Below are 139,698 nucleotides of genomic sequence, written 5' to 3' on the forward strand. Positions count from 1 at the left end.
AATGGGAGAAATAAAGATCCCCTGATGCCGCTGAGCTTTGAGAGGAATAATATCATTTGATATCGGGGTCAGTCTCCACTTTGAGATTCTTTACAGATCACGAGTACAGTTTGGGACCTTGGAGAGCGGTAGCCTGCTGGCTGAGTGAACAGATGGTTCACTCAGCCATGCACCCATAAGTAGTGGGCGAGGGACACCGCCGGAGGGGACTCCAGAAGACTCTGCGGGGACGTCAAATTCTGTGAAGAGCAATCAGAGGTCACATTAAAGCTTCATGAAGTGCTAAAAATGAATAAACAGCCTTATATCCAGCAAACAGAGGCACTGGAGTAAAGTGGATTTAAGTACTTGTATTTTACTTGAGTACATTCATTTTATACCACTTCTACTCTACATACAAACAAGTATTTAAAAGATGAGTCTTTGTTAGAGATTTAAACACCCAAAACTAGTGTTAGCTTAGCTTAGCTTGTTATGTTTGGATGGAGCAAGGTCCCTAGTCTTTATGCTAAGCTAGCTGCCAGCTGTAGCTTCATGTTTACCATGTTTACCTTACCATATGAGAGTGGTATCAATCTTCGTATTTAACCCTTGAAAATAAAGTAAATGAGTGTATTTCACAAAATGTCAAACTATTAATTTCATGAGTGTTTGTTCTGTTGTTGTGTGGTGATGCTACGTCTGCTGAAGTCTGAATCCTTCCTCCACCACTGCCAACTAACCCCACAATATAAAGTATGGATCATTTTGATGCTGCACAGTGCACAGGTTTTACATGCTGTGGTTTAGATGCATAAAAAACGTCAAGTTTGAGCGCGCTGGTTTCTCACATATTTCCTGATTAATAAGCATTCAGGCTGATGGCATGTTGATTCAGAGCGAGCCAAAGTAAAAACCAATCTCCCCCCTCATGTTACTGTAATCTCCAGCATGTGACCTCCCCTCCGTCATCAGCCGGAGGGATGCGGGAGAACCTGCAGCGCTCACCAAACCAGTGGCCGGTCTGCCCTGAGAGGATTTAGAGGGAGAAACACAGCAGCTCTGGGACACATATTATATTCCCACTGGTAAATCCTCTCCAACTCATTACCAAATCCTCGCTGCAGGGCTGCTAATCTCTAAAGAGAGACCGACCAGGTGCCAGTCTTTTTGTAATGGAATTGCACGGCGCTTTAAGTGATTGCATCAACAACTGCCAGTCCTGATAAATTAGATTAGAAGTAGAAGAATCCCATTGGTGCAGCATCGCAAGCACAAACCAAGAAACTTCACCATAATACAACACAAACCCATTAGCGCTGATTTACACGCGTCTGCATTCTAACTGCTCGATCAATTGCAATATTGTGTTTATGTCTGAAAGTCAGTCTGCGAGTGTGCTCATCCACAGGCCTTTCACAGCGATGAGGCCTGGCAGCGTGCAGCGGCTGCCAATGTGACGAGGAAACAATCGGGGGAAATAATTGTCACACTTAGCCGCCACCAAACCAAACGTCTCGCAGTTTGTCGCGAAAGAACAAAACATGCTGAATAAAAGATTCGGCTTCAGTCAGTCCGAGCGTTTGATCTGAAGATTAACTGTTCATCTGTTCAGGAAATGTGTGTGTCAAACACACAAAATGCTTTTAATAGTGAGGATATGCTTGAATTTGCATTTTCAAAGACTGATCTCACACTTAATTTATAAGCCGTGGCTTTTACATCAATGATTAAAGGATTACGCACAAACAAACTGGGCATATATGCTAAATCTCGGGCTGACACACGGGATCTGATTGGCGGAGCTGTAAGTGGGAGTAGAGCTGTCCGGTTTATCGTCCAGCAGCTGATGGTCTCTGCAGAGGCACAACAGAGAACTGGCGGCCCTAATGTGTTGCAGAGACACAGAGCCTCCACAGACGAGGATGAGACGCTGTTTGTGGCATTTCAATAAACAAATCTCGGTCATTTGCTTGAGCACGAGTTCCCTCTGCAGCTGTGGTGAGCAGTCGGACTGTCTAATTCATGAGACGCTCACTCAGAGATGTGAGCCTTCTAAGCGAATCAGATTTTAAATTACATTACCAATCTGCTTTATTTTGCCACTGAACACAATTTAATGTCAAAACAGGGCAACAGAGCAAAGGGCTGAGACGAGCGGAGGACGCTCGTTTCTGCCGGATGTTTACTTGCACTTTACTCTGACTAATGAGATCCAAAAATAGCCAAGCACACCAAAAGTGCTGGAGAATAAATGTGTTGCTGCACAGTTGCTGACTTGGGTCACCTAGTTACTATAACCTGAAGGCAAAGAGCATCGTGGGTAACGCAGGGCACTACTTTTCATAGATGATACGGTTCAAAATGGAAACCACAGAAACACTCTGTATCCTGCTAATGATCAGGCTGTTGGAGTATCTGTTTATATCCTTGTTTTGGAGGCTCTGATTTGCTCTTATCCTTGAAAATGCAAACTGGAGTACGACAGAACAGGATGATTTGGCATGCAAACACTTTATTTGGGTTTCCAATCATTCTTTGATGTTGGTCTTAACTGGTGTAGTTAATGAGCGTTCAGGCTGGAGTCTGTAGTCGTTCAAGTGCTGCATTCGTGGGAGTGTGTTGCTTCAGGTGCCAGAGAGACATGAAACACAATCCAGGAAGTCCAGGTCCGCCAATTTCAAGATGCCAAACATCCCTGGAAAGTTCTGACTGCTGCAATTATTCAGTCTTTCATTGCAACAAATTATTTAAAATGATCTCTGCACACACACGAGCAGTAAACGGCACTGCCGCATTTCATCCCGTCGTCAGATGGAGAAACCACAGCACAGAGTCCAGAAGACTGGGTTTATCCTGAAATACTGACGTCTAGTTGGCCCAAGAACGCCTGCAGATGGAGGACGTACCTGCACAGGTATTCAGAACCTTGGATAAATTCAAGATCATGCACACGGGGAGCTCTATAACCAGGTTTCTCTGTTCCACTTGTGTTGGTTTGATGCAGACTTGTACATCTCACAGGTCCCTGAGGGAAAAGACCACGAACGAGCCGAGCATCATCGCTGCATGTATGTGACTGTCATTCTAACAAACAGCCTCGTGTTTCTGCAGCAACATTTCCTCAGATTAGCAATTCCACTCGACACCTGACATACATTCACAGCTGATACGAGCAACCTGTTTACCCACAGCACAAGGAAGCGTTCTTCAAGGAGACGCCGGTAGTTGGGCTGAATAAAATTCTTGATTCAAACATGTCAAACACGTTAAGTGTCTTTTGTGTGGAAAAACTCTTTCAGCGACCTGCAGTTCATCATCTTGACAGTGCTGCTTCTATAACCTTTGTTGCTCTTTGTTTCTAGTTTCTGCAGTGCTGCCGCCCATGAAAATGCATTCCAGGTGCAGATCCACTGTCTTATTTATGGCAGGCATTTCACCTTCACTCATGCAGGCCCTGCCCTCCTGTCGCGGGGCGCATTTTAACTTCCTCTGGGGTTGTTCGCACGTTGATGTCACCTGTGGCTCATTAAGGTCACACTGCAGTCACGAGAGAATTGGCGAGAGTTACAAGAATAAAGGTGTGAATTGGTGACAAAGGGCCCGAGGATGGATGTCTCCGGGCGGCTCGGTAAGTGGTTGATAAGTGCTGCCTCAGGGCCTAATCTGGTTAACACTCACATGACAAATCCAGTGCATCATTGTACTTATACTGTACCAAGACCGCTTCAAAGGAAAGGAGGGAAGCGGACATCTCCACAAGTTCAAAGAGGATTTAACTGGTTCTAAACGTATTAGAGGTCACTTATCTCATGGTTAGGTTGTATTTGTTAACTGGTATTCTTGCATTAACTTTGCATTATAGTAATTTGGTACACTTTGTGGACCTTCAGACACACACTGAAGCACAGATCTATATTCACAGATCATGCTCTAATAACATGACGTACATTTGCTTTAACAGTTACAGTTATTTTAAGTTGCAGAGTGTCGATTGAAGAGGTGCGGGGCTGCTCAGACGTGTTAAATTGACTCTCATAGGTGTGAATGTATTCTACGTACACACAGCACAGCACTGATTTCTACAGTCGCGCAGTTAAATTAACACAGAGGATTTTGCTGAGTTTGGTGTAAATTATACAGAAACAACACAGTACATGCTGTTTCCACATTATGCAAATCCAACTCGTCAACAATAAATGCACAAACCGGCAAACGTCCACACATCTGTGCGCACACACACAGATTATTATGGTTCAGTGAGATTTGGGGTAATCACAGCAGGGAGTGTGTCAGAGAGCGGTGAAAGCCAGTTGGTGTGAGGACAGGCCGTCATTATGTCCACTAACAGGTCGCTGTGGACTGAGATGGATGGACGCTGTCAGCAGGCGACAGAAAGAAGCTTTCAGACCGAGCTGGTCTGAGATATGAAACTGAAATATCCAGCATTTGAAAAAAATATGGTGCATAAAGGTGGAGGTTACCATCTGTATTCAAAATTAACCGTCTGCAATGAAACATTTCAGTGTAAAGCTAAAGTCTGTTTGCAGGACTTGTACATAAAACCTTTCATGGTTTCAAAATGAAATAAGCTGAAAAACAAACATACCGTCTGTGCCTTCTTTCCTCTTCTCTAATGTTTTTAAGGTGGACCTCAGATTTCTGTAGTCGTCTGTATTCTGAAAGCGCAAGCACAACAAAGGATTTCCGGGCGGCGTCCATTTTGGTTTTCCGCCTTTGTACTTGAACGAGATCAATTCAGGTGTGACGTCTTTTCCAGCTCAGACACCTGAGGTAAACGGAGGAAGAAGAGAGCTTACCAGAACTCTGTAACCAGCTCCTCATTGTTGCTTGAGGCCAGCAGCTCCAGACTACGTTAGCTGCTACTAGCATAACGCACCTGAATCTGCAACCTAACTATATATGGTCAAGTTGCATCGTGGGTAGTGTAGGCTCAAGGAAGAGGAAAGAAAGAAGGAAGTGTGGAATAAAAAAGACCAAATCTTGTCTTTTGACTGTTTTTCATTCAACTGAGATATCGGTGTGCATCTGAATGCTAAATATGTGGAGTCTGTTATGGGACAATGTTTGACGCTAAACTGTTTAGCTTTTAGCTAAAACGCTCAACTATTAGCAAAGTAGCAACAAGTGGAGAAAAGTCATTAAGGCAACGAATAATAGACATTATAAAACACTTTTTTTACCTTAAATCTGCTAACATTAGCCAACGTAAGATACTGAAATAGCTCTCTAAGCTAGCTCGCTTTGCAGCTCAGCAAGCCAGCTAACGCTAGCTCGGTTTGAGAGGAGGGTTGTGGCTGTGGACACGTCCTGTTTCAATAGAGTTTTCCAGCGCTGTGAGCACAGTAGAGGATCTGAAGTTCAGGTCTTGGAAACGCTGTAAAACGATGCTGCAGTGTGATTATCTGATCCAGAGCACACCAAAGGGACGAGACAGGAAATAGCTCGTACGTCAGTGCGTCCAGTTTTCTCTCTCCATACAAACACCAGAACTTCAACTGATACTGTAAATTAACTGTATTCGTACAGGAAATCCTCTGAACCACAACACTCAATGCTGACAGAGTCCAGACTGCTTTCATTCAGATTTTCACATCTTCCTTCAAAGCCCCAAAACACATGTGAGAAAAAAGTTTTAATCAGTGTATAATGAAGACTTGTCTACAGCCACAGTGCAGCATGTTGTCCATTCATGTGGCAAAGCATTAGGGAGAAATCAACACACAGAGAACTTGCTTAAGTAAATCCTGAATAATTTATTTTCCTCCACTTTCTTCTTCTTTTTTCTCCTTTTTTTAAAAAATTCTGACATGGAATAATTATCACAGTCTGCCTTTTTAAGGCTTGAGATAAGACACACAAAAGGTTCAATGTACAAAAACATATGGGAAATGTTTCGTCCTGATCGTATTTATGCATTGTGACACACAGCTTGTGTGTCTGTAACAGCAAAAGCAAACACACTATCACATGTTTATGGCAGCTGCGTCCTGAGTCTGCACACCAACACAATCACCTCCTCATGTCTCCTCCAAAGCACTTTTGTAATTGTCCGGTGAACACTGCCCTCCTGCAGCTCAGGATTAACAACGCCGTCTCTGCTTTGTGTCAACACTTAAAAACCTTTGAGAGAAATATTTTAACAGTCCTTGTAAACGGTATTAAAGGCAAAGTCCTGACAGTCACATATTTAAGTCCCCGTCCTCGTATTCATGAACCTCACTGATGGTTTGACCAGTTCAGGTGTCGATGCATCGCTCTGTCCAGGGACCAGGTCTCGTCCGTGTCCTGAGGTCAAACTGTTGCTGGTGGTTGGGTTGGACGGACCGTTAGTTAGCGGGGACGAACAGGATGAAACCATCTCGGCTCTTCTTGAAATCGGCGTTGGTCTGGCCGGGTTTGGTTTCTACAGTGACGCTCTTTGGTTTGCCCCGCATGTGAAGCTGCACGGCCGATAGGCAAATCTTCACAGGAAAATGGGCTTTTCGTACGCTGAAAGAGAAGAAGACAAAGACGTGTTTGAGGGTCTGCGCTGAAAAACTTCATTCCAACCAGCCGTGAACTTCGCTTTCTAAACTTTATGGTCTCTTTCTTTCCTCATCCAACACAAACACAGGGCCAAATTCACGAGTGACATGCTGAAATATTCCATGTGAAAATGAGATCAATGCACTGATTGATTACATGGATTGCAGTCCATAAAAATCGTGATCCAGTTTCAACTGCCAATACAAATTTGCTTAATTTTTTTTGGATGTTTAAGCAAGCAAAGGAAATTCACACACTGAGAAATGCCAGCGTTCCTACATTTAAATGGTTCCCCTTTGGCTGAACTCAAATTTTAGTATTTTATGTAAAACGATGCATTTTACATGTTTCGTGCACAACTGATCTGAATGTCTGAAACCATCTCTACTGTAAAACAGCAGCTCGTGGAGACGAAGTCCTGCAACATGAGGATTTGTCTCATTTCATCTTCCTCCTGAAGAGCAAAGTGAGTTTGTTATTGATCGCGTCACTTCGCCCTGTGACTGATCGCAGTCACATCCAGGTGCTTTGGTGTGACACACCTGATCCCTGTGCTGACAGCTGGGGTGAGGAAGCGAGGCTCTGCACAGTCAGCTGAAGATGATCCGCTGTGAAGTCGCCGCTTCCTCTCAGCCCTCAGGGATCCAGCGGCCTCAGCCCGGCCGCGGTGACCCTGCTGCTCCGCCAAACACAAGCTGGCCCGGCACATGGCTCAGCCTCGGCGGCGTGCATACAAACAGCCTCATACTGTCTCTGCGTCCCGAGGCCCGGGGGACGAGGAGTTCACGGCTGATATTTCTCTTGTGAATGTACACTATTCAGATTGGTTTGTTGTTTTTCTATCGGTGGAGGCACTTTGTCTGAACCCAAAGTGAAGTCTTTCACAAGCAGATGCAAAACAGTATTTGCCAAACAGCTATTTGTGGACAGCTCTGAATGGTGGTAATGTGACTGATAAGCAGGGCTGCTCATGCACACACGTACGCCAACTTGGCAACAGTCGGCCTACTTTGGCAAGAAGGACCTAACGTAGCTGTGAGTGTCCTCTTCTCCCCAGGCTGACTGGTCCTCTTCAAAAACATGGCTGAAAATCACAGCCGATGAAGCCTCGCGTCAAGGTGAATTTAATTTATGCGGATTACATAATTTTTTAGGTGTTATGCAATAGTGCTGGCAATCTGGTTTAGTACAGCAGATACACACACCAGGTGAGTGCATCTGGCAGAAAAACTCAACTGTGAGAACAGAGACAGGACTAAAAACTGGCACCACACACTCAAATCTAAGCTCTGTATTAAATATACTCAATAAAGGCCAAATTAACAGTACAGTCAAAGTAAAGTCTCCTCTTTGTGTGTTTCACCTTCGATCGAGCTTAGCTAACATCTCCCATACATGATTTCATGGAATTTGGTAACCTCATGTAATTCCCATCATTCAACTCCACCCAACTTGAACAAGAGCAGAGGCCTACACCCAAGCATGTGCAGGGCCTTTAAGACCTTAAAATGGACATTAATGCTGGTTCAGGTCAAGACGAGGAAGGTCTAAGATACACGATAAGGCTCAAGCTGCACATCAATAGAGCTAAGTGACAATATTCTCATGGCATTATCACCAATTTGTGCAGGAAGCTGATGCATTTCTTTAAGCTGCCACATTATGCTCAAACAATCTGAACTCGGCTGTGTCGCTGTTCATCATAAGTCACTCCAACAGGTGTGGCGTCGCTCTGTTTTTTCTAAAATTCCACTTGGCCCCTTGTCAACCTCAAACCCCGCCTTGCTGAACCCCCTAAACCAGCTGTCCTGCTCTGCTGGGGCGGTGACAAACCCAACCCAGAAACCCACTGACCTCCGCATGGTTTTGACTGGTGTGCGATACTGATCTCATCACGCCGGCTACCACACATCAAACCCGACGCCAGCAGAGCGAGCTGACGAAGGCCTCTGGCTGTGCCCGAGGACAGCGGACGATCGGCTGTGAAGGCCTGTGGTGCAGCAAGAAGCAGATTTCTGCTGCTGCTGAGGCGGTTCATGGCAACCATTAGATGCAGCCGACTAAATATGACTGTCAGTCTTCATGTGAGCACGTCTGCTCAGACACAGCTGGGCGATAAACAAGAACCGCTGTGGTCTAAGATGAAAGTCGGTGTTCAATCACTGCAGAATTTATGCTCGACGTACAACAGCCAACAAGTTTTTGTTGTTTCTTCAAATCTTTCTGACAAGCTACCAGCGAGTGTGTGAATCTCAGACGGAAGAAGGTGGAACGTGTTTGATGAAAAGCAGCTGGTTAGCTTCGCATAGCATAGTTAGCCTGGCTCTATCAAACAGTATTGAAATACAACTGCCAGCACCTCTAAAGCTCACAAATTAACACGTTATTTTTCATGTTTAATCTGTACAAGAAAAGTAGAAAAACAGAAATATTTGAAACACAACCGCTAAAACAGCTGCCACATTATTAGATTTAAACTTCAGTTTTTTGAGCTTTAGAGGTGTTGGTAGGCAGATTTTTTGTTTCTGTTTAACTGAGGCAGGCTAGCTGTTTCCACCTGCTTCCAGTCTTTATGCTAAGCTATGCTAACATGCTGCTGACTGAAGCCTAATATACTCTCCTCATCTCACCAGAAGGCACATAATAGTATCTTAGAAACACCGAACTCTCCAGTAAACAAAGAAAAGCTTACGAGAGGAAGCTGCCTCACACTCACCTGTAGTTTTTCATCCTACAGCCCCCTTCTTCCATCCCACCCGACTCAACGCCCCCCCCTCATCAACAATCTGCAGTTTCTCCTTGCAATCTTAATTAGCACTTCCCCAGCTGCCTGGCAACCATCGCTGGGGCAACAGCAGCATCTACGGCCCCAGCAGCGATGGCAACGAGGGCAGAGGCCACTCGAGTCCTCGGGTGTGCGGCGGCACAGCAGGCGGGCAGCGGATCAACCCACAGGGCTCGCTTTGACGTCACGGTGTTGATCATCACTGGTCTCATCCATTATAATTACCATCACCGTCACCAGAAACCGTGGGCCTATCTCAACCAGCTGCACCCTGCGTCTTGACTCTCCTCAGGAGGCATTCTGGGAAAAACGTGAGTCATACTATAACTACAGCAGAGCTAACGCATGTAGAGTGACTTCTGAAAATGGTGTGAAGATGGTTCAAGATGCAAAACCAACAGTGCCGTCTTGTCGACGCACGTGGCTTGAATCATAAATGTGTGTCATCAAGTGTGATGTACGTTAGCTGTGCTGGCTTCAATTATTTCCTTAGTGCTGATTAATTCTCAAGACCACCGGCGTGCTTCTGAGATAAGATCAAATCAGTTTAACAGCGAGTCGGTGAGGGCGCACGCAGCGGAGGAGCCGAGAGTCTCATCAAATCGATTATCAATGAGGAAGGACGGTCGAACGCCATCAGGGGTTTTTCTACAGCTGGAGCATTTGTTCCAGCTCGAGGGCGAGTCATTGGACGGGTGCTTCTTCAACTCATCATCTCGGCACAAACAACTTCAGCTGACAATCCTAGAAAACATGTGGTAGCTGAGATTAAAACTTCTTTTACTGATGAAGTGCCGCGTAGTACCCGGCACTACAGCGAGACGGTTGTGAGGAACGAGAATGCTGCTGAGGAATCCATTTGTTGCACTCGGGGGCCGATTTAAAGGCAGCACGTGTGCGTCGTTTCAGTCCACAAAGAGGCCTTTTGATGCTGGTGCAGTTTTTAAGGTCAGTAGCCGACTCTGTGAGTGCGCCCAGGAGGCTTTGAGACGCTCGAACAGAAAGTCCCCCAGATTTAACATCCAAGCAGGAGGCACAGTCAGGACGTTTTCAGAAAATCTGCTCCTCCACGGCCTCTTTGATGTAAATGTGTGGGAACGAGCTCATCGGGAAAATATGATGTAGAATTCACAGTCGCAGAGTCTTTCACTGCACGCTGGAGGTTTTCCACCCATCAAACTGTTAAATCTTTCTTTTCTATCACCTCATTCATGTCTGCCCGGACCCTCCAGTCAAACGTCTTTCACCTGGGAAGTGGTTTCCATTTCATGAGCATCACCATAAAGAAATGATGAAGTCCAGTGAAGCTGGGACACTGTCTGAAACATAAGCAACATGGTTCAAATGTGTTTTTTACTGGACAAACATCAACCTAACTGCATTTTGTGGATTGAAACTTTCAGTTTATTTCAGGTTCAGCTCCATGAAGAGGTGATGTGGTTCTGTAGGAGAGAGCTCAGCGTTACCTGCGCTGGTTGGTGATTTTAATCCCTTCCAGAGGACGTTTATGTGATGTTTCAACCCTCATCCCAGTTGTAATTACAGCTCTAATTACCTTCTGTTTTCCAGTGAACTCACTGGTCCTCCTGTAATTTAAGTCCAGTCCAAAGAGACTCTTTGCATTTAAAAGTGTATCTGTGAGTCTTTATACAAAGAGCTGTGTTTACTGGGTTTAAGCTGACAGACGCGTTGACATCAGCTCATACAGTGAAGGAGAAAGCAAACATGTACTCACGCCGCTGATCCCCAATCAACATTCACAAAGACATATTTGATGAATAGATGAATAAGATAAATACAATACTAAGTCCGTCTCTAATGAAGGTCACATGGCTTTCCCAAACATCCCGTGTAATTCGCCAGTGGCTAAAATGTCACCATAGGGACGACCTTTTTTATGAGGGAGGAGGAGAAATATTTTACTACCCGCTTCCTCCTCTAATATTAATCCCGTCTGAATGGGCCTTTTGTTCGTCACTTCTAAATCTACAGGAAGCAGTCCATCAGCGAGGACAGTCCAGGATAGGACAGCATAGGGAACATGTGACCTCCGCCTCACAGGCCTCCACCTGTGGTAGCACTTTCTATGAATTCATGTCGATCAAATGCTTCTTCCACAGCTGAGTAGAGCTACTTTACCAAAACGTGTCCTCGCTGCCATGTGGCAGGAGGGACTTTACCCTTCAGTCAGTTTTATCGTCAACAAACATGAAGGTTTTGGCCTGACGGAAGGTTTGTCTTCATGGTGAAGGACAGTTAAGACAGAAAACCCTCCAATCCCATGCGTTGTAAACTTGCAGCTTGAGGTGGTTCATAAAATCAGTATTCCAGTAATTAACACAGCTGATTTGTGGCAATATGCACTAAATGACTGCAAATCACATGACGTTAAATGATCTGTTAGCTGAACAAATTCTTTACTTACAACTACATATAACTTCTTAAGTACGTCAGACCTTAAAATCTCAATACGAGCGTGAAAGGCGGACACAGGAAAACACTGATGCTGAATTTCTGCCAGCTCTGCTCGCAGATACTGAACTCTGACATTTCACGGAAATGTATGTCGTCGGATAAAAGCGTATTTTTTTGCTCAGAGGTTGAATTATTCACACACGGGCTGACGACAGCCGGTCACACGCCGCAGACGACGAGCCTGTTTGATGCAGGCCGCATGCAATCGACAGCTCGACGCGGGCCAGACGTCGTGGCTGAATCACCAGACCACATGACCTGCCAGCTCTGTGGGAGCTGAGGCGGAAATAGGTCAGAGTTAACGTACACTTATTTACATCCACCTGGGTTAAAGCTATTGTGACAGTTACTCTCTCTGTGATCCTGTGCCTAAACTGGAACCAGACCAGAAGCTTTGGTGTGGAAAAACCAGGAAAACCAAAAACGAGGGTTACAATGTGAGCAGAGGGGGACGAGCTGAGTGAGGACGAGATGAGTGAGGACGAGCTGACTGAGGACGAGCTGAGCGAGGACGAGCTGACTGAGGACGAGCTGAGTGAGGACGAGCTGACTGAGGACGAGCTGAGTGAGGACGAGCTGAGTGAGGACGAGCTGACTGAGGACGAGCTGACTGAGGACGAGCTGACTGAGGACGAGCTGCCTCTCCTGTTGCTCCGGACCGACTGAGACGAACACATTGAGGACAGCTACTGAGGGAGGAAAGAAGAGGGGAGGCAGAGAGACAGAGGAGGCTATTTCAGGCTTAGCGTGACGCCTTTTATGACCTAAAAAGTGAATTTAGAATAGAGGGCCGATTTCACCCCCGCCTCCAGAGCGCTGACTGACAAACTGTTGACATCCAACGAGGTCAAACTGGAAAGTCAACAAGTCCACTGACATCAGTAACAGCTCGCTGTGTCTCTGGTCATTAAAGCCACATCACAAGACCACTCGTGTATGCTTTGAGGTTAATGAAATCACGTTTTTTTTTTTTTTTCTCCCCTCTCCTCGTTTTCTTGCTGCACGGGCAGGGGAGGGGTGACCCAGAAGATTGCTATTAATGCAACGCCGTCCCCGTCCTCTCCATATTCATAAGTGAAAGTGCTGATTTAGACGAGTGGAGAAAAGGCTGGAGAAGGAGCGAGGCTGGGAGGAGGAGATTGAGGAAATGAAAACAAATAAAAGACAGAGGAGGGGAGAACAAATGAAAAAAAAAAAAACAGGATGGAGGAGGAAAGTGAGGAATACTGAACAAAAGAGGTTGATGATGAGATCATAAGTCTGATGATGTGGAAGAGGTTTGAAGGAACACTGCAGATAAACATCACAGCTGGTGTTAGCAGACAGTCACTTGTTTTCTGAACTCTTTGTTTCAGATTTTAACGAGCTATCACAGCTTCACAGACGCAGATGACGCAGTCCTGGGGCGCGACGTGAACCTGAGGAGGACGCGGCGTTATCTGCTGCTTCACGAGCTACGCCTGGATGGTGTTTGTTTGAGTGGGATTTCAGGGTGACGGAGGCAGAGCGTCAACAAACAAACTGTATGAGAAGCAAAGGGAAGCAAGGCCTGAACGACGTGTTTGTGATCAGCTGGTCAGTTGTGTGGTCTATAAAGTAAATATGGACCACTGGAAAGCCCAAAACTCACAAAGAAGGAGCTTGAAATATGACAACTTATAACCCTTAACCCTGTTTATATTGTCCATGTTGTTGATTTTAGATTATACCCTTATTAATATTGTTATATTGCCACTCTTTGCTACTTTGTGCTGCAACTGCTGCACAACTATTTCACTCTTGGGATGAACAGAGTTCAATCTTTACCAATGACACCATCTAACTGCTGCGTTTTAGCGAATCATCACAGCTGGTCCAGCGACTTTCTATTCTGAAATGTTTCTGTTTCAGTCTCTGCAGTGATCAATCACATCATAAAATCCCCAAATTGCCATTTAAGTAAAGAATCCTGCTCAATCTTTTAAAGCCGGGGCCGATCATACCCTAAATCCTGCCTTTAGCCTGCTCATACTCCCCCAGCTGTCTCAGCAGATGGTCCACAAGCCCCCCCCAAAACACACACATACACACATACACACAGACGCACGCTACTCCCCTCTCAGTAAACATACCGACACACACACACACACACACACACACACACATCTCATTCATGCTGACAGCTCAGACCCAGGTGACAGGAAGAGAAAGCAGGAGAGAGAGGAGGATGAGAGGATGGGGGGGTGTGGGGGTGTGTGTGGGGGGGTACGTACAGGAAAGAGCGACGGATGAGGAGGAGAGAGCGGAGAAGCGCGACCCGTCGAGGGAGCGAGAGACGGATGTGACATGACAGAAAACCAGACAGCTCGTCTTCACCGTCCTCGCCGACAACACCGAGCGGCTTTGAAGTCAGACTTTACCTCGTGCCTCTAATGCTACCTTCGCCGACCCAGTTTTGTAGGACTCAGCGAGCCGCCGCACACTCACCGACCCCCCCCCCCCCCCCCCCCCACGTCTGAACTGGGGGAAGAAACGGCAGCAGTCACAATCACTCCATTGACTGTTCCTCCCCTGACCATTCTTCAAACCTATAAACTAAGATGACGTGCGCGTGACTCTCACAGGCTGGATCTCACTTCCTGACAGAAGGAAACACAAGAGGAGTGTGTTTGTGTGCAGCCCCCCCCTCCACACACACACACACACACACTTACACAGCTCACCCCTGACTCTGTCTCATGAGCCTGCTGATGAGTAGCCTGGTAGAGGTCGCGACCCCCTGCATTCACCGCAGATGGTGGCACAAAGACAGGCGGAGGGCTGAAACTGACTCCCGATGCTCGGCTCTCCTCTGCGACGCGCCCCAAACCAGAGCCCCGCAGCTGCTGCAGGGACCCTCCCCCTCCAAAAACCCCAAACCCAGACCAAAAGTCTAAGACTCGTAAAACCCACAAAAGCCTCACCGGGGATCTGGGATCAGCTAGCTGAACATACACACTCGTAAAAGCAGGAACACACACACACACACCCTGACATGGCTGCTGTGTGAGTAAGTCACTGAACATAAGAAGCAGCATCACACTGACACGAGTGAGCTGACAGTTCATTTGATGTCTGAGCTCGACATGATCCCAGAAATCACATCAGCTGGACAAAAACAATCACAGCCTCCAAAACGACCACACGCTTTACCTTCACGAAGGTAAAACGACTGAAGGACAGTTTTAGACTGCAGCACTTTAAGAGACGTGTACCTAATAAACTGGCAACTGAATGCAGGTTACCACTACGCCAACTTCACAATTAATCAGTCTCAAACTCTTCAGATTTACAGCCCAAACCTCAAAATATTCAGTTAACGATCATAAATAACCTTCGAATGTTTGGCAGAATGTTTGAAAGATTACCAACATGATTATGTCAGTATCAAAACAGTTCACAGCTGATTCATTTTCAGGCAATCTTCTAATTCATTAATTGATTAATGGCGTCAGCTCTGGTCATCAAAAGAGAATCTGTCTTCCTGCTGCAGGGAGACATCAATCAGCATAATTCACAGTGACTGATAAACATCTGACAGCTCAGAAAAAAGGGAGGAAAAAGAAAACGGGCTGACGACAACAAGCCAGAAGTAAAAAAAAACGCAAGGACAAAAATTTGGACTTTTTTCTTCATTTTGTGAAAATGTCTTCAATAAAATTGAGAAAGTAATTCATAGATCAATCGATAATGTAAATATTTGTTAGCTGAAGTCCTGCTATTAAGTTATCTTTGTGTTTATTCTGCAAACGGTGCTTTTAAAATCTTCTCTCCCGTCTGGTGTTTCCAGAGCTTTCAGTCACATCCAATGGGATTCTTCAGCATATGGAGCTACTCAGCTGTTCACGTCACAACACTCGAGCATACGGGTGCACACTGTACGCATGTGTGACTGCTCAGCTATGAAAGCTATTAAACTATGGGTGGCTAAGCAGAACTGAGTGTGTCTATACAGATATATGATGAACGTGAGTACGTGTGCTATACTGTATCTCTGAAAATGTTATTATCATGATTTTAATATGGACTCTTGGGAGACTTGGACCTCTTATGGCCTTGAGCTAAAACAGATCCAAACAAACAAACGCAGATGGTTTAGTCTGTTACCATGTGACCGAAGTGTCTGAGTTTGTGTCATAATTAGTGGCTGAAAGCTTGAGAAACATCAAGTAAGTGGACCTGAACTGCTTTCTGAAGGATGAAACCCTAAAATAATGAGTCTGAGCTACAAAGACGGCAAAGATTTGGTGGATTTTGGCAGAAGCACAATGAATCTCCACCAGGGACAAACTGTGTGTTTGCTTGTGCTGTTTTCCTCTCTCGACGTCACTCAGCCTGGTCCTGGCAGGATTTGAAGGATTAATACTTTGGGAGACCAATCGCAGCAGCCTGGGTGCTGTCTCAGCAGGCCGGACTTACAACAACACACGCACACGCACACACACACGCACACACACGCCCACCGACACAACCAAAACAGTCTGCCGTGTGTGAAAACTTGCGGGTTGTGCCATTCAAATGAAGTCTGGCAGAGATGAATGTGGGTGGATGTGAATCAGATTTATAAACAGCGACGACAAATCAGGTTCCGAGTGATAAATGTGATAAATGTCAGTGTGACTGATTCATTTCACGGCAGTTATTCACAACGGGGCGCAGACACCGACAACTATGACAGTGATAAATGCCAAGAATATGATTTGCGTAATTGTTATGCCGCATTAATAGACTTGGTTTTAGCCGGGGTCTCTGACCACGAACAATGAGACTGACGCTGCGCCGTTTATTCGCGTGACACCGAGACCCGAAAGGCTGCATGTTTTCTCTCCACACAATCGCTTCACAATCACTAATTAATTTCTTCTCCCTGTACAAAGTTTGCAAATGAGTGGAAGCGGCTGTAGTGTTTTGTTCTGATGAAAATCTGTCTCATAACAAACAAACAAATAAATGATCACAATGTGAAAAAAGTTAGAATCTGATCTATGTGTGGTCCAGATTGAGCTCTCAGAAAAACTGGATTTAGCATTAGCATTCAGCTTTAGCGTCTGTAGTATCTCCAGGTCACATCATCACAGACGGGGAGTGAATGTGTCGAATCTGAGAGATGTTTTAATGAAGAGGAATCCTGCCCGGAGGTCCCGAATCAAAGAGTCTGATGTCCCTGAAACCAGTGAGCGTCTCCCGCTGACCATTTCAAAGCGCACAGAGAAGGACGCCACAGGATACAATTAGTTTGCCTGGTGAGAAAACGGTGTGGGACTGACCGTGTGAAGTGGTCCACCAACATTCCCACCAGCTCGCCCACTCGATCCTGGTTGGGGCACAGCTCCCCTCGCTGCAGACACAGCAGGACGTCGTCCTGCGAGGACGTGTGCAGCGCCACCATCTGGTCGACCCCGCTGGTCACGCTCAGTCCTGTAAACTGTGGAGGGAAACGAAGCGGAGAAGTCAAACACCAACACGCCAGCTCTGACTCAGTCTTCATGCAGGTGATGCTCATCGACAGTAAGAAGGTTCTTGTATCTCCACCAGCTTCAGTTTCCAGTGAAACACCGCTGTGTGATGCACAGCAGGAAGGACAAAACTGACATTAAGATCACATATTGTGGGTTAAGACGTAGTAATCCCTGAGACTTTTGTTGGTGACAGTTTGAAAATGTTTTCCTGTTTATTTCCTCATTCGTCTGGCTCTTTCTCCTCCTGCCATCAGCCCAGTTTCTCCTCTTTTTTTAAACTTTTCTGTCTGCTTCAGTGACTCAAACCACTCCTGCCTCCTGTCCAACAGAGGGGGAACATTTGCATTTGCTGCACTGTTTTCTAGTACAATTCATTTTCTGCTACTTTTTACTTCTCACTCCACTACATTTAAGAGGGAAATATTCTACTTTTCACTTCACTGTATTTGTCTGACAGCTGTGGTTACTTTGCTGATGAAGATCATGATGAAAGTATTGTCTAAAAGTTGCCTCTCTGCCTTCAGTTCAGTGAAAGATCAGTGCTGACTCCGGGCTGAAGGACTGTGGTTTTCAGTGGCACGTGTGAGAGTGCTGGAAATTCATTTGTCTAAAGATGTCGGATTATCACGTCAACGTACGGCACCTGTGAATTTAATACAGTGCAGCGCAGTATATCCTGGATAAAAGTCACGCCATGAAGGAAGTCAGAGGATTATTTCTGCTCAGAGTGTGTCGGCTGAGAGGAACGTGCATGTGTGGAGGTGCAACGGCAAAGTCATGAGGTGTGACCCCGAGGGCATCATTTACTGCAGACCAGTACATGTACCAATACTACAAAATACTGCTACTAATTATTATTTATTAGTTTCTTTAGATTTTGCATTCATGATCTAAATCTGCACAGCAACTAATGTTGTCAAATAAATGTAGTAAAAAGTATTTGAATCCGAGATGGAGTATAAAGGAGCACAAAAAGGAAATACTCCAGTGAAGTACAAGTACCTGAAAATTCTACTGAAGTGCAGGAGTTGGGTAAATGTAGAACAGTATGTACGAGGGAGATCCAACCGAGGAAAGTGAGGTGAGTCAGATTTTAGAGAGGGAGGGGGGCACAGAGTGGACTAAGCCTCTTACGGCCCCCCAGCACACACAGGTTAATCCAGCAGGGACGGCGGTGTGGAACACCGTCACGGCCGGATTCTGGTACAACCTGTCCCTCCAGTGACGGGGACACCGCAGTTATTCAGCAGTGATCAGTCATTCACCGCATTTACAAAACTGACCTTATGGAAAAGGAGCGTGGGACTCCCATGACCTCAGCATACGTCAGATCAAACCAGCTGATCAATACAAAACAGATTTTACAGCTGCAACTATTTTCATTACTGATTTTCTAAAGTAACGGCTTAGTCGAGGCTTAGTTGATGATACTGAATTTATAATTAAAGGCAAAAGAGAAAAATCCTCAAATTTGAGAAGCTCCTCTTCCACAGTCTGTTGATGCAAACAGGCTTGAACCTTTACTTTTTATCAGAGGACCAGACTGTTCTGATGCAGTTGTTCATCCTCTGCTCTAAGCTGAGGAAGTGCTCCGACTGTGACTCAGACTGGAACAGTGTCTACGGGAGAAATGGAGAAGACTTTAACATCCCACTTAACAGCCCACTTTGCAGCTCCACATGATTAATCAATGATCAAAGCTGTCAATCAGCCGAATACTTCAGCAGCAGCAGTTGTTATGTCAGGATGTGGTTTTTACAAAGATGGTGGTTGAGTCATTGAGTTCAGTGTTTGGAGTGACTTTGTTATGAAGCAAGAAAACCGCTGAGGAGCCATCACAATCGCACCGTCTGCTGTGATGGTCTGCGACCTGAGTGACGCTGACGGTCAAACCTGACCCCTCTGTGCTGAAGAGTCTGCTGACACAGTGTGAGGACAGAGCTGCGCCGCTTCTTTCCTGCTCTATTCTCTCTTTCTGACCTGGATAAGACTCATTCCCCTCAGTCTGAGCAGCAGAGCTTAATGGCATCAGCTATCTTTAGCCGCTCCGCTGCTGCATAATGATGGTTTTTAACCCTCTGGCATGTTTTGAGCTCTCTTTCGCTCGCTAAAACCACTGCTGGACGTCCAGCTGTGCTGACTCATTATGAGGTATGTAGGTGTTGTTGGTCTTTACACAAAGCTTCAGTGAATTTACATTGTGCATACAGCAGAGAACAAATCTATACCAGTGCAACACTCCATTAGTGGTTCACCTAAACCTGCCAGTCAGTGATGGATTATGACTCCAAAATGCCATAAAATACAGAAGATACGTGAATATGACAGAAATGTCTTAAAGTAAACAAATGCACGTCTGCTGGCATAATATCATGAATTCATCCATCATATTTTCAGGTTCAGGTTCAAGTCAATCAGCTACAAACAGTAAACAGCTACAGTCAGCTCACAGGGTTAGAGTAAAATATGGCTAGCATGCTATCACTGATAAAATCTGACATACTGTAAATTAAAAATTGGACAAAATCTAGAAATAGAAATACTTTCTGTTGAACTCTTCCTCGCTGTCTTCCTCACTGTCTACAGGTCCCTTCGCAACATCCTGTTTCATTTGGAAACACATCAAACTGTGGAAACTCAAAGCTATTTCAAGGGACCTTGAAGCGTCACATTAAATAAAGCCATCATGTACTGCTTCGACATAAACACGCAACATATACACACACACAAACACACACATAAACACACACTGACTGACCAACACACCCTCTGCAGCGTTCGCCCTCCAAAACAGATCAAAAGCCCTCCGAGTTGAAAGGAGACGACGTCCTCTTACTGTGAGTCCTCTTATTGCTCTTGTGCTTCCCTCACTTATTGATGGATGGCAGTGACCAAGGTCAACCCTGATGGAAGTGTGTGTGTGTGTGTGTGTGTGTGTGTGTGTGTGTGTGTGCGTGTGGGTGGAGGGCACAGAGTGTACAATTGAGAGGACACAGTAAAAAGTAAAGGACAGCTGGGATAAAGTAGAAGGGGCCTGACCCACATTGCTGGTAGCTGTTAGGAAGTGGAGCTGCTTCTCAGTGCTGCACAGTGTGTGTGTGTGTGTGTGTGTGTGTGTGTGTGTGTGTGTGTGTGTGTGAGTGTGTCGGTGCCTTTGCTTCTGTTTTAGTTTGAGGTTCATGATCTAACAGTTTACTTTAGGGTTAAGACCTGGTTTTAGGGATAAAAGATTAGTTTACTGCTCATGGAGGACAGTGCCTGACCCTCGAGCTCATATCAGTACAAGAGCACTTCCTCTTTTGTGAATGAAGCCAGACACAAGTTGTAGTTGCCGCATGAGTTTGACCAAACAGCCAACTCGGCTCCTGAAGTGCCTGGAAGTACCACCCCTCCTGGCAGGGACCTCTGCCACCTGGAACTATCTGACGGGGGCTAAATTTAGCCCACGGTTCCTCCGGTTAAAGAGGCAGGTTTAGTTCCTGAGTTCCACAAAAGATTCTTGGCACCCTGGAAAAGTTCATGCAGTGGAAACTCTAATAGAGTTTTTCAGATGTGGTTGTTTACCAGGCAGGAAAACAACCACAACCGCAAAAAGACTGTGTGAGGGAAATGTCAGATCCAGTGTTTCTGAGGGTTGACCTACATTAGGGACCAGCAGTCAGAGTATCTCTGTGTTTTGTTTGTTGAAGTCATTTTCATTTTTCACTTTGATCAACAAAACCCAGAAGAAACCGACTCAGCTGCAGTGTGATAGGCCGTAGCTTCATGCCTCTACTCCGCTGAATCTTAATTGTTTTTGTCCCAAAGCTGCTAAAAACACAAGAAAGTGCTACACGATTGCATCTGGGGCACCTATTCCTCCACTGCACCGAGCAAAGGCAGCATAAATCCAACCTCTGAGGACATCGTTGACCTCGCTCGAGGATGCGACTCCATCCTGCTCTGCTGGCTGAGGACTGAATGTGGAGAGGAACAAACTAAAGCAGCCACACTCGTAGTGATGAAGGAAAATGTCGCCCTAATTGAACAGTATGGGTCTCATACTACATGTGTGGAGCTCTGCGGCTTTAGATTAAGCCCGGAGTGTGATTATGCGTCTGTGAGTGAATGCTGTGAGTGTGCATCCCCGTGTGAGTACTTACAGCGTCTAAAGGAAGCCTCTTCAAAACCCTGTTCTGTTTCTTCGGCTCTAATTTGTAGACGTACTTGTCTGTGACGAGCAGGCCTCGGTCGGTGCTTTTGTTGAATCTATTCACCTGAGAGAGCAGAGGAGGGAAAGGCAGAAGAAGAAAAGGATAAAGCTTCACTTTTGCATATTTTTATGTTCTGTAAAGAGCCTTTTCTTGCGGGATCTTTTGGGTTATCACTGCTCGCAATTCCAAAACAGATTTTCCTTGAGGAGCTGCAACAGACGCGAAACAAAACAAACACAGGACCTGGCGGGTTTGTCAGCGCTGGAGGTCGTTTTAATTCACTTCATCACAGCCCACATATCTTCAATAAAGCTAAAGCCGCATGCAGAACTTAGAGGAAGCCCTCTCTCTACAATCCCTGATAAGGAAAATATGGCTACTATTATCCACAGGGAGATGATAAGAGCAAGTTCAGCGTGAGGTTAAATAATAATCTTCTTAAAGGTTGAGAAAATTGTAGGAGTGAATTCGTAGTTCAGTTCCTTTCATGATTAATCCTCTGATTATTTTTTATCTCATTTCTTTATATTCCTGTCTGAGAGGGCTGTGTTCACCGTCAGAACATGAAATCTTGAAAGAGGAGCTGACACAAAAGGGGGGTGGGGGGGTGGAACAGAGAACACTGAGTGAGAAAAGGCATCCCAAAAGCTGAGAGGAAGCAACAAAGGAGAGAGACTCCTCGTACAAAACAGCCATTTTTGTTTCACCGTGTTCTTTTCCCACGTTCTGTACCTTCCTACAGAAGCCGGAGAAGAGGACCTGGCTGTACTCGTCTCTGTTCTTCAGCTCCTTGGAAACACGGATGAAGCCGGAGCTGGTCTGAGGGCAGTCTCGCACCTGCACAAACGAGAGGCCAGAGTTATTACGAGAAGCCAGCTGATGCCGCCGGCGACGGCGCGGAGACGTATGGGAATGTATCTCGTCGTGAGTCGTAAAACTCTGGGTGACCTCTTTCAGCCTCTTTCGGGCCTTTTTATCGCTTTAATTCCATAAGCAGCAGATCAAAGCTCGGGGCCTCGGGCTGCTGTTACCAGACACGGTGTTTGACGTTAAAGAGGGACAGGGAGGCTGATGCTGGAGCTCAACTGCCTGATGAGAAATACAGTCAGAGGGAGCGAAGAAGGAAATCTGAAACTGTGCTCAAGTCTCCCTCTTATAGAGAGGAGCCATCATAATAATGCCTTTACGTTTATGCCATCAAGAACTAATCTGCATTACTTAACGTGTACTGGGTTAAACGCCAGTGAGTTCTGAAAGTGGTTAAAAGATGCATTCGAACAGAATACCAGAATTAACGATGACGTTTTAAGTGTGCCTCCAAATTTGTTTCGACAGTTTGTGGGAGATCACTTCCTGTTTCAACATTAAGATTGCCTCCCCCACACAAAGCCAGCTCCATAAAGAAATGGTTCGGTGTGAAAGAACTTGACCTCGATGCTATACAACACCTTTAGGAAAACTGGAACGAGCCAGGCTTTATCTCCTAACATCAGTGACTGACCTCATGAATGGGAACAAATCCCGGCGTCCACCCGGCAAAGTCTTGTTAAACCAGAATATTAATGTGTTTGGAGCAAGATGTTAAACAATTTTGCTACATGTCACAGCTGCATTAAGAAGAATTATAAACCATAGACCCACAGAGCATGCTCAGCAGAGTGCCTCTTCACACATTAATCATACATTCTAGACAAGTTTTATTGCAATTGGATTGAATTTATTGATTTCTAATAATACAAAAAGCCTCTAGTCCTGATGAGCTCACACTCCAGCAACATCCCAGCACTGTATTCTCAGATGAGCCTGAATTCTACATAATAAAATGCATCTGCTGAATCTTGCTGAAGGTTTCTGAGAACGCGTGACACACACTAACTGGTCTTACACTTGATCTAAAGCAGCGTCAGTCACATACAGGTCACGATTCAGGCTGACTGCATGCCGCATTACATGCACTTATCTTTAGGTCTCTGTGCAATTAACAACAATCACGTGAGGCCAGAGCCCCGAAGGAGGGCAGCGAGTCACGGGCCGTCTGACAGGCTAACGAGGGGAGTGACTCAGGACTCTGCAGCAGCCGTGCTCACGCTCCCTGAAGCCGTCTTTCAAGCCTCAGGCCACCAAACACCCTCAGATTAGCTGGTAAATGAGCCGACTGTGGGATTCATTAAGGAAAGGCTGTGTTCACAAGCGCCATCCTCCCTGAGTCATGTTGTTTACTGTGAGGCTCGTCACATGCGCCACATACATTCACAACAACAGATGATTTTCTGTGATCCCATACACTGCTGGTCATTCACGTCTCGTTAACTGTGATAAATCCAAGTGAAAAATTCTGCCAGCTGATGGATTTCCCCCGTAATTTTCTTGAAAGGAATAAGGATTTTGTTGTGTGGATCGTCACACTGGGCTGTTAGTGCTCGGAAATGAGGTCCTCTTGTGGTGATGACTGCTTAGAAAATGCACTCGGTGACAGAGAGTGAAGAGAAAAACGAGGACAAGTCACAAGACCTCTGTTGAGTGCATTCGCAGAAAAACTACTTGAAACAGAAGGTTAAAAGTGTTTAAAAGTGTTTGTGCGGCACAGAGGATTTGTATCATTTCATAAACAACAATTAGAAAGCCTGCATGCATCAAAGAGTAAAAAGCTGCTTTCCCTCATTATTGACCTTAAAAATATCCTGCTATCGAGTTAAAGGTATGTTGTGATCTGCACTTACAAAGCAGGTACAGAGACGTGGTCGATGTGGTCATAATAGGGTTAAATTTTACTAAAATCAACTATTTTCACATAGTTGAGTTCATAGATGGAAGTCATGAGTACCCAGACTGCACTTTGCTTTTGTTTTTGTTCATGTGTGAGTCTTACGTTGGCCAGGTAGTCCCTCTCCCAGGCTCGGCCGACTCCCCAGTCTTTTCTCTCTCCGCTCAGAGCAGTCAGAGCCGCCACTTTGGCCCGAACCTCCAGCATGTCAGACGGAGGGATGTTCTTCACGATCTGCCTCGCCCACCACCTGACAACAAGGGATGAGAACAAGACAGCATGTCACGTGGGCGGAGTAATACATCAAAGGTGCAATAGAAAACAATACAGTGGGAGGAACAGCTTCATGATTAGGTCATGAGGGATAAAAATAAACTTCATCTGCAGCACCAGAACACATCCTTTGCTGATCTATAACACTCCGCTCAGATAACATGTTATTCTGCAGGATTTACTAAATCTGCCAGGGAGGCAAATTATTTGTCTTGTTTTCAATGCAGATCCGTGTTTTAGAGTTAGGTGAGGAGACCGACAGCACGAATTATGTGCTGGACTATATCCTGGCCAAGCACAGTGACTCCCTGGAGTCTCAACATTTAGCTTTCGGCAGAGCCAGGCTAGCAGTTTCTCCCTCTTTACAGTCTTAATGCTAAGCTAAGCTAAGCTAACTAGCTGCTGGCAGTAGCTTCATATTTACTGTACAAAATGTCAAACTATTCCTTCAAAGCATTTAAGTGTCATTTGTTTTCTTTATTCATTTATTTATTCATTTATTCTTATTCCTGATTTCTGACAGTTTGTTTAAAGTCAAATTTGGCTTACAGCTTAAACTTTTACATACTTGTTACTGTTTTGGTGTATGAGTTTCACTTTATGGGATCTGACCTGCGATGGAGCATGACTGTGATGGTGTGAAACTGGGACAGAGCTGCAGGCGGGGTCGGCCACTCCACGCTCTTTCCATAGTCGGCCATAGTTCGTACATTAGCAAACCTCCTCTCCACCTCCCAGAAGTGTGCCTTCACTTTGTAGCGCTTATAGCAGCCCATGATGGCATAGATGGCCCTCATCCGCCGGCACCTCGTACGAGCTAGAGCCCCACGCCACACCTGTGAGTTTCAGAGAAAGAAGGCGTGTTAGAGACAGAAAGCGAGAGAGGAGAAAGGAGAGAGTCCCACTGAGCTGGAGACAAACTTGTGCTCCAGTTAAAGAACCACACTTCTCTGCAGAGTCATCAAAGTAGGTCAGGAGAAAGAGAAAGGAGAAGCGTATTTCATTGAGCGAGTGAGGTAATTGACTTTAATGTAACTGTGCTCTGGATCTCATTAATTATCCCAATTATTGTTACAGGAAATTAGGATTCAAGCTGGCAGATGAATTTCAGTCAAACATAACCAGGAGCCACATATTCATGAGGCTGAGGCAAACTGCAGCCTCCCCTTTGAAACCCAGAGGCCTGCGTTTGAAACTGGAGAAGATAATGTTGTGGGTGATTAACTGTAATCACATGATCCGAGCTGCCTGTGACATTAAATTAGGTCTCTCTGTCAATTACTTGGATTATTTAGATCAATAAATCCTCATCAAAATACGAGCACGTCCTTAATAATAACAGCCGTACAGCTCTGACATTTTACACTTCAAACTATGCTGAGGCTGTGGATGAATACTAAAAGGGACAACGATGACAACACGAACGCGAGTGATGCAGTAAAACTAATATGGCTGACCTTCTGCAGGAAGAGCACCAGGATGGGGATGAGGGCGGTTCTCTCCTGCTCTAAAGTGAAGAGAGATCGCGGCGTTCTGACAAAAAGCTTGGTGTGTCCGTACGCCACGTCGTCCTGGAACCCGTGCTGGGTGACGATGGTCTCCACGGCCTCTCTGTCCGAGGCCATCAGGTGGTGCGGCCAGGTGTACTCACACGTCATTTTATAGCTGCACAACGTTGAGCAGGAAACTCAAGATTAGATAGAAAAGTAGTCTGGCTTTACTTGATTTTGCCTCTCTAAAGTCTCTGCTTTTCAGAGTTTAATGGAGACTGTTCCATCCAACACTCATCGCCACTGTTAAATGCAACTTGGGAAATTCACTACCTTCAGCTCATTTTAAGTAAGATAATGTTAACTTTAGCAGTTTTAAGTAGGATTTCATCACAGAGGCAACTGCTGGAGTACTTGGGATAGTGTGCCACATTTTTCATCCCTGGTGTTCCACTCAGCTGTTGAAGTAGTACAAAAAGAAGAGCTTTTTTCTCAACTTCCTCACAGAGAAGTTTACAAAAGGAGGAGTTGAAACACTGAAGAAGTCTTGCTTCATAGAGCCTCTTGTTCTCTTACCGCTGCAGGAAGCGAGCATAGGGCTGCCTGTAGGCAAAGCCTGCCCTGCGCACCATCACATTCTCCAGCAGGCCGAGGTAGGCCACCTGGTGCTGGCAGCGAGCGTCGTCAAATAACACCGGAGACTTCATCTCGTTGGGCTTCACGCATCGCACATAGTAAGGCTCCTGAAAGACAAAAGACATGCAGGTAACTCCTCGGCTGACTGTGCTCCAGTGTTGGGCTGCAGGACTGAGAGAGATCACAGGGATCATCTTTCAACCAGAGAGCACCGAATGCCTCTTTTTATTTACTGTACAACATCTTTGTGAACCCGGCAGGGATCGATGAAGCATCACATCATCACTTTACTGTAAGTGGACTGTGCATCAGTTTACAGAAAGACATTCAGTAATGCTGCAAGGAAGGATGCAATGAAACACCTCAGATACAGTGAAAGTCCTGCCGTGGCGCTGACACGGGATTTCCAACACTTTGACTGACTGCGTGTTTGTTTGACTGAGGCAATGTTTTTTCTGAACATTTTGTTTTATCACCTGCACAGACTTGTATTTGCCTTTGAGTTTTGCCTGTTTTCAACAGTGTTTTCATCACCGCTGTGTTCATCACTGCACAAGTAAATAAATTACACTCAGCTTGTAAACTATGACACAGCTACAGCCGAGCCGTAAAACTGGCAAACTGAGGTCACTGACCCTAATCAGACTTGCAGAATATTTCAACAGACGCCACAATGAGCAGCTGAGCCTCATAACACATGCAGCACATCCACTTATTAACAGCACATTTAACTGCACATTACGACTTTGAAGGCGACAGAGCCTCCAGTGTGGAGTTATGGCTGGACGCCTGCACCTTGACAAAGATCTCGGAGGGACATGAGACGCTGCAACAGAACACAGCCTGCTGTGTTTTCACTGTCTCTCACTCTCTGTCTATGAAAGATGAACGAGGCAGAACAAAGTGAGCGCTTTCTGTGCGCTCCCCAACACCGTCGTCCATCATATCAATGATGCATGTGCATGTGTGCCCCCAGTTTCAACTTCAGCACAGGTTTAAGAAAAGAGTCAGCTAATGGAGATGGGAGCGAATGAAGAGTGCAGACTGGGCACAGGTGCTTCTGTATGGCAGCTCAAGAAAACATCCGCTCTTTCAACGTGACCTGAAGTAAAAAAAAACAGTTGTCAGGGGAGTTTCCTTTCATTTTACCACAGCCACACCGAGACGAGACGCTACAGCAGCCTGACAGCAGGCCATCCCAAAATAACAGCAGGAAATGTCAGACTTCAGTCAGCCAGATGAGGCCAGGAGAGGTGAGCAGCACATTTTCGTGGTCCACCACTACCTCCCCCCCTCACCACCTTCCCAGCTCCACATGCAGTCAGACAGGATGAGGACGGGCGACCTACAAAAACTTCCTCTCCGACACAAAGAGTACGTTGCTATGTGTGCATGTTGGGAGGCTGTGCGCTGCTTCTCGCTCCATATTTGCTGTGAATAGTGACAAACTGTCCTTCCAAAAGAGGCATCGCACAGACACATTGACAGCCTCAGAATAGCCTGTGACTCATACAGGCCTTACAGGGACCAGAAGAGCCCAGACTGGTGCACAGCATCCTCCTGATAACGACATCAATGTAAACTGGGGGAATATTTATGATGGCACCAAATGCTAACTGCAACATGGAAATCTGATCATATAATCAGGCCTCCAGTGACATCAGTTCTTCTGTCTTAGCGTCTAAAAATGATTATGCCATAGAAATGTCTAATCTTTGTGCGAACGACAAAACTTGTTGTAACTACAGAACAGAGCATCAAACCAGGCCAAACTGCAGTGACTGCACTCTGAGCAGCCAACGAAACAGCTAATGCAATGCAACTAAATCAAGCAGGTGAGATATCCAAAGCTAGCCTAAAGCTACAAAGACATTTTATTTCCTTACTGATTTTTCTTTCCTAGCTCTTTTCTGGAATTAGAAATATTACTTTTGATGAATCTCGGTCATTCAGTTTGCTGTGTCACATAACTCAGTGAGGCAGAAGCTAAATGCAGTAATGACAGAAGAAAAAAACTGTTGAACTCTGAGTAGTTTAGCTGAACTCAGTAACAGTGGAGCTAACTAGAAGGCTGTATCTAATGTTAGCTAGCTGGAGAGACAGCATGCTACCTTTGGTGAAAGCTAATTATAAACATATTTACATTAGAGATGTGTTCAATTCCTATGAACTATAGACTGTAAATAATCAAAACTAAGTTTATTTTCTTGAATGAGACAGTTTAAACAGACACAAAAGCAGAAAAATATATTCCGTTAGTGGATACTGTATTTGCCCCTCGTACTGTACACGTGTTTATTATTATTATTATTAATTTGATTATCTAAAGAACACATCTCCTTTTGTTAGGTATTATGTAAGTTTTATGGCAATGTTTTTTTTGGGGGCACAATAATGAGCCTATAAAGGCAGAAAGTGAAGCATTACAACCCTTCTGTTACACAGTTTTCCAGCCAGCCTGAAAACTTCAAAACCTTCTCTCTCAACACTCTCACAACTCTCTCAGCTTCTGTGGTAACTGCTCTCTGCCTTTGTAGGGCAGAGTTGTTTGGCTTTACTTTATACTTTAATCAGTCTGAAAACTATGCCATCCACTCGGGCTCCCAGCGGAAGAGAACAGGAAGTCAGTCTTAGCCTAAAACCACTGACCTTGCAGGCCAGTTTATCCACCAGGGCCACAATGGAGTTCTTGAAGAGGGTGGCTGCGGTCAGAGGTCGCTTGGTGACCTCTGTGATGCTCAGATGACCATCTGGCCACATCTCCTTCAGGACTGGGTTGGCACTACGAGCGAGAGAAAGAAAAGGGGGCAAAGAGTGAAGAAAGGGCATCAGTAACTGGGCTGGCAGAGGTGTGAGGAAACTCATTTATACACTTAACCCAGTTACTGAACTGTGAGGAGCATCATGATGTTGGAAAAGACTGTGAGAGCGAAGACTGTGTTTGGCACCTGTTGTACATGAGACGCTTGAAATCTTGGAAAAGCATGTCCTTGTTTTTGTCCAAAAACCCCTCGACGGAATATCTGCCATAGAAACAGAGAGAGAAAGTGAGAGAAATCAAGAGTAATTGGCCGAAAGTAGCTCATGAGAAGGAGGGCCGACGAGCGCTGGGAGTGAAGCAGTGTGTCAGAAACAGAGTCAACATGTTAAAATTACAGACAGAAAGTAGAACAGTTCAAACAGTCACTGACGGGGTCACTATCATCACCCGTTTACAGGCTCCAGCTCCAGATGATTCACAATCCTCAGGCTGCAGGATCAGAACAACAGTCGTGCCGCTTAGACGATTTACAAATGAGGAACATGGTCGAATTCCCACCACGGCTCACGTTTTGGACAAAAACACTGAACTGTCTGCAAAATAATCTGTCTGCCTTTTTTTGAACCGCTCAGTCGGTTTCGGGAGGCATCAGAGGGAGGTCACGGGCGCACTGTAAGGCACAGTTACATAAGCCCTCCAGCCCCGGGGTAAGAGCCTGCTGTAGTGTAAGCGTTGCCTTAGATAAACCTCTCCCTCTCCTTTCACCCTCACATTGTAGCAGTAACTTGCACAGTGTGGATGCTTGGCTTAAAAAAATGCATTCAAAAGTCCGACATTGCACTGACGTATTATCAGCCAAATGTACTTAAAATGCCAAAACAAAAAGTGCTCAGCAGAAAAATGGCCACTGTGAGTGATGTATTATTGCGTATTACATTATGAGACTGTTAATACTGATGCAAAAAATGTGTGCGCAGCGTTTTACTGTTGTAGCAGAGAAACCTTTAACTACTTGATATACAGTTAGGTAGTTTAATCCAGTGGTTCCCAAACTTGGGCTCCAGCCCCGAACAGGGTGAAGATCAATTTCTCTCCTGGCTCAACAGTTATTTAAATGAAACCATGTGAGATGTTTAGAGGGGAAGATCACTCTGTGGTGCAACTGTAAACAACTCAAAGGCTGACGGGTTCGGAAAATATCAACTTAAATATACATACACTGATGTAGTGGAGTAAAAAAAGTACATTATCTCCCTCTGGAATGTAGCAGACTAGAAATACACAGCAGCATACAGTACTTCAGTAAATGTACTTAGTTACTTTCCATCACTGCAGTAACTCACACCGTCTTCCACACACACATTATTCTCATCCTTCCCTCTCTAACACACACACACACACACAAACACAGCATGTCACATGTCGCCTGCGTGGCCCTGTTTGTCACTGTGTCCTAGGCTGTCACATCTGGAGGCAAAGAAGCAGAGGCTGGCTATGACAGATGTGTCCCCTCGGCTCATGGGTGCCGAAAACCACCTGACCGGATCCCGGGAAGCTCGCCGGAGAGAGACAGAGTGTGAAAGGAGAAGAGAGAGCAGTCAGAAGGCACAATAACAAGCCACAACAGTCATCCACAAGGACGGGACAGTGCTGGGACAGGACAGACAGGAGAGGACGTGCTGAGATAAAGGCTCTCCAGAGGCGAGAGAGTGATTTAGAGGAAAGTATATTTAAGTATGAAGGTCAAGGCTGGTGCAAGGAGAGGGCTGTGTTGTACAAGGGTAGAGGGAGCACGCAACGAGAGAGCCGGGCGGCAAAGATGGGACGTTTCTTGCAATATAAAGTTGTGCAGTAAGGGAATATGATGTATCTTATGGCTGCTCAAAGTGCTGCATGTGCAGGCTGAAATACTGCAGGGAATTAGGATGTGGATGGCAAAGTGAGCCAGGTGAGAGGTGCAGTATGGAAGGAGGAGGAGAAAAGGAGGAAACAGGATGAGGAACGAGGAGGAGGAGGAGCTGGAGGAGGAGGGAGCGAAGTAGGTCAAAGCTTGTCATAGCGGTGGTTCGGTGAGAGCGGCGGGGGAGGGGGAGGGCCGGCGGGTGACGAGGACGAGGGTATATTTAGCCGGAGTCAGGATAGACTCAGATGAGGTGGGATGTGACGGGGACGATGGGGGGCCAGCGCCACCAGGGAGCAATAGACGAGGGGTGACAGCTCGGCCGGAGCGACCCCGACGCGGTCCTGAGCCGCGCTGAGGCAGGGTGACGGGGACACGCAGGGACGGGGACAGCCATCTGCCATCACCACTGCAGCTCTCTCACACATGCTCTTATCCAGCCTGTCATGTTACTGCTGGAGGTGGGGGAATGGGACTAAGAGTCTTTACTCAAGTGGTGCACTTAAAGCTCCACAAAACTTCAGAAACATATGTAATTCTGTATAATATTAAATATATGTCACAAAGTAAGCAACAATCATTTGTTTGGAGGACAAAACAAGACATTTGAAGGTGTTTTGGGGAACTGTTAAGAGCACTGCTTGCGTTACACAAACCAAACGATTAATTTATCGAAACTAACGAACGAAATGAAAGCCCTATTTAACGACGTACAACAGCAAAATACTGTTTATACATTAATGCAGTAGCAATAATAATAATATAATAATAACACAACCCTCACAAAGGACATTTTCACCTTTGATACTGTAACACTTTCCTAGTAACACCTCTGTATTTTACTTGAGTAGTAGCCAGGCAGAAAAACGGTGCTGTAATTGTGTGTGAGAGCTATCTTGCGCCTCAGAGATGGATGAAATTGCTGTGTGTTTCGGTGTGTGTTCGACATCGTGTTAGCCTGGATTTCCCCGAGTCAAAGAACCTCTACTCCACTTCTCCTTGATTACTGTTGCTCCATCTCGCAGAGCCAAAATTGTCTCATCAGCTTGCTGCATCCCCCCCCCCCCCCCCCCCCCGCACCTCCTTTCGTGTTCCCTTGACATATTAATGTCCGTCCTCTCGCTAGATTGAGGGCAGTACACGTGAGCGGTGGGGATCTTCTGGAACCAAAGGCACGATGGGTGACTGCTGGCCAGGGGCCTCATCTGGCCACTGTGACGTTTAAATCCAGTGAACACATTAAGGAAGTGGAGCAGTGATGGAGAAGGAATCTGAACAAACAGTTTGATCTCTGGTCTGTGAATCGTGAACCAAACCACCACTAATAAAAACATGAAAACAACAAAATATGAAAGTACTGTACTTTCAGAATAGGAGTTAAAAATATCTAATATGCATATATCAGTTTTATAGCGTGGAAGGGTGATTTGTTATGAAATTAATCTCATATATTCTGTTCTAGGGTTTCAAAAACATGCACGGATGACCACTGATTCTGTAAAACTTCATGCCTGTCCTCTCCCTGTCTCCACATCAGCACGTGGGTTGTGCGTGTCTGTGTCTGCACGTCTGGCTGCGCAGGTGAGCGAATGCACTTTATGTAGGCAGGTGAGGAGTTTCATCACGTGTTTTCACATCGAAGAGATGTACAGTGTATGCTTATCTTACAATTTACATGCACGTTTGCGTTGTTGGGGTAAATGACAACATTGAGCAACTACATTTTCCCTTTGTATACCAGCAACACACACGGTCAGTATTATAGTTTGAACGTATGGCTTACACTGACTGCAGCAAAGTGTGTAAATGTGTGAGCGACTCACGTGACGTCTCCGGCATAGTGGCGAATACGAAAGTGTTTCTGAAAGTCCATGGTTTTGTCTGTGGGGCTGAGCTGGAAATGAAGGGGAGACACTGTGAGTGCAGAGCAAACAGTCAAAAAAATCAGTTTTTCTCATTGAATGTATATAGGAAACATTTACAGTGCAGTCAGTTTAAAGAGGAGGGAATGACGGCTGCAGTCTGGTGTTTGAAAAGCATCTTATGATGTTTACAACATGTCTAAAGGCGAAACATTGGAGAAACTCTGCTCTCTACTGACTGCAATGCAAAACTGCACCTGTATTATGGTAAGTGAAGCTACACTGAAGTATGGAGTGAGCCTCATTTTAAATAAAAAAATAAACCAAACCATGGACATTTTTTGAGAGGAAACGCTTAAATTTCACATATTTTTTACTGTATAATCTCATTTTTCATTGAATTGTTGGTCACTGCCAACCAGAACCAGACATCGTTTAACAACTTCACAATGTTCAAGAGGTAACCCCTAAACACCACCTTTCTGCTTCCAGCTGTTGAGTCCCAGCAGTTAAAACTTAATTCATTTTGAGGCATCTGAATTCATGATAACTCACAAACACTTTCTCAGGAAATTGCTTCACCAGCTACGTTTCTTGATCTGCCAACAATTACAAGCACAAAACACCTCATGCTTGAGATTTTAAGCTTGTATTGAAGCGCTTCACATCTTTCACTTTGGCGAATATATCATGCAAAAGCAAATGTTAGCAGCTCCAGTTTGGGTAGGATTTCCTCATTCATGTTTTTCAAGGTGAAATCTGAGGATGTGTCAACAAATAACCACTTCCTACCAACTAAGTGTAGCTACAACCACAGAGATCCCTTTTTACATTTTAACACCATTTTAATTTTTCTCGCTGAGCAGCAGCCTAATAATGTGGGTGGGAGAGTTTGAAACAAACATCTTCTGAAGATCCAATACAACTGGTGAACTTCCTCTTCATACAATTTACAGATGAAATGTTCATTCTTTGGGAACAACAATCACGTGAGAAGGAGAGATGAAGCCTGGTGGATGATGCTGCCACCTGTTCTCACCTTGCGGGAGGTGTAGTGGGGGTGCTGGGCCAGTTTGGTGTCCATGCTCTCCAGGCAGACCGTGTCGGTGACTTTACCAACGGTGAGGCAAGCTTCATCCAAAATAGAGATGATGCCTTTGTGCGGCTGCTCCACGAGATCCACAATGATCTGGTTGTTGAAGTAATCAATCTGTGTATAAACAGTATGACTGTTAAATTTGAGGGAAATACAGAGACGTTTAGGAATCACGTTGCTGCATGTTTGAGCTTTTGTGTGGCTTTTTGGTGTGTGTGGTTCTGTTGAAGTGCATGCTTACTGATTTGCAAACTTGCCTTTGTGCGTTTCACACGCATCAAATGTATCTCCTGCGAATAACTTTCATAGGAAACTTTAACCTTAGCAGAAGACAAAAATGTGCTCATATATTGTAATTTTTGAGAAAAATGTCTCATCCGCAAGTCTGTAAGGCAACAGAGAGACATCCATCCATATTTCCTGCATAACTGCTGAACGTCTATTTTGAATGTAGAACAGCTGAGTATCAACTGATCTGCAGATGTGTGTGTTTGTCAGCGTGGTATGACACCTCTGGCATACTGCCTGTGTGTCACTGTTTGTGTGTGTTTCTCACATGCTGCCAGGTGATGCCCTCTCTCTGGTATTCGCCTTGTTCCTGTCTGAGGATCAGCTCGATGAAGAGCTGCTGCAGCTTCTCGTTGCAGTAGTTGATGCAGAATTGTTCAAAGCTGGCCGACAAAAGAGGAACACGCACTTGAGCAACATCAGACAATGACTCATTTCATTCCATTCAAATAACGTAATCCAGTGGACTTCACAACACTGTGACGCCAACCTGTTGTTGTCAAAGATCTCAAAGCCATAGATATCCAGCACGCCGATGACTGTGTTTTTCCCATGAAGCATTGGGTTATAGTCTTTAACTTCAATGACACTGTTGATGCGGCCTACGATCCAGCCAAAAAGTCTCTCATACAGAGCCTACAGAGAGGAAATAAGAGAGGATGTGTTTAACAGAGCCAGAGATAAACACACTTTGACAAGTGTGAAAACTAGATAAAAGAAAAGCGTGTTAAGAGTGATGATGTTAACATCATTCTCTTATCCTCTGGAAGCTGTAAAAACATTAATCATCCTGCTTTGTCAAAGTGGGCTGTGTGAGTGCACTAAATAAACACACGGAGCAAGTAAGCAGCACCTTGGCGAAAGCGTCCCGTCCAAAGCAGGCCTCCTGCTCCGTGTGTCCCTTCTCGATGACCTCGCCGCCCCCGGTGGCCACAGTGCGGTACAGAAGGGTCTTACTGACGCTGTCTGGATCTGTGTCTGTCAGCTCAGAGATGTGGCTGACGGCGTCCAGTCCCAGGATCTGAACGCTCTCACCGTCACTCTCAAACTGCATATTACCCTGAAAAACAGACCATTACAGTTCATTATAGAGCAGGATCTCACCTCAAGAAACTTTGCCTATGTCTATTAATCCATGATATAACTTACCAACAGAAGAATGGAGGCCAGGATCTGATAAATGGAGTTAATCTCCTCTCCTGAGAAGCCGATCACCTCCAGAGCACTCAGCACCGCTTTGTGGCTCGATCGATCATTGTTGGAGGTCTGAAAACAAGGATTTCGTATAAGACAAGGTTTTGCCAATTGATCAGTCCAAAAAAAACAGTGAGCTGAAGTTCATGATTTCATTATGTTATTTTTCTCAAATGCAGACAAACTGCAAAAATCTGGATTTTTTTATTTTTATTCAAATAGCTCAGTTTGTCTGAACACTTTATCAAAAAGGTGACACACTCACAGCGGTTGCAGCTCCTTCTCTTGTATATATATAAGCAGCTGGATTATTCTGCAGATGTAACGCTGCCAGCATCTCATCTGAGCCTCCACGCAGTATCTGTTAAGCACATATCAAATATGAGGCACATCCAGGTCCAATGCGATAAGATCAGTGTTTAGGAACCACTGGACTGGAGATTACCTGATAAAATGAGTGGAAGTTCCTCTCCCCTTCCTGCTGCTGGACCACCCTGGACTTCAACATGAAAAGAGATAATGTCAGTGAACCAAAAATCCATCTTCAGACATTATTTCACTGTTATTCTGTGATAACAAATGTGTTCCAGGAGTTACTTTTGTTGACCTGTTGATCAACCTGTGTTGTCTGTTTCTAACTTTAGTCTTTCTAAACATTGCTTTCAACAACCCCAAAAAACTGCACGTTAGCTTTGCACAGACTTCACTGGGTTGTGACGGCAGATCAAATCCTTTACTAACTGAAACGGGACGAATTTATATTGAGCTAAGTAAAAGCAGTTAGCAGCATTTCTCAGAGTGGACAGCAATTAGATGTGTGACTTTCTGAGGGAACAAAAGACAGATGACAGAGCTGTAAAGAGGTCAAAGCAAGTTTTCTAGTCCAAAAGAAAAGTAACCCTCTGAGCCGAAGAGCAACGTGTCACGTGTCACTTTCATGTGTCAAAGATAGATTTTTCCCTGGATGGCTGCTGAGCTCTGGTGAGGAATCACACATCTAAAAAGGTCTGTGCTCTCTGATTTTGAGGGATTGACACCAAAACCTTACATGTAGTGCTGGTGTGAGATGCATCAGATCTCCACTAGAGCTGCACGCAAAATGCCAAAAAGTAACACCATGAGGTCAAGGATGGACCACCCGGTTTTCTGCAGAAATAATGAAAAATCCAAGCGATAAAATCCCAACCAGCTGTTTTTCCAACTAAGTACAAAAGTTTTTTTCTTCAAGACAAACACTCAAACAAAACTGATTGCCAATTGTGTGAGTACGGCGGCACCTCTTTCACTGCTGATGAGAGACATGACGGCTTAGAAGAAGTGTGGTTAATTCTGCCCTCCGAAAATGAATCATGGCACCATCACTCTCACCGGCTCTGAGTGCCAGACGGTTGTTTAACGGAGCGGATAAATACAGCAGCATCAAGTAGCCCCAGGTGAGCCATTCATTAACACACAGCAGCACAGACACATCTATTCATGGATGTTCCCTCACACCTCTCTGTCATCACCTCATGAAACATTCATGTGCAGGAGAGAAGATGTAATTTAAAAACTAAATGAGAAGAACTTTTCTGTACTTTCCTAAAGAAGTCTCACTACGTCTAAACAGAGCATATAACTCCTATGTTTTTGTGGTAGGTCTCCTGTCTGCAGTCAGCGCCCCTCCATCATCCTTCCCCACCCCCTCCTCACCTTCTCCAGCAGGTAGTTGTTGATGTGTCCTCCGGTGGGATCGCCATTGAAGTTGAAGTTGATGTCCATGTACTTGCCGAAGCGGCTGGAGTTGTCGTTGCGATTTGTCTTGGCGTTCCCAAAGGCCTCCAGCACGCAGTTGGATTTGAGCAGCACATTCTTCACACTTGATTTATCGCATCATGGTGACCATCGAAGAAACATTTTAGACACAGCCATCAGGGAGGTGGAAATAAAGTTGGAGGAGAAGAAAGTGAGACGATCTACAATCTAACATCATATTCTCATGATGCAGTTGTATTTTTGTGTTGGATTTGAGAATCAAACCCATCTGATTCGGTGTTGTAATGCCTTCTGTCAGCCTCAGCACCACTCACCTCTCAACCTCCGCCCTCTGGCTTGGGTTTGTGATGGCTGCAATGTACTGCATGATGTATTTACTTGCTTCTGTTTTTCCTGCCCCACTTTCACCTGAAATATGAAACACAGAGAGAGATCACAACACTGACGAACAGACTCCAGACTTTATTTCTTGAATAAAGGTGGTATTTGAGCCTTGAGTGCCTAGATCCATTTAACATACGACAGATTTTCTGTTAACAATTCATAATAAATGATAAAGCAGACATGCAAATATTAATGTTAGTGTTGCTTTAGTGTTAGTGGATTTACAAGCAGCATCACAGGCCACTGATGTGACTTGACCAAGATGAAGACTGGATTTTTATGTAATAATATGTAGTATTTGTCCCTAAATTGTATCTGTTGCACGGTGAAGCAGTATTTACATCATACAAACCAATAACTGATTCAAATTATTTCAGGGTCTGCTTTGCTTTCACCTGTTAATGATTAATGTTAGCAGTAAAGTTAGTGTGATTTTTTTAATGATTATTTGTAAGTACTGGCCCACTCATCCAAACACTAATCAAGGTAATGTGACAAAAACAACAAATGCCCAAACTGGCCAAACAGTCAAATAGCAACCTTAGCATTAAGACAGGTGCCTGTACGGAGGAGAGTACCTGAGAGAAGTCTCCATCACGGTTCGCTTGGCTAACATAGCGTTAGCTACTGCGGCTAATAAAAACGTTACGGCCAGACTTTAGCGAAGTTGCTGTGGGTTTTAAACTTTGGTGAAGAGTAAAATATGTTGACATCTAGGTAGCTAGGTTGTTCGGTAAATTACGGACATTCATGCCTCCGGGAAGACGAATCCACTTATCAGTTACTTCAGTTAAGAAATAACAGATTAGCCTCCGCTAGCGCAAACGTTGACGTCAGGCTAATGCTAGCATGTTAAACGTTGAGTACGCTATCATGCTAACTGCAACCGCTGAATGTTGGCATTGTAACGCCAAGCTAAACCCTGCGGAGTATGATGAGGTTCACCCAGCTAAAGCCAATGCTGAGTTTTGAATATTGATGATAACTTTATTTATACAGCACTTTTCTAAACAAAGTTAAGTGCTTTACGTGATTCCACCACAATAAAAAAAACATTTCAGGGCTGCAGTGTGGCAAATAAAACCAGACAATTAAAAATAATTCAAAAAATAAAATGGATTAAAACACCAATAATAATAATAATAATAATAATAATAATAATAATAATAATAATAATAATAATTTTACATTACAAACATTTTAAGACTTCACCTCAGGCCCAATGTATTTTTCCTTGATAAGACCAAACTATGCACTAATGGAGAACATCTGTTAATTGACATTGCAATTAAATGTCAGCTGCAGCCCCTAAAATGATGGCTGCTGAGCGGAGTCTGACTGTACACCAGAGCCCAGAAAGATGTGATAAATAGCTACAGTACAGGAGATAAACTCTTGATTTTGGTAACAACAACTATTCTTCTGGTGCCACACACAGTCCAGTTAACAGAGGTAAGGATCCATCTCCAGCAGCAGTTTTGTTTCCAGGTCCTGGTAAACACCGTTATTTCATAGCAAACACAAAGCCGTGTAGAATCATTCAACAAAGAAGAGAATCGACGGCCCCAGGATGCACACAGCAGTGAGTTCACACTTTGTAGGACTGTGGCTCATGAGGTTTAGGCTGCTGCAGAGTGTGAAAGAGATAAACCTGATATGACGATGCAGGTATCTTTGGCCCGTCTCTTCATGGCCTTATAGGCAGCATCAGACACTGCATACAGATGAGGAGGGTTTTCATAGAGCTCCCGGCCCCGGTACGCATCAATGGTGTCTTTGCCGTAGATGTCCATCTGCCTGTATGGGTTAACAGAGACGACTACTTCTCCAATGTAGGTGTAGATGCGGCCTTTCTCAAACCTGTCCAAATGAAAGAAATTCAGACGTACTGATGACATGCTTCAAACACACATAGAGGTATTAGTTATATCTGTAAACATGTAGATATACTAGATCTATATGTGTAGCCTTAACATAGGATATTACGAATGTAAACAATTTCTTTGTTCATTCATTTCAGGGGGCAAAGAGCTGTTTAGCCAATGGCACGGGGCACTGGCCTCAGCTAAAACCTGATTGCCCCCTCCAGTGCCCCTCTTTGCTTCAGATCACTTCATAGCTCATCAGTGTTAGCTTGCTAGCACTAGCATGCACAGCTAAGCATGTCACCTAGTGTTCGGTATAAGCTCATCTGGCCAGCAAATGTCTCAGCATGTGGATGAAGTACTCTTAAGGACTGAGGGGACTAGTACTCCTTGTCCTCCCTAATAAATCACACTGTTGTCTGGCACCTGAATTTTGTGTTGGCCTTTTGCTCTTAGGTAGATTCTGTGATTATTTACATGCATAAAGAGTCACCAGAAAGCAGAATGAATTGTCCTATACTTATATATTCTTACATCCCCTCAGATCCCTGCATAATAGCAGGCCCTGGTGTGCAAAGTATTTCCCCTTTGTGGCCCCTGACTTAGAGAAAACATAGAACTGGCCCTGGTTCAGCCACATTTTGCCATGACATTGTCACCCCACCCATGAAAAAACCCTAAACCAAAAGTTCCATAGAAGATCATGCACCTTTATGTCATATGTAGCTGACAGGAAGTGACACAAGTGTGTGTACACTGAAATCAGGAAATGAAACTTGTGGTTCAAAGGGCGTCACAGGCTTGTGTAACCTCGTATAGGTTTCTTTAGCTGGGATGGGTAAAACTGACGTGTCACCGGGGTTAATGGAGCTAAATGAAATACTTCTTTGTTGCACATAGAGTTTTCTAGACAGTCAGTGTCGCAAGTAGGTTGGGTAATATGTACATCATAATGATTTCAAAGGTTCCTCCAAATGCAGCTAAGACACACGAGATTCTTATTCCTGAATTTATGGGACACAGTTGGTCTGTTGTTTACTGGATCATTCACATGGTTCTTGTCAGCTAATGTTTGTGTTCAGAGGAGGTTATCAGTAGCAATGGGTCTGGATGAACGATTTATCATAACTACTAAGTACTTAAACATCATTTTTATATCATTTTGAGTTTTTAACGCAAAGGAATATTAAAAACTTCATCCACCAATGGAAATGTCAATAACAACTGTAAACTCATTCCAATTTTCCATGGGTACGTAGTTGACCAATTACAATAAGGGAGGCAATATATATATTTATACATACACATGGATAATATATTATTGCTCTGGCACTGGCACAGTAAATTTTAGGTTTCCTCTGACTCAAAATTGGGTTCGGTGCCAAAAAATAGAGAAGTCAGGCCAGTCTCCTTCCTGGTAATACACTGACCAATCAAGTAACAGGAGGCTGAGACCATGTGAGACTATATCAGACATGAGGTAGAAGGAACTCAAAGAGCACAAATCCTGTGGTGAACTTTATCTTAAAGGTGTCAGTAAATGAATCTTTGGTTAACAAAAACAACATTTGGTTTATCAGTCAAGTTTTCATCTCTTGTGATTTTACAGTTTAAGATACAAACCAGCCTCTCTGTCCATAAACCTTCTGGTCACTACTTTCAGAGATCCTGGGGACAGAGACCCAACATGGGAGGAAAATACTGATCTAGCAGGAGTGATTAGGGCTGTGTGATACAAAAATATCTGTAACTATATAAAAACAACTATAGTTTCATGTTAGGCGATGATTTGGCGGTGCGTTCTTCTGCATGGTACAGATGCGGGAAGGAAATTTGCACAGATTTGCACAATGGTTCTAAATAATAGGAGAAAAATGATCAAATATGAGGAAATACCTTTTAATTGTTGAATATCTGATTCAAAATGTAAGAAATAGGCTTTTCCATGTGGTCATTTTATGTAAACTATTCATTGAATTTACAGAAAATGTGCTGTATCGTGCTATGTACTGTTATATTGATAAGAGATTTTGGTCATATCACACAGCCCTAGGGGTGATTCCCAGCATAATACTAACAAGTCACAGACAAAAGTGCAAATGGTGCAAATGCAAAACAGAAATGCAGCTGCACAAGTCTGGAAGTGCAAACACCTGAACTCAAAAATAGATGTGAAAAACTTCAGCAAATCAATAAAGCAGGCACATATCAGCACAAACTCTACAGCCTGCTTGTGCTTCGCCACCAGACAAGTCTGATCAAGCTGTGTGATGAAACACGACATACATTATTTGCCAACCAATGATGACAGACAGACACTAAGCCAGGGAAACTATGTGAAAATGTTCATTTAGATCCATCTGCTGTGCTCACGTCAACTGAGAACATGTGAGTTGTTTTCTCTAAATCTACAGCTCATTTGATATTGTTTGACATTTTGGTGCCTCTGCTGATCCTTGGATGACTGAAAACTGTGTGATTTCTCACAGTCTGAACTTGGGACATGATGCCCCTACCAAAGACACTGAGGAAGTGAGACAATGATCGAAACAGAAACACTGTCTGGACAGGGGAAAAATCCCAGACCATCACTCATCTAAAGAGCACAGAGGTCACAAGACAAGAAATTAAATAATTGTAACTTACATTTACAGGTTAAGTTAGACATGTTTGGCGAAACAAGCTGTTTTATTGGTAACAGGCCATGTGCTGCTTATAGCGCATGACAGCCGGCATGTAGTGTGGTGATGATCAAATTAACCACAAGTTCATATCTGAACGCGGCAAGGTAGAAGCGAGTCACGCTCATTTCATCCATCTTTACAGCCTCTATTAGCCTCTAACTTGAGAGAAGTTGTTAAGATAGTGCCAGTGAGGATTTTGTAGTATATTGAAACAGTTTATAAGTGTGTGAATGGAAGAGACAACAACATGAATCTTATTTTACACTCATTCATTTCAATATATTTTGTAGCAAACTGAGGAAAGACTTGAAGAAACATGTAGTTTTCCTTCATATATCGGGTAAGTACGAAGAGTTATCCTTTGCATCTCTGACACCCGGCTGCTTCCACCCTCTTGCCCTCCCTTCCTCCCTTCTAACAGGCCTTACCTCAGCTTCAGATTCTCCATAAACTGCTCCATCGTCACCTCATCCAGGAGCACAAAGTCTGACTTCCCAAACTCCAGGCCCTCCAGCTCCGCCATCCCTGTCTGTATTCACCAAACCCACTAAAAACAAAAGGCGGACAAGACGCAGAGGAACAGAAAGCAGCGAAAGGAAGAAGAAAGAGAAGTATGGTCGATTTCAGGGGCCCGGTAGTGTGTAGACAGCCTGCTGTGGGCGTGGCGAGCTCTTTGGTGAATTCTAGGGTGTGCTTTGTCAAGTCACAGAGAGCTGTGGTCTACAAGCTACAGCACGTCATCCTGTCAGTCAGCCCATGCCCTCATGCAGATCTATATAAATAGCAGGAGGCTATCTTTAAAAGCTCATACCACTTCTGCATCCTCCTCCATCTCTGTCTTCCTGCCTCCAAATTTCAAAACTGTCACTAAACAGAGCATGACTCTCGCTACGAGGCTTCACGTCCTCGCCTTTCACCCTTGTTTTTTTGCGTTTCGTGTATCTTTTCTTCCCAGAAACAGGAACCCACATCTGTCACACTGCCAGATGAGAGCACTTAACCTTGCAAATTTGAGGGTAGAATATGGCCTTTATCTCCTGGGAAGGATCGTGGCATTTCCTTTCTTAACTTGGCACTGGCAGCATATCGCGTCCCTCAGGGTTTGCTCTCAACCAATGCTTCCCATCTCGCAGTAGAGCCAAGCTGCAACTTGAGAAACTCTAAGCCAAAAGGTTTAACTGTGCTGTTTGTCATGTAAGACAAATATAAGTGTGTAGGTGTGTGTGACGAAGTTCAGAGAGAGTACGGGAATACTGACTAATGCAGAGACGGTTGATTTCTAAATCTTCTTTGACAGCGTTTTAACTTTTTCTTGACATCGGGGACCTTTTTCAGGAATTTTTCAAGGCAGTTTTTTATCTCTTTTTTCCACTTCCACTTCATTGACGCTCATTTTGGTTCCCTGAGTCACGAGGCAATAAACGGGGCAGGAGATAAGAAAAAGGTAGATAAAGACATTACCTCATATTAAGGGTTCACAAGTTAAAACACTGGAAACCCCTGATGTAGCTCGGCTTTGTTGTACATTCAACCACCAGCAGTTGGTTTCAGTTGAACATTTTGTTACCATAGCAACCGCTACTGGTACAGTTCCATAGAAACAGCAGCTAACCAACATTTATACATCCACCATTTTGTCACATCTGTGGCCAAGTAAATATTGACAGGCCTCCTTTATTTTCTCCCAATAATGTTGAAGCCTTATCGGTACGTAATCTTTCAAAATGTTTTGTATTGTTGATCACAGCTATTAGCTTACAAGGCTAATGTTTTGCTAATACAATAAGACAGCTGATTCTGGCAGGCTAACTGTTGTGTTTTCTCTATTTACTTTTGTGTAATCTGTGTGTTGTTTACTACATTGTTTTACTGGGAGAATTGGAAAAAAAGGGAAAACCTACTGTTATTTCAACTTTCGACCTATTTTCCAGTACTATTTACAGGTTTACAATTACTTCCAGTAAGATCCTCAAAGGCCAACTGCTGTCTTCAGTCTTTAGCCTTTAGCTTAGGGCCATAGGAAGAGCAATCAAAACAATAAATAACAAAGAGGAAAATTCCCCCATGTTTCCAGTGTTGTCTTTGCTGCTCCAGGCCAAAAACAACCCGCTAAACATTTTCTGTCACATGCATCTAATTTGCCCAATCTTTTATAGACGTTGAACTATCAAGGGACTGAAAAAACAAACATGTTAAAACCATCAAGCTCATTCAGTCCCATGGATGAAGCCTTGTGCATGAATCTTTGACTGAACAAAGTGATTCAAGTCAGCAAAGTGATGACTTCCACTTTCAATTTCTACACCCCTCAGCATTGTGTGAAGATGAAGATGACCTGAGGTGATGAGTTTTTCTCCCTCATCGTCAGCTCCAACATGTTTCAGCAGCGTGTGTTTCTCTTTCAGGCCGTGTGACACAGCTCAGGTCATGACTCAGATGGGTTTTTTTTCCATGATGAGCAAAATCCACGCCTGCATTGTCTGTTTCATGAATAGAGTCTGTGATAAGGATAAGCAGCTTCTTTGCATGAAAAGGTTTAAATTTAAATACAAAAAGGTACTTTCAGGATGCAAGCCTCACTAATGCTGGACAGTACTCCTACTGGTTTATGTCACTCTTTCCATTACAAATTACAGAAAAATATTTTCTCTCTTACATCAAGTCGTACTTATTTAGCCATGCAGGCACATTTGGTTTTATTGTCCAGGTTTTGAGATAGAACCACTTCCATATGACAAAAGCCACGACAGCTGCATTCACACATCCCTTTAGCTGCTGTTGTGTTAATGCTAGCTAGCTAATTCTTGTCTCATTTATTGCATGATAAACAGTAAATTCATCAAATACCGCTATTTTTCTGCTACACATACAACCTCTAAGCTCAAACTGTCAATTCACAGTCCCTCAAAATTAACATTTCCGACTGCTCAACGTCAGAAAAGCACTGACCATAGGCTACAGTTAAGAAATAGCATGCTAGCTAGCTCATTCCTGTCTGTATTCCCATTAGCTATGCTAGCTAGCTAATTCTTATCTACACTCCAATCACGCTAGGAAATAGCATACAAGCTAGCTAATTCTTTTCTCATTTGTGGCCTAATAAACAGTAAATTCATCTGAATCAGTCCCCCATATTTCCAAGCTACACATAGTACAGCCTCTAGGGGTGACTCAAACTTTTATAGTCCTGCCTAATTAATGTTTCCCAATAGACTGAACATACAGTTAGAAAGTAGCACACCAGCTAGCTAATTCTCGTCTCATTTGTTGTCCAATACACAGCAAATCAAATTACAGTGTCTCATATCACTATCCAAGCTATCACAGCCTAGGTGTGCTGAACTCACACTCAACTTCAAACAAAACAGTAAATTAAGGTTTTCATTGCCGCACAACAATCCAAACTCACGGTCCACTTTCCAGCTTTGTCCAAACTCAATCCAGTGATGAAGACCTTCTCCCAGACATACCTGCTCCAGAAAAAGTTCGTAGCTGGACTTTGATTTGGGATTGTTTCGTCAATCCAACAGTTAGATGTTTTTTGTAATTTGGGCAAAATTTTAAAGTTTACTTTAAGCGATTAACCCTCCGACTGACCTTTAAGCTTCCATGTTTTGGTTAAAAAAATTATCTTGTCATCATGACAATTTATCTTGTCATCAATAATTTATTGTCAGACATCCCCAGAACTTCCTGTCCATCAGATGTCATGTTAGGTTTTTCAGATACCAGGGTAGAAACAAAAGAGGGGAAACCACGACAGAAAGCTGTGCAGAGGAGACATTTCTCATCAGACTGATTTGTGTTTGAGTTGTTACTGTTCACAGAAAGGCCTCTGAGTCACACTTACAGCCACCAGTGCAGCCCTGTTTGAACAGTCTATTAATTCAGTCTTGATTCAAACATTGATTGGAAAATTATGACTAAAGGGACTTTACCATCAGACTGACAAAAATATAACACCTACCTACCGTTGAGCATTTATCTGTTTCTTGATAGCCTGGTCTTTTTTTTTTTTTTTTTTTTTTGGAGCTTAATCTACAGTTTGTTTCATGCTGTACAATAACTACAGGGTCCAGTCAAACATCCAGCTGCCCTTCCTGAAACTGCACTTGTCTGTTAGATCCTCATCAGCCAAACTTCCTCTCTCTGCACGAGTTCAGTTGCCTGTCAGAGACCATTTCACTTCCTGCTCATGCGTCTTCTCACATGTGCAACTGCCTCCATCTAAATGCTGCATTCAGGTGTTACAGTTAACGAGATCAACAGAATCGCCCCAGAGCACAAACACATGGAGATGAAAAAGGCATAAATCTCATTATCACATTTAATTAACACTCAAAGATCCTTCAAATCACCCCATTTTTTGTCATTAATTTCCATATTATATATATATATATTGATATATCAATATATATATTGATTCTCCTGTTTTTCATTTACATAAATCAGGCTTGCTGACGCTCTTATCCAGTCAAATGTAGAATAATTTAAAAATCATCAACATTTACAGTGCAAGCAACTAGCAATTATTAAAGAGAGTCAACACTAAACAACAGAACCAAACCCATATATTTACATGGCTAATATTGTTGGCTAATTTTAGCTTCTACAGAATATTGTTAAACCACACCTTTTAAATAGATATAATGTGTTAAATAGTGAGTTTTAGAGGTGTTAGTGGGCAGAGCTGGTTACCTTTGGACAGAGGCGGCTAAATGTGTCCCTGTTTCCAGTCTTCAATCATCGCTAACCAGCTGCTCACTTTAGCTGGACATTTACTGTACTGACATATGAATGATGATCTAATTCTCAGACAAAAAAGCAAATAACTGTTATTCCCATCAGGCTCTACAACACAACACCACGTAACCAATCAATAAGGAAAATAACAGCAGGAATTAAAACCCATTACATGGTCAAAAAAGATGAAAAACAAACATTTTTGTGCTGCCGTCTGCCTTCAGGAACATAAAGTCACTGCTCATTTCCTCAGAAATTTCAGTGTTGTGTTCACATTGTTTGTATCAAACTTTAGTAATTGTGTCAGGCCTTTCTTGGGTGATGTAGGAGGCAGATGTTTGTTTTCTGTGTCTTGCATGTTGCCGTTATCCCTTTCTACTTGTTTTCTTTGGCGGGACGCAGAGTGAGTTCTTCTCCTGATGAGTCCTGAAGGAGGCTCAACAGCTTCCTGTTTCTCATCCTGGTACTTTGAAGCAGAGTAACCTGCAGCTCCGGCAGCAGCTGGATTAGCGGCGGCACCACTGTCTCTTCCTGTGCTCTTTGGATTGACTGGTGGCACAGAGCTGCTCCTCGTCCTGGCGTTTTTGTCCAATGTCTGTCCTGTCCGTCCTGTCCATCCTGTCCGGTCGACCGGCCTCCCCAGCAGCCTCTGCTTTAACTTGTAGCTCTCACCAGAAGGTCCAATGAGGTGAAGACTGTCATTCCTCAAACATACGAGCACTGAGTTATAAATGTCTCTGTTTTTCTGAATTCTCTTTAAAAGAGCTTTGCCTTCATCGTTTAGGTCCTTCAGAGAAACTTCCTGTGTGCGAAGAGACATGTTGAGCTTGTTCAGGAGGCTCTGGAGTTTACCGCCAGCTGTCCTTGCGCTCTTCCCATGTAGGGTGACGGTGCAGCTCTCGCCAGCTGGATGCACCTCCACTTGAACTCTGTGGTTGTCCAGAATGTCGTCAACGTCTTTTTTCCTGAGCCGCTCTGCGTACTCAAACACATCTGCATCAACGACAAAGGACTCTTTTTCTGCCTTGACAGAGACATGCTGGGCTGGTCTTGGAGAAAAAGCAGCGCTGTTCTCTGCAGAGGTTGGACGGTCGTTGAAAGAGCTGGACACCCGAGATGAGGAGGAGGCGGGTGAAGATGGAGAAGCAGGTGGAGGCTTGTTTTGGGATGCTAACCGGCTTCTGCTGCCATCAGAGCTGTTTCCAGTGTAGTATTCAGAAATGGTCCCAGAGGAAACCTTTGGGGCCGGTGAGGACGAGGACGCCCTGATGTCCGTTTTGGTTTGCGAGTTAAGAAGTGGTTCCAAAGACGCCTTTACTGCTCTAAGATTCAAAAATGACCCCTTGACACGCACTTGATCTCCGCTCAGATCTGTCAACGCAAAGCCATGTGACCTGAGGATTTCTCTCACCTGTGTCTCATTGGGGAAAATGTTCAAATGTACCGTTGCCTCCACTGGGAAATCCATCTGAGAAGAAGAGAAAAACAGCAACAGAATGACTCACAAAGAGCTTTGAAGAGGGACGTATTTAATCTGACCTCACACAAGACAGAAAACTATAAATGTTCATTCACCCCGGCATGGTCAGCTGCTTTCACTGTTAAATGATACTGCTGACGATTCACCTCCAACACATGTGAGCTCTTCCTCAAGACTCGAGCAGCAACTGTGGACACAAATACAAAACTCCACTTATTAAATGATTCAGCGATTGACGAACCTCAACCAGGGATGTAAAACTTTGATTCGTAGAGAATGATGTAACAAAGTGTATCATTGTGAATCATCTCTACAGTGGACATATTTTAGAATTAAAGGTCACTGGAGGGAAACTGCACAGCTGGAGAACATACTGCAACTTCTACTGACGGTCACTAGAGGGCGACAAAGACCACAGACTATGAAATATTATGCACTGCAAAGAAACAAATTTAAGATGCGTGTTGAAACTGTGTTGAAACTCACTCTCTGGCTCCTCAAACATGACGAAAGCCTGTCCGGGCTGATAACAGGGGTACAGCACCTTCAGCACCTCCCCTCCTCCGTGTTTGGCTGAGAGGAAATAAATCTGGAGTTTATCAGCGGTCCTGTCAGCTGGTAAAACATCTGGCACCCCCAAAACCTCCACCATGCGTCCCTGTTTCTCCATCCTCACGTCGGTGCTGGAGACGCTGTCGCAGCAAAGGGAAACACACACCTGTAACACTCCAAACTGTCCAGTTTGAGTTTGTTAGGTGAAGGTTACCTGGGCTGCGTTCAAAGACGTCTCATCGAAAGTGAAAGTCAAATTGTCTCAGGTAAATTGTGGATGTTTGGCAGATCATGTGGTTTCTATTAAAATAAAGGCCCGTGTGGTTTGTGTTGGATAAAAGCAGCAGAGACAAGAATCACACTCTTAGAAAAGAAAAAAAACAACAACTTTGGTTGGTTTGGTTGGAAAAATCCCACGAACTTTTCACCACCGAGTGAACTCCAGAGTCGAATGTTTCCGTTTGCAGGGAACAACCCGGAACCAAAGCAAACCGAGTCCACACACTGAAATCTGACTGATTTACTTTCTAATTCTCTGCTGGACGCTTGGCGACTTGTTTATATTTTGATGCCGGAAATAATGACGCCATTTCCGCTCCTGATTTACACCTTATACGTCCCACAATGAAATACAATTAAATGAAGCAAAATAACATGACACAAATACCTCTTGACATTTTTTTTCCAGTAAGGAAAAATCCATAGTTCTACCTTCGTGGGCTTTTGGATGAGGGATGTTAACCGGAGCCAGTTAAAGGTTTGTTTACTGATCAGATGGTTGCATTTGGATTTGCTGTAATTTCCCTTTAATCCACAGAAATGTTTATTCTTGGGTGTGAGGTAGATGTCTGTTGGACTGCAGTAAAGACATCTATGAAATCACATTTTAATTTTTATTGGTCGTAGATGGAGAATGAAAAACTGCGGGTCAAGTTTCCGGTTTACATGAAGACATCAGAAGGTGCAATACTGCCCCCACGTGGATCTTTAACAGTATTACACATTTTTGTTGCAGAATTAACATATTAGGCACCACTGGCTCATATTTCAAACTGTCTTCAAATGTCTTTTTAAGCAAAGATCTTTACTGCAAGCCCAGTTTTCATTATCAGATTGGAAGTTTGGGCTTCCAAAAAATAAAATGCTGTTGGTGAAGCCACTAAAGTCAACTGGGACTGCTTTGTTTTAGAGGTGGAAAACTGCACACATAACACCAACTACAACCTGCTGCAGAAAAGCACAGTGATCACCAGTCTGTCATAAATAGAAAACCAGCTGTAGCCTGAATATATTTCTTGTTCCATCAGTATCCAGGGGCATTACTGTGTAAATTTATGTTTCTATAAACTCAAAATAGTTTTTCTGACTGCAAATCAAGTTACAACCACAGCAAATGTGTTCAGGATGATGTTTATTTTAAGAGTTTCTTGTCAATCCTTTGTACAAATGGTTTTACCATTAAGATAAATCTTACTGTTATTAAAATACTGGACACAGATATTCCTCCTCTTGACGATAACAGAATCAGGCTGTTTTTGCAGATGCACAAGTTTGCATATCAGCCAAAACTGGGAATTATCTCAAGGTTCGATGTCCAAATTTGACTTATTTTCCCTCCGCAGATGATCCAATTCTCCAGCTCTCAGATGAAATCTGCAGAACAAGAAGATATTTTAACCTTATTGCAAAACTTGAATAACCATCAGACTGAGTTAGAGGAATACTGTATCCTCACCTGCATCAAACCCTGACGTTTGCACTGTACTCTGGTTTCAACGAGGAGCCACAGCATTGATCCAAATAATTACTGGCAAACTCTCTCTGTGAGGCAGATGAAGCCTGAGAAAGAATAGAAACACAGCAGTTCACAGATGTTTCACTTCTGTAACACTTTTTGTACATTTATCTTCACAGAAGGAGTCAAAAATCACCAAATAACTTGAGTGAGCTGGACTATACAAAGAGGTACTGGGTGAATTCTGACAGCACCATTTGAGCAAATTAAGAGAATGAAAAGACAAACCAGAAAAAAAAGTTTAAATATGAGACGTTCAGTTTATCACAGCTGAAATTAAACTGGTTTCTAACGATCCAGGGTTGACTGATGTTGTCAGTAAAGTGTACCTTTTCCCCAACAGACTTCTGATCTCATCAGCAGCTAAATGCCTCTTAAAGTGCTGAGTTTTCCACTCCTGTAAAGCAAAAGAAGAGACTTCAGTCAATAATCTAACAAATGACACTGGAGCGGTGTAACAAGCAGTTCGTCTTGTTATACAATGTCGGAGGTTTACCTATAACCCTGCCATGAAGAGTCACAGCAGGGCCTCAAACAGCCTCACATCTCTCTAGCAGACACTACAGGAAAGACCAGAGCCACAGCAGGCTGTGTCTCGCTGGAAAGGTCTGCACTCGTCTTACAGGTCGAATGTTCAATAACGCGACGTCTCGTTAAGAAAGACCTGGGATACGGTTTTATTACCATTTTGCAGCTCTAATGAGTTCGCTGTGAGTCAAGGACACATTGCTCCAAGACAATGCTGTAGTATCACAAATACGTCACATGACGATGCAAAACTAACCTTTTATTTCACAAAGTCACACTTGAGCAGCAGATGTCAGTCAGGGGGTCTGAGGACGGCAGGGCCCGGCTTCATCTCCGCAGTCCTGTAAAAGACCACTTTACACTAAGTACTGGACATTTCTGTAAAATTCACCTAAAGGTGCCATGAAGGGATCAGAGTCTGAGCTTTACAGGAAATTTTGTTCAACAAATCTACTTCAGGTTGTACACAACATTAGAAAATAGTACCCAGAATTCGTTCAATTCTCAGTATTAATAGAACGATAAATTGGTACTTTTGTCGGAGGTTTACCTATAACCCTGCCATGAAGAGTCACAGCAGGGCCTCAAACAGCCTCACATCTCTCTAGCAGACACTACAGGAAAGACCAGAGCCACAGCAGGCTGAGCCTCGCTGGAAAGGTCTGCACAGCTAAGGTTTTCACACTGAAGAAAGCCTTTCTGGAGTTCATGGTGAACGTGTTAGCATGTCGTTTCCCGAGTGAACAACATGCAGAGCTTTTCACAACCCAGTCCAACACACAGACACGGGCTGAGAGTTAAAATTCTGCAATTTTACAAAACGTTGAAAAAGGAAAAGGCAGTCTTACCTTTCCATCTTGATGCTGGACGCTGCACACGGATATTCAGTCTGTAAACAACACAGAAGATATAAAGGCTGTTAAAAACTCTCTAACATGTTAGCTAATGGGGGAACAGCGCCCGCATTTCACCGTTTTAACCAGTTATAAACAGAACACCCTCAACAAAACAGCTACTTTTGTACAACTCGTCATCTCTAATAACACCTAACGAGGTCAGAAACTATAAACATTTAATCTCTTAAAGTAGATGGAAGCGGATTATTTACACGTACATTCAACTTCGTTTTTCACCCAGTGTGAACAACCGCTCTCTGTGTCCGGATGTGACGCAATTTCCGTTTATGCACAGGTTCTTATTCTTTGGCCTTAACGGCGGTTGGCGTATTTAACAATGCACGGGGTCTCCCAGCAGGGGGCAGTAAAATACCAAAGATGGCGGCAGAGTATTTCAACTGAATTTAACGTTTTCTCTTAAAAATGTACTCTTTAGGTGACAGTCCCTGTATATCTGTGGTAGTGACGATAAATAAATGTGAAATTACAATAATAAGAGGTTAAGAAAATGACATAAAGAGATGAAATATGAATACAGAAACACCCAAGCACCATTTATGGCACTTTTCAAAGCAGGAGTTACGCTTTGCTCACAGGCTACGTAAGCACTGACGCTCAGTGCTGTACAAGAGGAGAAACAAAAGAGGAATCAAAAGGGACAAGACAAAATACTCGATCACTAAAATTGATTTACTAATTTAAGATTAGACAATGAAGAATAGTGGAAGAAATTAAGTGGGTTGGGGAATACATGGAATATGGCAATAGCTGAATATGAGTTGAATGGAAACACAAGAATTGGGCTGAAAGAGAATATTAAAAAAAAATTATTAATACAGTAAATGTATCCAAAACAAATCACAGCGGATTCACAATTTAAGTTTATTCAAATTAGTCAAATTAGTCTGACTCACTTTCTCATGCTGAAAGTTTCACAGTGACAGACAATGGAAAAACTAAAATTTTCACCTTTAGCACATGGTCCAAAACAAGATATTAACGGAAACTACTTGTATTATGATCACACGATTAAAAAATCTAATTTTCCCATGTAGACTGATGACATGAAAGTTTGACACATTACAACTTAATGCTAAAGTAAAGGCTGTCATTCAGAGGACATTTACTTATAACATATAGAGTTGGTTTTTTTTGGGTTTTTTTTACAACAGTTTTTGTGTTTTTAAGTTTCATTTAGTGCCATTTTTCCAAGAATGAAACCATCCACATGCTATATATCAACTGAATAGAAAACTGCTTTTTAGCCACCACAGAGTGTTTCTCTGTAGGAGGGCTTTTATAACCCAGTGGACAGCCGTTGCTGGTGGGTGTTGGCAGCTCTGGAGTGTCCACGAGGAGGATGCTCGTGGTGGATGACTCAGACTGCATTGCCAATACAACAATACAGGCCATAGAGGAGCAGCAGACTTCTCCTTGGCCGTCTGTTGTGGCCTGCACCATCAGCAGACGTCCGGGATGAATTTCAGCTTTGTTTGCCTGCAGCGATGCCGACCACTCGCCCAGCTGACGTGGTTTGCATACTGATGAGGATCCAAAACCGACAATCTGAATCTGTGTTTGGATAAAAACATGGGCTGTTTTAGCTGCTCTCTCGTTTCTGCGTCAGACTTTAAAGGAAGTTTGTGTAAAAACAAAAGCAGAGCCAAGTGAAGAATTCAGCATCACTGCTCTGTTGAAGCTATAAATAAGAAAAGGCTGCATTATCTTTTGGAAGTCTCCCATTTATCATAATTTGATCTCTTTGAATAATCCCATTTCAACCATATCGCAGGATTAATCCTGACAGAGTCTGTTTTGCTGCATGAACATGTCTGTACAATACTAACAACAGCACAAACAGAGCAGATCAGGCGAAGCTTGAAATAATTTACCAGACTTTAAACAATCAGATAATCTCATTTCAGGCTCTGGGCAGAATGTTTTACTCTCAGATAATGTATGAAGCAGAGCTGTAGCTACAACTGAGGACAGTGAGGTCATGTCCTCTGTGATACGGGGGGATTTGGGGTGGTTTAGAGACCACGACTATCGAATGACTACATATCACATGAAACCCACAGATGATGATCACCTGACTTTGTCCTCTCCCTCAAGGGCGTTTTACAGTTTTTTACAGTTTATAATCAACAGGCAAGCATGCAAACTGCAAGAAGACAGACAATTCAAAAATGAAACTATGACATGTTTGAAACATAAACTGACCATTTCTACTGTAACTGTCCCACTTCTAATAGTTTCTGGAATAAAACCAAACTTCCTTCTATGTGTTTTACATGCAGACAATCTAAAAAGCACTCACAAACACCACAAAGTCATTAGCAAACTGTTTACTGAGGTTATACATCAGATGATGTATTACCTCAGAAAGGCCATTTTCTCATAAGCTTACATGCAATCAGTCGCCCCCTGCTGGCCATGAGAAAGAATACAGGTTCCAGGCACTTAAACCTCCGGCCAGCTCTGTCCACTGTTAATACAGTCTGTACTGTGGCCCTGTAATAAGGCAGTCCTGTGTGTCTAATTAGGAATAAATGTCTAGTAACAACTACAGGGTTTACTAAAGGGGGACTTTGAGAATCTAAATCAAGCTAAATGACCAGAGAGCACAGACTGCTGAATCAAACTTGTCTCAGACGTCAGACTGTCACCAAACAAGAGCTGTAATCTACCTAAAGGCCTTTGGCGAGCAGACAGAGCAGTGAACGGCGCTCCAAACGTCGTCACTGCCCGCTGATTTGTTTAAAGGTAACGCTCTGGGGATCACCACCAGCTGAGAGAGCGACACGTAACAACTCCAACCTAAGAGCATTTTCTCAGAATCACTGTGAAGTCATGTAATATATCTTCACTCCAGCTGTTGAGTTCATATCCGCCTTTGGTTTAACTGCTGCGAAACATACATGCAGTGTACAGCAAGCGGGTTGCAGGGTTTGATTCTGTTTAAGATTTAAGTGAGTTATGTAAGCGGCGTTACACCACACTGAGTCGGCATGTGAATAATGCCTTTGTGTTAATGTGTGCATGTGTCAGCTGACCAGCATCACCCACCTCCAGCAGATGCCACCTCGCCTGAGAGACCACTGTAGTTATCAATGAAACATTCAGTCTATAAAATGTCAGAAAAGTGTGTAAAATATCAAAAGTTTGCAGACTGAATTATAAAAATATTACATTTACAGTAAATCGTCATATTTGAAAAGCCTGAAACTGCAAATGTTGGATCTTTCCTGATAAATGACTTCAAACATACATAAAATCTGTGTTTTACGTGTCATTTTTGATCAGTTAAGGAGGCTGATCTGTATCTACTAATCGAACAATCCTCAATCTCTGTCTCTGCTTTGACTTTACTGACCCTAATGCTTGGTGGCAGGGCCCCTTCTGTTGAGGTCTGTGTGCTGGGGCACTTTCTCGTGGACCCACGGTTCAGTCTGATCCGGATGCTGCATCACTGACGGGAACACAAGGAGAGCTGAGGTGCAGCTGAGGCTCCAGCTCGCGGCCGCTCTTATGAAACCACGCAGCGATCTGAGGGGCTTTCTGAGGTCGCAGTTTGAGGATAATTGAGGTTTGATTCGGACTCTGGGGTTTAATGAGCGCATAATCCTTTTCACCTGATCCGTGCCCGTCAAAATGAGGTGAAACACTTCATTCCACATGGTTGAGAAAAGGTGGCGAGGGGCCATAATGTCAGTACGAGCCTCCCTTCTCCTTTCATCATTTACTGTGTCTGGGCAGCAAATCAGCAGTGGACAGTAACTAAGTACGTTTAACAACTGTCACATTCTATCTCAGGACATTCCTTCCCAGAACAAAGTGGTATCTGAGCGGCCTTCACCTCAGCCGCTTGTGCATGTGCAGTAAGTAAGAGTATCTGTACATTTCCAGTAAAGAATGGTAGTGTTCCGTTTGGTCAGTGGTCCCACGCTTCAAACTATGACGCTCTGGGAACCCCGCGAGCATCAGTTTCACACGTGCAGCACTCTGCGGTCAAGCTCGCGATAATAAACTCTTCTCACTCTTTGTACTACATTAAGATAAGATAAGATAAGACTTTATTGACCCACACAACAGCAGCACCGAAGAGTCAAGACAAAAAGTGTGCAGGACACAGAATAAAAAAACAACCATGCATATGTACATTATGTACAGATTATAAAAATCCTACTGCCCAAAAAATACTAGAGCCAATATTCTTATGAGATATGAACTAACATTGTAAGAGATCATTAAGGACTATCTTTGCAGTTCACAATGCAAAAGAACAAAGACGGACGTTTCAAATGCAGTGTGAATGGTAAAAATCTGTGAAGCTACTGTGGAGATGTCAACGTCTGAAGTCAAGAAACTGTCTTAAATTTCAAGTTGGATAAAAACTGTAAGTAGGTGATTTCAACATACTGACCCAGTGAAACATATACTGAACATCTGACTTGCAGAAAAAAACCTCGCTGAGTCAAATAAATATTAGATATTGTCGGGCCGGGGAACATTCAGCCCTGGGAGCACAGATATAGTACACTCCCTTAAATATGCACTCGCTAAAAGAATGAGGCTAATGCTAACAGGCCCCGGGCAACACGCCAGCATTCATACCAGCTGAAGAACAACATTGTCTTTGTATTGCAGTGTGGGGCTAATGGAGCTGAGAGGAGGAGGTGGAGACCAAAAACAGAGCCAAAGGAGGCCTTCGTCTGGCGGACAGAAGCACGACTGCACATTCATGATAACACCGCTGGAGGAGTCCGTAAGCAACATGGCTTTCTTGGCTGCACATTAGTTTGGGGGCTAAAGAGGTTGAAAATCTGACTTTTCAGGAGCGCATAACGGCACATACGGACCCTTGGACTCGAGCGGAGTGCAGCGGGGACACTTGCGTGTGTAGGTGTAATTCAGCAGATGGATCATACACTAAGAAGTTTTCCAGTACATGATTTTCCCACCGTGCAGACTGAGTCAGCCTCTTAGCGCTGCAGGATGTTCTCTCTCTCTCTGCGACTCTGACTCAGCTTCTCGGCCTTCTTTTTTTTTTTTTTTAATGTCTCCCACCCCTCCTCCTGTGTGCCAACCATATCGCCCCACCCATGCCCTCTTCCACCATTGTGTCTTTTACTCTCCATGGCACCATGGAAGGCTTAAATCCAGGTTATTTAAGGAGATCAGATCCTTCTCTAATAGCCTTATCACATGACACAGTGTCCCGGCTTCATGACTCTGCAGATACGCTCACCCAAGCTCACCTCCCAGCGTCATATCTGTCCATTACTTCGGGAAATCCACATCATGAGTGAACAACATGCAACCAGCGTCCTTTTGTGGACGTCAGGATGCTTAAATCTGAGCGTAACGTGTCCTGCACAGGGGAGACTCTGTGTCCTGAGCAGCATTACTCAGCAGGGCGCCTCTCGCCGGCTTCTGCACACTGTGTTTGGATTTCACAACCCACAGCGCTGGGAAAAATGTTACTCATGAGTGTTTATGGCACGAGTGGATCGAAATGTTTTGTTCTTGAGCAAACAGCACATGGCGCACAAAAGGCATTTCCCAAGGCAACGCAATAGCATTAGCGATAAGAGCATTGTTTATGATCAGCGACAGAAGTTATATTGTGGACGATTCAAACATCTTTCACAACAGTGCAGCAGATTTCGTCCTCTGAAAGGAGGTGATGATTGCTTTGTTGTCACATTTTACTGTGGTTCTGGTTTGCCCTGTGAAATACAGCCTATAAAAATACCAGGAACACTTCAAATATTTCCAACAAGGAGTGTCATGGCGTTTGGTTTTTTCCACTGGGTGAGCCAAACGTTCTAGACCGTGCAGACAAATGGGACGTCTTTGTTCTGTCACATGTCACCTTTTTCCTGCTTTTCAGCTCGTGTGGAAACATCCTGCGGTCACGACGGTTCTTCTGTCCGCATGCAGTTGACACACTTAATCCGATCCATTTCGTGTTCTCACATTCGGGCTCAGTGGATGGAAAAACAGTCAGATACAGGCTGGAAAAAGAGCTTCTTCTCCCCTCAAACCGGATCTGTTTGACACGATCAGGATGTTTTTTACTTCATTACACAAAAACATGTTTAATATTATTACGCTGATGGAAGAAAGCTCGATCAAACCTGCTCAGTGATCCCCATGAATTACACAGATTACACACTGAGACATCAGGTTAAACACTTTATTATACTGTATATAATGGTTTTTCTCCAGTGTTTATTTAAGCTGTGCTGGGGACAAATTAGCTGCTATGCTAACAACAGCACAGTCACTGTCCTTTGAGGTCTTTAAAATGTCAACATTGACTCTTCTGGTCTATAAATGAACACACGGAAAATAAATTAAATGTCAGCCTGAACTGAAACGCACTTCTCTGACATTTTGATAACACAGTCCACATGAAGATCACTACATTTCTGACTGCTGTAGTTACTTCTCTCACTACACTTCGACAGGAGCCATTCTTCTTCTTTACTTTTCATACTTTAAGTACATGTTGTTGATAATATTTGTGTACTTTTACATAATTAAAATGTTAAATTCAAGAACTTGTAGTGTATTTTTAGACTAAGGTGTTTCTGCCTTTACTTAAGTATCTGAGTGCTTCTTCCACCCCTGGAAACAACGCTTCAAGATCCCGTGTTTGGCGTTTAGTCCCAGCTGGGTCACATGACCCTCAGCAGCACGGCGGCGGCGGCCTGGCAGATGCGGCAGAGTCACACAGGAGTGGATCTGAGGCCTGATTTGATTGCTGCAGTGATTATCACTCAATCAGACAGGCTGTAATTGTGAAGTAGATGTGAGGAGGCAGACGGAGGCGGGGGGCTGAGCACGAGCAGCTTGACAGCAGGCCAGGTTAGAGGGTGGAGGTCCGGGACAGAACATGCTGATCCGCGGCTCATAATTGGTGGTTTGTTCCTCGGCCTACCTGTGGGTGTTGTTCAAACCGAGGAGTCGAGCTATCCGGAGTCTCGTGGAGCCCATGCGGGAGCGTTTTTCTGATCTCCACGGGGGCTCCACCGGGACAATCAATTAACGGTGGCTAATGGCAACAGAGATTCTTTTCCTCTGATGGATTTAATCCCTTTACGCACGTTTTAGGGACAGCTGTGAGGACGGAGGGTGGATGTTTTCACCAACAGCACTCCACATGTCTGAATGCATCACTGCCTTTATCAGATTATCTTAGTTTCTCCCTCTCTGCTAAAAACGTGTCCTGAGCGCTCACTTTACAGAAGCCGTGTCACAGTCTTACTGTAAACCAGCTGCTGAGCTGTTCAGTGCACTGCCAGAAACGTTACACACACAATCAGACATGGTCAGTCACAGCAGTAAATACCACCACAAAACTCATTCCCATGTCGTCTGGAAAAGTTGGAATCTGACCACTAAATGGTTCCTTGTGGAGTTTGCAGTGGGAGATTATATGATTGATAGATATGAGAAGCTCTGAGGTTGTGTTTGCCTCTTATTAAGAACTATTACAAACAAACTGCACGTCGTGGTAAAGGTACAGTAACATGATCCAAAATCCGGTATACTGCAGGTTGTTTTGCTTCTTTGATTTGGTTTATTGAGATTAAAAGTTGAACATATCAGAAAAGTGGCAGAATGATTAAGTCCTGGACTTATTTCCATCGTTTTCTCAGGTGTTCATAATAATTTAGAGAGTGTTTGAGACATGGAGGACGAACAGATGCGCTAGTTCAACTAACTGGAGAGAGCTGAGTCGTTGCAGGAAGACATTGCTGGAAATGTGAGTAAGAAATGGAGACAGGAGTGCCGGGAAGAGTTCAGCTGTCACTGAAATGAAACGATTTTGGCCTGAAATTAGTCTAAACGCTGACTGACTGACCTTCAGACTGGGGAACCACGATCAGATTCACCACTTTAATCTCTGCTAGTTGATTTTATGTCATTTTCTCTGTGGCTGGATGGATAAAAGGCAGCATTTTAACCTGGAGGGACTTAATTTCTGTGACATTTTGTCAGCGGCCAGCTGATGAGTCACTTCAGTCCTCTAATCGAACACTGATGGAACACCTCTGACCCCTCTGACAGCGAGTCCATCGTGTTAACCTGCTCGCCGAAGCACAGGTTATTCTTGACTCCTAGCCGGAGGGGACAAAGGCAGCATGAGACGGAGGCCAGGTGAGTGGCTCGTAACCATGGTAACAGGTTGGCAGGAGCTGACACTATGTGGCCTCCCTCCCACTGATACCTGCGTTCATGTGCAGCCCGGCAGCCCACTGCCACAAACACACAGTGTAATGAACACAGATGGATTTGTAGCCACATCGCTGAAGGCTGCTGGATGTTTCATGAGGAGAAAGGTGACGGAGGAGAAATCCACACACTGGAAACAATCCCCCGAACGTCATTATAACACTGAATTATTGAAGTCTGAACTAGTTATGTAAGATTTAAAATATGATATAATCTAATCTAAAAAAATCCTCTTCAACTGGGAAAATCACAAGGTAAATTTAACATATGGTTTCATGTGATGTTGAGTGTTTGACCCCATTCCGCTCATTGTATAGGCCACAGACTGTACATCAAACTGCTCTGGGCGGAATTTTCCACCGCAGACTAATCAGCTGACAGCAGCTGATCAATGCGACCATCACAAACTGATCCTGTGGCAAGTTTCCACTCCAGCGGGCTCAGTGATTACAGCTCTCATTGAGAAAAGAGGGGCCGGGCTGCAGGATCTGTCTTTAAGTCTATTATCTGCAGCCCAAATCCCACAGGATCCTGTGCCGGTCCGAGCTGAACTGTGTCTGTACCCGATGCTTCATTCACACAGTGAGAACAACAGGCAACACTAACGATCTAAGTTTTGTCTTTCACCTTTTGGCTTGAAGCTTTTGCTCATCTGCAGTTTATTTTTTGGATTTTTTGAGTGTGCCCCCCCAGCGGGCTCTGACCAAACACTCACCTCTATGTTGTTTGCGTGCAGCTGCTTTTGATCTGAAACTTTAAGCTTATTCAGCAGTTTGACTTCTTATAATTAAGCACAGATCATCTGCAAGCATCAGCTAAATGTTTAAATGTAAATGCAAAACATACTCTGCACTTTCTTTGCAAACTTTCATCACCATGAAACACACTTTTCTTTCTTAGTACCAGTTTTACTCTTTAAGTCACAATAAAACTAATGATTATTGTCATTGTTTTTTATTTTTTTGTTTTTAGTCTTGGTCAGTCCACCATGGACCATCATGAAAGCCCAAGGTGACGTCTGAAATTGCATGTTCTGTCCGACCTATCCGAAGTGCAACGATACTTATTTTACTATAATATAAAACTGCAGCTTCTCCGCTCCGTGTTTGCCCGATACATTACTTAAAGGAGTTCTACAGCGAATCACAAGAGGCAGATTTTCTTTAAAAAAAAACAAGACGAAAACACACAACTGACTCTTCAAACTGTTGACAGCTGAGAGATTAAATGTTTTTCATCTCTCTGCAACAAACCGAGACTAAGCTGCGTGACCTTCTGCCACATCACGAGCAAAAAAACAGCAGAGCGCCCAGATTCAATAACAAAAACAAGGTGTTGTCTCTTAGTGAACTGTGTTCTGCCGGAGCCCGTCAGATATGGAGGAGTAAGAAACGCACATAACACCAGATGTCTGAAGCCGTCCTGGGCGGCGAGCTGCTATAATTAGCCAGACACACTTGAGTCCAAGCCAAAAAGAGAGAGCATATCTGCAGGAGACCACATCATCCACAGAGCTGCTGGGAAACACTTCGCTTGCCTTTGATGCCTCTGCAGGAAACACTAGCAACATAAAAATACTGGCCGGGCCTCCGAGGCACCTTCACCCATTGTTCAGCACACACACGGGCCCTGAAGGCACCACCTAAGACAGCCCCGCTTTAAAAGATAACCCACAGGGTCGCTCTTTTTTCCTGCATTAAGCCTTTCTGTGCTGCAAAGAGATCGGCTTAAAATTCAGTACAGACTGTCACTTTGCTCAGGACAGTCAGTACAAATCTGTGCTTTAATCTCTTAAACTTTGCTTTGCCTGAGTCTTTTTTTTTTCTCCTGATTGCAGCTTGTTTGTGTCGGTGCTCCTCCAGCTGTTGTTGAGATGTGATGACTAACAGCTGATATGAACGTGTGGAGTGAGCTGTCGTTTTCAAGAAGGTGATGCACAAGTCCTTCATATTATTACAGGCTGAGATCATTAGTGAGATACAACTAGTTGATTGTTTCATAGAGTCTGATGCTCATTGGCTGGCAGAGAAAAATCAGCCATCCTGTTGGGTCAGTGGGTTTAAGGCACAGGCTATAAAATTAACAGTTCGACCTTCTAGAAAATACCCTTGTTTGCTTTGTTGCTATGTTAGAAAATCAACAGCTGAAGCTGCAGCCAGCAGCTGGTTAGCTTAGCTTAGCACAGAGACTGGAAACAGGGGCAAACAGCTAGCCTGGTTCTGTCCAGCGTGTAGGATCGATGATGGTTGATATGGAACATAATATCAATAAGTATGCTGTCATTAGTGTGTAATCACCTGTAAATAAGAACAGTTGTGTCTGTCTGTCTGTCTTCTGTATGCAGGATCAGGTGTGCAGGTGTCAGGTGACCAGCTGCTCATCATCTCCAATCTGCTCTGCTTTAAATACGGAGCTACAACTCCACCGTGCAGCCACATCACAGCCGCACAGCGAGCCTCGCTTCAGCCTACTGAATGTCTTTGAATGAGCTCCTGCTAATGCTTGTTCTTCTGTGCCTGCAGCCTCCAGAGTCCGACTCCTGCCTCTAACCCAGTCCTGAACTACCCGTCTCTCCTCTGGCCGAGCGACTCTGCTGCACACAAATTATTATTTGAGTGTTAAGAAATTTCTCGCAGCACCGAATCCTTGCCTCAGCGTCAACCAATTAGTTATTATTGGTCTTTTCTTTTTGTAATTTATTATGCCGTCTTTTCTTACATGAATCTCTTTGAAGTGCTCTTGTTTGTGAAATGTGATGCATGAATAAGTTTGCCATGCCTTCATGAAATTTCTGGAGGTCATTACTTTGGAAGAGAATCATAAAGAGCAGCTCTACGACCTCGAATCCGCTGTGTAAAACATAAGTAAAACATCCTTTTTGACATGTACTCAGTTGAAAACGGCACAAAGACAATATACTTAACGTTCGAGCTCATCAGCTTCACTGATTTTTGTAAATCTGTTTATTCTGAACTGATGCAGCAACACATTTCAAATAAGTTGGGATGGGAGCAACTAAACACTGGAAAAGATGCAGAATGCTCCAAAAAGCATCGCAACTTTTTAAATCAGGGTTGTACTTGTATGTACTTGTACTTGTATGTGTGCCACTGATGCACTTTAGTTTCCTGAATAATGGTTTCTGTCAGTCAAAGCGTGCAGGAGAAGCTGATAACCTAATGAAGGATTTTCCGTTTTCCTGTACCTGTCAGGAACACTGGACATTATCACAATGACACACACACACATCCTGATTATAAACCTTCCTCCTGTCCACCCCCCTCTTCATCCACTCATTCATGAAGTCATACTAAGAGCACACGCCGCCTGTTTAATCCCTCCATGCACGATTTTCATCAATCCCCTTCATGAATCCACACTTTGATATCTAAGCCTTGTGGTCAGATGGAGTTGCAGAATTTTTTTTCCTGAATGATGGTTTTGTATCAAGATTAGTGCACAGAATCATGCACAGAGGCTCAGCTAATCCCAATTACGCACACAGTAGATGCATAATCCAACCAACACCCACTACCAGCTGTTGAGACAGAAGCAGAATATCGGCCAGTCGGATTTTCCTCCACAGCGACATGAAATCAGGAAAATGAACGAGAAGCATTTGTCCTTTTGATTCACCTTCTCTGAGCTGCCGTTTTAGTGTCTGGACTTTTTCACAGGCACAAAACTTACTTGGAAATACTCAAGATTTGCTATTTTTCCTGCAAAAGGTTAAACCAAAACAAGAAAGACATGATATCAGCTACCAATGATGCTACTGCTACTTATGTGTACGACCAGTCACCTCTCTGTTTATCTTCAGGCCCTTTCAGACGTGCACCTTGTTACATAAATGTGATGGAAATACACACTGGTCTCATGTCTGAATAAGCCTCCAATCACTTTCACATAATATACTCTATGGCAATCCCAGCCGGACCGAGCGACAGATCCAACATGGCACAAGTCTGAATTGCATGCGGTCAGATTACCGTAAAGGCTGCAGTAATCTGTAATTAACACTATGCAAAGCAGTTGAAGGTGGAGGAAGTGTCACTATGTTTGCAGGTATTTGGTCAAAAACCAAAGTGGTGGACAAGTAAATGTTGGCCTGATGGTGGCACTAAATGAAAGGTCAGATTATCACCAAAGCTTTTCCAATTCATCCTGAGGGGGACGAGAACGTCTGCACCAAATCTCATGATAAATCCATCCAACAGTTGTTGAGACTTTTCACTCAAAACCATAAGTGCCAACCTCATGGTGGCACTGGAGGGGATCACTGAAGTCGTTAAGATTCAGTCTGTACCAAACATTATGGCATCAGTCTTGAGATATTTTAGTCTGAACCAAAGTGGGAGACAGACATGATGGATCAACCGGCACTCCTTCCCTCTGTTTTCAGTTTTCATCCATAAAAGCTGCACGAATCAATTACAGCAAGTGTTAAAAACACTCTTCTTCCTTTATATCGTTACTTATCGCTGTTCTCCAGCAGCGCCTCCACGTCCTCTCACACGCTACAAGCCAAATACTGTCCAAGTACTCTCCTGAACAGTAAAGAACTGGGCTGAAACATGCCTTAAATAACATCATGTAATGTGGTGTAAAACGTGAGGAGATTCAGTTTTTCTTGTCCCACATTAAGCTAAAGGAAACTGATTCTCCTGCTTGTTTCACAGGGTCGTTTTCCGCCGTCTTAGTGGTCCCATGGGTCTGCATTAGAGTAATTAAAGCAAATAAAGGTTACAGGCTGGGCGACTGTACAATAAATGCAGCATTATATAACTCACTCATCGGATATTAGCCTAATTCCGCTCATGTGGCCGTTCAGGAATGCAGTTGCTAAACGGTTCTCATGAGTGGAAACATGAGCGGAAAAATGCGTGTGTATACAGTAGATGTGTATGTAGATGCATACAGAGAAAGGAGGGATATAATCAGGTGAGGAATGCACATAGTGAAAGTGTAAACCTCTCTTGTGTCATATGATACAGAAGGAGCCGAGACGGTTCGCGTCTGCAGCGGCCATCAGCCTCTGGCTCCCGTGATTCAGCTCAGTGACCCTCAACTCTCATGATCCAACGGTTGAAAGGCGCGTGGGTCTCGAGGATCGCTCACTCGTGTTTCAGGCCTAATGTCTCAGGAGAAACTTTAGTCTGGAGACATCACAGGGTGTGATGATTATCTACGAGTTCAGAGCGAGATCACAAAGCCAGAGCTGATAGACTCCATCTGTTTGTTTGCCCACAGGATAGACTGGTGTCGTGCTGCGTTCATGTCACACTGGAAGGACCGTAAATATGAGCAGCCGACTGGTAAAAAAAGAAAGCACTCATGAAATCCTCTTGGTTATAACTGAGAGTTGGAGACATGAGGGATTTCTGACAGCTTCGATGGAAAAAGAGTCTAAATAAAATCCAATATTAACATTAATATAATTGATTCAGCTGATTAAAAATGATCTATACACTGTTTGTTTGTATATTAATGCAATTATTTTAACACGATTTATTGTCCCATTGATTTTTTTTTTTTTTAAGAAAAGATGTCAAAATGTTTCTGTTTCCTGAAAGGTGAGAATTTGATGCTCATCTTTGCTAAATATGATGATGAACTAAAGAAATCTTTGGCTTTTGGATTGTTGCCTATAATGGATTCTGTCTGTAACTCTGCAGAATAACACATCGTATTCACTGTAACAGGAAGCTTTGGTTGCATTTTAAAAGTGTCTGAGGTCTCCTTTGATATCACCTGATGACCGGAGCAAGAAAGGAAAGTCTTAACCAGGAAACAATCCTCCAATAAAACTTTACAGTCTGTATCTTCTTCACTGGGACATAATGTGCTACTGGGAGACGCACGTGTTCCCTGGCAGTTATAAACTGTAAATGACACCTTCATTGTCCTTTACAATGGATTTGATTAGCTTGTCTGGACATAAAAACTCTACCTCAGACTTAATATTAGTGATTCACAGCAGACATGAATCTACTCTAATTATTCCAGCTAGTCCCACTAAACCTTTCACACGTACTCACAGACTCAGCAATAATTTAATACGTTTATACTTTGAAGCTCAGTGTGCAGCACAGGTGCCTGCAGCTTACTGTGATATTTCACACTGTTCCCATCGCTGGATAATTTGTTGCCTGTAGACGCGGCGCTATGTTTGGAGCCTCCTTGAATATAGGACAGTTACATGAGCCTATCAACTCATCTTCCTCTTTTGCTTTAACACACTCCAGCCTGTTTTATCGGGCTGATACCAGGACATGCAGCAGCGATGTTTCATGGAGTTAAATCAAGTGGAAACAAGGTGTTGGTTTGCAGAGGGAGAGTCTCTGTAAGAGATGCAGGATGCCCTTTTATCCAAAAGTGAGCCTGCACGCAGCAAACTTCAAAGGCTGTGCAGCATCAGGCGCTGAGAGCAGAGGCCCACGCTGCAGCCTTTGATCGCTGATCTGGTTAAATGAACCAGCTGCTTTCTGCAGAGCTGCAACAAGAAGCCACTTGCGTCTCCACTTCTTTCCCTCGATGATAGAAGAGTTGCTGTTATCAGGGTCAGGGAGGACAGGAAGGAGGACGCTCACTTTGAAAAGTGTAACGAAGCTGTGAGAAGAGCAATGAGTGTGTTAATGAGCCACATTTGCTCAGGACTCATACGCTTCACTTTTAGTCCAATGCAACTGCCCAAAGTTTGGCAAGAGATTCAGGTGTGCTATGCTAGTAGCTGGTAATGTAGCGTCAAGCCTACAGCCTTGAGCAGAGAGCTCTTCTTTCTTTCCTCAGCCCCATCCCATGCTGACTCGAGTGACATCACTTGACTTGCACAAACCTCAGTCAGAGGATCAAAACTAAGACTAACATTCAACCAAACAACCCCCCCTGCATGGCACCCCCCTCATATCACCTACTCCTTCTATTGTCTTTGTAAAGGATGTCCCGGCGTGGGTCGTGCTGCAGCTGGAGGAAGATTACCGAGGAGTCACTCATTCAGCTCAACGCCCACAGATAAATTTAGATTGGCCCAGCAAATGGTTAAGAGGATTAGGCCCGTGGCGTGATTTGGTGTCACTTGTAAAAACACTTAGTTTAAGAACAGCACAGCAAGTTGTCTATCTTCTTTTTAATTGATGCATAAGGCGTGGACGCATGTCTGTCAGCAGCGAAAACATCCCTCACCACTTTCTCCCACACACTTTGCTTTGTCTGCTCAGCAGCATCGCAGCCTGCCGGGCGCGGCACAACATCGACTTGGTTGTCGGCTGTTGCGTCAAAGTGGCGACGCGGTGCTATTTTTAAATGGCACTGACAGGCCATGATCACTGTAAATGAGAGGGCGGAGGAATGCACGGTTAAATTAGACATGACTTTTGTTAATCCCAGCATGGAGCCGCACACAATGACTTGACGTCAAAGAGCAGAACTTTGCTTTGGGACTCTTGACAGCAGCATTGTCTCCACATCTATGCAAATCTACGCTTTCATGTCAGACCGGGAGGCAGTGACACAAATTAGATGCACACAGATAAATCAGTGCACCATCTTGGCCTAAATAAAACCACTCGTGCTCGCTGAAGTCATTCCACACTCAAGCACCGTGCAAAGCAAACACAGAGTGCAGATTAACATCCTCTTGCAGATGCATCAATATTTTCAAGATGAAAACACTGTGACACGCACCGCAGTGACCCACTTCCACCTGTGTCTATAAAACAAGACGAGAAGAAAGCTGCTCTCTGCAGGGAAGACACGGACTGGAAAATTCCTCCTTCAGTGGCCAAACAAACAGCATGAGGCCCAGAAGACGCCTGCACAAACTTGGCATTGTTCGGAAGAATAACTGCCTTATCTCAGGAATCCCTGGGCTTTGGGGAGACAGACGGACTCGCAAAAGGACTTCTCGGCAGAAAAACAAAGGCATTCCTCTGAGAGAGGGAATGACAGGATATGAGAAAAAGGGACGATTTGTTGGGACATGCAGCAAAGTGTCTGAATAATCAGTAAAAGACGTCTGTAAACTTCACCCAACTGTCAGCTCTCCTGCAGGCTCGCGTGACCCAGTGCCCTCAGTAAATGTTTCACAAACAGTGAAGGACAAATGCAAAGCGGTTGTGTAACACTGTTTGGATGATGGCGCTATGATTAACCCCTCAACCTCCTGTCTTCACACAAAGCTGTTGACTTCATGCTCGACCTTGTGAGCGAATCTCCAGATGATCTGCAGAACACAATTCTCTGAACAAAGTCAGTCAGTCGCTGGTTGTAACCTACATATTTCTGACCTGTTTCCACTCGATGTGTTTATGGCGGCGATGCAGTAAAGCGCTTTAACTGCTTCACAAACATTATAAACTTTGTAATTAAATTCTGTCCTCTGACCCGTCTGTGTTTGATGTACGAGAAGCACGTGCAAGTTCTGTTCACTACAAAAAGAAATCTCCAGTTCAAGGAGGTCTTTGTATTTTTATTAACAGCGCTGGAAACAGGTTGACGTTATCTCATCACACTGCCACAGTTTTGCCACTGCCACAGTTTAGTGAGGGTTAGATGTGGACTAACGCTGGCTTATTGAAGCCAATACAGATATTAAAATCTTAAACTTGTTTTTTTAAGAGGGGGACATTTCACAGTAACAATATCTTGTCAAAAACTGTACATTTTAAACGATAAACTGAATTTGTAGCAGAAAAACTATATGAAAACACAAATATAACACAAAACAGAAACATGGTTGAGATGAAAGTCTTAGAAGAAAAATATCACTCAAATATATTAAAAAAATTGGAGCCATAACAAACCTGAACTACTATAATAAAGTAGTGTGTGGTGTGTGCGAGCCTGTATTATGAACATGTCTTTGGCTTACCTGTGCTGCAGTTCCTTGCTGTTTTTCCTCTTATATATACACAACGCCAACATGTCTGTGATAAGCTCAGATTGGCTGATAATGCATCAGTTGGGCTCTAGAGATATTAGGTATTAGCTTATCGCAGATACATCGGTATCAGTGTACGCGTACATGTTGTGTGATAAGTGGCAGCAAACTGTGGTGCAGAAATGCCAAAGTAGGTTTAAGGTCATTTACAAACATTTTGTCCTCCTGAGAGCACTAACAGGTTGATTTTTCAACCATCAGAGACACAACAAAACAAGACTAAGGGACCGTGTCAAAATTGTTCGTTTATGTTACATTTTTAACTGATAAACTTTCCTGCTAAGATTTGCTTTTAGTCAAGCTAGCCTTATTTTAGAGGGCATTACAGGCTCTCATGCGTTAACCCACACTGAGCCACCAGTGACCTTGTAGGGGAATATTCATGACTTACTGGTAACAATTCACAGCATTCTGTAAACTACATGCGGGGGATGTAGTGTTTGTTCAAGCAGCGCACACACAATAATTAGCTGTACATCAATAAGAGCGGTTACTGAAAGACGAGCCAACACGCAGCGGGCACTTAGCACTGGGAATCATGTCAGAGGCTTTGGCCCTTGATATCGTACAGTACACAGATGATTCAATTACTCCGCTGGGACAGTTACATAAGAAGGAACATGAGCGGCGGAGGAGACGAGGCTGAAATACCAAGCAGTCCCTCCAGACCGGCTCTCTGCAGCCTTCACTTACAGGACAAATGAAACCCAAACGGGCAAAGATTTGATCAAGTAATTCTGCAGCACGTGCGATCTTTGGGTCTCTGCATCGTCAAAGTGGCACCAGCTGGGCCACCAGCAGCAGACGGTCAGGGTATATAAAATAAAACGTGCACTGTTTTTGGACGCGGGGCCAAGATTGCACAATCTGCATCGATGATAAAAATAAAGAAATGTCTGTAACTGATTTGAAGTTGACCATCCAATCGGAGCCGTCTGACTGGTCTTGACAGTTTATGAAGCAGCCTTATATTAAGATGCACATATTCAGCATTAACTAGTTTCTTAGTATCTGTAATTTTCTGGGTTTGTTCCGTCCTCCACGCGGCTGCAAACCCCACAGAAACAGCGTTTTGCTTTGCTGATTTAGTCCTTTTCCTTGATATTTGGGCTTCTCTGCACCATTCCTGTTTCTGGCTTCCTGCCTGGTTCGATCTGCTCTTTGCAGACTGATGCGTCGTCTGTTGCGTCACATACAAAACGCTTACTGGATTGTGGGTTTAGTGGTTATAAAGCACTTATTAATGTCTTAATTTGGAGGTTAGGGTTATTAAGGGTTGGGGTTTAGTTATTAAGATCATAATTCATGTACAACAACTTCCTTCCTTACTGTCAATAATCAGTAATTAGGAGGTTGTGGAGGTAAAGCTCTTAGTTATCGGCCTTGTAGTTGCACCATACGGTCATACAGAATAAAGCATTAATAAGACCTTTTAATGACTAATACAGAGCCAATACGCTACTAAAATGGATGCTAACAGGCAACTAGTTAATAGTGAACTTGTTTACCTCAATATATCGTGCGTCCCAGATATTTTCTGTTTTTCTCTACATTTATGGCCCACGGTGCAGTTTAAAGTGTCAGTTAGGACACACTGATGGCCGAGGTCGGGTCCCGCTAGTAGGACGGGGGCTGGGTTGCGTAACGGGACGTGAGATTGTATCTGACACAGAACGGCATCGCTGTAGTTGCCTCAGGACGATGTTCCCTCTTTCATAACACTTTTATGTGTTCTTAATCCTGCATCACTAAGCCTTCCTCCAACTGAGGCCCAGTTCTACCTCCCTTACACCTGCCCTCATCTCGCTCCAGTTGAGCCCCTCACTCTGAATCTAGGTCTGACCGTGATGCCGCCGACTGAAACGCTGAAGACGAGCAATAAAAAATGTCCCAGTGGCTCTCTGCGCTGCCGTCCCGCAGCATGAAACCACGTCGCTCTCATTCTGAGTGAAAACCTTCAACTTTCTGTGACTGAACAAACTGAATCAACACACTTCACCATTTCATACTAACAGGAAACACCTTGGAGAGCGACTGCTGCTCAAACTTCTCAAAGGCAGACATCAAGTGTTTCTTAAGATTGAATATTTTTGTGTTTTCAAAGATATTTTATTAGCTTTTTTCCAGCTGCGAGTGGCTCCTCCATTTCCATCAACAGCACAATCTGAACCATGAACTAATACGTTAAGAACCTGCTGGGTTTGGGACAAGCAGTACATTCATCAGTGAGTCCGGTTCTCAGACTGCTGATGACATGGTGAAGGTTGTATCTGAGTAAATTTTACTGTGTGCACCTTTTGTCTAGCCAATGATTGGTTGACAGCAGTTTGAAGGCTACACTGAACATCCTACTTCTATTCCTGATTAATATTTTATCGTTTTTTTATCGTGATAACTGAGCTTTGCACAGATTTGGTTCAGTGTTTTGAGGCGCAGACATCTGGTAAACGTATGCTGATGGTTATATAAAACCAACCATGACAGAATAAAAGACCTGCTACTCTGTTCGAGCTTGTGTCCTCTGTTTGAGGGATGTTTTGGCCTCTCTGGCTGAGACAAATGACCAATCACTGTCTCCATCTCTGTCTTTCATACAGCTATAAATCTTAACCATAACAGACCATGAATTAGCGTCAGTGATTGACGATTGCTTATATAAGGCAAGTTTATTTTCCTCCGCACTAAAAACCAGTTTAAAGCGAGCCTTCACCCCACAGAGACTGATCCTGTTTGTCCTGGTACATCACTGTCATGTCAAACCAACAGAGACACAAATGCTAAGCTCTTATCCATCATCTGTCCTGAGCCAGTGAACCACGTCCCTCAGATCTCCGGGTTCAGCCAGACCGACAGCTGCTGACCGACTGAGGCCGGACGCCTCGGCCCGCCACCACAAACACACTTTCCTGCTCATTTCCATGGTCGATGCACAGCTGGAAACATCGATGCAGGAGTTTTATTTGAGCAGAAACATCACAGCCTGTGATTTACATCCTCTTAGAATAAGCACACAGTGTTGTGAATGGTTGGTTTGGTTTGGGAGGAGATGGCGCTGCCTTGCTCATTGTGGCACTGCCAAAAGAGAACGCAGGTGAGCAGGATTCATGTCATACAGGTGAGCCCAATTCAAAACCTGGAAGTTACTGATCTGCAGCAGATCGTCCAATCAGAGACTGACCTCAGGCACTTTGTGACCCTTGCATTGTAAATCAGCGTGTTTTTTGGATTTGTTTTGGTCACTTTGGGCTCATTATGAGCGTTTTTCACTATTTTCTGACATTTACAACAATAAGAGCTGCAGTCCTAATTCAGATTATTCAACTGAATCATTCTGAAAGAGTCATGTGTAAATCTGCAGGTAAAATCTGAAGGAAACATAATCTGTCTGACCCCGATGGCTTCGGTTTTCTTTTTATTATTTCAATTTCCCATCTGGCGTTTCATGACGTCTATAAAAAAATAAATAAATAAATAAATAAATAAAAATAAAAAATATCAATTCAAAACCAGCAACAAGCAGCAGAGACTTTAATCCCCTGTTAAAAAACGCCATTAAAAGACCCCCTGTGGGATTAAGACGGGCAGAGTGATGTGCAGAGAGCACTGACGCTGTGATTTAAGAGTAAATCACAGTATTTAAGATTTCATCCATATAACCGTTCAAACAGAAATCCAAACATGGAATCTGTTTATTCACTGTATTCTGAAGCTGAATCTCTTTAATTTTCTCTCTGACTGACCTTCACGTCCCTCAGAGAAAGAAACCCACGCCACTCTCTGTGGGTAAATTACATGCTGTCAACATCAGCCCACACCAGGTCTCTGAGCCGACGTCCAATCAGAGTGGCAGCAGGCGACTGACCTTCATGGGCGTTATCAAATTATTAGCTAACGCAGCGCACTTTGAAAACAAGATAATATGATGAAAATGTGATTATAATAGAGTACTTTCAAATGAACAAGTCAATTAGAGACCGCAGATGCAAAACACAGAGTACCTGAGCTACTCAGTTAACTGAAAATGAAGGACTTTCTCAATATCCAATTAGTCGTTTTGTTCATGAAATGTCAGAAATTTGTGAAAAATGCCCTCAGAGCTTCTCAGAGCTGAAAGTCAAGTCCTTAAACGTCTTGTTTTATCCGACCAGAAGTCCAAAACCCAAAGATATTCCGATTACTTCTCAACTATATGACAGAGAAAAGAGTCTTGAACCAGAGAATGTTGAAACTATTAAAACGCAGCCTCTCATTCATTTCAATGGAGTCAGTAAAACAGCATGGCAGCGGTGCCAAAGCAACATGCAGCATCCCTCTGTGAACAAGTCAAACCTGCTTCTGCTCTTGCTGCAACGTACACGCATGCAAACGCATTCCTGGTAGATTACTTTCTGTGAGTATGACAAACCATCGTGCAGTGTTTTGGCCTATGAGAAGACCTTAAGCATCAATTCGTTACTCAAACTAGACTCATTGGTCGGGACATCAAACAATACACCCCCACCCACGCAGCCCCCTGTGCTGGTTTCCCTGGTGGTCTGAGCGCTCATAAAGGGGACGTTTTTGCCAACAAGCCATGAAAATTGCCTTTTTTGTTGGTCAGAAGCCGGCTTTACGTCCAACAACCCAACATCCAAACATCCTCAATTAAGATATAAAACACGGAAAAGGCAGCAAATCCTCAGGTTTGAGAAGCTGGAGTCAGAAAATGAAAATTTAGCTAAACAAATGTTGGTTAATTTTCCGTCTCAGACAAAATGTGTGTTTTAATGTTAGGTCAACATTAAAAGTGGCGGCTTCAAGGTCACATCGCGGCTGTTATGAGACCAGCTGCCTGCTGTGCATATCAGCACATCGCCCTTCTTATCAGCCGTATGACTTCGCACTGTTCCCTCAGTCAAGCTGCAGCAGCATTAACCCAGATACTGAAGTCTGGTAGAGAAAAAGCTCTCCTCTTATGCAACCCCATCATCTGAACGGGGCCGCATCGCCCGCAGTCTGATCCTCACAGTCAGAAAGGAATGAAAAGAATGACGGGACAAGAAGAGAATCACCGGAGGTTACGCAGAAGTAAAAGCCATCGTGTTCGCCGGCGCCTCGGGCCAACTGACGGCCGCGTCCGAGGTCGAGGCCGCGGGCAGCCGCGCATCAACTCAACTGAAAGGAGCTAAAGAGCTTTGGTCTTTCACAAGGATTTGAGTTCCTCCGCTGCACTGGCCTTGAGGTTTATGTAAGAGAACGACTGGCAATCAAGCCGGGTGACGTCAGCGGCCTCTGGCAGATGAAGAGGGGCGAGAACAAAAAGCAATCAGCAGACAGAGTCCAGCTTAACAGGTTAAGATGACTGAACCCCATCATCAATCTGGGTGGTCATATAACTACTTACTATGTTTTTTTATTATTTCCAGCTAGATTTTTTTGTCTCCACTTCCTAAGAAAACATTCTATCAGTCGTAATTATTTTCCTCTTATTTTAGGCAAGTCCATGGTCCATGGTTAATTCACAGCTTTACATAATTCAATGAGTCAAATTTTGTTGGCTCCCCTCTCAACAACCAGCTGTTCATAGCATCAGCAAATTAAAAAGCCATTTCTTTGCAAATACAGGGAGTTCTTGAACAAAACAAAAGGGTTATGTAAGCTCCTCCAACGACTGGAGCCGGAACTTTACTGAGCTCAGCAGCAGCGGCAACATTTCTGCCACTGACGCAGCGGATTCGCAGTTAATCAGAAATGCAGAGCAAAGTGTGCAGGAGGCGTTAAACTGAACTGATTAATGCTTTGGAAACAAGTTATTTATTAATGCGACGACCGGAAGCATAACTCAGAGCATGTTTTCTGACTGCACAGAGAAAAGAAAGAGTGTTAATGCAGATTTTCCAGACGAATCGGCCGACAGGAGCGATCAGCCTGGCTCCCCCTCCCCTCCCACAGCAGTGTTTTGGACAGACACTCCATATTACAGCATTATTAATCTCTAGTTTACGTATCTCTGGGTTACATATCTGCCACAGCTGCCGGGTCCAGACCTGCTGGCAGAGTGCCCCCCCTCTGGTTGCACAACATGGATCTATCCATTCTGTGTTACTTTGTACTCCTGCCTCAGTACATTTCAGAGGGAGGTGCTCATAGTACTTCACCACATTAATTAAGATGTAAATTAGATTTCAATTCATTTCCCAACCTTTGGCTTCGACTGGAGACTCCTTAATACAACGATGTCCAGTTCAGGTCGTGCACCAAAGGCAAACATCACCTCAACACTTGTCAAATGCTTTAATTTCAACTGTTTGATGAACTTTTTTTCAATATTTCACAAAAAGTATGAAACAAATTTGCAGACAATTAAGATGGGAACCACCGGCCTAAACTACCCAACTGAATATACTAGTTAAAAGGCATCTTGACTTCAACATGCATCAGCGCTAACAAGCTAATGTCATATATTATAACATATATAAAAATACTTTCACTTCTCAATGCAACTATTTTGATATCTTATTAATCATTTGGGCCATTTTTCACATCAAATTGTTGCTTGTTCCAGGCTGTAAAATGTGAGGATTTGCCGCTTTTTGTTGTCTGGTATGATAATAAACTAAATGTCTTTTGGATTTTGGACTGTCGGTTGGACCCATTAAGACATTCATAGATGTTACTTTGAGCTCTGAGAAACCATTATCAACATTTCTGGCTAGTTTCTCACATTCTGTACACATAACATAAAAACTGGGAGAGTAATCGATCATCAGATCTGTGATTCATAACCAGCAGCATCTTTATCAGTTTATCTCCTCAATGTAAACGTCAGTAAAGCCACACAGCGTGACGTGAACACCGCCTGTATACGGATTTAAAATGGAAGGCAGCTTAAAGCTCTGGTACAAAGGTGAGTCACACCAGGCTGAAGGCTGAGCAGCAGCTTTTGTCGGCGACAAAAGAGGTCAAGCTGTCGGGACTTTGATATTCAGCTTTTTAAAGAAAAGAGAGAAAGAACCGAGGGCGCTTCAAAGAGCTCAAACAAACTGCAGCAGATAAAACGATCGACCGATGAATCATTTTTAGAAGCTTTAAAGTGTTTAAGGCTCCTCGCACCGTCTGCACCCTCTGGATCAATCAGCCAGCAATAAATCTGATTCTCTTCAGCTATCAGTGGGATTGCTGGAGTGCTGCAGCACAATGTGCATCACTCAGACTTATTCACATAAGAGTTATGTAAGAGTTACGGCCTCCCAGAGAAATTTTCCATTTAAATAAAACCACCGCGTTTATGCAAATAAGCGTCGTACTGGAAACACGGCACTGAAATGCATCACTCCAAATGTTTTCAAGAAGTTCAGTCCATCTGGAAGTTTTGCTTAATGTGAACTTATTATCTTCACTTATTTTAGGGCTTAGCAGATGTTTTATATGTCTGTATCACATGCTTTCATTTGATTCGTGTTCTGTATCATAAGTTCAAGTTCGTATATTCTTTTTAAGCTTTTCCCCTTGACTGTGGGACAACTTTCACGGATGATGAAGTGGAAAGAGATATTAGCATTTCGCAAACAGACCTGGTCAGCCGGGAAACTTTCCTGCTCCTATTCAAATGAATTTTGCGTGGCAGCCTCATACAAACAGCTGTGTGTGTGTGTGTTCCTGCACTGAGTCACGCTCTGAATCTTCCTCGGTATCCGTTTTGCATACCGCGGCTGGTTCACCTGGTTTCTTTGTCGACACTACATCCAGCAACTGCAGCCGCAAGTTTTTTTAACACCTATGTCACCTCCGGCTTCTTCCGACATCATTTCCTCGGAAAGTCACGAATGCCTGGAACTCACTCGAAAGCTCCGAGTTTCCTTTTGGCTTCTGAGCTTTTAAGAAACGAGCGTGCACTTTCTGTGACTTCCACCCAGGAGGCCCTGACGTCCCGTCATGAGATTTAAATGGTGATGGACGGCAAACAAAAGGCCTTTTCTTCATCTGCAGCCTTGTCGACTGCGTTAGCGGAAAAGAATGTGTGACAGCTCTGCAGATCAGAAACGTGAGCGCACACGCTGCCTTCGTAGCACCACATGAGACGAGCCGTGTGGTTTCACGTGCGCTCAGGAGACGAACTGTTTGTGTTGGGACGGGAGGAAGGAGGGAGGCCGGACACACTGATACGGTCCGAGTCAGATCCAGGCCGCTCAGCAGTTTCCCCTCATGTATAATGAGCGAGTGCTTCATTTGAGGGATTGTTGTCACACTTTGACAGTTTTCATTTACACACTGCATTTTAGTGCAAAGACGTCTTCAGGAAATGAATGTAAGTGTAATGTCCCCAAAAGTGATGGAGACCTAATGTCCTTTACGCTGTGTTACATTATAAAACTGATCAGATGAGTATTATCTATCAATGTATTCAGTTCTAAGGTACCTCTAGACCTGTCAGATAATGTTTTACAACACTCTGTCAGCTTTGGGACTCCATATTGAATCACTGTCTTTGATTAAACACACACAGGCTCGCTCCTCTTCTCTTGTATGCACTTTGAAAAGAACATGACTCATTCAGGAGCCCACATTTTTTAATTGTTGCTGCTCTTGAACATCCTTTCAAAAGCAAATTATGCACTTGTTTACGTAAGCCTTTTAAAATGTCAAGCACTCCCAAATCTTTGATCAGTTCATGCAGGCTCGGCTGCTTTTATCAGAGCACAAATAACATAAAGCAGAGCAGATTCAAGCTTCAGTCGGACATTATTATACAACAGCAGGGCTGCTCTGATGGCAGATATTATTCAAGATCAACATCACTCTGTTTGCTACATGAAGCTGCAGCCAGCAGCCAGTTAGCATAGCTTAGCATAAAGGATGGAAACAGCTATCTTATGGCCCAGAGCCACTGAAGCCTCTTTTTGGCCTTGATGTCGATTAGAAAATAACAGCTTTGAAACTATTTCCTTTCCTTCATCAGATTTTAAGTGAAACAGCTGTGATATTGATTTTTGTAACCACCGACAGCCATGTTTCCCAACCTGGGGGTCAGTCCAAAGATAAATCTGAGGGGCCAGTAGATGATTAAAGGTTTAATAAAGATAAAAAATGTATTTCTGCTGCACAAAAATGTATTTTTTTGTCCGATTCAACCTCCCTTTTTTTTTGTTGTTGTTGCATTTTTTACATAAAATACTGGATGCTTCTGTCTCTTTGGGCCTCTAAAGATCCTTCATGCCACTCTTTGGTTGAACTGCTCAAAACTCTCCAAACTAAAGCCGTAAACCTGTGATGAGGAGTCACAACAGAGTTTCATTTCACACGGTCCGAAGCCAAAAAGCTTGAGAACCACCAGCCTATCGGACCAGATTTATACTGTTGATCATCCAGCACTGAATTCATTCAAAGCCAAGCCAAAAAGATCATTTGTTAGACTGATCAGCCTTTACAGCACTACGTAGCCAGAACTAACGGCTCCACCCTCTCAGGTTTAAGCTCAGATCTTCTCAAACACAACCAAATCCTCTCTGAGCAAAGGGTGGTGCTGCAGGACTTTCAGTCTCACTGATCCCACCTTCTCCACGTGTCTCTGCATGAAATGTATGGATTTCATGTGTGTTTGAGTACTAAACTTGTGTGCAGGGTCTGGCAGCCAAAAACAGGCGGTCCTCCCACAGCGGCTGCACCTGCAGGTCAGAGCCTGTCTCCCCCGCTGGCTTCTTTCTTTGGAGCCTCTCCTCCCTGGATGTTACGTAAGGAACTCCTCCACTGGACCAGAGAGAGGAGAGCAGTCAAAATACACGAGCGTCAAACCTTTTTTCCAGGAGCAAAAAGTTAAAAAAGGCATTAAACCCAAACCTGTACCTGCATCCTCTCACAGGTTTTGAGAAGAAACTAAAATATTTGGTGAATGGTGGAATAATTATGAGAAGGATTATTGATAAATAGATCGTTCAGATTGCTGTATGTCGTTTTCTAGAGGTCTGAATCATATCAGCCTCTGGACTGCAAACACAAAACATCAGACATTGTCAGCATGTCAGCCTGGGCTTTCCACAATTGCGATGGGTGTCTCCTGACACTTTAGGGACAAAATGATTAATCGATTGTCCAATTTTGTTTCTGCAAACGTCTTCTATGGCTGCAATTGACGATTATTTTCACCCTGTTTTGTCCAATAAACAGTCTAAAACCAAAGGATATTCAGTTTACAATGACATAAAACAGAGAAAAACTTCAAATCTTCACACTGGAGAAGCTGGAACACGAGAGATTTTGGCATTTTTTGCTGGAAAAATGACTCAATGTACTAATCTATTAATCGACCAGTCGTTTCAGCTCTGGGTAAAATAACGAAACGCTGCTGTGGGTTGAAGTTTGTACTCCTGCATGAGAAAAGGTATAAAATTAGCAGTCGTTTTGGTGGCAGTATTGAAACTCTGGGATTGTGACACAGATCTAATTCTGTAATAAGAACCCAAAGATTTTCCTGTGAAAGCAGTGAAAGTGGAAGTAAAGCAGATGTAACAGCGCGCCTCGCCCTCAGCGAAAAGACTCCTCCAGCTCAGTCTGACTGGACATCACAGGGTAACAAGTGTGATCGTCCTCTCTCACGCTCTCTCACACACACACACACACACACACACACACACACACATTATGTAGATGTTCCAGTCATGTTCTTCAGGACATGACTCGTCATCACCACTTCAGGCCTGCACCTGCTCCCTGCTTCTCATCCCCAGAGCTTTTCCCTCAAACTGTCATGGCAGACAGGCTCATTAATATTAAACTCACGGCTCCGGGCCAACATAATCGCCCCGCTCTAAACTCTCAACAGCTCTCTAACGCCAAGCGGCAGTGATGTCATCTAATGCCCGGTGGACACGGAGCTGCACATCTGGATTAAAACCCCCAGCACGGTGACGCAGCACTTATTTGTTTGACATTCATCTCAAGCTGTGAAAGAAACATTTCAAGGGCCAACTCGGCGCCTTGGCAGCATCGTGTCTACTTCCTGTTGGCTGGAAGAACATGATGCACCGTCAAATTAAAGGCTGAAGAACTAATTCGCTCATTCAGCACCGTTACATAAAACACATGAGTGAGAGAAAAAAAAAAATACTCTTTGGCTTCATTTCAGATATTTTTTATTATAAACTGACAGAAAATGAATCTGCAATTATTTTGAAGATCTGCTGATTTTTTTAATCTTATATGACAATAAACTGACTATTTTGGGGTTTTGGCCGATGAATGAATCCATCTCCTTCAACTGTGGGAAACTATAAAAGCCATTTTTTACTATTTTATCAGATCTGATCCAAACTCAATTAACTGAAACAGAGAAAAACAGCAAATCATCCTTAAAGCTACATTATTTTTGGTTATTAAATTATTGCTTCATATGTTTTCATTCGTTCTTTTAGAGATCAACGTTGGCCTCAAACTGAATTAAAAACCCGACAGAGCTCTGACGCAGGCAGCAGGAGCTCTGTTCAGTGTTCAGTCTCAGTCTTTCAAACAACATTTACACTGTTGGTGTGACTTTAAACCCTTAAACTGGCTCCGCTGTGTTTGAGCTCAGGACTGAAGCTTAGGACAGAGCAGAGCATGAGGGGCGTATGAAGAGGACAGAGACGTGAGCGGTGATGATGAAGAACGACTTCCTACATGCAGAGAGTGAAAACTGCAGACTGAAGAGTAGAAACGTCAGGAAACGAGGCCGATCAGCTTCAGTTCATCCAGATTCACTGTGACGGGCGAGTCAAGCAGTTCACACCCATTTCCCCACATACAGCATGGATACGCAAACTCTGACTGATGCATTCCTGCCACATGCCAGAGCGCTTACCTCAACACACACACGCACACACACACACACACACACACCCTCTAAACAATGGTGTTATTACCTGCTAAAGAGCTTCTAGTGATTTCAATAATACTTAATATCTTGGAATTTCCCCTCACGGGACTAATAAAGGAATATTGACCTGAAATTGATATTTTGGATTGAAGCTGTTTCTGTATTTATGTCTGTTGCAGATATTTGACATTTTCACACAGTAATCAGTATCTGGGGCTGCTTTTTCCTAATCAATCTACAGATTTGTTTCTGATCAGAGCTAAAGGAGCAAATCTGAAATTGCTTGGTTTATGCATCGAACTGTCCATTTTCAAAACATGCAATGAGACAAAGCAGAGAAAATCTGTCTTCTCTGTTTGATAAATGACTTAAATGATTAATAAATCACTGTCAATAGATTCTCTGTTGACTGAGCGGTGGATTAATCAACTAACCATTTCATGCGACATCAATATTTGCCCACAGACGGGGTGGACAAGCTGCTGAAGAAGGATTTAATCATCATCCAAAAATAGGGAAATTAACTGGTTTTGGACACATCTGGGGCACAGAACTGATGAAGCCTCTTTGACGAGTGATGAAACATCTTTAAGACGCAACTGAACAGACTCAGTGATTTTATATGTCTATATATTCAGTACTTCTGGACACAGAATTTTCTTTGATTAAGATGCTTTTCAAGGTATATTTGTATATTTTTGCAAAAAAAAACCCCTAAAACAGCTGTAAAACTAATCCCAAACCTCAGCTGTACTTCATGTTTCGTGCTAATTAGCAAATGTCAGCATGCTAACATAAATTAAGATGGTGAACATGGTAAACACTATACCTGCTAAACATGTTAGCATTGTAATTGTGAGCATATTAGGATTGTGGGTGATGTTACGCTGATGTTAGCATTTAGCTCAAACCACTGCTTTGCAGCCTCACAGAGCCGCTTGCATGGCCATAAGACCGTGTAAGACAGGAAATAAAGTAATCCTGCACATTCTGTGAAAAGTCTTTATCTGCTCATTCATAGCTTTAAGTATGTGACAGATACACTGGGTGCTCTCAACTCTCCCACACACACACATTCACATCATTTCCAGTATCCCACCACGTCCCCGTAATCCTCCCCAGTAGCCCGGCAGTTAGGTAAGACTATGAGAGGCGTTGTGTAACTTTCCCAGCACAAAGCATTGGTGATAGACATTTAAACCAATCCTGCTCACTGGTCTGCAGCGCTGCACACACGCACACGTACATTCATACAGTTATAATGCATGATTGCACGCCATACACACACACACGCGCAGCCCCTCTTACGCACTTACACAATAAGCTATGGAAGTGGCAGATAACGACATTTTTAGAGAGCAGGTTGTAAGTCAGGCTAACAGAAAGCGGTGACATTAATGATCTGACCTTTTAGTGTGATGCAATGTGTCTCATTATCATTTTTTACTGACCTGTTAAAAAAAAAAAAAGCAGAGGACTTCTGAGAATTACATCCAAGTGAGCGCGGATGAGTGGGCTATTTTTATACATTATATTTTCCATCCTGCTCTGTCCTTGGGGGTAGACTGGCCAGATGCCCTACTATAGTCCAAGCAAAGTGCGGTGTCCTCATTACTGACAGAAATGAAGCTGTCACATTTTTAATCGTGCGGCGGCACAGTCGGCCTAAACTTTCCTTCCTCTAATCACTCAGTACATCGAGTGTAACTTCATGAACGGTCCAAAGTGGGTCACTTTCTGTGCTTTAAGCCTGACCCCACTTGTTTAAACTTAGACGACTACATCCAGGTGACGTGCTCCATCAGACATACATTATATTTGGCTGTCGACACACACTCAGGTCTTTGTATTCCAAAGGTAAATGTCTGACACGGAGCCGTTAAGTGATCAAGTGATTTGCGCATTAGACTTATCTTGTCAGACTCCTTTTAACGTGTATCTCTCAAGTGGCTGCGAGAGTCTGTTCAGCAGTGTTGACGTGAGGCGGAAACATCAAGCATCTTGTGTCTGCTGGTAAATATGCCGTCTCCTTTCACCCTGGAAAATTACCAGCATGTGTTACATGCTTACATGCATACCAACTAAGTATAGATCGCCTAGAATCACAACATAGAGTCTGACATACTTAATGTACCATTTCTAGTTCCCTTAAAGAAACAAGAAAACTTCCCTGAAGGGTCTCTGGTACATAAGCTTATTACAAATTTTCCCATCAGGTAACACAACTCTCAGGTGCACGGGGACGCAGACTTTGGTTTTTAAATCTGGATGCTTTTGGTCAGACTTGAGCTAAATGCTAACTTTAGCATGCAACACTTTTTTTTTACTTTTTCAAATTCATTGATCTCAAGACTTCATACTTTGTACCGTTCAGTCAGTTTGAAGTAGCTGTATTTGACATTTTTCACAGCAGACATTTTGATTCGTAACAGTGGGAAAAGCACATGCGACTAACAACAGTTAGTTTTCTGTTAAAGCTTCCAGTAAGCCGTGACAGTGTGACAGTGAGCCAGCATGCACAAGACCCTGAGACTGAAGCAGCTAAATGGAATTCAACCATCATTAATGTTGTTATGAACAGTTGTGCTTCACCCACAAATGTCCTCTGTGAAAAAGGCCTTTTGGTAAATGAAACAGAAAGAAAACAACAACAACTAAAGACAGAAAGATTCACCAACAGTTTTCAGACATCGTGCATGTCCTCTCTGTCCACGTCGAGTGTGACTCAACACTTCACATTTAGTGTCACACGGTTCTTAAGACGACTAAAGCAGCCCGGCCTGTTTCTATTTATGTGGCAGTGGGTGATAAGCTCTTCCATGTCTAGAGAGCATTAAATCCACCCTCACCTACTGGGTGACCCTCAAACAGGGACTGACATCAGGTTTCTCTTCGACATCCCTGAAACTGAGCAATTGTTTTCTACAGCTCTGCACGAAGGCAGATCTGGCATTACATTAGATTTTCATGGGAACATGAGAGCTGAGTCGACACACACACACACACACACACCTGGCAGGTCTTTCTCTAGTATGAGCTGCTGCTACTCAAGTTAAAGATAGCAACAGGTGAGCCGGCGCTGTTCCCAGAGTGACCTACTGTACAGACAGAGTGATCTCAATCCCTCACCTCCTGTGGCCTCCTTGCTCCTGCTCACAGGCTATTTGTCCTTCCCATCCTCAGACTTGACTCAGCGGTCATGAATTGGCTGAACAATGCTGAGGCAGGAGAGTGGTGGACAAACACAGGTGCAGGATCAGATGAGCGCATATGATTCAGTACACCTGCTTTTGGAGGGAGAGTTGAGTTTTGGTGAATTCCACATTGGGGCCGCAGCAAAGCACTTATTTTCATTGTCTAAATAATGTGTTGATCAATTAATCTTTTTTTTTTGAGTAACTGATTAATTGTTTACTTTTGATATAAACGGAAAAAGAGCAAATACAAAAATATTTTTTTCCCTCTAAAATGCCAAAATCATCACCGCTTCTTTCTTCTTTTCTTTTTTTTAGATAGATGAATTTAGGTATTAGTGTAGCATTTTGGGAAATTGCTGAGAGTTACATGAGAAGCATGATACAGCTCTCATATGTCCATTAAATATGAAGCTAAAGCCAGCAGCCAGTTAGCTTAGCTTAGCATAAAGACTGGAAAAAGCCAGCCTGGCTCTGCTGAATGATCAGTCCAGACGATATCGGCTCATTGCTGATTTATCGCTAAAGACTGGCCCATAAATGACAAGAAACTGACGCAGAGAAATATCATACTATAGATTGTCCACTAGTCTATTTTCCAACTGTAAAAGTCCTGCTCATTGTTGGGAACAAAAGTAATTTTTTTCAGACTAGCTGTTTCCCCGTTTCCAGTTTTCATGCTAAGCTAGGCTAACCGTCTCCTGGCACCACCATATTTAACAGATTTGAGATGGTATCAATATTCTCATCATTTGTCATCGTTTAAATCATTACACAGAGCGTAACTGGGGTCAAGTTAAGGTCAGTCAACCAACAAAATCAGATTTCAGTGTTTGTGTCTAACAGGAAAAATTTCATTTAACAAGCAAGACAGCAAACAATCACTTCCCTCATCTGCGGTTCAACGAGTCCTCAACAGTGAAGGAGAAGACTGTCAGCTGCAAACAGTCACATGTATGAATCATCTGATTGGCATGTTTCTGCATCATCTCACACTAACTCATCTTCCACTGCTCGCACTCTGGCCCTCATTTAAATTACATGCAAATCTGTCCAGCCTAAAGTGGTCTGCCACATATTACTCCTGTGCCTCGGCCTCATCGTGAAACACTCGGGCCGCGTTTCTGTTCAACACAACATCATCCCTGCAGCTTTGCTCAAGTCACATGATATCAAACTGTATTTATTTTCACTTTCCCTGAGAACTGTGTCGTGCGGTGTTGTTCAAGGTGATGAGCAGGCTGGAAAAATATGTTTGTTGGCGAACTTGTTTCATTTCAACACAGGGCTGCAGATATGAAATGACTCAGTGGAGGTTTTAAAGAAAACGCCCGGTTCTCCTCCACTGTTCATTCCAATGAGTACGTTTAAAAACTCTCCTTGACCTCTGGAGGTTTTCTAATTTAAATAATGCTCGTTAGTCGGCCGTGGGAGCACTTTGTGTTTGCTGTGAAGTTGGAGTTCAGCAGCAGGGCAGGAATCTGCGTCAGAGGCTTCTGAATCAGCACCAACAAAGGCAGAAGGAACGGGCTGTGACACGTCTCACATCGTAAATATGGATGGCGGCTCTCCAGCGATTATGTTTTATCAGCAATGCAGATTTTCTTTAGTACAAACAATCATCATATTCTGCAGGAACTTTGAGGATTAAGTCTGTAGGGAGTCAAAAACCTAGCTCACTTGACTCCAGTAGGCCTTTTCCTACACATGCGCTGGCTTTGCTGGACTGAATGGGATTTGCATCTCCATTACGACAGGGCTGCCCAGCTTTAAGGTGCACCTTTAACTGATGACGCACTGGTCTTAAGCTGATGGCGCTCAAAAGCAGCACCCTCTTTAGCACTGATTACTATTGCACTATGCTACAGTTGTTGCCAGCCAGTTATCTAGTCATCTTCATGGATTTTGAGGCTCTTGTTAAGATTTTGTTTAGCATCTTCTGCTTACTGCTTGAAAAACAGAGAGGATGATTGAAAGTGATGAAGTATCTGCTATGTCTGGCAATGATATTTAAACACGTCGCTGCTGATGACAAAGATGATTTGATGTCACTTGAGTCAGTTGGGTGAGCTCTTAACTGAGCCAAGAGATGGTCCGTCTATGGCACATTTAAACTGGTGACAGAAATGTAATTCAGCACAGCATGGTTTGACCAAAGTGCCAATGGAAAAGCCCTGTAAGACTCCATTTAGTTAATGCCAGGTGAAGCCTGTGTAAATGCAACCTGCACGGTGTCACCACAGTTAAAAGGTCACCTAACTCCACCTCTTCCTGTTAGCTCAAGCAAGGCCAGCAAAAGCTACAAGAGGCTGCAGTCTTCCCCTCGCAAAAAGTGATTTAATAATAAATGACACCTGTACCTGGTAGGCGCCGTGTTTGTTGACATGGCTGCCGAACTAATTTGCATAGTGAAAGCTGATCACAATGCAGGCAGAATGGAGATAACGAGTACCCTTTTTAATATCAGGCGTAAACACAAAGCCCACAGATCAAATATCATTATCCAGATAATGTATCATGATACAGATCTCATGTTAATACAGGTCTACAGCTGTGGTGCAAACTGATAATTAACCTTTAAACGGAGCGCTGAAGCTGATCTGGTGGAGCAATATCTTACTAAGACAGCAGATATTGATTTTTACCTTTATTTCTCAGTCATCTGTATGTACACTTTGCCTGTGTAATTCATCTGTTAAGTTAAGCTTAACATGATTAGTGTTGAATTCAGACTAAATACAAATCTCTTTTCCCTCAGCTAACTGAATACAGTGTGACTGCAGCTCACTTGTCCAGCCTCCAAACCAAAATCATAATTCAACTCAGCACCTCGCTGTGTGACAAATGGTCTAACTCATCAATGATGCTGCTGTTGCCTGTATTCCTCAGGTGGTTCCCGTGTCATGGAAACTGGTTTCTCCTCCGGCGGGACTCCCACGCTCACGGGAGCCGTAACCAGACACCTGCTTTTGTTTTGTTCGATGCTCTCCAGGTAGATAAAAGAACAGATGAGGGTGGAGGTGGTGGGCTGATGGTGGTGAAGGGGGGGTGGGGGTGTATAGAGGAGGAGAGGCAGGTGCGTCACAGATCTTTGGTTTCAGCTATTTGCTCTCAACCGCAGGCAGGGCGATAAGAGGAAGAAACGGCAGAGGGAAGAGGGAAGTGCAGCGGGGAAAGTTGTTTGCCTCTGAATCGAAGACTTTTCCGACCAGAGCTGCAGTGATAGCCGCTGAAAAGAGGACGGGGAAGGAGAGGGAGGCACATTTACAGGAGGGCTACATCTTTCTCAGGCACTCAATCACCTGGACGCTCTGCAGCAGACAGACGTTCATTCATCGGAGACCCGCTGGCCAAGAGCGAATATAATCAAACACTTAGGACATGAAGACCGGCAAGAAATCCTTCATAGGTAGGCGCCCCTTTAATTCACTGTCTGTTATGAGATTGTCTGGGGAGTAATGTGCAGCCTCTCAGCACCACAGCGGAGGGGGATGCACCTTGAGACGTGCAACTTTTCCTCTTTTGTGGGTTGACATTCATGTCTGCATCTAACAGCTCAGTCATCTCAATATTGTGCCCTTTCTCGTCTACTCAGTCATGTGACTATTACATTTTTATGACTGCTTGTTAACTACTCAATGCCTTCCTCCATTTTGCATTCCCTCTGCTTGCTTTGACGTCGCTTTTTGGCCACACAAGCAACCAGAAGCCAAATTCAAAGGCATCGTCTGGCACTCCTCCCTCTGTTCTTGCATTGTCTGCTTAATTTTGTAATGTCAAACGCAGAGCCTCTCACCTCCTCTCTGCAGCTGCCTTGCTTTTCATCTCATTTGTCACACGAGAGGATAAAAGCGACTGCCAGGCCTTGACACTGTAACCAGGACTGAAAGGATCGGATGATTTTGGCATCCAGCAGTAGCCCCGAAAAACAGTTTTGTTCCCACAAATACAGATGGAAAGAAAGGGCCAAGAGAAAAATGTGAAAGGCATATTTTCCCTTTTGTTACAGCTTCTAAACATGAAAGGAATAGTTTGACACATTTGGAAATACATTGATTCAGTTTCTTGCCAGAAAATTGATACCATTTGCGTGTCTGTACAGTGAATTTGATACTAGCAGACAGGAATCTTAGCTTAGCATAAAGACTGAAAATAGGGGGAAACAGCTAGCCTAGCTATGTTCAACGGTAACAAGGCTACATCTCATTTGTGTTCAGTCTGTTCAAATGCTAAAAAAGACACGATTTCGTCCTGGAGTTTCTGCTTTTCAACTGTCAAACTCATGATGATGACTTATAGGACTAGACAAACACAATGTACAGGTTGACTCCAGAGAGAGCCGGGCTAGCTATTTCCTCCTGCTTCCATTTTTTACGCTCAGCTGAGCCAACCAGCTGCTGGCTTTAGCTTCAAATTCACCGTACGTGACACGAAAAGGTATCGATCTTCTCATCCAACTCTCGACGAAAAAGCAAATCAGCCTATTGTATTTCCCAAAATGTCAAGCCATTCCTTTAAGACCGTCCCCAAACCTGGACTGTATTTTTGTTTGTGTTTCAGGGTGTCAGCCATGGCCAGATGCATATTTGTCCTCCTCTCTGTAGCCTCACAAAGCCAGTCCATAAACTTAGCTTCACTCATTGTGGTCTGGAAAAGCTCAGGAGGTATTTGTTTGGATTAGGGACATCGTGACTGCGTGGAGGAAAATTACTTTGGAGGCGAATGGATCATAGAACTGCTCTCCTTTGCATTTAACGGAATAAACGCACCACTCACTGAGCTCCCATCGTCTGTTTTCAAACTGGAAAAACAGGCTGGCTGTTTGGGAGATTTCTCTGAAAATATCCAGAGTGAAATCAGTTCCTGAATAAATTTCATCCACGAGGTGCTGGACATACAAGTCCACTAATTGGCACCCAGTTAAAATTCATAAAACAAAGCCGCTTGTTGTTGTCATCACCTGAATCACTTCACACGCATCATTCATTGGTTTTGATTCCAGTCGACACACTCGATTGAGATGTTTTCCAGATGAATATCTCATCGTGACATCAGACCTCATGCTGGATTTGCGGTGATAACATCGCTCAGCAGACCACAAACTGGAACAAATGAATGAATTGGTGGTGCAGATGTGTTCATTCTGTTTATGCTGGTTTGAACGCTTCAATAGAGGCCAATACTCAGGCAGGCTCATAGACCGGAGCTTAAATGTTTTTTCCACGTGTCATCTTTCATATGATCACAATGCAGGCCATGAACAGAGAAACGGGAACTGCATTCAATAACGGAAGTCACCACTGTCCACTGATTCATAATGTTTGGCCGACATGGGAGGTGCAGTTAGTGAATGAGAGTCTGCTGCTCTGAATGAAAACGTCTTCTTTTATCTGCTTCCTCTCTACGGAACTGTTATAGTTTCGGTAATGCACAGGAAACCTGCAGTATAGAGTCACATACAGCACCACAGCAACAGAGCAGAAATACGACGTTAGACCGGAGGTAATATCAGAGTGCATCAGGACAAAGCTCATCTTACTTCATGATAGTAACTACAGCAGTAATAGCAAGCACATGAATTTCATTAAAAGAGGCTTTGCGGTTCAAAACAGGCAGGATCATCCCTCTTGCCTGGCAACAAATTAAAGTAATGCATCATTTGTAATAATTTGGCAGCAGTAAGTGTCTGAGTCATTCTGTAAGAGAGCAAACATTTCTTTCCTCTTCTTTATCTGATGAAGCAGGCGTATGAGCAGCCATTTAATCCCCGCCGGGAAAACAAAAAACATCTCATCTCCTGCTTGGGAATTCAGGAGGGAAATAAAGAAAGATGGTTGTAATTCTAACTCTGGTTTCATGAGCCAAAACCTGCTCCCACTCACTGGGGCCTGAGGCTGCACTGCGACGCTGTCGTACTGGACCGCCACCTCCGGTCTGCATCTCTGCGGTTGTCTGTATGAGTAATGCTAAGTGCCAAGAGTATGTGAGAGAATGATGCAGGTGGCAGGCTCAAGCAGAAAAGAGGAACTACAGAGAGATGTGATTTTTGCACAGATCTGTTCTCAGTTGAGATCAGAGGCTGACGAAGGTGGCATGACTGTGTGGGTGTGAAACTCGCAAGGCCGCGATCGCTCCTAAGAGCTGGTCAACAAGACCCAGAGTGTAATTAGAGATCCTCCGTCCTCATTAGCCAACAGGCTTCCTGTCAGCCCTGCAGATGGTCACTGAGGACCTGTTTGGCTGCATGACTCATTCATCCACCTTCTGCTGGGTCCGACCCACTACACTGGAAGCAGGCAGCAAGGCAGATAGAAGTCTGGTTTCTCATGTACAATATAACCGTTGTACTGGAGCCAAAGAGACAGATAAATGTAGAGCAATCTTTGAAAAACCCAGACAGTTGTTTAACAGCAATTGTTCTGAAGGGACTTCCAGAATCCTTAAAGACTTTTCTAACCATCTGGTTGTATATGAACCAGATAATTATAGAATATAGATCAGTACACACCGATGGACATTTAATCAAGTATTGTGCTGAAGAACAATTGTACTTTACTATTTCCATTTTATGCTACGTTACATTTGGATATTTGGATGAGATTCATGGAGCTTTGTAGTGACTTTCAGCTCATTATTTATCCATCTGGCCTTTACTTTACTGCTGAGTCACTCTCATCGCTCTCATAGCGTCGTTTTCAGCCACAGCAGGAGGCTGTTTTCAGAGAAAAGGCTCCAGAAATCCACTGACCACTGCTCAGCACCAAACAACAGACAGGCACAGTCAGCTGCTACCTGGTGAACACGGTGGAGCATTTATTAGATAAAGAGCCAGATATTTCCCTCAGGAGATGGTGGAGTCCAAAAACAGAGCTAAAAGAGACTGAATATTGGACTTATTTTCATCCAAATGGCTCCAAATGAATGATAATGTCGCTCTGTAACTACTCTGCTAGCTGTCTTCATATACCACACTGCAAACAAATTAGCATAAAAGGTGATGATCAGGTCAGTGTTATGGAAATACTTTAAGAACAGTGGCGTGTCTTGTTAAACAACCTTTTGGTTTTGCACAGATCGTCTGGTATTTAGTTTTGCTGGGGTTCATTTTCAGTGCGATTCACACACCAGCTTACAGCCCCAGAAACAGCCTGTAGTCAAGTGGCCCCACACTGAGCCTGGGGAGTTATGATGGACGGCACCCTGTGAGAGTTGGAAAGGCTTTTACTGGATGTGCTGGCAGCTGACTCACATGACTGCTTGTCAGCGAGTGGAAGCGCTGCCTGTCTGCTCAGCATCAATCACACGACCGGGCAGAGCGACGGAAAAACATGGCAGCTTTTGTGAGGGTGCTAAATAAAACCTGATTAATCTGGCACGAGAAAGACATTTACAGAGAGAGAAACTGAAAGAGATACCGTCTCTGTGCACGTTCAGTGCATTTGTGGTGATGTATGTGAAACCTCTACGGAACAGATCAGTGTTTATCTGCGACAACAGGAAAGGCTTGATGCAGACTGACGTGAATGTTCATTATCTGTCCTTTTCTCATGCAGAAACACATTGTTCAGAAAAAGGGGGAAATACCAGTTTAAGCAGCTGCGTTTTGCTCTGTAGCACCAACTTTACGTTCCATCACAACAGAAACAATGCAAATCGAAGACAGAAGTGACTTCACACACTGTTAGAGGGAACTGCCAGAGTCAGGTTTACCCCTCTACATGTTACAAGCGATGGCAACATGATACACTTGAATAATTCAGAGAAAGACAACATGAGGTGAGGAAAAAGTCCCACGCAAAGCCTGGGAGAGGTCGCTGTCATGCAATTGGATCTGGTGTGTTTCTGTGTGTAAACAGAGCTGATGCTGAGCAGCGAGTGTTTGCTCAGGTATCCACGGTATGTCATGATACGCCGCTCGATGGCTGTACGCCAGCCAGTTTCTGTTTGAGCCCTACACCACAGATAAGCCCCTTCACTTCCTCTTTCGCCATGACAAGAAGTACTGGCCCAGTGAAGTCTCACTTCCATGAAACTCTGCATGACTGTCACATGTCAACCTGGGGACAAAACCCAGGAGTTTCCCGCTGTCAGAGCTCAGCTGAATGAATCTCTGGGGACTGACGCAGATGTTTTTAAGAACAGTGCTGGAACAAGTACCCAGATGCTTTGCATAACTAAAAGTAGTACAGCTCGATTCACTGATTGACAGGCAAGCTAAGGTTAGCCAGCTAGCTGTAACTTAGCTACGCTGCATGGATTGGAGTTGGTTGCTTGTTAATGCGAGCTGATAATTTGCAAATGACAAGCTAGCAAAGACTTTGCTATGTAGCTAGTCCACACTTCAAAGTCAGTAAGCTAATGTTACATACGTAGCTAATGTTATGTACATTATCCAGCTAAAACTACAGATCACAACATCTTTTGCCCATGATTACCAAAATATTTTGCTGTTGTTTGACCAAAAACCAAAGATACTCAGTCAAAAAGGAGAAAAGCAGTAAAGCCTAACATTTTAGAGGCTTTACTTTATTTTTCTTTACTTTAGTAGCTTTATGTTACTTTTCACCACTGTAACAGAAAGCTGCAGTTACAAGAAAAACATTGTTGTCATTGTTGTCTATCTGTGGGCTAAAACACCTATAGACTGTTCTCAACTCTCATCCAAAAACCATACTTTCTCTGTGAGCGATCCAAGGACGCCTCATCAACAGACACTAAATAACCTCTGATTTAAAATCACTATCACCGACTGGAAAATTTGCTATGCGGCTCGCTCTCCTCCTCAGGCAGTATAGCTATCTGCATTATGGCACAGTTATGTAACTTACAGGGTTAGTGGACCACATCTCTGACAGATGGACTGATCACTGATTCGGCTTAAAGTATGATGTCATGTGTAATTTCTCTGAATTTATGTAATTCTGCCTTGCAAAGTCACCTTTATAACCTTGACCTCACCAGCCACATAAATCCACTAATTATTGAGAATCGAAAGCACATGGAGATTTGTGGAAATTGCATGGATTTGAAAAAGAGGACTGTCTATGCAGAATTTTGCTTTTCTCCTCATGCATTTTTACATCCTGCAGCGTGTGGGTTACTACGATAAGCAACCGCAGCTGTTGCAGAAGCTGAAATGCAGCAATCGTGACATACATTTCTCCACACCCTTTCAAAATAAAGCGACTGCAGGCTTGAGGGCAGCCAAATCCAGCTGAGGTCTGCATGCAGTGGAGAAGCCAGAGACAGAGAATCAGCTCTGGTCCTGTGATCGCAGTTGTTTTCTCCTCTTAATAACCGACTTTAATCTCTTTGTGTGCACGGTGATTACAGTCAGTTGGTGCTTTTCATTGAGAGAAAATGATGAAGAGGAAGGGGGTGGAGGTGGTGGGGGGAGCTCGCCTCCCTCCTCCACCTCCTCCTCCTCCTCCTCTGCGGTGAGCTCTCCTCGTCATCCCCCGCCTCCTACAGGCAGAATGTGGCTGCAGCGGAATCCCGTGACGTCACTGCCCCCAGCAGTTGCCCTGGTTACGCGGATGACGAAAAGTGGGCGTCGCCTCCCAGCACCACGTGCTCCGTATATATGCGCTGGCTGGCTCGCGCAGAGAGCAGCGGCACTTCGGAGCGGCGCGCGGTCGGCAGTTCTCGGCGCGTTTGATCTGGATACGAAGTGAACGATCACTGACTAGAGGATCAGAGAAGGACTGATATTTTCTCTTTTTCGTCGTTTTTGCACTGGATATTTGTTGATCGCTCAACATGGCTGTGACTGAGGCTGGATGCGACCTCACGTACTGCAAAATGAGGGGAATTGTCGCCGTTCTCACCGGTGAGCGACAAAAACAATTACCGCAATTCATGACTAAAGCTGCTCCTGCATTGATCAGTGAAGCAAACTAAGCGTATTTAATGATATGTGCTGGTTAGTAGGCTAAACAACAGCTGCCATAGATGAATTAAACCTAATCGCAAGGTGCTTTTTTTTGCTCTACTTGTATAGAAATATCACATGTATCACTTTTAATTAAGTGTCGCGCGAGAAATCTGCCAAATAATCTCAAAACTGGTTATTTGTGTGTTGTGTTGTGGTAAGGATGGAAAATGCTTTGTTGGCCAGCACTGTTGGTATCTGAATGAGTGACCCAAGTGGTTGCATAACCTATAAGCCCGCAGCGTTAGAGGTCTGTGCACCACACGCAAATCGACCCTTTAACAACTCAAAAACAGCGAATTACAACTGGAAAACATTTTTCCAAAATTTCTTCTCTGATGGAAGATGTTTTTTTCTTTGCATCATCTGTGAGTGTGTGATGCTGAATTCTTCCCCCCTCTCTCCATTTGCAGCTTTCATCAAGGAGAGAAAAATGGGGCTGAATGACTTCATCCAGAAGCTGGTGTCTACCCCACATATCTGCCAACAGTGAGTATACTCATCTAAAAGATATTCCACGAGGGATGAGCGTCGGGTGGAAAACTGGCCTTAAAAAGTGGCACAGGGAGCATCACTGGGCATCAGTTACTTCCTGGCTCTAGTATTTATTTCTGATCACTGGCCCATTCATGACCAGTGTCCAATCCAATCAGCCACCTGAGTTTGGCAGGACATTCTGAGAAGAGCATAATCTGCATCCAAGAAGGCAGAGTAAGAATAGCCCTTTCATGACGAGCCCGGTAACAACCTCGCCACTGCCTAATCACCAGCAAATCCTCTCTGTCCCCTAGACGAGGATAAACCGGTAATTCAGTTATTACATGATACAGGACTTGTCGCATCACACGTCCTGACCTCCAGTTGGGGGCCTGGTGCTGTGGAAAAATACCTGCACCCGTAAGGAAAGGGTGTGTGAGCTGGACCGCTGAGTCCTGCAGAGCCGCCTGAAGCGTCTTGTCGTGGGTCAGCGGCTTAAGCTTTTCCTCAGACAGGTTAGGCTGTTACACCCCGATGACCCTGTCCTAAAGCTGACCTGTCTGGGTCACCTGTACCCCAGCAGGGATCATCCATTCAGCTCTTCAGTCTCACAGACTGCTGTAGATTTCAACGTGCAACAAAATAAATGAATAGAAAATAACAGCCGGTATCAAAATCCATCATGTAACCAGCTCTATGTTTTTTCCCCCCAGTGTTGAGGTCAACAACTTCCTGAAGATTGATGAGAATCAAAACGAGGAGGTTGGAAATGACGAACTTCTTGAAAGTCCGGTAAGCAGAAACTGTTCACTCACCATGTGATTCATTTTCTTTCCATACTGTGGCACCATATTTATAAAATTCCCCCTTTCTTATCTTTCAGATGTGCCTAAATTCACGAAGTTCGCTGGCTGAGGACACTCAGTAAGTAGCCTTATTTAAAATCCTCTTTATTTTTAATGTAGATAGCAACAATTTAGTAAAATACACCTGTCTCCTGTCAATAAGAGTCCTAATTGTCTGTGTGTTTCTCTACATCAGGATCAAACCCTGTGATTTTGACTACCTCAAAATCATCGGCAAAGGCAGCTTTGGAAAGGTGAGTCTCTTTTATATACCAAACTTCTCTTATCTGCGCATATCTGTAACAGCCCCAACACCATCACTGATGCAAATATTTGCTCTCTTACAGGTTCTGCTGGCTCGACACAAGGAGTCCACCAAATACTATGCGGTCAAAGTGCTACAGAAGAAGATCATCATGAAGAAGAAAGAGGTAAACTCAAGATTAATCACCATACAGACACCTAAATCCACATCTCTTCTCTGTCATAATGTAAACTGTCGATGTGATGAATACATCTTACATTAACATCTATGTTCCTTCCAGCAAAAGCATATCATGGCTGAGCGCAGTGTGCTGATGAAGAACATCAAGCATCCCTTCCTGGTGGGGCTGCACTACTCCTTCCAGACGACTGACAAGCTGTACTTCGTCCTTGACTATGTCAACGGCGGAGAGGTGAGTTCAAATCTCACAACGCCCAGAAATCAACCACAGACCAGAATCAGGTCAGAAAATCAAAGCATGTTTCCAGCTGATGTTGACAGATGTTTGTTTTCTCTCCAGCTGTTCTATCATCTCCAGAGGGAGAGGATCTTCCTGGAGCCCAGAGCCAGGTTCTACGCTGCTGAAATTGCAAGTGCACTTGGCTACCTCCACTCCCTGCACATTGTGTACAGGTAATGAACGATCCTACAGTGCCCCCTAGTGGACATTTACTAACATGATTCGTGTTGAGCTGAGCTGAAGGAGCTTTGGAGTAACTTTGTAGGTTTGAGTCATTTTTCTAAAAGCTCTTTCTTCTTCTTTATAGGGACCTGAAGCCTGAGAACATCCTGTTAGACTCACAGGGCCACATTGTGCTCACAGACTTTGGTCTCTGCAAAGAAGGTCTTGAGGCCAACGGTACAACAACAACCTTCTGTGGAACGCCTGAGGTACAAATGTTAAGGCTTTCACACGTCCTCATTATCAAAATAGAAAATAAACCAAGGACAAATTCTAACTTTACTCTTTCTCGTTGTTTTCTTCACAGTATTTGGCCCCTGAGGTTCTCCAGAAGCAGGCGTACGACCGCACAGTTGACTGGTGGTGCCTGGGGTCGGTGCTCTATGAGATGCTCTATGGACTTGTAAGTTAAACCTGAGACTTTATGCCTCTTGGTGCAAGTCTACTGCTGGCTCATGTATTAAATAAACTTAATTTGTTGTTGATGTTTCTGCTTTACAGCCGCCGTTCTACAGCCGCAACACCGCTGAGATGTACAACAACATCCTGCACAAGTCCCCTGTGCTCAAGCCCAACGTGTCAAATGCAGGGAGGGAACTGCTCGAGGGGCTCCTGCAGAAGGACCGCACCAAGAGGCTGGGAGTCAGGGATGACTTTGTAAGTGTGAACAGCTGACCCTGAAGCACATGTGACATAGATAGCTGTAAGAGATCCGTGAAGCTTGTTTGCTATCAGTCTGCTGATCTACAATTTGTTTTTCCATCCAGCTTGAACTCAAGTACCATTCCTTCTTCTCCCCAATCAACTGGGAGGACCTGATGGCCAAGAAGATCACACCTCCCTTCATCCCCTCAGTGGTAAGTTCAAACCAGGACTGCAACTGATGATTTTTCATTATCGAATAATCATTTTATTTATATTATGTCAGAAAATAGTGGAAAATGCCTTGAGTCCAATCTATTAGTGTCTTGAAATGGTTCCTGAGACTACATGTCTAATTCCCGTCCTTCCTGCTTGGCTTAACAGAGCGGTCCCACCGACCTCCGACACTTTGACCCCGAGTTCACCCACCTGCCTGTGTCCTCCTCGCTGTGCACTGACACCCCAACTGTGACCAGCAGCGTCAAGGAAGCAGCCGGAGCCTTTCCAGGCTTCTCTTACGGGCCTCCAGCTGATCACTCCTTTATGTGAACGCTAACATCTCTGTCCTTCTGTCCAGGGAACTCACTAGAAACATGATAACAGTTCTGGATTAAGGGTCTTATTTTGACTGAGGAACCCTGCTGGAGCAGCCTGTATAGAGGACGTTACGCAGCCTAACAGGAGGATCTAACTGACAAAATGGACATGAATACTGGGGGGATCTTGAGGGATTTTGTGCATGAAAATTGTACAGATGGGGACTCTCATGTTACAACACCACTGGTCCTACTCTTCCGCCTCAACCACCCAAAATTATCATACGTGTGTGCCAAGTATGGATGCACTCTGTGGTCATAAAACATCGCTCTCTGAGGGCTCTGGACCTCACAGCCACCGGTGAAGTGACATGAAGAGAAGTGCCTGAGGTTCGAAAGGCAGTGTGGACGGCAGTAACAGCGTTATCAAAAAAAAATAACAAAACCATTTCACTTGTTTGGGCTTTGACCTGAGCGCCAGCTGTTAAGGGTGATGCCTTCATTACACGTCTACATATGTTTTTGTTTCAAAGTTCACAATGCGTTGTTATTTTCATGTAAATGCTCAATTGCACTTGAGGAAACAAGGGTCAAGAAAAGTGAAACAGTTCGCTTTAAGCATCAGCAACTTTGGATTAGACAGCTGCATATCTTTCCACTTCTTATTTTCATACCTGTGGTTTGGACAAAGAGATGATGGCATTTCAATGTTGTATGCTAATAGAAACACTTGGACCAAACTGTAACTATGGTATGCTTAACACAAAGACTTTTTGACCGGTTTGTCCTCAGAAACTGAAGATCAAAGTTTTACTGTACTGTGTAGAAGAAAGAAGTTACATATATTTTATTGCAAAACCAAAAGGTTTCCATGATTTAATAACTACAAACACTGTCTCTTTACTTTAAAGAAAGGTCTGCATATATTATAAATGAGTTCTAAATGTTTCCTAGTGTATATATTTATATATACACACATATGATAAAATTCTATTTCCTCTATGGCAATATATTTTATTTTTGGTTTTTCCAACTTCTTTTCATTTACAACCAGTGACTGTGTTAATCGACATCTGCTCTTTGCATACTTAATGACAGACTTCTCTTATTGATCAGGAGAGTGTGATAAGAGTTCAACCAGCAATAACAGGCCCACATCAACGATAGCACACACTGTATATCAATGTTCTTTCAAATTTAAGTGATTGCTGTTTTATTGCAAACACTCCGGACAAACTACAGAATCTGTGATTACAAATGTTTTTGTATTTATGCATCATGTAGAGAAGAACTGTGAATGTCTTGTGCCTGTCCAAGGCGGCCTGATCCATATATACTGTTTGTACATATCTCTTTTCCCTAAACCTCTTTGTCCCTTTTCTTGGTAATAGTCTGAATAAGAAAGTGCTTCATTAACTTTGAAGAAGAACCACAAGGTGGAGCAGGCACTGGCTTTCTCCGAACAGTGTTTAGCCACTGGCTCACTGCATAATATGGTTCTGGAAAGTGCAATAAAATCTTATTAACTCTGAAAGAATAATTATCATCTCTTTTAGCAGAAGTGTAAGTTGTAATTTACGATCTGATATGCATTAAGTTATTAAGAAAGGATCTTCACTCAAACAGAGGTTGTTCTTGACTTTGTTTTGCCCCATTCAGTCTCCATAATTTAGGCATTTGGTTTGCAGTGCATTTTCAAGCCTGCTGAAAAAACGAGAAGGCAACACACAGTTCTAGATAATTTTCTTCCATATTTGGAAGCATTATTTTTTCTGTTTTGTATTTTTTATGTATATTTATTTTCATGCCACTGCTACTGTACAAAGAAAATAATTTACACGATCAACTGAAATATTGAACTGTAATCTGTGTCAGAAATGGCAAATAAATTCACTAAATTCAAGGCAAGTGTGATGTTTTTGTTTGATGCTACTTTAAATAATAGTTACTGACTAATTTCGCATTTAATAATATAATGCAATAATTACTGTCATTGACAATTAATCTGCTGTGAACTTTGCCAATTAATCAATTAATCACTTGGTCTTACAAAATAATGAAAAATGACAAATGTTTTGTCCATCAAACAGTCCAAAACCAGAAGATATTCAGTTTATTGTCACATAAGACAAAGAAAAGGAACAAATCCTCTAATAAACTGGAACCAGAGAATTAGTCAGTTATCAAAATAGTTGTTGATTCATTTTCTGTCAATGACTAATCGCTTGATTAGCTCATTGTTTCATTGTTTTTTAGCAGCTGATCTTTTGTTTGGGATTAACCTTCTGTCTAATTGAAAGTTTATCTTGTGTTTTTGATGCCCTACATCTTACAGGGTTTATGTTTTATCAGACCTTTGGTCAGTTTTATACTCTACATATATGTGAGTTATATTTCATCTGCTCTTGAAGAAACAGTATTTCATTCAACAGTATTTTTGCAACTGAAAATGACGAATTAAATTTCAAACTTATAGCCAGCTAGCTTAAAATTAGCCAAGCTAATTAATGAACTACTAGTTTCTACATCTTCCTCAAGTTGTTGAGACCAGCACGCATTCGTAACACACCCTGAGACAAAGCTGACAACATGTCACAAGTGGCTTCATCTGTTCCAGTAACACATGTTTGCAGTTTTGTCGCTCACCTGTGTTGACGGACCGCCACACCTGTCGTCCCCCGTCGCGCCAAAGAAAGGACCCCAGTGAATGAACGTTGTGCGCTTGCGCAGTAGGCACAGCATCGAAAACTTCCTGCAAAATAGTGCTCCCTAACAACAGACAAAGCTTGACAGTGTGGATTCAATCGAAGACGCTTTAATTAAAGCGTTCCTCATCCACTTCTTCAATGGTAAGACTGGTTTTGACCCTTTCGCTGTGTACGAGATGTTTGTTTTGCGATTAGCTTTGCAGTTGGGCGCAGCGAGAGTGAGATGCTTTCACACGATGCCATTTCAATACCCATTCCAATGGCTGCTGGTATCGACTAATTTCTGGAACGGAAAACTTTCATGCCCGGGCCAAACTAAGTAACTCAGTCGATTCAGTTAATTAATTACCATAAACCATAGGCAAGATAGTTAGCATGCGTGCTAAGTTGATAACTGATGGCACGGTCTATTCTATGGAAATGATGGTAAACTATGTAAATATACCGTTTCTGATTGCTAGCGTAGAGAAGCTAACACTCCTGTGTGAAAGCTTGCACGGTGGCGTCTAAAAGCTGGGATGTACGCTGTATTAGTGTCTGTTTGTCATAGTAGTTGTATTAGTTAATCTTAGCGTGTTACCTATATCATCTGTCATGTGACGATTGTGCAGATTATGTTCAGTCGCTCTGTGTGTAAAGTAAAGGTAAAGGAGCTCCTGTTTTATAGGGATGAGTCTGGTATTAGACTTCACCTTCATAGCAAACTGTCCACGGCTGTCCACGGTTATTTGCTGGATTCAGCTAACGTTGTGGTAGTCGGCTAACATTTGCAGATGACCTGGATAGAAACTACCCGGATTTCCTCCAGAAGGTATTAATTTTCCATGAGCCTGATAAACATCACGGGGACATAGGTGTTTGCATGGAGGCGTCGGACGTAACTTAATGATCAGCAAAACCTGGCCAGGCACAGTTTGGTCAGTCTATTACATGAAGTGAACGGTTGCATAACTAGTAAATAAAAGCAGACAGCTTCATCTGTCTGAACCAGAGATGTGTTTGTAATCTGCAAACAATGAGGGGGAATTTTATTCGTACTAGAAAGAAACTAACAAGGTTCCATTTGGATTTATGTGTCATCAATCATATGAAGACCTTTATGGTAATGCTTTATTTTACAGCTTCCATATTTTCCAAAGATTTTCTTAGACAGAAACAAACATGACAATTGTGTGACAATGTGTGCAAATTCTTTGGGAGGTTTCTTGAAAAGAAAATGTGTCTTGTCACTTAAATGGACACAGATATTAGTTGGTACTCTTGACTAAATGGTAGCATATCCTAGAGAGTGTTTCCAGGAAGTTAAAAATGTTAAAAAGTGGACCAATATGAAGAGTAAAGTTAAGTGAGTTTGTACCTGGTTGAAATGGATCTCAGTCCGCATGTCCACTCATTAAGATCTGAACAGCTCTTCGAGGAAAATTCATCTGAAAATCAACGACTTCTTAGAAACTCAAGCTGTCACAGAGTATCGTCTGTTTCTAGGCAACTTTTTAGACAATTACACAATCCAAAAAATAAGGCAGTTTGAATTTTTTGTTAAAAGAAAAAAGCCCACACAATCTCCAATAAGTCTAGTCCAACACAACATTGGCCGCTGCTCAGCTGATTTCTTCCTGATCTGTGCTGTTGATCGTCCACCCTCTGGGAGAAGACAGCAGCCACTTTAAGCAGAGACTTTAGACTTTAGACTGCTTCTTTATTGATCCCAATTTGGGGACTTATTTTGTTGCAGTAGCAATTAAACATACAGACAAACACAGAATGTACACAACAATTGTTTTTAAAAGTAACAAAAAATATAAACAGGAATAACAGCAGTTTGTTACAAAAAATAACAGGGCCGGCCTCCCTGATCAGTTTGTTCAGTCTGTTGGTGTCGCCGGCTCCGATGCTGCTCCCCCAGCACACTGCAGCGAAGAGGAGTGCACTGGCAGCAACACACTAGTAGAAGATCTCCGACATCTTGCTGCACATGCTGATCTGAGCCTCCTCAGGAAATAGAGTCTGCTCATCCCCTTCTCGTAAACAGCGTTGATGTTAGTTTTCCAGTTCAGTCTGTTGTTGAGGTGCACTCCGAGGTATTGAGGAGGATCCTGTATCAGGGCGGTGCTGTTCCTCAGTAGTGTGATCGGACCCCAGTGGTGTTGTGATGCTGGCGGAGAAGAGGTGACTGTGAGCGGCTCTGTCACCTGTGGCAACAGCCGCAGGGAGTCTGTCAAATGAACTGGGAGTCTCCAGTCTGATCAGTTGTCACTGTTTTAAACTTGGATTTGGTTATTTTTCCTCACGGAAGCAGCCGTCCCTCGTGATCAGTTTAGGGCAGTCTGACATCTGAAAATGCTATCATGATTTCTTTCCGCACAGTTTTGAGCTCAGAGAAATGGTGTCATTTTGACAGTTTATTTATTGAAAGAATGAAAACCTGCCTTTCAAACCCGCCGGCAGGTTGTGGTGTTCTGAGGCTTAAATTTGGGGATTTTACGGTTATGCAGGCTGTGGTTGAAACATCAAGCATTTTGCTTAAATTCTAATCAACACTTCAGCCAGTGGCCTTATTTTCCTTCAAATGTGCTACTTTTTTGAGTTCACTTACATAAATCTTGCGTAAGATGACATATATGTCGATGGCCCAGCCAATTCAGGTGGCATGCCTTTTGATTTGGAACGTGCATCATTGACAACTGCCTGACACATTCATGCGGTTTTGAATTTGCTGTCTGACCTATTTTCTCGTTCTGTGTCTGCATTATGTCAGATAACTGTTCCCTTTCTCCAGCCATGGGGAAAGGCCAGTTGAGCGAGCACTGGACAAAATGAGGTTAGATCTTATCACCTCTGGGCATCTATTGATTCGACAGCTTGCACCTAAAGCTTCTGGAGAATATGTTTTCATGGAATGAAGGTTAGGTCACATGTAAAGTGGCACGCTTCCTTAATCCCACAGTAAAAACAGGTGTGCTGGGGACAGTGGGCAACGTCAGTGCCACACGTGCCTCACCTGCAGGTCTCGTGCTGGAGATTAGACCAGGGTGCCCCAATTCCTCCATCGCCGCCCACCTCCCTGCTGATCACCCCCGCGATAGTGGCAGGAGATGGATGCATCGATGAGCGTTTATGGGGCAAGGGGAGGGGAGAGTCACGCAGCGGAAAACTACATAAGGCCATTTATTCTGTGCCTGTGTGTTTTTGCTCCTGTGGTTCCATAAAGCAGGGTCCGGACACGCTTTCCAGGTGCAGAGAGTAGGCTGTGCGTGCAGACATGTCGGGTCGCTCTGCTGCAGAGATGGACGACTCGCAGGAGCTGCCTGAGCTGCCGGTGAGTCTGCGCACAATGACGCCAACACAGAGCAGGTTGCAGAAGTAACCGTGATGTCCAACACATTGGTTTCAATGTGACTCTGGACATTGCTTTCCGTTGCACAAAATTTTTAAAATCTAAAAGAAATGTTTTATTGTATCATGAGATTTGTGCAAACATTTTATCAGTATTTAATATCTCTGATCTCACATTGAGGTTGTAGCTGCAGGTTCTCATTAAATTAAATGTTCTTTTTTAGCCAACCAAAGTTGGTGGTGGGTGTCAGTGGATTTTAGGGTGATGTACCAAATTCAGAAAACCTGCACATAGTTGAATATGTGAGGTTCCCTGTGCTGCCAAAAAAATTTGTAGCCGAGTAACTGATTGATGGAAAATTAGCATACATCAAAAAATTCACAGTTTTTGCTTCTCAAATGCAAGAATTTTCCATTTTTTCCTTTTGCTCTATAAATGGATTAACATTGTGTTTTGTGACTGTTGGTCAGCCAAAATTAGCACTTCTAAGCTTTTGCTGAGAAAGTAGTTCCAGTGAAACCGTTCTATAAATTTCTTTTTGTTTGTGTGTGAAGACAAAGAAGGCCAAGCTTGAGATCGACGGTGGACTGGAGAAAGAGCCAAGGTTGGTCTGATGTTCAGATCTGTTTCTGATCCCTTAAATCGTTGCTTTGTACACATTCTGACAGAAAACCACTGAGAACAAATGAGTTATTTGCTGTTTATTGAAGACAGAATTTCTCCGCTGTGTCAGATGATTGTCATCTCAGCCTTTTTGCCAGATTTTGGCCGGCAGCAGAAATCCATTAATCACAACAAATTCTTTACGCTCTTCCAGTAATTTAGGTGACGACGGGAGTCCAGACGCTGTGTTAGGTTCATCAGAGCAGGAAAGCTCTTATTCCGCCCTGTCCACAGCCCAACTTGATTCAGGTAAACAGAAAATGTGAGAGCACTCGGAAAATACAATAATAGAATTATAATATACAATAATTCAGGTTTGATTGCAGGTGATCAGGAGCCGTCGGACGCAGACAGAAGGGCAGCACCTCAAGCGTGTGGTGACTCCATGAACTCATATGCACATTCTGGTATGAACACTCAGTCACTCCTAAACGATACACAGTAAAGGTCAGAAGAGAAGAGAGCTGCTCCTGAATGTCACACTGACGCCATGTTTTCCTCCTGACAGCCGCAGACACGACAGCCACATCTGAATACACCCAGCAGGTTTATCAAGGAAGCAAGTGAGTACACTGAATGGGACAAATGTCATTATCTTATCATCTGTCATGCTCTGTTGTTACAACCATTCGACTCACATGCAAGTGAAATCCAGCCAAGTGTCATGAAGGATTTGTAGTGGTTGCACCAGTGCAGCTGTAATCTAGTTTTCCGGCTCTGATGTGTGTGCGCAGAAACAACACTTTACATTTCACACGACACTCTGTAGGCAGCCAAGATGTGGGATAAACACACTCCTGTGGGATGAATAACGTTTCATATTTTGAAACTGAAGAAGGCTTGGAAAGGCTGAAAGCTTGAAATCTTATAAAAAAGATTTTGCATGATTGAAACTAGGCATGAAAGCTTGAAAAATGTTGGAAAGAGTTTTGAAACTTGAGTTTCGAAAGGGCAAATCTTTATTTTGAAACTTCAGCGGGTGTGTATCTGCACTCGTTCTTTCAGAGCTGAGCTTTCATCCGCTTTTCACAGATCTGCACACAGTTGCAGGAAATCACATGACTTGTGAGCTTGTAACAGTGTGCAGATCTCTGAAGACTGAGTGTTGTAAACTCAGATCTCAAAGAACAGTCTGCTCTATGCGTGCAAATGTACAAGATTAAAAAAAAGTTTCAACATTATCCCAACGAATGTTCACCAGTTTTCATTTACAAGGTTTCAAGTCTGGAAAACAAACACTGAGAGAAACGTGATAATGTGAAAATGTGTTGGAGAAACTGTAAAAAGTTGCAGTTGTGAAGAAAGAAAACTCAAACACAAAGTAATGTCGGCAGAGATCAGATTTTTTCCTCACTGTAGATTTCTAGTCGCACTTGTTCGCCTGCATGTTTGCCCTGATGTGATGCAGTGGTTCTGATTCTCTCGCTCTCTCCGTCTTTCAGCCCGGCGGTGACGTCGTACACCAGTCAGGTGGCCTTTCCTCCTCTGGCCCAGTCCACTGTGTACTCAGCCTTCCCCCAGACGGGCCAGACCTACGGCCTCCCGCCCTTTGGTTAGTCCCCGCTCCTCCTCTGTCGGCCTATTCAAACTCTGTCTGCTCACTAAAAACCCGCCATCACACCTTCGTCACTTTGCTTTAGAGGCCTGACTGTGCTTTGGCGCTGCGGAATCGATTTTGCTTTTGACCTCTGCTCAAGCACAAAGTCCACATCTCGACTGAAGGACCTGGTTTCTGAACTTTGCCCCATCTTCAGTGACCCCCTCCTCTCGCCACCTCTTTCATTCTCTGCTTCCATTGCTCTCTTTCATCTTCAGGTGCTATGTGGCCAGGCATTAAAACAGAGACAGGGCTGCCCGAGGCACCCTCTGGTGGCCAGCCTGGGTTTCTCAGCTTCAGCACCGCATATACCTCAACCCAGCCAGGCCATCTGCACTACTCATACCCCAGCCAAGGCAAGCTGCAACCTCACGCTGTCTCACAAGATAACGCTGTCACACTCTCTGCAAAGAGAAGCACTCAGATATAAAGGAGGTCTTTCAGTGGCACAGCTCTGTTTTCCTCTTCTGTTGTCAGTCGCTTCAGATTCTGTGTAGAAATACTTTTACTTTCCTCTGCCGCTGTTTTAGTCGAGCACTTTTCTGTCTCCAGGCTCAAGCTTCACAACGTCCAGTGTGTACTCCAGCATCCCCTCGGCTACGGCCGCCACCACGACCTCCTCCACAATGACCCACCAGGTTGGTGTTCCTCAGAGCGATGATATGTGACAGCACATAATCAGTACTATGTACTCTGGCAGCAGAGTGGCAGATATATAAACTGTTGTGTATTCCTGATAGGAAATTACACAACTAAACACAATGAAGGATCAAATAATATTTGATAAACAATGCTTAAACGTCTTCAGTATCACAGCGGTTCACGAGCTCTCTTTCGAACAAAAACACCCTTCAGATGTCTTTTCTTCGTTGGTCATGGCACTCCAGACATGCCAGGTATCTGCAGGTGCTCCGTGGGTTTACAGACTTGAAATAAACGATTGATACAGTTAAATACCTTGGTACTGATTTTTTTTTTTGTTTTGTTTTTCATCTTTCTGCAGGAGTTTAGCAGCTACAACTCTCTGGGACAGAGTCAGTTCTCTCAGTACTACGCTCTGCCTCCCAGCTACGTGCCTGCCGGGCTGCCCAGCAGCGACGACCACGGTGCCGGTGTGGGAGTGGCCGGATATTCAGCTGTGAAGTCGGAGGAGGCCGCTTCAGCTGGACTGCCTCCCAGAGGTAATGATTTGTACTATTTCTATTAAACATGAGAGGTGGATCACATATTTCTGTCTATTTACTTGAATTGCTTGTGCTGCTGTTCTGCAGAATGCACCATATCTTTGAGACAGACAGGAGAAATGCATTATTCAGGTATTCATTTCAGTCTGTCTTGTGCTCAGATGCGTCCCCACCAGAGAACCTCCCGGCAGGCGCGGCCCTTCCCACCAGCGTGGCTCTCCCCGCTGGAGCCAGAGATCAGGACGAGGTTGGACGCAGGAACTCTGTGGGCAAATCCAAAGGGAAGGGCAAGAAGTCTGATAGCCCGCCTACTGAGAGTGACCTGGAGGTAAATATGTGATCAGCTGACCAACAGACCACTCAGAGATCGTTCATACTCAGTCTTGACAGATTGGGAAATACTTAATTTATGTTTTCAAGGTTCAGAATATGCTAGAATTTGAAGGAGTAACTTTATACCTCCCTGTTGTTTTAGCGCATTTTTCTGTGGGATCTGGATGAGACCATCATCATTTTCCACTCGCTGCTCACCGGCTCCTACGCACAGAAGTTTGGCAAGGTTTGTTTTTGAACATGTGTGAAGTTTGAGTACACAACATAAAATGACAAAGTGTGACCCAGCTTATCGTTTCTATGTTCAGGACCCAGCTACAGTGCTGAACTTGGGCCTGCAGATGGAGGAGCTGATCTTTGAGCTCGCTGACACTCACCTTTTCTTCAATGACCTGGAGGTACAGTGAGATGCGTTCAGCCTGGTTTTACGACCTCTTGGCAAGCTGCCTGAATTCTGGGGAAATTCATGCCTGGTAGTCAGTTAGAAAAGGGTGGAGACACAATGGACTGTCTGTCAAAACCAGGAAAACTACAACAGAAAACGTGTTTGCATCCAACTGAAAGTAACTTGTGCTCCTTCCAGTCATTTATGTTTTCAGTCAGTTAATCAGATGGCAGCTCAAGGCCTTGACCACACGTTAGGGATATGATTTAAGACGGATATTTTCCCCCTCTGTTAAAAACAATTCTGTCCACACGACCTTCATCTTAGAAAATACCTCTACACACAGGCGAAAATGATTCCAAATGCTCAAACTAGCATGTCGGGCCAGATGCAACAAATTGGCACGTTCTGAGCGTGTGACATAAAGGAAAATGATTATTTTCCAGAATTATCTGTGTATGTGTGGACAAGGCCAAGAGGCTGCAGCAGAGATCCACGATCTCCTCATTTAAAGGACCTGATTATACAATGTGTTAAAAAAAGATGTTGACTCTTTGCTTTGTTTAAGGAATGTGATCAAGTCCACGTTGAGGACGTCGCCTCTGATGACAACGGACAAGAACTGAGGTGCGTCACGTTATCCTGTAACAGGCATCGGCCTCTTCACACACTCCAACATCATGACCGCAAAGCAGATTTTTTCCCGTCATCTAAACAAATCAAGTGCTTTTTTTTTCCTTCTTTAGTAACTACAACTTCTTGGCGGATGGCTTTAATGGTACCGGTGGGGGAGGGGCATCAGGAGCCACCACGGGGGTCCAGGGAGGGGTGGAGTGGATGCGGAAATTGGCCTTTCGCTACCGCCGGCTAAAAGAGATCTACAACAGCTATAAAGGGAATGTTGGAGGTGAGCTTGCATTAAGAATACATCTGTCTTTAACTCGTGGAGTTTAAAATGAAAGGCTGGAAGGCACACAGGAACTTTTTCCTTCAGGAATGCAGCAGTGGCACTTGGCAGCCTCCTTTAGTTAAAGGGTGTTCAGACGTCTCTCACAGTGACTCTGGTTTGCTTTGAAAGGCTTCTGTCTCTGAGTGCTTGTTTTCCAAAGACAAAAACCTTGGAGCACTTCCATCCACGTGAAGCCCTGTAGTGTTTGACGACAATAAAATTAGTTCCACAGTCCAATATCCAAAGGCAAAACAAGGCAAGCACGCACCTCTGAATCTAATTCACTCAAACAACCAGGCTACAGTTTCAGCCCAGTGGCCAAAATAAACAGAAGTGTTTACGTGCGTCTGCTACTTGTTGCCTTTTAAATATCAGACTGTGAACACAGTAAAATGGGACTGATGTTAGATTTACTGTAACTGATACAATGTGTCAGAATAAGCATATATTTCTGTTATTTGTGTTTTAAACTCTTCGGAATCAGGGTTGTGTCTAAATCTTGTGCACTCGCTGCATGTTGTCTCTTTCAGGTCTGCTGAGTCCGATGAAGAGGGAGCTGCTTCTGCGGCTGCAGTCCGAGATCGAGAACGTTACGGACGCGTGGCTCAGCACGGCGCTCAAGTCTCTGCTGCACATCCAGTCCAGGTCTGAGCAGAGGGCGCTTATTGTTGTGTGCATAAGGTCGTACTCTGCGGCAAGATGAGCAAAGTGTGAACCAGTTAGACTAAGATGAAAGCTTTTTTTAACATTCGTTCAACTCACTGTGCTGAATGTAGTTAGAAAAATCTCACAATTAAGGGTTTTTATGTTTTACTCAGCTGAAACTGTTCAAAAGCTTTTTATGCATGTGTTCGTATGTGTTTGCGATGTTGCACCAACAGAGGGAAGTGTATGAATGTGCTGGTCACCACCACTCAGCTGGTTCCAGCTCTGGCCAAAGTGCTGCTCTACGGCCTGGGAGACGTCTTCCCCATCGAGAACATCTACAGTGCCACAAAGATCGGTATGTATGCAAAGTACAATCAGTTGTCCTCCACAGCGACAGACTGTGATTTAAATAAAATGCGCTGAGAGGAGTGTCTTGTTTTTCCCGGTGGTTTCCTGTCATGCAGGGAAAGAGAGTTGCTTTGAGAGGATCGTCTCTCGCTTCGGGAAGAAGGTGACTTACGTGGTGATCGGTGACGGCCGAGATGAAGAGTTTGCAGCAAAACAGGTGAGCTTTAATGTTTTCATGCCTCCTCAACCCTCCCTTTGTTTGTGTGTTGGTCCATATGCAAAGTCGGACTGACACACAAAGTAGAGACGCTTTGAATGTACCTTTGGATGCAAGTCGAGATGTGAGTGTAAACACTAAAACATGTTAAGCTTGGACAGAAAAAATGTGAATTTAAGACCAGAGCCTGACACGGTTGACCAGTTGCTAAAGTTTAGCCTCCCAGCATATAGCTGGTGTCTGTTCTCCCACCACCTCCCGTTTGACTGCTTTGGTTGCGTCTGTCCCTCTGCGCAGCACAACATGCCTTTCTGGCGGATCTCCACTCACGGCGACCTCGTGTCCCTGCACCAAGCGCTGGAACTGGACTTCTTGTAAAGGAGGCGGCGTCGAATGTCGCACGCTAAAGGGAAAATGTAGTCGTCGTCGTAGCCCTGTCGGTGCGTGGAGTGACGTCGTGCGATTAAACTCACTCCACCACCCCGACGACGCGCACTCGCATATTAGAAACCCCTATCTGCCCTCACTGACGACGAAAGACTCACCGTGTGATGCGTGATGGTAATGTACTGAGGCGGACTTTGGGTCGGAGCTGACTGTGAGAAACAGACTGGATGCATCATTCGGCTGGATTAAGGTTCCTCACGCCCAGCACTCCCTCCTCTACGGCAGCTAACCTCACCACGGCTGAAACTGGCACTGATTTGGACACAGAAGGGAAGACATCTGCTTTTTTTTTTTCCTCCTCTTTGGTCTTTGGCATTTATCTCATTTTCAAAAGCTAAAGCAAAAACAATCCCTCTGCTTTTTATTTTGTCTTTCTGGAGTTGAACAACCAAAGGGCCTTTGTTTTTGTTTCTTCTTGTTGTTGTCATTGTTCTCTTTTGGGGTTGTTGTAGCTTTTTATTTAGACTCTATATAAGTGAAAAAATATTATCAATGTGCTTTAAAAAAAAATCTCTTTCTGGATTGTTTTTGCTCATTCAGAGACTTGAAAGCGTCATTTTGCAAATCAGGTTACTCACAGTCATCAAGTATCAAATAATCCCTTTCCTATTTCTTTACTCGCCTCCCATGTAGCCATTCGACTATTTAACCTGAGGTACTAGACATGATACCAGATGTAACTTGGTCACGACTTGGACTTCCCCTCCTGATCGGACCACAGCGCACCGTCAGTCAGCTGTCCTGACCTCTGCACTGTGTCGCAACAGCAGGCGTGTGGTCCTTTTGACATGCAGCCGTCATGTGCTGAGAGTCAGAGGCTCTGCATGACTCATGATATGAAAGGTAGTGAGCAGAGCAGGACACAGTTGCACTTCACTTCCTGTTGTAGTCATAGGTCTATTAGAGCATAACGTCACTGTCCAGTGAGCTGTGTCCCAAATCCATCCCGCACACTAAATCTATCCAGCATGCACTTACGTGCTAATTCTCATAGCATCCTGGTTTAGCAGTTAGTGTACAAAAAATAAACTTGACCGCTTTATACTAACAGGAAATGACACAATGACGTGTGAAAATCACTGCGCAGTAAACTTCACTAGCGGATAGACTCACAAATGGATAAACGTTTTTAATGGGAAACGTTTATTTCGGTTTTCTGAGATCTTTCTGGAGCTGCTTTCACCGCGCACAGATCACTTCGTTTCCAGCTGCGAGTCAGCTCCTTGATTTCCTTTGTGCATTGCATTGTGGGAGAAAAAATGTCGTCTGCGTTCTGTCTGCTTTGATTTCGTTGTGTCACTTTCATAGTGTGAACGCATTGTGTATTAAAAACCTGCTTGCAGTTAGTATGAAGTGTGGATTTGGGACACGCCGCTCGTATTTCCAGATGTGGTGAATTTGAAGGATTAAGTGTTTCTTCATGGGCTGAGAAAAGGCTGCTGCTCCTTGAGCTCCATAAACCTTTAAAAAAGCAGTTTATTAGAGAAATGTTTCGACACAAAGCTAATATTTTCAGAAACACACATTCATCCATGTGTTTTCTTTTGCTGATTTTTTGGAAATTACATTTTAAAATTTGGATGGAAACCCGACTACAGGCTCAGGATGCAGGATCTGAACCGGCTCTGGACCGGTGAGGGTCTGCTGTGCTTCAGAGGAGTCAGTGAACTGAACACTGACCAAGCTCTGCTCCACCTGCAGGATGTGGGTCCTGGTTGTGTTGCTCCTATGAGGGCTTGGCGGGGGGGTGGGGGGGGTCTTTGTCTTTCCGTCCATGCTCACACCTCTCATCCTGACTCAGCTAACACATTGTCAGGAGCATCATAGTTCATGAGGTTCCTGTTCTTTTAGGGAATTTGTGGACAGTTTTAGCGTCTCACCACAATATTCAGCAGCAGTTTCAGTGTGTGGGACTGTTGAACTGTGGGAGCAGCTGCACGGCGTGACAAACCCAGAGCAAAGGAAAGAACATGCTAACCTGGAGAACTGCATTTTATTCCTCTTACGTGTAATTAGTTAAAACCAGACTGTAACAGTTTTTGTCATTATTGATTAATCTGCAGAATATTTTTCAATCATCATAGGACAATCGATTGAAAACCAAAAAAAAAAAAGAGCTTGAATGAGGAACAGTTTGCAGCTTCTCATATGAAATGATTTGCTGTTTTTCTTTGTCTTCTATGACTGTAAACTGGAAATCTTTTGATCAAAACAGGCATTTTGAAGATTTCTTTTTGCATCTCATAGACCAAACAATTGAATCCACAAAATTAGTGAAAATACTCGAGTGGCGTCTTTAAATTGCTTGTTATGTCCAATCAGTGGTCCCAAAACCCAAATATATTCCATTTACTATCAGAGGAATAAGAAAAACTGCAACTATTGACATCAAAACAAGATTTTTTTTTTGGTTCTTTTGCTTCAGAAAATGACTCAACCGATTGTCAGAATAGTCATTGAGTAATGGATGAATCAACAGCTCGTCAAGTGAAACCACAGAAAAGGGGACGTAAAACAGGACGATGACCGTGCAATACAATTCTACTTTGCTCATTAACTGTATTTCAAGAGATTTTTCATTGCTGCCCCCCCCCCCCCCGTCTGTGTGTATGAGATTACGACTGAACAATACTGAGCCTGAAGAAGATTTCCTATTTACACACATGCAGCTTGACCGTTAAGAATGTGTATTTTATTTGTCTGTGTGCCTCGCGTGACTGTGCATATTTATATTGTGCCTTTAACCGTCATCTGTATGCATAATCTCAAAGGGAAATGTGTAAGATTTTTGTTTGATACATGTATCACTGCGTTGTTCTGTTATCCAAAGTGTTATCTTACTTTTTTAACTCGATACTTTTTTTTTTAAGTGCTGGAGACTTTTTTTTTTTTTTTTTTTTTTTTTTTGCTGTTTCTAGACTTTTTTTTTATTTGATTGTCTTGTCTGCACTGTATTCATCCATTTTTGGGGGGAAATGTCGGCGTTGATTGCTCAGTGTTTAAAGGATTAAGATGGCTAACAGCTACTTTGCTATCAGATAATTCAGCTTTAGATATATCAACTTGGAGTGACGATGCGTTCACGTTTTTCATACAATCACAATCGCGCCTGCTTTGTATTCAACGTTTCCTTCCTTTCGGAGAGGACATCGCATTTATTCTGTTGCTGTGAGACGCTTCGCTTTGCTTAGAGACAATCAGTCTGTAACACGTAGTATTTTAACGCAGATCGGTTTACTGCATTTAAAAGGCGCGTCGTGGGTTCGAGCGCGCCGGGCTCTTCTATCAGTCCGGACACACATCAGAGAAAACTGAGAGACCGTTTGCGATCTTTGCGTTCTCTTCTGCGTGTTGAATGTGTTTTATTTCTTCGCTTCGTCTGCATGTCTGTTTAGAAGTATTCCACGGCGGTCGGAAAAATGACCATACGGCATTTAAGGGGCTTTATTCTTCGACACGTCCTTTTTCTTTCTGATGCCAAATGCTGTTATTATTTTTAATGCTGTGTGTTTTGATTTTCTATGTATTTCATCTCATTGTCAAGGACCTGTGAGGCCGCGTAGGGTCGTGTAGAGAGCCTGAATGTGATCCTCTTAACTGAACACTATCATAATAATCAATGCTAATTTAATTCCAATAATCACTATTTTCCCCACAGTAGCTGTTTGTGACCTCGACACAGTCCTGTAAGGTTTTCCTGTGTACCTAAGACACTCAATACAGTGTAAATAAATTTAAAAAGGTTTCAGACTCAAGTTTCTTTTCTTCATTTATTACTGTAAAAAATAGTTATTTAATACTGAAGACAGAATATCAAGTATAAATATTTAAAAGAATTATATATATATATAGTATGAGCAGGAGGAACAGTTACACTGATCACAGAGTACTTCAGTGAACATAAAGGTATTTCAGTACACATTTAGTATCTGGTACTAATCCTTCAAAAGGAAAACAGGTTAAATAATGACTGGTGGCTTTGTGTACTTTGCAGACAGATAATGCTGTGAGGAAAGTGCTTATGAGACTTAAACCTAAAACTGGTCTCTGGTGAGGTTACACCTGTGGCCAGCGAGGGGTCACAGTCCTCATGATCCTCATTGATCAGGCTGCTGCACTGAGGCTGTGCATGACTCAGTCTGACCTCAACGTCTGGTGGACGTCAAGTGATGCTGGTCAGGAGTAGAAGTTCTCGGCCAGCTTCCTCATTCTTTTATTGCAGCGTTCGGCGTGGGGTGCTGGCGGGCTGAGCCAGCCGCGATCTACCACGTCTCCGCCTGGGCCCCCACTCCTGAGCTGAGGGCCGCTGTATGGATCTTCCTCGTCCGTGTCATCCTTATGGTCCGTACTGGTGGTAGGTTCCTCTCCAGCTAGGGGCCTTTCATCTGTGTCCCCTTTCAGCTCCTCTTTGGAAAGGTTTGGATGAAAGCACTTATAATAAATCACTTTGAATAAGAGTCCAAGGATATAAACTGCAACGACGCTGATGGCAACGATTACAGCAGACAGGTGTGAAATTTCAAAATAAGGCGGCTCAGTGCTCATCTGCCAGCACCACAAACCGCAGAGGAGGGAGATATCAGCCAGGATGTAGCCATGATAGAGCAGAGTCCTGTTCCTCGTCTGCCCCTCCACCACATTGAACCAGTCGAAATACCAGATGAGGCCCACGGTGGCTCGGTAAAGCCATTCCCCGCCCAGGCTGTCCATTAAGGCAGTCTGGGATCGCCAGACGAAGAACAACAAAACCACCCAAGAGCAAAAGAAGTGTGTGAAGATGAAGCAGGGCAGCACAGAGGCGAACAGGGCGAGGGCGGCGAGGCGAGACGAGATGAGGAGCAGGTTCCAGAGAAAGTAGACCACCGACGAGGTCAACGGCTGCTGCTTCTTGTCGGGCAGGAAGGAGCGCAGGGCGCGGTGGTACATGGTGACACTGAAGGCGATGGCCGAGGCCGAGCCGACGGCCTTCAGCACTGAGGAAGAGAGAGAAGCCATTTTATGGATGTGAGTGCTTTGAGTCTACTTTCACTATGATGAAGTGTGGCACTCAGCAGCTTCTGCAAACCGCAGAGATTGCAGAGTAACCTACGGCGAGGAGGATGCTGCATCATTTTGCGGAATCAGGGTCAGTCCGTTGTGACATAACAATCAGGTCATTTCGTTCCTCATTTCTGTGCTATTAGTGACCCGTCTTCTCCCACTTCTTTCTCAGAATTACCCAGAAAACCTGTGATATTGTTTCAGCTTTGAGATCCGCAGCACTGAATTCACCTTTTTGTTGGAAATCTCAGAGATCTCAAAACTGGAAAAAATACATATATTTAAACCAAAGCTATCTGCAATATAAAGTACTTTTAAGGGTAAAGAATAGTAACAATACCACGCTGTTCAAATACTACATTCATTCATTCATTCATCTTCTTTACCCGCGCATCCCATTTCGGGGTTGCGGGGGGCTGGAGCCTATCCCAGCTAGCAATGGGCGAGAGGCGGGGTACACCCTGAACCGGTCGCCAGCCGATCGCAGGGCAACATACACAGCCACACAGACAGACAACTCACACACTCACACTCACACCTACGGACAATTTAAAGACCAATTAACCTAATGAGCATGTTTTTGGTCTGTGGGAGGAAGCCGGAGTGCCCGGAGAGAACCCACGCATGCACGGGAAGAACATGCAAACTTCACACAGAAAGGCCCTGCCCGACCCCGGGTTCGAACCAGCAACCTTCTTGCTGTGAGGCACGCGCACTACCTGCTGCGCCTCAAAATACTACAGTACATTATAAAAATATAACTCTGAAATAAATACTTTTTACTACATTATGTCATCAGGAGATCATTTAAGAACTCCAAAGTGTAAAATATTAAATGATCCCATCAGGATCCACACTGGTCCTTTTATTATTCAGTCACTCGTGAGCCCCATAGTAACATACGGCACCTGTCACGGGATCGAGCTGGCCCCGCTGCAGGATGATGGTGACCATGAGGACGAGCTGAGGGGAGCTCTCTGAAAACGTCTCTATGAGCCGCAGCATGCTGAGATCGTGGCTCAGGAACACGGAGATGTCCTCGGGATCCGGCTGCTCCGAGAAGAAGCTGCGTAAAGAGACCTCCACGACGCCTGCGTGCCTGAAACGGATGAGGGGTCGAGAACACGCGGTTAAAACCACTGTAAGGACCGTAGGCTGATGGAGCCACACAGGTGTCACACATGATTTATTAATGTTTGATGAACAGGAGCCACTTCAGCAAAACCAGCCCAGCACAGATGATCAGATTATCTCCTTCAAAGGAGGAAACTGTGGTATGACTCATGTTTCTACCAACCTGAATCACTGTAGTGACTGTGAATGTGAAATATGGTCACAATCTGCCCCTGAGTTACGGCCAGAAAACTGTTTTTAGAGAGCGTTATGATGTCACAGTGAAGCTGACCTTTGACCTTTTGGACATAAAATACCATCACCTCAATTTAACCAATGAGACATCTGTGTGAAATTTTGTCATAATTAGCTCATGAATTCCTAAGTTAAGGCCAAAAACATGTTGTGTGTGGTCACTGTGACCTTTGACCAGTTCATCCTTCAGCCCAAGTTTGTGCCAAATTTGAGGAAATTCCCTTCAAGTGTTCCTGACGCACTGCGTGGACAGACGACCTAAAAACATAACAACCATCGCCGGCGTGGAGGTGTAATAAAACATCCTGTCAGCCGCCATGCTCATAGGAAATGAAACTTATGATGTAATTCATAGAACAAGATGACTTGACTATTGGTTTCAGATTCACTGCATGCTGAAACAACACACTACACACACACCACCCAAAGCTGGACGCAGGCCACAGTGCAGAATGATAGTGCCGCCCAGTTGTTCCATTAAGATTATTTTGCAATTCCCGTAAATGGATCTTCAGGAGCAGGTGAGTGGAAATGAGGGTGGAGCTGCACATTTTTTACTCGCCTGCATTCATTCCAGCAGTTTCCAGTTCGGCAGAGGGAAAAACAGCCTGAAGCACTTTAAAAACACATGATTATTATAGTATTCAAGGCTCACACAACCTGATGTAGATTCCCAGCTGCAGCACATGCAGCACCAAGAGCTGGCCCCGGCTCAGCCATTTCTCAACCTTCGTCTCCCTCTTGAAGCCCTCGTAGCTGTACCAGAGCCAGCTGAAGGCCTGGACGAGAACAGACGAGCCCAGGAGGAAGAGCAGCAGGATAGAGAGCTTCACGTAGGCCTTTTCCTGGTAGAAAGTCACAGCAGCCCACATGTCCAGCCCGATGTCGAGCAGCAGGAACACCAGACCGACGCAAGTGAAGAGGAAATCCACCGGGGAGTACTTGAAAACACCCATTGTGCCTGTCAGACCGAAACTCTCACATATCCCACTGAAATGTCTGCGACTGGTGCAGCGACATACTTCAGGACAGAGCTGTTAACACGTCACGGCTAACTTCAGAGGGTTTGAAAGACAACTGAAAGTAAGCAAAGAGCACAGGGTTCAGTATTCAAATACTGTGTAACTCCTCCTACACAGGGACCCTCCTTCAGGATGACTTGACATCTTAAAGGCATACAGTAGCAACATGATAACTGACAGTTTACATACATATAACACACACAGTGAAAGCTGCCACTTTAACAATTAAGCTGTGTAGTATTCCCTTTTTTTAATCAAGTAATGTTACTGTAAAAAAAACTACACAAATCAGACAGTTTGTAGTCTGCATCATCAGGTGTGTACGCGACAGAAACACACAAGTTAAAACAGATAATACAACAGTTACCACTTTAATGATTGCACATGGCAAATGAGGTAAAAGATTAACAACCAGCAGTGACCTTGACTTTTGGTTTCAGCAACGACGTGAATCCACAACGCTTTTCATCAACATTCTGCAGAGATGAGCAGGACGAGGTTTAGCACGTGAAAAGAAACACAAAACAGAACTTCAGAGAACTTTCAGGACGCCTGATAAGATTTAAAGAAAACATGCTGTCTGGAATAATAACGTAGCACCGTTTTATTCACCACACAGAGAGAAAAGAGCTCTGATGCTGAAGTAAACAGAGGCGCCTGACGCCAGGCTAAACAAACAGTGGATGAACACGCAAAAGGAACACAGGGGTTCGTACCTGCTCGACTCCTGAGGCTACAGTGACTGACTACAGTGTACAACAAGTGTTTTACATGTAAAGAATTAGCACTTGGCTTATTTTACACCATCAATATTTAACCAGTTCCCCATCAAACCTTGCAACAGCTTTAACACAGTAACAGAACACAGAAGTTATAAAAGAAAAGCTTATGGTCAAATCTACATTCAAAGTCCTTCAGCAGGTCCCAGTAGCAGCAGCTGTAACATGACCCAAAAACACCACACACACATTCAGACGGCCCGTGTTTTCATGTACAACCCTCACAAATCAAAACTTCAGCAGAATAACTGTTTTGGCTATTCAGTATATTATTACAGGTAAAATAATTGTTTCATGTTGTTTATTTTTGGCCTTGCTGTCGAAAAGAAAACAAGGCTGTTTTCTTATTTCCTGACAGTTTGTATTTGGAAATACAAGGAAACACGACAGTAACAACAAACACATATGATAACATAGCATGTATGAAAAAAAAAGCTGTCTGCCCCTCATGTGAAGATGGCACAATACAATCTGCTTTGTAGAAAAAGCAACAAATAAAACACCGAACTAACTTAACTAAAAACTGCCCTATATTCAAGTAGAGTTGAGAGAAATGGAAATGTTCATACCATAAGATAAACTGTGAAGTGTCTCCATCCATACTGCCCACTCTGTTTTTGAGCCTGTATTTTGGTTCACAGTATGTGGAGCATCAGGTGATGAATAACACAAACAGGAGACTGTTTGAGTCAATCATGACAACAGAAGGTAACATTTATCAGTCGTACGAGGTTGACACAAAGTCAGACATCACAGGTGTGACAAATCCGCTCTGTTTGTGCTATCAGTGCTCCTCATGACTCCTTGCCCGGAGTAAAAATGAGTGGCGTGGCAGGCCATCCGTTTGTTGAGGAGCTGGGACGACAGGGTGCCGTCCTGGATGGAAAAGTCTCTGAAGGACACTTCTGCGTCGGGCAGATCGTCAGGCAGTCCTGGGTCCCTCACCGGGGGCCTCCACAGCTTGGGGTGGAAGCAGCAGTAGTAGACAGCTTTGAAGAGCAAACCCAGGAGGTAGGCGAAAGGTAGAGTGATGAGCAGAGCGAGGGCGTACGGCTCACTCTGGACAGGGTCCCTGTAACACCACCACGTCACCAGCAGGATTCCCATGTCAGTGGTGATGAGGGAATGGTAGATGATGCTCCTGCCTCGGGTCCGACCCTCTGCTACATTAAACCAGCTGAAATACCAAATGAGCCCCACGGTGGCCCGGTAGAGCCACTCCCCGGCAACACTGTCCATGAAGTCTGTCCTCTGTCGCCAGGCCCACAACACAAAGACGAACCACAGCATCAGGAAGTGGGCGGCGATGTACCCGGGCAGGACAGAGGCGAAGAGGGCGAGGGCTGCCACACGGGGGGCGATTAGCAGCAGGTTCCACAGGAAGTAGATTAAAGAGGAACCCCAGCCCTGCTTGGCTTTGTCTGGGAGAAAGGAGCGCAGGGAGCGGTGGTAATCAACCACCATCCAGGCGATGGAAGTGGTCGATGCAGCGATGCTCACAACTGCGAACGCAGAAGTTAAAACATCAGTGTGGCAACCAAAAGGAAGTGTACACAGCACGCAACGGTGGGTTGTGTTGACTTACCACAACCCAGATGGAGTGTGCTTTTACAATCTCAACTGCGTTTACTTTTATTCACACATAAAACACGATGGCCAGCTGTTTAATTTTATTGTGGGGTGGAAGAAAGTCACATGAAAGACAACTCACACTGAACGGTCCTGGCCTTGTTTGTGCGCAGCATGACATAGATCATCAGGGTGAGCTGAGGAGCGCTCTCACAGAACGTCTCGATGAGCCGGAGCATGCTGAGGTCGTGTGTCAGGTAAACGGCATACTCAGACCCTTCCTGTTTCCTCCACCAAACCCTGAAGCCTTGACGTATGGCGGAGATGTGCCTGCGTGCATGAATATGTCAGAGGATGGCTGTTACCTGACAGACAGATTCTTTCAAGAAGCAGTCTGTCATGATGAATTAAGCGTGTTAAACAGCACGGACTCACCCATATTTTGAGCTTTTCATACATCATTAACTCATTATTTGTGCATTTTATGCATTCACTTCTCTTCTGAGAACCCGGATTAACTCGTTGCCACACCTGACACTTATGTTCATGGTCATAAATGTCTCACAGCACCTGTCAAATGCTGTTACCGACCTGCTTGACTGTACAACTCTGCACACATATCCAGTTTTTTTTTTTTTTTATAAATATGCACAGAGAGAAGAACTCCTGCAGGTTTGTGCGCGGGAATATCTCTACAGGGTATAATTTCAGTTGTTGTGTGACTGCGTTTGCATCAGGTTAGGCGTTGTAACCTGTTGAAACACTTTCAACATATTAAGAAATCATCATCAGCCAGACTACCATTAATACTTCCAATTAGCTAGATAGACTGTCCAATCAATCAAGTGATTAGCTGCATGGTTTAAGTTGCATTATTTCACCGATACAACAGGTTTGCTAACATTTACATAAATTTTGTTTACCTGCAAAGAAAGCCCAGCTGCAGCACATGTAACAGGCAGGAGAGCTTCACTTTGTCCCCGAAGAGCACGGTTCCTCCGCCGGTCTGCGCACTGAACCCCGGCAGCTCTCGGTCATACTTGAGCCAGAACCAGCTGAACATCTGGACCACGACAGACGACAGGACCATGAGGCCGACCAGCACCCCGAACCAGAAAAAGTTCCCCCGGCAGTAAAACTCGGCGGCAACCCACACGTCGGAGCCCCAGTCGACCAAGAAGGTACACACTCCGATCACGGAGAAGACGAAATCGACCCAGGAGTACTTTGAAAAAGTCGCGCGCTCCATTACCGTTTCCCCCCGTTAACTGACGCTGACCGGCCGACCGACCTGTTGCTGGGAAGCTAACATTCGGCTAACTTCGTGTACCGTTATTTCCCCCCGAAAAGCGATTTAAAACTCTTCAACCCATTGAACAAAAAGTTGCCGGCACTTTAACGCTTGAGCAGCAGGTTGAACTCACTGCAAGAAGGAATATTAAAACTTTGCAGGCATATTTTTGGTAAAAACGGTGGCCTTAAAACAAATATAACCGCCACACAGGAGAGCAGCGAGTGTTTGTAATGATACTTGTGTGTGTCTTTGTTAGCCCCGCCCACCGCGGCTTATGCGTGAAGCGACGGAGCAGAAAATCCGGGACGGACAGGTTTTAACATTTAAAGACCACACCGCATAGTCCACGTGGAGCACTATTAATCGATTAACTGATCGATTAACTCGTTTAAGGCATTTTTCCCCTTTATTCATAATCAATCCATCATTCAGTTTAAATAAATTTCAAAGCAGAATGCAAAGAAAAGTCACAAATTGCGCAAAAATGCCAGTCACTCATTCCAGCCTTGTGCTGTACTGCATTTAATATAAATGCTGACCTGAAGCAGCTGGTCGATTGCCTGGAAATGATGGGACTACCCGAGAGACTAAACTCAGGGCGTAGAGCCATTTAAGGTTAAGTCACTCCCCCTGTAGCCGCGGCCTATCGTATCAAAGGAGCGTGTGCATGTCTCCGTGCACCCGCGCGCCTCATCCGTCTACTCTTCCGTCTGTTCTGGTCGGATCGCGCATTTCGGCAACGCACTCAAGTTAAAAAGATGTCGAGAGTGTACATCGGAAGGTTGAGCTACAGAGCCAGAGAAAAGGACGTGGAGAGGTTCTTCAAAGGCTACGGGAAAATACTCGAAGTCGACCTGAAAAATGGGTAACGTTGATGCTCTTTGTCGATTGCCGTTGGGGCTAACGTCTTCACAGGCCGCACTTGTAGTCTGGGCCTTGTTTGTTGCGGCGGGCACGGCCTGCTAATGCTAGCTTAGCTGGTATGCTTGATATTTACAAATAAAAATCATCGAACGTGAGTTACGGCTAGGTCTAATTTTTTCCTTAAATGCTGGTTTTCTCGATGCAATGCTAAAGGAAATACTAGTGTTCGTGAGCGTTTGTGTAAAGCTTGGACTGTTTCGACCGTGCTTAGCTTAGTAACGTTAGCAAGCTAATGTTAGACGTGGCAATGTCACAGGCGACGGTGTGTACAATCAAACGGCTAACTAAACGTGTAAAGTTAAGCACAGCCGTGGTGCAACCTTAGATTGAATGTACCTTTTACTAGAAACGTGCACACCTATTTGTAAAATGGCATTACGAAAAGAGTTTTAGGTTAGCGTCAGTATGGCCTTCCCGTGAAAACGGTCCACCAGTTAGCGTCTGCCTTTAACGTAACGTTGGAGCTGCAGCTAGTCCGATCCACGCGTAGTTCCTGGAAATAACTGTTACGATTGCTGGTTGGCCTAACCATTTTCACGATTATTCATTTGGTCAACAATTTGTCAGAATTTAGGGAAAAGGCGCGGTACCACCCTCAAACCCCTAAAGAAACATTCAAGCGTCATGTTTTGTCTGACTACCAGTCCGAAACCAAATGTGCTCACGATGTGAGAGGCAAAGAGGAAATTGTCAACATGTGAAACGCCACAGATCTTAGCTTGAAAATGGCAGACGAATCTTCGATTGTTGAAACTGTACCGATACTCTCGTGGTAAAACTATCCGTCTGGCAATATTAGTATTATTATTATCTATTTTGCATTAATTTGTCCCAATTGATTAATCTGGTTGGAAGGTTACATGTTTCCTCTTCCAAAGCCTCACTTGTGAATGACATCTCTATATTATTTAAGAATCACCTGTTCACATCTGAAACGGGGACCCACTGCTTAAGAACACCTTTATTAGGTTATTTGCTATGGCCAGCATTTGACCTTCCTGGCTGTTGTGTTGGTGCACATGCTGAAGGGGGTGTGCTTCACCAGTGACCTCTGCAGTATTCTTGATCACGCATGTTATCAGAGTCTTTTGTTTTAACCCTGCGTTAACATGTTCTCTTCTTCCATGAAGGTACGGGTTTGTTGAATTTGATGAGCCCCGTGACGCAGACGATGCTGTGTATGACTTGAACGGCAAGGAGCTGTGTGGAGAAAGAGTCATTGTGGAACACACCAAGGGACCCCGTCGTGATGGAGGCTATGGTGGAAGAAGTAAGTCTTCAGTAGAGTAATGTATTTTACATGAATAATGTCATTGATGAGGGATTTTGTTTATTACAGGGAACAAAAAGGGGCAAAATTTAAGGTGTCCTTGGTGGCTGATGTGCATTTAATTTATATCCGCTATATCAGCTGAATTTCTGATGTGGGTAGTGACTGAGAGGTCTGGAACCAGGCCACACATATGGTCCTTTTATTGGTATTAAGACATGAGGTAAAATAGGTAAATTCTAGCTTTGGTCAGTATGGCCCAGGTCTACTGGTACCTGATCTCTGCTCCTGGTGTCTGAACAGAATCTGTCCTCTTTTCTGGATGTTAATGTGCACATCTTTAAATGAAACTCCTTTTGTTCTCATTTCAGTTTTTGATTGTCCTTCAGCCACACACACTCATTCACCCTCCATGTTAATTTCATCAGGTTTTGCTATCCTGGTCTCAATGAGCCCCCCAAGTTTTCAATGGCCTGTTTACCATATGGGTGTGTCTGTCTTTCTGGATGGGGTACTCCAGTTTTGTTTTTATATTGTCTTGCAAACCGGTCAGCATTGTATGAGCACCACTCACTACAGCACTTAACAGCTTTTCTATCAACTGAACAATGAACGTGGGAGGACATTTCCTTATCAGTGCATAATGTGATTAAATTTGTGTGCATCAGAGCCACCAATGACAAATCTATGGATTTCCATATGATGGATTGGAAGTGTTACATGTGAATATGTGATGGGGAGATGGCTTACTGATGGAAAGGATATAAATGTCTGAATTTGAATATGTAAGATAACTATTTGTCAAGTATCTTGTAATCTATTGATGTCTTATTCCGTTTTTTATTTTATATAAAATGATTGTCGATTTAAAGGTAAAGATTTAACAAAGAACCTCAATGTTTTAATTGAAAGAGTCCTTTGCTGACTGCCTGCCCCTATTGCTGGCCATGGTGTCCCCCCTTTCCAAGAGTGTGGTTTGACCATTCTGGGCCCCTGGGCAGACCAAAAAAGGGAGCCATTGTGAATGAAGACCGCTTTTCCCATTAGGCCCAGGCCGGGTGGTGAGGATGCCATGGGGTTAGGAACAGATGTGGGTTCAGCTCTTATAGGTGCCTGAAAAAAAGAACATGTTTTGTAACAGTGAAATGTTTTTAGATAGGATAGCTTAGAAACTTGCTTTAGTTCACCGTAAGTACTTCCTCGATCAGTTATGTTTTTGACTTTCTTTCTTATTTAGAAAATAGGCCTATTGAGATTTTTTTTTTTTTTACCAAAATTCTTGAAGCTATCATTTTGTTGCTTAGGTTTAGGTTTTTAAAAATTTCGATTTGTAGAAAGAAATAATTAGATTTTTTTTAAAGGATTTAATGATTTTTTTTTCCTAAGTCTCTTTTCACCTTTGCTTTTCCCCTTCTTTGTTTCCCTTTCCCAGATGAATATTGACATATGTTTTTAGCATGTAGCTTGGAGCTTAGTATGAATGCACCATCTCTGTTTCTTTATGGTCCTCATTTTATCTGCCTTTTCCTTGTTGCCTTTAAAGGTGGATATGGACGCTGGGGAAGAGACAGATATGGTCCACCTATAAGGACAGATTATCGGCTCATTGTTGAGAATCTTTCTAGCCGCTGCAGCTGGCAGGACTTGAAGGTACGTACAGTTTTTGTTTAGGTAATGCCCAGAGCCAATAGGTAGTACACAATAAATGTTATCTGTGACTGGTCTCTGACTGCTGATCTGCTGTCTAGTTCTTTAAATTTAGAAGTATATGACATAAGAATCGTCACCAATGTTACAAGATTGATGGATGTTGCATTTCCAAAACCGTTTGAAGTAATAGTACAGTAGATGACTACAGTGCAGGCTGCACTTTTACCCCCCATATCTTAGATGCTTTTCTTCAGTATCTCAAATAAATCACCACTTTCAGTTCACAGTTTGTGTTTCCATTTCTCTAAAGGACTACATGAGGCAGGCAGGGGAGGTGACTTACGCCGACACCCACAAGGGCCGCAGGAATGAGGGAGTGATCGAGTTCAGGCTCTACTCTGACATGAAGAGGGCTCTGGAGAAGCTCGATGGCACAGAAGTGAACGGCAGAAAGATCCGCCTCATCGAGGACCGCCCTGGAGCCAAACGCAAGCGCTCTTACTCACGCAGTCGCAGTCGTTCCAGGTGAGACACATCACTGTAATTATATACCCGTCTTCGTGATTGCATGTTGATGTTTCTAAATATAGCAAGGGTGCATGAGGAGGTTCAGCTGTGCTTTACAGAATGATGATTTTAAGCAGTGATTCATACGCAGGAGTGAAGAGCATACGGAGAAGCTGGCCTAGCAACCAAAAAAGCCTCTGAACATTCACCCCAGCAGTTGGCCTGTAGGACGTTTGACTGTTGCTAATTGTTCGTTTTTCTCAGGTCCCGCTCCAGGAGCCGCAGGTCTCGCAAGAGCCGCAGCCACAGTGAGAGCAGCAGTCGCAGCCGCTCCCACTCCAGGTGAGGAATCCCAACTCTAACAGAGGATAATGTGCTAAACACGTGGTATCTCCACAGTGAAATGAGCTGTCAGTAAACACTCAAAGCAAACTGTCTTGAAACCGAAAAGGTAGATGTGCATGTTTTCACGCAGACTTCAGAGACCAAAATATGTGTTCTGTCTCCCAAAAGCCACTGCACAGTAACACACGGGGGTTACCACCTTTAAGCCTCTCAGCAGCTCACCTCTTAAGAACCACATAGAGATATTGGCATTTAGTAAGCAGTAAGATGAGAGCAGATGTTTCTATAAATAGATGTTAACAAGGCCACAAAAGTGCATGGGTGCTAATGCTCGTACGCACGTAGCACACAGCCAGTGACGGCAAGTAGTAGCCTAATATTCACAGCTGCTGTTTTGCCTCAGCCTCCCTGGGTGTATTTTGTGACCGTGGATTAGGTTAATGGAAGCGGTTACGTGGTCTTTAGTCTCTCTCTGCCAGGACATCGTGTGTTTAAACTGCCTCATAGTCATCATTTTTAACAAAGCCTCAAAATAAAAAAGTTGGGCACAGAAGTGAAATGACACAAAGTTCTTCTATCTGGTTCTGTCCACAGAGCGGCTTCGCGCTCCCGCAGCCGATCCCGCAGCAAGAAGAATAAGGGCAAGAACAAGAAGGAGGAAGAAGAGCGCAGCAACGGTGCTCAGAAGAACAAGGATCGCAGCAGGAGTCGCAGCCCCAAGAGCAAAAAGAGCAAGAAAGAAGGTAAGAAGGGCAAGAAGGAGGATTCCCGCTCCAGATCCCGCTCCAGGTCTCGCTCTCGTTCAGGAATTAAGGATCGCTCCAGGAAATCTGGCTCAGCGGGCCGCGAGCCGCCGAAGAGTGACGACGAAGGTGGCGAGCCCGAGAGGGGCTCTCGCTCCCGTTCACGCTCACCCACTGAATCCAAATTCAGAGCCAGGTCTAAATCAAAGTCCAAATCCAAATCCTGCTCCCCCTCCCCCGCCAAAGCTCGCTCCCACTCCCGATCCGCCTCCCGCTCAGAGTCCCGCTCCAAATCCCGCTCCCAGTCTCGTTCTCGCTCCCGTTCCCGCTCTTAGTTCAGATTTTGGACTGTTTGTCATGCGCCCTCACCCCACCATCTCCCCTGTCCTCCATTTACATTCCCCAGACCCCAGAACACTATCCCCGCCTCCTGTTTTTTGATAAATAGCTGTAGAATACCAGGCACTCGACTCGATGTCCTTTATGCACATGCTACTCCGCTTCACTTGACTTTAAAATTTTTTTCTCCCCCCATTAGAAGTGTCTTGTACGGAGATGTTTGTAAAATAACAGGGTGAAATCTCAGTTTTATAAGTTTAAATGATGGTATGTGTCTTAGCCTTTTTTAAATCAAACGTAGAAGCATACTGTTTAGTCAAAATGCTGGATGGGAAAGTGTTGTAACATCTGCTCACCTTTTGTGAAATCCTTCTCATTTTATTTCAAATTAAAAAATGCCTGTTCTACATTTCAGTGGATTTAGTGTTTTATTTATTTATTTATTTTTTATTGGCAACAGATTCAAGTTGAGTGATGTGGGTATTGATTGAGCTTTTAACTACATAAACTAACTTTCTAATCGTAGGTAGATCATCATTAAATGTCTAAAACTGTCTGCCCAAATTATTCCAATTTTGCAAACCATAAAGCAAAAACACAAAGCGCTGGTGTTTGCTGCCTTTAAATTGTTTAATACAAACCTGACATTTAGGTTTTTCTGGCAGCTGCTCACTGTGGTGATGAGATCAGCTGGTTCCAATATGATCATGAGAAAACATTAAAGTGCACTTTGCCAAAATCTGTGCTGCTCTTTCAAGTGAATTAATGGTCAGATGAAGCTGGGCCCAAAACAGAGCTTTGACAACTGCGTCTCTTTACGTAAATACAGTCATTTTATAGTGAACACTTGGTATAAAACACTTACAGATAAACAGTCATTTGCAGAAATGTAACCACAGTCTGATGATGCTACATCCATCACCTTCCTCAACACTACACGTCTCCTCTGGGGGTTAAATCTTCCTTCATCAGTGTCCTCAGAAGCTCGGTCTGCGTCTCCTTTCTCCCCTCTCCTCTCTCTTACATGTCATTGAGTCCTGGTCCTTCACAAACTGAGGCTCAGCTCCTCTTCACCTCTCTGTCTGTGTGAGTGCATGCATGTTGGTAAACAGAGCAGACAGGCTGATGCCAGGTCAGCAGTCATCAGCCTAAGACAGCCACTGTCAGTCATCATCATCCTCCTCTGAGGAAGAGCGCATCACCCCGCCGCTGTCATCACGGTAACACCGGGCCAGAAGGCGCAACTGCTCCAGGGCCTCCTTGTAGTCGGATATTTCGGGGCCCTGGGAGAGGAAGCTGGGGGCCACGCGGCGGATGTCGAGAGCGCTGGTGGCACAGTGCAGCTCAGACAGCCACGGGCCGAGTGCAGGACCCGACTGGAGGGACGTCATGACGGGCACAGAGGAGACCACAGGGGCCGGAGCTGCAGAGGCAGACCAAAGCATCAAAGCTACAAAAATGAGACAGGGAGAACAAGGCAGATAGGAGTAAAATGAAATTAGAAAAGCACTCACCGCCGGGCGGGCGGGGCTGGCTCTGCAGGAAGCCCCGAGCACCGAGGGACTGACTGAAAATCTGAGGGAAAGGAGGTGTCAGCTTACTGGGAGAAGACGCCAACTGCAGAGCGCTGGGAGAGAGAAGAGTCGGGTTAAAATATCTTGTTTAATGTGAAGATACAGAAATGCGATGATGTGTTAGTTCACAGCATGTGACGGCGTGGGGACTCACAGAGGCGCTGTGGGATAGAAAGATCTGATGTAGGTGGCCAGGACGTCTTCCCCGCTGTGGAGGCTGTGCAGAGGAGTGGGTGGTTTGGTCCCTGGAGCCAGAGAGCTGATGGAAAGACCAGCACATCACAGATTTGTGTAAAAATCCTACTCATTTTACATGGAAAGTGAGTATTCAGATACATTTACTTCTTATATTTAAAATAAAGTATTGAGCTCTAATTTATTTGTATATTCTGACCTGATCAGTCTCTGGCCCTCAAAGCCTTTGAGTGACGCCCACTGGCCGTAGCATCGACCGTCGCCGGCTTCAGGGCAAGCTGATAGAGGTTTCCACGGCAACGCATCTGCACAGGCACTCAGGGCGTCAGGAAGAGAGCTGCCGTGCATCATGGGAAAGGGGACGGCACCATAAGCAGCCACCACCTGGAATTTACATTCACCGTAAGCTCAGAGTCTCCTCCACAGAGCACGTCAAACAGAGGAGGAGGGCTAACCCCGCAGCACTAAGTCACCTTTCTCCCAGACACAGCCAGTGTGTCTGCCACCTGCCACATGGGGACGCTGTTGTTCCTCAGCCTGTAAGACAAGGTGAGGGCATCCAGGGCCAAAGCCAGGACGGAGCTGCTGTGGTACCACAGCGAGGGCTGGCACACAGGAGGGACAGTGACCAAGTCAGTTAGTGGAAGTTTACATTTATTCACACAAATAACTGCACCTCTGAGTCTTCAAACGTCCTTCGTCACGTCTAAAATCTAAAAGAAAATTAATTCTGATGCAGTTTTAGAAGTCTTAACAGAACAATGTGGTGCAAATTCAGAGGTCAGACAGCGTTGCCCTTCTTATGCATTTAACTATAATTAAAACGAAGTCAATTAAAATTTCAAAATAAGGCCATGAAAAGGTCTTGAGAGCACAAATGTGATCCAGTGGAAGCTGCTGATCACCATATATTAGTCTAATGATAATAATACGGTGATAAAGGAAAAAAAAGCTCACGTCATAAGTTAGGAGGGGGAACGCTGTGGGGGAGGAGGGTCGTCTGCCTAGTCCTCCACGCAGGGTCAGCGGGCAGAAGAAGGAGCTGTTACTGGCCAGGTGGACTGTCCCTAATGTGCAGTTTAATTGGTGGTAGAGGTCCTTCATTGGAGTCTAGTGAACAGAAAGAAAACCACAAGTTCACATTTACAAAACATCAAAGCAATACGATAAAAAAGTCACAGAGATACTGAGCAGACTGAGGTTTGACTCACTGAATTTGGGTGACTGACAGGTGCTAACCCCCAGGTTAGGATGCCTCTTCCACCGTAAGAGTCCTGCAGCATCTCTGTGACCTTTGACCCCAGGCCAGCGAAGCCATCAGCCAGGTCACATAGAACCTGGAAACCCTGAGAGAGAGCGAGAGAGGAACGAAAGAAGAAAAGGAGATGTGTGAAGAGGATGTTAGGAAACAAATTTTAACCCGTTGACTGATGAACCTGAAATGCTACATCTTTTCAATACAATACAGCACAAAGTAATCATTTACTGTGATGACTTACCTGAAGATAATCACACTCCTCCACAAAGAAGTGCAGTTTGTCCTCCAGCTCCTCCAGCAACGAGCCCTGCAGGAGAGCCTCCCCCTGGCCAAAGGCCTCCAGACGGTGGGCCTCCCTGCACACCCACACATACACAAATGTGAAGCTGTTGAGATCCACACTCAAGCCACTAAATCCAACACAAGAAAATCCACCATTTAAACAGCTTAAATAAGGAGAAACTTTTAACCAGCTGTGAAAGTCAAATGAAAGCCCACAGAGAGAAGTCTGTGATTCAGGCACAAATCTGCATAACATCTGCCATCTACTGGAGAAAAGCAGGTACTGCGCTGTCTGTGCAGGAGGCGTTTGAAACAGTTCAATACTGACATATTGTTAATCAATAACTCAAGCTTTATGTTTCTTTACCAGGAGAAAACTATCATGAAATCAACTCCCTTTCCCTCATTTTCTCCACTTTCTGCACTTTACCCGTCGTGGTTGTACTGGTGGATGACAGAGATGGTGCGAGGGTGCAGGTGGATCCTGAGGAAGTCGGACCACACCTTCACGCTGCCCTCCAGCCTGTAGGCCTTCTGGACTCGAGCCAGCTGGCTGTTCACAGTGTCCACCCTCACTGCACCTGCTGGTGGGAGAGTTTTCAGAGCGGTCGCTGCTGTGCTGGAGACAAAATCTCGTTTATCGTGCAGAGTTCAAAAGGTTCGCTGAGGTTTTTCTTACCCGAACACTGAGGCTGGGAACTGGAGTAAAAATCTGCTTCAGCCAAGATCTCCCCTTTCTGGAGACGAAAACAGCTGTGAGGACAAAGCACTCAACCTCCACAGAACAGAGCGGAACAGAAAATATCTAACCATACCAAAATCAACCGTGTGAATGACCAAAAAACACTCAAGAAAAGATCAAGATACATATTTAAATTCTCCACAGAACAGTGAAAAGACAGATGTGAGTCAGCATTATTACAAAATGCTTGGCATCGTCGGCTCAAGACTGTGATGGAAGATGCTGCGTTCAACCATAAACACTCACGTCCAACTTGTCCAGATCTTCAAGGAAGGAGTTCATCGCTGGAGGGCTTTCTTTGTGCATCATGAGGTTTCCCTCCCTGAGAGATGGAGCACATTTTCACATCAGAACGACAAAGATTCCTCAAATGCAAAGACTCTTCAATAAGAAAGAAAGGAATCCAATATGTCCGTCAATGTAGGACCATGTGAGGAGTGCTGTTGTTGAACAGTATTTGATTATGCACACACACACACAGACGACTCTCTTACACACCATGTGACAGCAGAGGTGTCTTTGCCGGGGTCATACAGACGTCCCTCCTGCCGTAGAGTCCGAAGACTTCCTGTTTTAAAGTGAGAGCAGAGAGCAGGTGAGTTTATCAAGCATCACAGACATCCTACACGTGGTTACTGCGTGACATTAAATGACAAATATAAACCCACTGATAAAGACATTAAACCAGCACACAAAAGGAAACTTTTCACTCAAAATGCCCCAAAAATTAGGTCAATTATATTTAAATAAATCTGCTTCAGATCAAAAATCATGTGACAGGAGATGTTACCTTTGAGATCCATGGCGATGAGGCGAGGTGTGTGCGTGACGTGTCCGCCCAGAGTCTGTCCTTCGCGGAACACGACATCGCTCTGGACGTCCCCCGGTGGCGTCTCCGGATCGTACGATAAAGCCGCATCCTGAAAATGAGAGTGAGTTATCATCAAATGTCAAATCTGAAGACAACTCTCGACTAGCAGACCAATAAAACTGATTAGCGCCTGCATCACTGCTGCTTATCCAACACACCATCAAACCTCCTTCAACATATTGAGCATTTTGTTTGTTTGTTTGTTTACAGCTTTGAGCTTTGGACAGAAGACACAGTTCTATGTGTGCAATGTAAAGTTGAATCAAGGTATATTGTTTTCTGACAAATGTTTCACCACTGCAATGGTAATTGTGTCTTTACACGTTCATGTGGGCTGGACACCTAATTGTATGTGCGTTATAGAATAAACCATCACAGTCTATGTTCATGTGCATCACCTGTACACCCTGTTCTTACCTGTCCATAACCAGATCTCATTAAGCATATACATCTACTGCATTACTGCAGAACCTCACTAATTTCTGTCTAAGAAAAATGTGTTTGTCTCATCTCATACAGACTGCTGACACGAGACTTCATAATTAGAAGCTTTAGCATCGTAAATCCTGGTGGCTAAAGCTATCTTTATGTTCTAGCTCCTGTGCGCTAACTTGATTTTATAGCATGTCCTCGGTTTGTTAAAAGGACCATAAAATGCACATTCATGGTGGTGCTAGCGTTAGCCACCTCTGCAGCTCAGAGCAGACACGGAGTGAGGTCTCAAAAGTTTGACAACACACGCAAAGCTAGCTAGCTAGCTCTACGCTACACGCTACGGTGTTCCTCACCTGCAAATTCCACCAGTGAGTCCCCACAAAGTTTGAATAATGTCCCAGCTGAAGAGTGATGACTTCTCTGCAGGGGTTACTCATCGTGACGGGATTCAACAATCAAGATAAAATATAAAATTCTCTGCTTTGTACATGATGGACATGGTTTACAAATGACAACACTGAACAGCGACAACCTAACATGGCTCAGATAGATCGGCTTCTGTGATTGGCTTAAGAAGATTCATTAAGAACTGTGATTGGATGCGGAAATGACGTGTCGATAACGTGTGGTTTCACCGTGCCGTAGCTTCACGTGCCGTCTCTGTAAGCTAGTCTCCTCGATGTGAAAGATAAAGAAGTATGACAAAGTTTTCTAAAATGAAAATGATGATTGATTATATTTTATTTTATCATTACAGAAGAAATAGATGATTGTGGTGCTATGACAATATTATAAAAGAGGTTTGTGGGTTTGGAAAACTGGAACTTAGCAGGTCAAAACAATCAGTTTTAAACCAAAGATTGATTTACTGACGTTTTAATAAGACTGAGAGAAAAGCAGAACACCTGAAGTAGTACAACATAATATTTAGTGATATCTCTGTTCTTCCCCCCTTTTTATTTCTTCTACATAATTTTAAATACTGAAATTCTTTAACAGTCCTGCCCTTGATTTGCATGGTACACTGCTGTCCTCAGGTCAGAAACTATCATAATCTACTGATTGAAAGTAGGATGTGCATCGAGCGTATACTGTGAACATTAGGTCAACTCAGATCCTTAGAAATGTAAAATAACCTCAGATTGAGCTGAAAATGTAACCAAGTGATTCAAAAACTCAGATCATTTTAGACTCAGTCTGTTCTCCTGTAGTATTTGTAGTATTGTAGTGAGCACTAGGATCATACTTGACTATAAGATACACTAACATATATGCATCACAAAGGCTTATTACAACTCTCATGATATGTGTATTAAGGCATTCACACTATGCAGATAACACATTATAGATAAGTAGATATGAAGCTCATAGGATGTGTTACCATCTTTAGCTTTACATGATACGGGAATGGGAGTTGAACTTTGATGTGACAGCAGCCATTGAAATGTTCTTTCTATTGTTCTATTGAATTATATATATGTATCTAATAAGCATGTGGCATAGTAAGCAATGATTTATGTAATTTAAGTAGCTCCTTGAGTATTTCCTTAACTTTGTTTTGTTTTTGTAATCTTTTCTGCTGCTTTTACTTTGAAATTGTCACAGAGAAGTAAAGTCATGTCCATATGATGAGGATGATGATGATGATGGTGATATGAACTAGCTGAGTTCATCCAAACATACACATCACAGTGCGTTTGAAATTATTCTAATGGCATCAGTTTTAGTTTGTAGAGAAATAAAATAATTCTCACGTTCATCCCCAGAAGTGATGTTTCAGCTGCTGCTTTGAATCTTGAACATGTGCAAACACTGGAGGCGGTTTAGACCAGAGGACTTTAAGACACGACAATAAAGTGAGCAGCTTGTTTTTATTGATTCAGCGACACATGTGGACTGTGGTGGACATTTTTAGGGTTTAGATGTTGCCATTGACCATGGGGACAAAAGACTGAAACCAGTCCTTCGCCTCCTCCATCTTGTCCTCCATGGTGGAGCGCATCTCTTCAAAGATGTTCTGGTAACGCTCCTTCATGCTCTCAGTGTTGGTCTGCCACCTCTGCTTCATGTTCTCAGCGCTGGTCTGCAACCTCTGCTTCATTTCGTCAGCGCTGGTCTGCAACCTCTGCTTCACGTTCTCAGCGCTGGTCTGCAACCTCTCCTTCATGTCGTCAGCGCTGGTCTGAATCTTGTCCTTCATGGTCTCCATCTGCGACCTCAGCAGATCGTTCAGGGTGGTGATCTTGGCCTGGGCGTTGTCGCGCACCTGAGCAAAATAAGGGTCGAAACGCGCCCTCATCTCCTGCATGTTGTCTGAAGTGCGGGCCTGAAGGTCCTCAAAGTAGTCTGCAACTTGTCTGAGAGAAGAGTAAAAACATCAACAACAATTTAAAGATATTTAGACAAAAATTAACTCCCCCTTAACTCTTTAAATATCCCCAAATAATAATATATTTAACCAGAATCAGTACAGAGGACATGACTGTAGCCTCCTCAGTGGTGAATTCAGCACTGTGTAACAAGAAGTCCAGGACTTTATTGTTTGAACAAAGTCTATAAATTAAAATCTGTTCATGTTTTATTGTTTTACAACATTGAATCAAAGTAGGAAAAAAACTGATTAACAGAAAAAAAAATGTCAAAGTGAAAGCAGATCTCTAAATTACTTAAATAATAACTGAAGTTGTAAAACAGTAAAGCAGTGTATCAGACTATCAGAGACATGATGATAAAGTCTTTGACTCATTTCTATTCCAGCTTTTATCAAGATGGACACATTTATGGTCTGCTGTTAAGAAATGTTGTAAAACATTGACTGAAAAAGAGGAAAACTGAAACTTGTCTTAATTTTTCTAATAAAACAATTTAAAGTTCTCATGAGTTCAGTTAGCAGAAGTCAGAGAAACTGGCCCGAGTTTCCCATCATCCTCTCTGCTGCAGTGGCTTTCGCTCACCTCTTGATCTCCTGTGTGTCCTTGCTGAGGCGTTTCTTCATCTTGCGGGTGTAGGTGGAGACCCTCCCCCTGACGTCGTCGGCGTTCTGCTCCATCATGGTCTGCAGCTCCTGGCTGTACTTGTCCATCTGCTCCCTGGCCTCGCTCATGTGCTCGCGGAGTCTGTTGGCCATCTTCTGCAGGTCTTTGGACAGACGCTCGGCGGCCTCCTGGGCATAGGGGGCCAGCTTGGTGCACAGGTCGTCCTTGTATATGGCCAGCTCAGCCATGCTGTCCTGGATCAGGGTGCTGTCGGTGGGATGAGAAAGATGACTTTAGGCATGTTTTGGGGTGTTTTTGTGAAGCATACAGGAGCCAAAGGGGGCAAGACTGAGCAAATACAGCTGTCATTCAAGATGATTTCCTTTAAAAATGTACAAATAAAGCTTCGATCTGCAGGAGCAAAACTCATCTGAACTGAAAGTCTGGGGGTGACTGAGACTAAAAAAACAGAAGTCCAAAATAAGACGCCTGAAAAATGGACTTGAGACCAGGTTGTGCTGCAGGTGTCAATCAGCACCTCCTCACACTCTGACTGTGTGTTGTGTAACCAAACGGATGTCTGACAGCATCATGTTGAAGCTTTTCAGCCCAACACAGTCTGACAAGAACACAAAGACCCAGACAGAAACAGAGCTTTAAGAAGTATGAGGATCATTTACTTCAGTGACAGTCGCAGTAAAATACTCCATCATGAGTAAAAGTCCCGCACGTATCATATCAGCAAAAGGGACTGAAAGTACCAAAAGTCAAAGTACTCCTTGTCAGCGTTTAATTATTATATATCATCAGTTATCAGCTTATTATGCACTTTAATCTTTAACTAATCTAACTGTCCTGCAATAAATGCGACCTAAGATTTTTTTTATGGGTCTAAATGGCAAATAAACTGTGTACTGATGATAATCTCGTCTGTTTCAGCCTCACTTTTGGAGTCTAGACGATCCTTCACTGGACTAAATGTGAAGTGTCAGAGGTTTCCTTGACGTTAAATCGGTGTGCCACACGTGAACTCACTCCAGCTCTCTGCTGATCTGGGAGCTCCTCATGCGGCTCACCACTTCATCTGCCTTCGAGCTCAGGTCAGTGAAATAATCCTTAAAGTTGTCGACGGCGACTTCCCAGCGGCTCTTCCACTCATCCTGAATCACACTTCTTGCTTGGCAGCCTGTTTGGACGGAGACAAACATCCCAAATACTCACTTTTAAAGTTTTTACATGGGAAATAAAACAGGGTGGAGGATGTTTGGATAACAGATGAAACGGCGTCTCTGACTGTAACAAGTGTCCTTTTATTTATGAAGTTCCCTTCAGCTCTGAATTATTATTATTATTTGTGTGCAAGACCTGGAGGAGGCTGTACTTTCAAAATAAAAGCCCCCAAAGAAGCAGCAGGGTGGTGATCTTTGCCTGGACAGAAGCAGAAATCTCAGTGTTCCTCTTTCTTTCTTTCTTTCTTTCTTTCTTTCTTTCTTTCTTTCTTTCTTTCTTTCTTTCTTTCCCTCTGGCTTCCTTCCTTCCTTACTTCCTTCATTCCTTTCTCTCTTGCTGTTTTTGGCTGTTCTTCCTTTATACTTTTAAGTGTTAATACGATTGTTTATTAATTTTCTTCTCCCATACATCTGTTATGCAAAATAAAAATTATTGTAGATTTTAAATACTAATTTAAAAGTTTTTTTTTTTGTTTTGAACTCACCCGAGAAGACAGCCAGCACAAGGATTACTGCAAAGACCTTCATGATGACCAGTCGTAAGGACACCTGGAGCATCAGATGATAAACAGGTTAAAACGATCTCAGCAGTGACAGACAGGTTTCAGTCACTCTAATGGTGAACTTACACACAGATAAGCATTTCACCTGTTGAACATTAATGAACCTTTTTTAGCTCAGATATATCACACTTAAGTCTGATCATGTCTGAATTATTGACATGTTTGTCTTCTTGAGTGATGAACGTGAGCTGTTATCGACTGCTTTAAAATCAAAGACAAACATAAACATTTCACATTATTTGACATAATTACAAACAAATCACTAACTCAGCTTTAAACAGGGAGCAACCAGCTGTTAAAGTTTGATAGAAATATTGTGACCTACCTCAATGATCCTGATCTGTGACGTCTGTGAGACCGACTGAGCTCGTCACTCACTATTTATACAGTTTAGGTGGCACGGATGCGATCCAATAAATGTCTGGAGGATTGCTGACCTGCGTCCGAAGTTCCCAACATGAACTGCGTTGTTGTCACCTTTTATTGCTGTGTGTGTTGTTTTGGCTCCACGTCGCACACTGAAAGTACACATGCAAACACAGGGCGGTAATTAGGAACACCCGAAATATCTGATCAGGGTCTGCACGAGGTTAAAGCCTCCGATTGAAAAGTGGAACAGTTTGATATCAGCACGAACAGTTTAGGACAGATCCCTGAATTAAACTCTGTCTTCTTTCTGCTCATGAGACTCTGAATTTCCGTCACAGCCTCAGCGGCATTGATAGCCCGACAGCGAAAAGGCCAAAGGTCATTCTGTATCATATCACTGTCCGGTTGGTCAGGTTCATAGTCTGCTTTAACAACTGCTGTCTGCATTTATACGGCTTTTATAAGATGGGAAACTTTCCAATTAACTACATTCTGTACAGATCGGGCTAATCAATGCATGACATCAGTGTAGAAACTGCTGATAAACCAGGTCACTGCTGCTGCTGCTGCTGCTGCTGCTGATGATGATAAAAACATAAACAGACATGAGGCCATAGAAGGAGATTTGTGGTAACATGAGTTTTCGGTGCATGAATATGTACAAGTTCAATGTTTTCTTGACTAAAGCAGAGGTTCCTCACTGGGTCATCGGGTCAAAAAAAGACGTTGTGAGATGATAAACAGGATATTAAAGCAGAAAAAGTATAATTCTTCCTCACAAAATCCTCTAATTTGACCTCTTCAGACCTCTAAAGGTTATTTAAATCATAAGAAAATGCATCCAGTGATTTTTCTGTCGGCTTCTTGCTTTAAATATTCAGGATTTGAAATGATTTTATTTATTGTTTGATTGTATTTCATGCAGCTGCGGCCATTTCAAGACTTTTTGCAAGAGGAGGTCAAAGAGGAGGGATCATCCTCATCCTCATCCTCATCCACTCACACAACCCTGATGAAGGCCACAAGCCAAAACATTCTTTATGCTGCAAGTTCCCTCCTCTGTGCATCTTAAGAGTAGGTGAAGGCAGAAAAAGACTTTTTGTTAACACAGGAGCGTCAGCATCATGAGGAAGTTATACAGGGAAAATTATTATAATAACATACAGTATTTTCAAATTGGTTTTTCATGCATGTGATTCTTGGAGATGCAGCTGTTCCAATTTTGGCTGCTGCTCTTTGTTTCTTGACCCTCTTTTTATTTTGCACAGTCTTTCTGTGTTGGATGATTTGCTATTGACAATTAATAAGAGTGCAGAAAAGGGCGCCTGCACGGCACTGCATTACATCTTCTTGCCTATTGGGCCACCATAAAGGGCAGTTTGTCCTCTTTTATCTGCTGTCGAGGCATCTAAGAGGACATTTTTGTGTCCCCAGAGAGACTATTTAACTTTTGCAGGATGCCGCTGAGGCCAAAAGGGGCAATGAGAGGATTATGGTGAATATTAAGACGTATCTTCACACCAGCACAAGTGGAGCAGAGACAACAAACTG

The 139,698-nt window shown here is 43.8% G+C and overlaps 9 protein-coding genes, 1 long non-coding RNA gene and 2 other non-coding genes across 18 annotated transcripts; 3 read left to right on the plus strand and 9 right to left on the minus strand.

The window, feature by feature from the left end:
* Nucleotides 1–5,763: 5,763 nt before the first annotated feature.
* myo1g (myosin IG) lies at nucleotides 5,764–43,022 on the minus strand. 2 transcript variants are annotated; one of them, XM_076754796.1, is made up of 22 exons: nucleotides 42,839–43,022; nucleotides 39,513–39,721; nucleotides 37,792–37,885; nucleotides 37,415–37,580; nucleotides 36,168–36,221; nucleotides 35,988–36,083; nucleotides 35,678–35,794; nucleotides 35,382–35,588; nucleotides 35,019–35,164; nucleotides 34,797–34,911; nucleotides 34,184–34,354; nucleotides 33,106–33,176; nucleotides 29,570–29,644; nucleotides 29,271–29,403; nucleotides 26,562–26,728; nucleotides 25,953–26,160; nucleotides 25,108–25,331; nucleotides 24,328–24,472; nucleotides 22,191–22,295; nucleotides 21,408–21,521; nucleotides 17,074–17,231; nucleotides 5,764–6,492 (listed from the first exon to the last, which is right to left on the minus strand). In XM_076754796.1, the coding sequence occupies exons 1-22, from the start codon at nucleotides 42,931–42,933 to the stop codon at nucleotides 6,330–6,332; spliced, it is 3,033 nt and encodes a 1,010-aa protein (XP_076610911.1). In that variant the 5' UTR covers nucleotides 42,934–43,022; the 3' UTR covers nucleotides 5,764–6,329. The 2 variants fall into 2 exon arrangements, with proteins under 2 accessions (XP_076610911.1, XP_076610912.1); XM_076754797.1 differs by lacking the exon at nucleotides 22,191–22,295.
* Nucleotides 43,023–46,822: 3,800 nt separating this feature from the next.
* Nucleotides 46,823–49,727, minus strand: rbm43 (RNA binding motif protein 43). Of its 2 annotated transcripts, XM_076755064.1 has the most exons (3): nucleotides 49,120–49,727; nucleotides 48,729–48,820; nucleotides 46,823–48,621 (listed from the first exon to the last, which is right to left on the minus strand). In XM_076755064.1, exons 1-3 carry the CDS (start codon nucleotides 49,301–49,303, stop codon nucleotides 47,395–47,397), a joined length of 1,503 nt encoding a protein of 500 aa, XP_076611179.1. In that variant the 5' UTR covers nucleotides 49,304–49,727; the 3' UTR covers nucleotides 46,823–47,394. The 2 variants fall into 2 exon arrangements, with proteins under 2 accessions (XP_076611179.1, XP_076611180.1); XM_076755065.1 differs by lacking the exon at nucleotides 48,729–48,820 and having other exon boundaries at nucleotides 49,120–49,255.
* An 854-nt stretch (nucleotides 49,728–50,581) lies between these two features.
* On the minus strand, nucleotides 50,582–52,678 carry LOC143335517 (uncharacterized). Its single transcript, XR_013078423.1, has 6 exons — nucleotides 52,623–52,678; nucleotides 52,357–52,397; nucleotides 51,765–51,849; nucleotides 51,310–51,377; nucleotides 50,921–51,024; nucleotides 50,582–50,838 (listed from the first exon to the last, which is right to left on the minus strand). It is a non-coding gene; the product is annotated as an uncharacterized LOC143335517 (long non-coding RNA).
* Nucleotides 51,460–51,594, minus strand: LOC143335816 (small nucleolar RNA SNORA9). The gene has a single exon (XR_013078464.1). It is a non-coding gene; the product is annotated as a small nucleolar RNA SNORA9 (small nucleolar RNA).
* Nucleotides 52,042–52,176, minus strand: LOC143335815 (small nucleolar RNA SNORA9). The gene has a single exon (XR_013078463.1). It is a non-coding gene; the product is annotated as a small nucleolar RNA SNORA9 (small nucleolar RNA).
* Nucleotides 52,679–94,216: 41,538 nt separating the features above from the next.
* LOC143335114 (serine/threonine-protein kinase Sgk1) lies at nucleotides 94,217–99,891 on the plus strand. Its single transcript, XM_076754276.1, has 13 exons — nucleotides 94,217–94,439; nucleotides 94,955–95,030; nucleotides 95,732–95,810; nucleotides 95,902–95,942; nucleotides 96,060–96,117; nucleotides 96,211–96,294; nucleotides 96,409–96,540; nucleotides 96,649–96,761; nucleotides 96,896–97,019; nucleotides 97,118–97,213; nucleotides 97,312–97,467; nucleotides 97,578–97,667; nucleotides 97,837–99,891. The coding sequence occupies exons 1-13, from the start codon at nucleotides 94,370–94,372 to the stop codon at nucleotides 97,999–98,001; spliced, it is 1,284 nt and encodes a 427-aa protein (XP_076610391.1). The 5' UTR covers nucleotides 94,217–94,369; the 3' UTR covers nucleotides 98,002–99,891.
* An 829-nt stretch (nucleotides 99,892–100,720) lies between these two features.
* Nucleotides 100,721–112,900, plus strand: eya3 (EYA transcriptional coactivator and phosphatase 3). Of its 3 annotated transcripts, none has more exons than XM_076754837.1 (19): nucleotides 100,721–100,837; nucleotides 103,911–104,015; nucleotides 104,588–104,637; nucleotides 104,851–104,945; nucleotides 105,023–105,103; nucleotides 105,205–105,259; nucleotides 106,139–106,248; nucleotides 106,512–106,649; nucleotides 106,846–106,931; nucleotides 107,297–107,474; nucleotides 107,639–107,805; nucleotides 107,953–108,036; nucleotides 108,119–108,208; nucleotides 108,764–108,822; nucleotides 108,942–109,102; nucleotides 109,675–109,789; nucleotides 110,026–110,147; nucleotides 110,257–110,357; nucleotides 110,655–112,900. In XM_076754837.1, exons 2-19 carry the CDS (start codon nucleotides 103,959–103,961, stop codon nucleotides 110,733–110,735), a joined length of 1,830 nt encoding a protein of 609 aa, XP_076610952.1. In that variant the 5' UTR covers nucleotides 100,721–100,837; nucleotides 103,911–103,958; the 3' UTR covers nucleotides 110,736–112,900. The 3 variants fall into 3 exon arrangements, with proteins under 3 accessions (XP_076610952.1, XP_076610953.1, XP_076610954.1); XM_076754838.1 differs by having other exon boundaries at nucleotides 100,724–100,837; nucleotides 103,908–104,015; XM_076754839.1 differs by lacking the exon at nucleotides 106,512–106,649 and having other exon boundaries at nucleotides 100,740–100,837.
* A 1,770-nt stretch (nucleotides 112,901–114,670) lies between these two features.
* LOC143335487 (XK-related protein 8-like) lies at nucleotides 114,671–118,266 on the minus strand. Its single transcript, XM_076754955.1, has 3 exons — nucleotides 117,873–118,266; nucleotides 116,753–116,943; nucleotides 114,671–115,777 (listed from the first exon to the last, which is right to left on the minus strand). The coding sequence occupies exons 1-3, from the start codon at nucleotides 118,166–118,168 to the stop codon at nucleotides 114,981–114,983; spliced, it is 1,284 nt and encodes a 427-aa protein (XP_076611070.1). The 5' UTR covers nucleotides 118,169–118,266; the 3' UTR covers nucleotides 114,671–114,980.
* Nucleotides 118,267–118,676: 410 nt separating this feature from the next.
* Nucleotides 118,677–122,085, minus strand: xkr8.3 (XK related 8, tandem duplicate 3). Its single transcript, XM_076754879.1, has 3 exons — nucleotides 121,506–122,085; nucleotides 120,725–120,912; nucleotides 118,677–120,515 (listed from the first exon to the last, which is right to left on the minus strand). Exons 1-3 carry the CDS (start codon nucleotides 121,829–121,831, stop codon nucleotides 119,764–119,766), a joined length of 1,266 nt encoding a protein of 421 aa, XP_076610994.1. The 5' UTR covers nucleotides 121,832–122,085; the 3' UTR covers nucleotides 118,677–119,763.
* A 465-nt stretch (nucleotides 122,086–122,550) lies between these two features.
* srsf4 (serine and arginine rich splicing factor 4) lies at nucleotides 122,551–128,063 on the plus strand. 2 transcript variants are annotated; one of them, XM_076754204.1, is made up of 6 exons: nucleotides 122,551–122,741; nucleotides 123,931–124,070; nucleotides 125,614–125,720; nucleotides 126,031–126,245; nucleotides 126,492–126,569; nucleotides 127,167–128,063. In XM_076754204.1, exons 1-6 carry the CDS (start codon nucleotides 122,635–122,637, stop codon nucleotides 127,648–127,650), a joined length of 1,131 nt encoding a protein of 376 aa, XP_076610319.1. In that variant the 5' UTR covers nucleotides 122,551–122,634; the 3' UTR covers nucleotides 127,651–128,063. The 2 variants fall into 2 exon arrangements, with proteins under 2 accessions (XP_076610319.1, XP_076610320.1); XM_076754205.1 differs by lacking the exons at nucleotides 122,551–122,741; nucleotides 123,931–124,070 and adding an exon at nucleotides 124,954–125,179.
* A 43-nt stretch (nucleotides 128,064–128,106) lies between these two features.
* msto1 (misato mitochondrial distribution and morphology regulator 1) lies at nucleotides 128,107–133,548 on the minus strand. 2 transcript variants are annotated; one of them, XM_076754202.1, is made up of 14 exons: nucleotides 133,365–133,548; nucleotides 132,496–132,625; nucleotides 132,204–132,273; nucleotides 131,952–132,027; nucleotides 131,643–131,700; nucleotides 131,394–131,547; nucleotides 130,923–131,037; nucleotides 130,635–130,769; nucleotides 130,381–130,533; nucleotides 129,897–130,028; nucleotides 129,623–129,807; nucleotides 129,383–129,487; nucleotides 129,169–129,281; nucleotides 128,107–129,077 (listed from the first exon to the last, which is right to left on the minus strand). In XM_076754202.1, the coding sequence occupies exons 1-14, from the start codon at nucleotides 133,446–133,448 to the stop codon at nucleotides 128,818–128,820; spliced, it is 1,770 nt and encodes a 589-aa protein (XP_076610317.1). In that variant the 5' UTR covers nucleotides 133,449–133,548; the 3' UTR covers nucleotides 128,107–128,817. The 2 variants fall into 2 exon arrangements, with proteins under 2 accessions (XP_076610317.1, XP_076610318.1); XM_076754203.1 differs by having other exon boundaries at nucleotides 128,262–129,077; nucleotides 131,394–131,544.
* Nucleotides 133,549–134,929: 1,381 nt separating this feature from the next.
* Nucleotides 134,930–137,743, minus strand: apoea (apolipoprotein Ea). The gene is made up of 5 exons (XM_076754941.1): nucleotides 137,701–137,743; nucleotides 137,022–137,172; nucleotides 135,966–136,253; nucleotides 135,146–135,368; nucleotides 134,930–135,013 (listed from the first exon to the last, which is right to left on the minus strand). The coding sequence occupies exons 1-5, from the start codon at nucleotides 137,741–137,743 to the stop codon at nucleotides 134,930–134,932; spliced, it is 789 nt and encodes a 262-aa protein (XP_076611056.1).
* Between the last annotated feature and the right edge of the window lie 1,955 nt (nucleotides 137,744–139,698).

The sequence above is a fragment of the Chaetodon auriga genome, chromosome 17 (genome assembly GCF_051107435.1).
Source record: "Chaetodon auriga isolate fChaAug3 chromosome 17, fChaAug3.hap1, whole genome shotgun sequence".
Classification (NCBI taxonomy): domain Eukaryota; kingdom Metazoa; phylum Chordata; class Actinopteri; order Chaetodontiformes; family Chaetodontidae; genus Chaetodon; species Chaetodon auriga.

Coding starts and splice junctions, on each gene's coding strand:
- LOC143335487 (XM_076754955.1), bottom strand. CDS start 118,168: ATGGGTGTTTTCAAGTACTCCCCGGTGGATTTCCTCTTCACTTGCGTC. Junction 116,944..117,872: donor CAGCTGGGAATCTACATCAG/GTTGTGTGAGCC, acceptor CATCCGTTTCAG/GCACGCAGGCGTCGTGGAGG. Junction 115,778..116,752: donor CCAGCTCGATCCCGTGACAG/GTGCCGTATGTT, acceptor TCTCTTCCTCAG/TGCTGAAGGCCGTCGGCTCG.
- myo1g (XM_076754796.1), bottom strand. CDS start 42,933: ATGGCGGAGCTGGAGGGCCTGGAGTTTGGGAAGTCAGACTTTGTGCTC. Junction 34,355..34,796: donor AGGGCATCACCTGGCAGCAT/GTGAGAAACACA, acceptor GTTTATACACAG/ATTGATTACTTCAACAACCA. Junction 25,332..25,952: donor TGGTGCTCTTCCTGCAGAAG/GTCAGCCATATT, acceptor TGAAACTCACAG/GTGTGGCGTGGGGCTCTAGC.
- xkr8.3 (XM_076754879.1), bottom strand. CDS start 121,831: ATGGAGCGCGCGACTTTTTCAAAGTACTCCTGGGTCGATTTCGTCTTC. Junction 120,913..121,505: donor CAGCTGGGCTTTCTTTGCAG/GTAAACAAAATT, acceptor TCATGCACGCAG/GCACATCTCCGCCATACGTC. Junction 120,516..120,724: donor CAAGGCCAGGACCGTTCAGT/GTGAGTTGTCTT, acceptor CTGCGTTCGCAG/TTGTGAGCATCGCTGCATCG.
- srsf4 (XM_076754204.1), top strand. CDS start 122,635: ATGTCGAGAGTGTACATCGGAAGGTTGAGCTACAGAGCCAGAGAAAAG. Junction 122,742..123,930: donor GAAGTCGACCTGAAAAATGG/GTAACGTTGATG, acceptor TCTTCCATGAAG/GTACGGGTTTGTTGAATTTG. Junction 126,246..126,491: donor CGCAGTCGCAGTCGTTCCAG/GTGAGACACATC, acceptor CGTTTTTCTCAG/GTCCCGCTCCAGGAGCCGCA.
- eya3 (XM_076754837.1), top strand. CDS start 103,959: ATGTCGGGTCGCTCTGCTGCAGAGATGGACGACTCGCAGGAGCTGCCT. Junction 104,016..104,587: donor AGGAGCTGCCTGAGCTGCCG/GTGAGTCTGCGC, acceptor TTGTGTGTGAAG/ACAAAGAAGGCCAAGCTTGA. Junction 106,249..106,511: donor CTACGGCCTCCCGCCCTTTG/GTTAGTCCCCGC, acceptor TTTCATCTTCAG/GTGCTATGTGGCCAGGCATT.
- msto1 (XM_076754202.1), bottom strand. CDS start 133,448: ATGAGTAACCCCTGCAGAGAAGTCATCACTCTTCAGCTGGGACATTAT. Junction 132,028..132,203: donor GACACCTCTGCTGTCACATG/GTGTGTAAGAGA, acceptor TCCATCTCTCAG/GGAGGGAAACCTCATGATGC. Junction 131,038..131,393: donor CACCAGTACAACCACGACGG/GTAAAGTGCAGA, acceptor GTGGGTGTGCAG/GGAGGCCCACCGTCTGGAGG.
- LOC143335114 (XM_076754276.1), top strand. CDS start 94,370: ATGGCTGTGACTGAGGCTGGATGCGACCTCACGTACTGCAAAATGAGG. Junction 95,811..95,901: donor ACGAACTTCTTGAAAGTCCG/GTAAGCAGAAAC, acceptor CTTATCTTTCAG/ATGTGCCTAAATTCACGAAG. Junction 96,295..96,408: donor TCATCATGAAGAAGAAAGAG/GTAAACTCAAGA, acceptor TGTTCCTTCCAG/CAAAAGCATATCATGGCTGA.
- rbm43 (XM_076755064.1), bottom strand. CDS start 49,303: ATGGAGAAACAGGGACGCATGGTGGAGGTTTTGGGGGTGCCAGATGTT. Junction 48,821..49,119: donor CATGTTTGAGGAGCCAGAGA/GTGAGTTTCAAC, acceptor TTGTGTCCACAG/TTGCTGCTCGAGTCTTGAGG. Junction 48,622..48,728: donor AAGCAGCTGACCATGCCGGG/GTGAATGAACAT, acceptor TCTTCTTCTCAG/ATGGATTTCCCAGTGGAGGC.
- apoea (XM_076754941.1), bottom strand. CDS start 137,743: ATGAAGGTCTTTGCAGTAATCCTTGTGCTGGCTGTCTTCTCGG. Junction 136,254..137,021: donor CAGATCAGCAGAGAGCTGGA/GTGAGTTCACGT, acceptor TCCCACCGACAG/CACCCTGATCCAGGACAGCA. Junction 135,014..135,145: donor TGCAGACCAGCGCTGAGAAC/GTGAAGCAGAGG, acceptor ATCTTTGAAGAG/ATGCGCTCCACCATGGAGGA.